Genomic DNA, 144,179 nt, shown 5'->3' with positions numbered 1-144,179 from the left:
TCAATGCATGAAACTAATTGGGTTTAATAAGAAATTGTTTAATTTACTTACAGCACCCTTTTATTGTGATGTGCCTCCAAATGCCAGATAAATTAAAAAGTTCTGTTCTTGTAGAACAACGTGATATCTTGTATTTTACTGATATCATTTATCTAGCTTCATTTTACTTTGATTCTGATTGAATTACCTCTTCTTCAGAGTACAGGATAGAACAAAGCTAAATTAAGGCGACTAAGTCAATATGCTTTGTACAGTTAGTATATTTCCCACCAGAAACTTCATCACTACTGTAAGATTTAACCCTTGTTTTCCATTAGAGGGCGTTGGTTAATCTAGTATCTTGTCTCTCTAACTTAAATCGTATTAAATCCTTTCAAATTTCAGGTGCCAAACACATACCAAGTGTGTCCAAGTTACACACATACATGATTTATATACAAACATACACAATTTACATACACACGTTATCAGTTTACAGTATAGCCATAAGGTAATTAGCAATTGGTTACGGTTTACTGCTAATGAGGTCAGGGTTACAGATTTAGTGTTCCTCTGAGTCTATTTTTTGGCCTAGTTCCATTGCTACAGATTTCACCCTGACCCCTGGGCTGCTGATTCACAAATGCTGTTTGTCACCGAAGGGGACCATGTTAGAGATGTGAGCCGTTCCCTGCCCACCCTCCACCTCGACTGGTCAAGGCTCTCACCGTTTTCCTGACAAATGGCATGTGGGCGCCAGGCAGTGGGGGAGGGAGGGTGTTGTCTTCCATCTTTGCATTTTCTTTGTGAAACAGAGAGGCATTTCCCTATTCCCTATTTCATTTCCCTATTCCATTCTTTTGACTACCTTTAATCAATCTCTCTTCTGTTGTGACACAGATCAAATGATACTGAAGTGCAATCTAGGGGAAATATATGAACTGAAAGTCTAGAATTCAGGTCTCTCTCTCTCTCTCTACACACACACACACACACACACACACACACGTGTGTGTGTGCAGGCATCATTTATTTTGCATTAATTTTGCGGTCCGAAACATTTTTTTCATTTAAGGAGTTTTGTAAAACATGTGTTTATGTGGTACTTTGGAGATTAAAAATTCATTGCTGCAGAGTTCATTTCTTTTTACCTAAAGATAGGAAAACTTGGTATAGTTAGTACCATGAATGAAATCATGGAAAATAGGTTACTTGGTCCTTGGATTTTTTTGGTTTAATCTTTCATTATGGATTAGGATTATTCTGAAACTAAATCAAATATGAGAGATGGTATAAAAATCTAAAACAGTAACATTTACAACTGATTTTAATTATTTAAGGTAGTCACATTCTATAAAGTTGCCACAAATACTGAGTGAATATGAACCATTGTTCCCAAGGGGAACCACAGGGTTAGGTGTCTTAGAGCTTCTGATTACAAAATCGTCATTAACTAATCAATGCATAACTTTGCTGTATGCATGTTTCTGTTCAAAGACCTTGTAATTGTTCAGTCACTAAATCTTTGTGACCCCATAGCCTGCAGTAGGCTAGGCTCTCCTGTCCTTGACTGTCTCCCGGAGTCTGCTCGGATCCATGTCCATTGAGTTCGTGGTGCTATATGACCATTTCATCCTCCCCCACCCACCCCCATCTCCTTTTGCCCTCAATCTTTCCCAGCATCAGGGTTTTTTCCAATGAGCTGGTCTTCAAATCAGGTGGCCAGAGCTTTGGAGCTTCAGCATCAGTCCTTCCAATGAATATTCAGGTTTGATTTCCTTTAGGATTGACTAGTTTGATCTCCTTGCTCCTTGGATCTCCTGTCAAAGGGACTCTCAGGAGTCTTCTCAAGAACCACATTTCAGAAGCATCAGTTCTTTGGCACTCAGCCTTCTTTATGGTCCAAGGCTCACATTTATACATGACCACTGGAAAAACCATAGCTTTGACTATAAGCAGTTTTGTCAGCAAAGTGATGCTCTGCTTTTTAATATGCTGCGTAGGTTTGTCATAGCTTTCCTTCCAAGGAGCAAGCATTTTTTTAATTTCATGGTTACACTCACTGTCTGCAGTGATTTTGGAGCCCAAGAAAATAAGATCTTTCACTGTTTCCATTGTTTACCCATCTATTTTCCAGTAAGTGATGGGACCGGGTGCCATGATCTTAATTTTCTTGAATGAGTATTTTAAACCAAATTTTTCACTCTCCTCTTTCACCATCATCAAGAAGCTCTATAGTTCCTCTTCACTTTCTGCTTTTAGCGTGGTATCATCTGCATATCTGAGGTTGTTGATATTTCTCCCAGAAATCTTAATTCCAGCTTGCGGTTCATTGAGTTTGGCATTTTGCATGATGTATTCTGCATGTAAATTAAATAAGCAGGGTGACAATATATAGCCTTGATGTACTCCTTTCCCAATTTTGAACCAGTCATTTGTTCAACGTCTGGCTCTAATTGTTGCTTCTTAACTTCTCATACAATTTTCTCAGGAGGCAGGTAAGGTGGTCTGGTATTCGCATCTCTTTAAGAATTTTCCACAGTTTGTTTTGGTCCACATAGTGAAAGACTTTAGCACAGTCAATGAAGCAGTAGTAGATGTTTTTCTGGAATTCCCTTGCTATTTCTTAGAATATACAGTTTATTCATTAACATTGATCTCAGGGTCAACATCACTGTAACTTATTCCTAAATGAAACTTACCTAGTACATCTGCTTTCCCTGCAAAGCTTATCACAGCCTTTTTGAATTTAGGATTGGTAGATGGTACACTTTCAAATACATGCTCAGTCACTTCAGCTATGTCTGAATCTTTGTGATCCTCTGGACTGTAGGCCTCCAGACTCCTCTGTCCCTAGGATTCTCCAGGCAAGGATACTGGAATGGGTTGGCATTTCCTCCACCAGAGGATCTTCTCAACCCAGGGAGTGAACTGGAGTCTCCTATACCACCTGGATTGCAGGTGGATTCGTTACTGACAGTCCACTTGGGAAGTCCCACGCTTTTAAATAGTGAACCATTTTATATAGTGAAAGCATAAAAATGAGGCAGTTCCCTAGTGGTCCAGTGGTTAGGACTCTGCTTTCACTGCTGAAGACATGAGTTCAGTCCTTAGTTGGAAAACTAAGATCCAACAAGCAAGCTGCATGGCACAGCAAAAAAAAAAAAAAAAAAAAGGTATAAAAATAGGAAAAACTAAATAGACTGTGGAAAGGACACTCCAGTATGAAAACTGTGACAAGGCAGAGCAACTCATTCAAGGGCAGCTAGAAACAAGTGTGTCAAGCAACTCGAATCTTTTCATGCTTTGTATATGTTTGTGAATGACTGCAAAAGTACTGTGTTGATTTGAAGGCTGCAGATAAATTTTAGTGAGTATGTTAATTTGCAGATAGAGTCTGCCAATAATGGGGGCCACCTGCATATGCTTGTTAGGTTAGAAAAGGAAAAAATTAGTTCCCTTAGTCATTTAATGAGCCCCTGAAATACTTTGGTTTAGTATTTCCGTCTCTTGGTTCTTTTTTTGCTTAATTGAGTGACAAATTCTAACTCGCCATCCTTGATAAGAGAATTTTGGAAGAAGCCGTGTGTTCATCACTTTTTCCTTCCCAACACATAGCCCTATTTCTGGAGTATGCTGTGCTATGCTTAGTCATTCAGTCATGTCCAACTCTTTGCAACTCCATGGACTGTAGCCCACCAGGCTCCTCTGTCCATGGGGATTCTCCAGGCAAGAATACTAGAGTGGGTTGCCATGCCCTCCTCCAGAGGATCTTCCCAAACCAGGGATCAAACCCAGGTCTCTCGCATAGTAGGCAGATTCTTTACCATCTGAGCCACCAGAGAAGCCCAAGAATACTGGAGTGGGTAGCTATCCCTTCTCCAGAGGGTCTTCCCAACCCAGGAATCGAATCCAGGTCTCCTGAATTAACAGGCGGATTCTTTACCAGCTGAGCTAGCAGGGAAGCCCAAAAGTTGGCTTAAAACTCAACATTCAAAAAACAGAGATTATGATATCTGGTCCCATTAATTCAGGGCAAATAGATGGGGAAACAATGGAAACAGTGACAGACTTTATTTTCTTGGGCTCCGAAATCACTGCAGATGGTGACTGCAACCATGAAATTAAAAGAGGCTTGCTCCTTGAAAGAAAAGCCATGACCAACATAGACAGCTTATTAAAAAGCAAAGACATAACTTTGCTGACAGAGGTCCATATAGTCAAAGCAGTGGTTTTTCCAGTAGTCATTTATGGATGCAAGAGTTGGACCATAAAGAAGGCTGAGCGATAAAGAATTGATGTTTTCAAACTGTGGTGTTGGAGAAGACTCTTGAGTCCTTTGGACTGCAAGGAGATCAAACCAGTCCATCCTAAAGGAAATCAACCGTGAATATTCACTGGAAGGACTGATGCTGAAACTCCAGAACTTTGGCGACCTGATGCGAAGAGCTGACTCATTGGAAAGGACCCTGATGCTGGGAAAGATTGAAGGCAGGAGGAGAAGGGGACGACAGAGGATGAAATGGTTGGATGGCATCACCGGCTCAATGGACATGAGTTTGAGCAAGCTCTGGGAGACGGTGAAGGAAGGACAGGGATGCCTGGCATGCTGCAGTCCATGGGGTCACAAAGAGTCAGACATGACTGAGCGACTGAACAACAGCAAATCCCCTGAAAATGTAAATGTAAACTTATAATGGTGTCATACACGTCAGCCTAATTCTGTTTCTCTGGTTTTTTAAAATATATTCTGCCTGCATCTCTTTATTTTTGAGTTCCTTACAAATTGAACAAATAAGCTGTGTTATTTTCTTCATGCTGAATTTGGTTTCATTTTTTTATTTTCTTCATCAGAGGAAATTAAATATTCTTGCATTGGAAAGAGGGCCCTATCACTCTGGCCGTCCACTTGGCTTTCTTTTTTTTTTTTTTCCCATATGCTCCCCTTTTGACTTGGCTTTCTTACAACTGTATTTAAGGCCACTGATACAAACTTATGGAATATGTAATTGGTTTACTTATGCTGTCAAGTAAGACATTTTTTGAATATTGATATTTTCAATTAGTCATTCTTCTGCAAATTGGAGATTTTTAAAGGACACCTCTTGTTTATTTTTTGAAATGATGACTGCTTTGTATTTGCATTGGCTGCCTCAGAAGGGTTTGACCAATGCTTTTTCAAAATGATTGTTAACCAATGTAATGAGCCTTGGACCAGTTACCAATCCAGTAGCTTTGGTTAACACATGTCTGCAGAAGGATTCCTACCATCCTGCTGACTGTGCTGGTCCTGTTGAGTGTCACAGCAGGAAAATTGTCTCTTGCACCTGGGCTTATGAAGCCTTTGCATGTTTGGAAATAGTCCTTCTGAGGCAGGACTTGTATACTTAGCTTTGAATAAAAGTTGTTATGTTAATATCAGTTGTTAAACACAGGAGAAAGGCTCATGATGATTCATCTTGCATTTTTCATAAATGTTAAACCTGCTATTTGTATGTAACTCTTTATTGCATTTTTAGCTGTGTACAAGCTCTGGAAATGAGAAAGGTGTTTCTTACAAATTCAAAATCCCTAAATACTGACTCTATGTTAAGTCTCATAAACCTATCAATGCCACAGACATACCATTTTCATTAAAGGTGCTTTTAAGTCAGGACTGTAAAATCTTGTATTGTTTCTGCAGACAGGGAAAATGTTGCTTGAATGGGTGCTAATAATTTTAGGTGCTAAGGAGTGGTGATATGTGTACTTATTTAATTACAAAGTTTAGCTTGCCTCTACTGTATACTTGGAGAAGGAAGTGGCAACCCACTCTAGTACTCTTGCCTGGAGAGTCCCATGGACGGAGGAGCCTGGTAGGCTACAGTCCACAGGGTCGCAAAGAGTCAGACACGACTGAGCGACTTCACTTCACTTCACTGTATACTTGGGTTCTCTGGTGGCTCAGTCCATGAAGAATCCACTTGCAATGCAGGAGAGCCAGGTTCAATCACTGGCTCGGGAATATTCCCTGGAGAAGGAAATGGCAACCGACTCCAGTGTTTGTGCCTGGAAAATCCCATGGACAGAAGAGCCTGGTGGCCTGTAGTGTGTGGGGTCACGAAAAATTAGACACAACTTAGCCACTAAACCGTCACCATAATGTACTTATGTATTGCTATTTTGCTTACAGAAATAGTCGTCCTTTTAAGTTATTAATTCAGTACATCCTTTTAAAATAATTTTTTCTAAATATGAAAGTTTTATATTAGAAACATTGCCTACAGTACTGTAGTAGAAATTAATGCAGTGAACATAATTAGTAAGTTTGATTCACTATGCCCCAGGAGATAAATCTTCTTAGGGGAAAAAAATTGATATTTTGGTATGAAATACCAGTGCTTTTTAATGATTTGTATCAGCCTGACTTATGGGTGTATGATAAAACTTGATAAATATTTATTGGTTGTTTGGATATAAAAATATAGGTACAGCATAGTGCTATAGGTTGGTTTATAAAACAAATATTGCCTTTAAATAATGAACTATTGATTATTAAAATTTAGAAATGCTGAGATAGAAACTTGGAAACATTTTAGCTGGAAGAGAAATGGATATATAACTGGCTGGCTCATCCCCCTGTTTTTCTGAAGAAAGAAAAAGTAACAAATGTAAAATATAAGTCAGTAAATACTGGATGTTTATGTAGAAATCAAAGGTCAAGCAAGATATGTTCTCGTGTGTGAGATACTGGCCAGTCCTCTTCATCTTTCTCCTATGCACTCCTGTCAAAGATTCCAAATGATGATTCTGGCTTGAAGATATCATTGAATATATCATTCATGTGTGTGTTACATTGTGCATTCTAATGTTGTTAGGGGAAAGGCTATACACGATTTTTAACAATAAGCATAGAATCCAGGAAGTCATTTTTGAATCTGCTGACTTCAATTAGAAAAAGAAATGTATCGGAATTCACCTTACTCATGTAATATTGCATAACTCCATATACTTAGAAAAGCAAACTCAGATTATATTTTTTGACTGATACTCTAAAAACAGTGACCGAAACCAACTGAAATCAAGATTCTTCCTGATAGATTTGGCATCTAAGAGAACCTCTTCTGTTTTCTTTTGTTTTTTTCTCTTTCATGTTCACTATTGTTACTGTGTGTTTAAAATAAAAAATTTAAATAATAATATTTTAAAAAAATCAATGTATTGAAACTTAACCCCCCAAAAAAAAACAGTTTACCAATTTCCCCATATTCTCCATATCTATGAGCATGTTATTTTTAAGATTCCACCCATGAGACACCACACAATATTTGTCTTTTCCTATCTGAGTTATTTCATTTAGCATTATTCTCTTGAGGTCTATCTATGTTGTCACAAAAAACAGCATTTCATTTCTTTGTGGGCTGAATAATACTGCATTGTGTGTGTATATATGTGTGTGTGTGTGTATGTGTATAGATAGATACACACACACGCAAATTTTATCCATTCATCCTTTGATGAACCTTTAGGTAGTTTCCATATCATGCTTACTGTAAGTAATACTACAGTGAACCCGGGGATGTGAATACTCTTTCTTTCTAAATAAGGGTTTAATATATTAATAATAGTACACAAAATAGAAACTAAAGGCAGAATAGATAATAAGTTCAATTCACCACGTTCCAGGATGGAACACATCTTGACTTTTAGAAGTGAAGTTGACCAGAATTCAGCTTGCACACTACTCATGGTGGAAATGCATGACCGTATATGTCTAAATGGGAGGGAGTCGATGCCGTAGATGTATTCTTTTTTGTTGATTTCATAGATATTTATGGGATGCTTACTGTGTGCCAGACTGTGGTGCTGTTCTATGATATTTTAGGCTACTTATTGTAATTCTGCTTACTAAAATGATACTATAAAGATAGATGAAACTTTGACTTTTTTTCCTTCCTTCCTTTTTAACTTGAAAATTCAACTGAGTAAATTTTAAAGATCTATTTGGCTTTATTGAATGATTCAGGAATCAGGCAGTATCCCGTGTATCTATAGAGAAGAGCTACATACTACAGAAAGGAAACTGTTTTAAAGGCAAGACAAAGACTACATGAGCAAAAAGATTCAGGCTTTGGTAGCCTACCTATGGGCTTCCCAGGTGGTGCAGTTGGTAAAGAACCTCCGGTCAATGCAACCGACGCAGGTTCGATCCCTGGGTTGGGGAGATTCCCTGGAGGAGGAAATGGCAACCCACTCCAGTGTTTTTGTCTGGAGAATCCCATGGACTGAGGAGCCAGGCGGGCTACAGTCCATGGGGTTGTAAAGTTGGACACAACTGAGCACCTGTGTACACATATTTCCTGTTTATTTGGCAGATGCCCAGGAAAACTGAATAACTCTCCAAAGTGGCCCAAGTGATCATCTGAAAAACATTATTCATCAAAGACAAAAGAAAGATATTTGGTGGCAGGAGGGGAGGCCAATTAAGGAAGTTTATCAAGAAAAATCATAGTAAACAAGGGTAAGGTTATCATGTCTATTTAAATCATTGCCTTCTCGATGAATAACAGTTTCTAGAGATTTACAGTCATCTTTCTCTTCCTGGTATGGAGAGGGAGACACCCTTAGAAATGGAGATTTGCCTCATAAGTGTAAACAGTATAAACATCTCTCACAGATGAGTAACTTCTCAGTTTTCAGAACTTTTCCTGTATCTGCTAGTTCTTAAAAATAATCATCCTAAAATAATCCTTATTCCAGAGAGCCATATTTGGGGCTGGCAAATTCTCTCCTTCAAAAGGAAGTTTTTTTGTTTTTTTTCTTTTGTTCTGAATCATCCATCTCTACCAGAGTTCCTGAATAAAAAATAAATGTGAAGGTGTTAGCTCTATTCTAAGACAATGGAAAAAAAAATTAGTTTTGTGCTTCTGGATATCCAGTATTCTTGCCGGGAAAATTCCAGGGACAGAGTAGCCTGGTGGGCTACACTCCATGGGGTTTTGCAAAGAGTCAGCCGTGACTGAGCACATAAAGTCAGTTAAAAGTAGATAAGAACATGAAAAAGGCCCGTAAAGCAAAGCAGTGATGGTGGCCTTTCTTCTGTATTTACTGTGTGTATGTGTTCATTCGTGGAAAGTTGTGTATTTACTAGCAAGTGTTTGCTGTTGGAGGTGGCACTAGCGGTAGAGAATCTGCCTGCCAATACGAGAGACACATTGGTGTGCTACAGTTCATGGGGCCACAGAGAGCTGGACACGCTCGAGTGTGTGCGCGTGCGTGCTCACACACACACACACACACACACACACACACACACTTGCTGTTTGTCAAATGGCAGACTGCTTATCTAGTGAAGAGGTATGCTCTGTTCTTCTGATTGAGGCTTAGGTTTTAAATGGTGGCTGGAAGTCTATTTGCACAGTCACCTGCCAACTCTAATTCCTCCTCATCCGGTTTGAGTTTAGAAGATGGAGCCATAGCATGTTTCCCACCTGGGGGAGAATGGAAATGAAAGTCACTGCCCAAGTCGTTCCAGAGAAATAATTTCTAATTTCCATCAAGCTCTCCATCTTTGTCTTTGATGTCACGAGGAGGTTAGGCCCCTTCTTAGTGAATGCTATGCTTTATCATATTCTTTGGAATATATTTCTAGAGTCTCTTGGCAACTGGAATTTCTATTTTAGCAACTCTTTATGCACTTACTTATTACTTGGTGAATACTTGCTTAGTTTTTCTCCAAACTGGAAATTACACGTGTCCTATCACTGCATTCAGATCTATTCTCCAATATATAGATTTACATATTTTTACAGATAAACTGCAAGTGGCAAAAACTGAGCTAACATTGTTCTTGTTTAGTTGCTGAGTCATGTCTGACTCTTTGTGACCCCATGGACTGTAGCCCATCAGCCCCTCTGTCCATGGGATTTTCCAGAATACAGGAGTAAGTTACCATTTTCTTCTCCACGGGATCTTTCCAACCCAGTGATCAAAGCCGTGTTTCCTGCATTGACAGGTGGATTCTTTACCACGGAGCCACCAGGAAAGCCCAAACTCATATTACTTAATATAAGAAATTTATTATTTTCTATGTGAAAACTATGAGAAAACATGGAGGATCTGGCCTCACAGATACTGGTACAAAGACTCGAATGCTCTCATGTCTCTTATTTCTGTCTATATTTCTCTTTGTGTTTATGTTTCATTTTTTTTCTTTAAATTACTTTCCCCATGAATTTGTTACCATGACCACTGTTTTTGACCCATGCTTTAATAAATTCATAACCACAGAGGAGGAAGAGAGGCTTTGGACATTCTCAGGCTATTGTTTTCATTACCTACTTGGGTCACACATTCACGTATCACAATGATCTGGAGAGGTTAGATGTTGGGGATGCCCCACCTTAGACCGTGAGCCCATACTTGGAGACAAAATGGGTGGGAAGTAATTTAAAAAAAAAAAGAAAGGTGGGATGCAGACACATGGTAGCTATTTATCATATCATGAACAAAAAAAACCATATAAGAGGGGCTTGTAGACTTTAGAGCAGAATAATTAAGCTAACGTATGTAACATTTTTTAGGTTGAAATATACATGCATAATGACATCACTAAAGTGCATGGTGAAGTCAAGGGGGAAGGGTGAATGATAGGAAGTGTGGGGAGGAGAAAATGTGCTTTGGGGAAGAACAGAAAGAGGTGGGGGGAGTCCTGAAGTTAGTAAGTTAGTAAATATAAGGGAGAAACACAAAGATAATGAGAGAAAAGGACTAAAGGTTGACATAGGGGAAGAGAGAAGAGGTCCTAAGAGCATAATTTGTGGTTAAGAAAATTAGTGACGTCATCTTTGTATTTGCTCTTTTTTGCTGAGTAGAACATTTCAGCATTATTAGGTATATTAGGGAACTGTGGGTAACATTGATTTCATACTTGTAAAATGCCTTTCAGTATGATGTGAACCAATGTAATGACAATTCTCAAATAGTGGTACTTTTAATCAATGGGAAATAGAACACTATATTTTAAAATTGTACAGTACTTCAGAAACTGAAGAGAGAACAAAACTGTTCCCAGTCATGCATGAATGGTGTATATTATAGCAATCCTCATTCTGACAGAACATTTCAAATACCATTTGGCTGTTATTTCTCCCTGGGTTTGCTTTGTATCCCGTGGAGATGATCTGACCTTAAGCATTTGTTAGCTTCAAAGAGAGCTTAGTTCTTGCCTCATCTCTGCAGGGCTGAAGAAACAGACTCTTGGTTAACAACAGGAAACCACATTGATTTTAATATTGTGAATTCTTTACTCTGATGCAGGAAATGTTTCTGGACCATCACAGTGGGCTAGTGGTTATGGAGCTGAAAGAGACTGAATTTCAGATTAGAGCTGAGTTTCAAATATAAACCAACTCTGTAGGTCTTGCATAGTTGTAAGGTGCAGAGGTAGTGTATTAGCTGGCTCACTTGAAAATCATCTGTGATTATGTTAATGGGCTCCTGAGTGGATTTATTTCCATCTAAGTGTATAAAACCAAACTTATTGACTGTTTTCTGTGCTTATAACTCCCCAGAATGAAACAATATGTCAGCCTATGTGTGTTGGTTGGATAAATTCAGTAAGACCTCTCTCAGAATTTCAGTCCCATTATGCTCAATAGACATAAAAATATGTTCTTTTAGGAGATAAACCTATTGGATGTTGAGATAATATAGAGGGACAAACAGATAATCACAGATCTGATCCAATATAGCTTGAATAATAATTTTTTTAAACATTTTTATATATTTGTTATTAGAAGGAAAAAAACAGCTTTCTGGAGATCTAATTCACATATCACACACTCTATTCTTTGAAGTGTGCAATTTAATGGTTTTTAATATATTCAGAGTTGTGCAGTGATCAGGAATCAGCTCTAATTCCAGAACATTTTCATCTCCACGAAAAGAAACTTTGTAGTTGTTAATAGTCACTCCCCATTCCTCTCTTACCTGGCCCCTGGCAATCTGGAATCTACTTTCTGTCTTTGAATTTAAATATTTTGGACATATCATGTGAGTGGGATTATACAATAACCATGCAATATATGGTTTTTGTATTTGACTGTTTTCACTTAGCATGAAATTTTCAAGACTTATCCACATTGTGTTATGTTTCAGGACTTCTTGTGACTAATAATTTTAAGGGTACAGATAGTCCTAGGGCACAGGTGAAACCTTTTGTAAAACTGGACCCCATGATTGCTCTGAGGCAGCAAGAAAGGACTTGGCAACGTCACTGGAGGTCAAGGACTTCTTCCTGCACCTCCGTCATTTCCTGAGGGAGACGTACTTGACCCCTGAAGTTCTGAAGTCCTTTCATGCTGCTTTGGAGCATGCATGGGGCCCAGTTTCATGTAGAGGGTCTCTAAGTGATGTGTGCTATTTTCATTACTTCTGCAAAGCAATATTTAGATAATAAAAATCTGCATTTTATGTTCATATAATATAGCTTTTTTCAATTGACTATGTCCCACTAATGTTAGATTCTGGGTTGTTTTACCATGAAGTGAAGTGAAGTTACTCGGTCGTGTCTGACTGTTTGTGACCCCATGGACTGTAGCCTACTGAGCTCCTCCATCCTTGGGATTTTCCAGGCTAGAGTACTGGAGTGGGTTGCCATTTCCTTCTTCAGGGGATCTTCCCAACCCAGGGATCAAACCCAGGTCTCCAGCATTGCAGGCAGACGCTTTGCTGCCTGAGCCACCAGGGAAGTTTTACCACAGGCAGTGCTAAAGACAGTCACTTCATAGACGAGGGCTCTTGCTAGTCAATGCTATTAACTTACTTGCCACGAAGTCTGTCACTACATGTTTAACCAGAGATTTGACTGGATCACTGTTTTTATTTCTGAGGGGTGGCCTCTTGGTGAAGGGAAAGAATTTGAATGGCAGATCTGCTGTTTAAGCATGTTGTTGTTCAGTTGCCCAGTCGTGTCTGACTCTGCGACCCCATGGACTGCCTCATGCCAGGCCTCCCTGAACCTCACCATCTCCTGAAGTTTGCCCAAGTTCATGTCAATTGCATCGGTGATGCCACCCAGTCATCTCATCCTCTGATACCCTCTTCTCCTTCCGCCCTCACCGTTTGCCAGCGTCAGGGACTTTTCCAATGAATCAGCTGTTTACAAAATGACCAAAATACTGAAGCTTCAGCTTCAGCATCACTCCTTCCAACGAGTATTTAGAGTTGATTTTCCTTAAGATTCACTGATTGGATCTCTTTGCTGTCTAGAGCACTTTTAGGAGTCTTCTGCCACACCACAGTTTGAAGGCATCACTTCTTGGTGTTCTGCCTTCTTTATGATTCAGGTCTCACAGTCCTACTTGACCACTGGGAAGACCATAGCCTTGACTGTTCGAATCTTTGTTGGCAGAGTAATGTCTCTGATTTTCAACACACTGTGTAGGTTTGTCATAGCTTCCCTCCCAAGAAGCAATTGTCTTCTGATTTCTTGGCTGCAGTCACCATCTGCAGTGATTTTAGAGCCCAAGAAGAGGAAATCTGTCACTACTTCCACATTTTCTCCCTTTGTTTGCTATGAATTAATGGGGCCGAATGCCATGATCTTAGTTTTTTTTAATAATATTTAGTCTTAAGCTGGCTGTTTCACTCTCCTCCTTCAACTTTATCAAGAGGCTCTTTAGTTCCTCTTTGCTTTCTGCCATTAGAGTGGTGTCATCTGCATATCTGAGGTGGTTGATATTTCTCCTGCCTGTCTTGATTCTAGCTTGTAACTCATCCAGCCCATTATTTTTCATGATGTGGTCAGCATATAGGTTAGACAAACAGGGTGACCCCAGACAGCCCTGCCATATTCCATTCTCATTCTTGAACCAATCCGTTGCTCTGTACAGGGTTCTATGTTTTGCTTCTTGACCTGCATATAGGTTTCTCAGGAGACAGGTAAGATGGTCTGGTGTCCCAATCTCTTTAAGTACTTTCCACAGTTTGCTATATTGCACACAGTCAAAGGCTTTAGCATAGTCGATGAAACAGAGGTAGATATTTTTCTGGAATTCCCTTGCTTTCTCTGTGATCCAGCAAATGTTGGTAACTTGATCTCTGGTTCCTCAGCCTTTTTCTAAACCCAGCTTGGGTATCTGGCAGTTCTTGGTTCACATAATACTGAAGCCTAGCATGCAAGGTTTTAAGATGACCTTACTAGCATGGGGCTTCCCTGGTGGTTCAGAGGCTAAGCGTCTGCCTGCAATGCGGGAGACCTGGGTTCGATCGCTGGGTCGGGAAGATCCCCTGGAGAAGGAAATGGCAACCCACTCCAGTATTCTTGCCTGGAGAATCCCATGGACAGAGGAGCCTGGTGGGCTACAGTCCACAGGGTCGCAAAGAGTCAGACACGACTGAGTGACTTCACTTCACTTCACTTACTAGCATGAGAGATGAGTCCAATTGTCCCATGGCTAGCACATTCTTTAGTAATACCGTTTTTGGGAATTGGGAGGAGGATTGACCTTTGCCAGTCCTGTGGCCACTGTTGGGTCTTCCAGATTTGCCGACATACTGAATGCAACACCTTGATGACATCATCCTTTAGGGTTGTGAATAGCTCTACTGGAATTCCATCGCATCAACTAGCTTTACTAGTGCTTCCTAAGGCTCATTTGACTTCACACTCCAGAATGTCTGGCTCTAGGTGGCTGACCACACCATCATAGTAATCTGGTTCATTAAGATCTTTTTTTGTACAGTTCTCTCACATATCCTTTTCATCTCTTCTTGATCTCTTAAGCATTACTAGGTCTCTACTATTTATTGTGCCCATCTTTGGGTGAAATACTTAAGTATTTATTCTTCCTAATTTTTTCCCTCAGTGATGTGAATATAGAGATTAGTGAAACAGCCCCTGATCTTAAATATTTTAACAATCTAATGAGAGGAATTGGAGAAGGAAATGGCAACCCACTCCAGTATTGATGCCTGGAGAATCCCATGGACAAAGGAGCCTGGCAGACTGCAGTCCATGGGGTCGCAAAGAGTCAGACACGACTGAAGTGACTTAGCGCAATGAGAGGAATACAAGACTAACATCACAGATAATGAATCTAAAACCCTAAATGTGGCACGTGGCATTGAGTAAAGTCTCTCTATAGATGGCAGAATTTTAAAATTATAGATAGTATGAACAGTGCAATGACGAAGTGCTACAACATAGCTGAAAACTATGAGAAGGCTAAGGTTTTAGTGGATAATGCATTTGGTACATGTTTCAGGTTTACTCATTCTGCTGACATTTAATGAGTAATTTCCTATGTGCCAGACACTATAGGAGGGTAAATGAGACAGAATTCCTGGTTCCTGTGAGCTTTCAGTTTTGGAGGGAATATAGCATGGTAAGTAAATAATATGTTGTGGCATTACATGAAATAAGACAAAGGCAAACGCTATTCTTACTTAAATGTGTATTTTCTCACTTATCTGTGGAACCTAAAAAAACTGAACTCACAAAAATGAAGAGTAGAAGAGGGGCTGAGGTGTGGGTGCAAGGGGGGATGCTGGTCAAAGGGTAGAAACTTCCAGTGAAAGGTGAGTAAGCTCTGGGGATTTCATGTAAAGCATGGTGATTATAGTTACCAATACTGTATAATAAACTTGCAAGTTAAGAGATTAGATGTTAAATGTTAACACTCCACAAAAATTTGGTAATTATTTGAGGTGTTGGGGGTGTTAAAAAAAAAAATACACATACATTATGATATGTGTACTTTAGCTTTCAGGAAAGTAACAAAGTCTGTAGAAATGTAAAATCAATGTATAAGTTAAAATCTTGAGACATGAGTAAACCATTACTGGCTAAAGTAGGAAGATAAAGCTTTTCAGAGAGAGAGAGTTAGATGGACAAAGTGTAAGGAAAACAGTGGGCCAAGGAGTTGTAAATACCACTGGTTCCTTTTTGGGTGATGAGGGGAGAAAATAGTGGGTAGGATAGTGGTAAATTACACCAAAAATAAACCCACACCATTGCTACGAATTTTTAAGAGCTTGTGATGTTCTAGGTACAATATTAGGTAGAAATGTTGCATCACTGAATTCTCATACCATATTTGGAGGATGTAATATCTTGATTTTATAAGTATCAACCTAGTTATTTATAAAATATATAGAACTGTCATATGAAAACCCATTCTCCTTACATGAGTTTGCACAAGAAGAAAAGATGGGTTTGTATATTATGTTCCCATAGGCTTGAAGATTTGTACCTTATACTAACCTGATGGGGAAGCAATGAAACCACACCAGCACTTATGGGTGGCTTCAGGACAATTAGCCCCCATCTATAGTTTGTATCTGTGTGTGTCTACAAACAGGGTAACACAGATACCTGTGAATAGTGAGTTTGCTTGGAAATACCATAAACACTCCACTTCTATCCAGGTTGCAGCTCCTGGCCCCACTTTAACACAAAGTATTTAACCACTTCTATATGATTTCAGTATGGGAAGGACAAGATCATTACTGGCTTTCAGAAAGATAAACTGGTCAAGAATTTGAAGAAACAAATGAAAGCTTAGAGAACATATGGTTAGAGAAAATTTTTGGAAGCCCGCCATAATATGACAGCAAGTGAAATAATGAATCTAGAGAGGCAATCATAGATTGAAAGACAGCAACAAAAATGAATAAGATGTGCTGAGGACGCTGAGGGGACTCAAGATTTTAGCTCTGATCATGGTGGGTTGTGATGCGGGGATGGTGGTGCTGAGATGGAAATTGCCATATGAGGAAAATGAATGCACCTGTGGACTTGCTGTTTAAGGAGTCTAAATGTTGAGGTTTGAGTCTTTCTGATACAGATAGTTTATAGGTAGGCAGGAATATGACCTGAAGCAGAGTCACCAGGGGTTTCCCTGGTAGCTCAGCTGGTAAAGAATCATCCTGCAATGCAGGAGACCCTGATCGATTCCTGAGTCAGGAAGATCCCCTGGAGAAGGGATAGACTACTCACTCCAGTGTTCATGGGCTTCCCTGGTGGGTCAGATGGTAAAGCATCTGCCTACAATGTGGGAGACCCGGGTTCATTCCCTGGGTCGGGAAGATCTCCTGGAGAAGGAAATGGTGACCCACTCTGATATTCTTGCCCGGAAAATCCCATGGACAGAGGAGCCTGGTAGGCTACAGTCCATGGGATCACTAAGAGTCGGACACGACTGAACGACTTCACTTTCACTTTTCACTTCCCTGCATTGGAGAAGGAAATGGCAACCCACTTCTGCCATTTCCTGGCAAAAGTATTCTTTTTTTTCTTGCCTGGAGAATCCCAGAGATGGCGGAGCCTGGTGGGCTGCCGTTTATGGGGTCGCACAGAGTTGGACACGACTGAAGTGACTTAGCAGCAGCAGCAGCAGTAGCAGCAGCAATTGTTGATTGAGAAAAAGTGTACAATGTAAGGACTAAGTTTTATTTGGAGCAAAATGAGGACAACGGCCTGGGAGGCAAGATGTTAGTTCTGAGAAATTACTCTGAAGAGTTCAAGGGGAAGTTCAGTATATGCATGTGCTTTTGGTGAAAATGGTACATGCAATCAAGTCCACATTTTTGCAGAAGGTTATTGCTAGTCGTGAGAAGCAGATGTCACCATTTATCATTTTAGTGCTTTCTTAGATATGAAAGGATACAAAAACTGGGCTCATAAAACCTCCTGAAAGTGTCTAACTACCTGAAGCCCTATTCTGTCAGTTTTCCCCAGAGCACAGAGTGCCCCATTTCTGATCCCTATGATGAGGTGGCAATCAGGGTGTGTTGGAGGTCAGTGGTCACAGCAGCTTGTGATTTAATCCTTGTAAAGGCAGAAGGCAAGTACCAATTTTAAGTTGGTACAATGCATATAGTATTATCTTTGGAGTCTCAAAATAATATAAAAGAAAATTTCTATAGTAGAGAGAATCTTCTTTGTACTTGGAAATATCCAACAAATGAACTAAAGTTGGGAATGTTGATGAACTTAAAAACGTTCATAAAACTGGCAGCGACACAGGTCCTAAGTATAATTTTTAGCCAGAGAAGATTAAAATCTTTCAGTTTTTCTTTCAATCATTTTTTCCTTAACAGAAAGGAGCAGAAATGGCTTGCCCAGGAAAAGCCTCATGGTCTTTAGTTGATAGTTCTATAAATAGGACTTTATAATTTTGTTGCCTTAAAGACACACAAGATAAGACTCTTGGATTTAAGTTTTATTCAGCGACCTTACTGAGGACTATAGCCATTAAGCAGCCACTCACTTAGCTATGAGAAAACTCTGAAGAGGTAGAGAAGAAGCAAATCTCTCTCTCTCTCGCTCCCTCTCTCTCTCTCTGTAGATATATATAGATATATCTACATATATCTATCTATATATATCGTGTGCATGCGATTTCAGTTGTGTCTGACTCTTTGCAACCACATGGACTGTAGCCCACCAGGCTCCCCTGCCCAGCAGATTTCTCAGGCAAGAATACTGGGATGGGTTACCATTTCCCTTCTTCAGGGCATCTTCTTGACCCAGGGATTGAAGCTGCATCTCCTGTGTCTCCTGTACTGGCAGGCGGATTCTTTCCCACTGTGCCCCTTGGGGAGCCCATGCATCTAACTGTCTAAGGGCCAGCGTACCCCAAACACAGGGTGCCTTCTCCTCCTGTTCATCCTGAATTCGTTTTGGTTGCACAGCAGGTGGGCAAAGGCAGTGGGATATGACTTAACCCTTTGGAACTGGTTGGTAAACCCACGTTCTTTGGTTCTTCTTTGTTCACAACTTGCCTTTTTACTTAACAGAAGGTCAGATACATGATAGCATTTGTGTAAAAATAGATAAATTATATATTATTATGTAATACGTGTTTCCATAGAAAAATGTCTGGAAGTGGTCATACCTTAAGTGTTGGCTGGGGTGAGGAAGAAGAGACATGTGTAATCTTTTCATCTAATTATTATAATTGCATATTAATCTAATTGTCATTTTAATATGTATCATATTTAATCATTTTCTATAAGAATTTCATAAGGGTATATTTTTGTTATAAAAAAGGCAAAAAACAAAAACTTTAAAATGGTATATGATACCCACTGAATACAATTTAAAAAGTATTAATATTAGAATCAAACAGCGAAAGATTATTTCACATTGTTAATGTATGTGTTACGGAAACTATATAACTCTACCACAGAAAGTTGTATCTAACTAGTTACAGTACAGATAAACAAGGTAATCAGTTCTGAATGATGTGTAAGGTGATGATGTTTTCTTGTTCTTATTTCTTGTTCATGGAAAGCAAGTACAAAATAAAAAGGGGTTAGAGATTTAGGTCATCAGCCCAGGATGCTGCATTAATTCTTCTCATAGGAGTACAAAGGATTATCAGTCAACTTTGCCAGCTCTAATGCCATCCAATGCTTACAGTGCCATCATAAGAGTAGTTGATGAACCAGAGGAAATGTAAGCTTTTTATAAATTTCTCTTCAGTACCTCAGAATCATACTTTGAATTTTATAACTTGAAGAATAGGATTGCTTTTTAGGACTTGTTTAGTGACCAGCTTTAAATTTCTAACATAACTAGTCATTTGTACATCTATTAGACTATTTTTAAAAATACTTACACCGTTTTATAAACTTGAATAAAGAAATCCCACATTGGCAACCCCTAGACTGTGACAAGGCATAAATATTATTTCCTTACTGTGTCCCAGAACTCACTGATCATAGTTGATTTGCTTCATTATATTGCACCTGAAAGTTTTGAATAGACAAGAATACTTCATGAACTATAATTTTAAAGAGAAAATAAGTTGAAAGTGATAGTATTACTATATGATCTTTAGCATTTTTAACCAATAATTTGCCTTGGATGCTTTTGCCTCAGAAAATGGAAAAAGAAATGTGGGAGCAAAACAGAAAAGATGCAAACAATTAACAAGCACTTGTGAGATGGTTGGATGGCATCACCAACTCAGTGGACTTGAGTTTGAGTCAGCTTCAGGAGTTGGTGATGGACAGGGAAGCCTGGCATACTGCAGTCCATGGGGTCACAAAGAGTTGGACATGGCTGAGCGGCTGAATTGAGCTGAACTGAACTGTGAAATAATATAGAAAGAAAATCAGAAGCAAGATACCCCAAATCGTGGTCTAGTCGTCATCATCCAGTCTGTCCTCCCTGAATGACTTAGTAATGACTGGTTCATGCACTTGATAGTCATTATCAATTGTTAACAGCGATGACCCTCCCAGTCAGTATAAGAACCTTAAGTGCTTTTTGAATATTAAAGAAAAATAAGACCATACCGAAGTGCCAGTGGTTGGAATGTATTCTTTATACCTTTGAAAGAAGCCAAGGTTAAGGTTAATGATACCATAGCTTCTTCAGATTTATGAGTATCTTTGTTGAAAGTGCCTCCATATAGGAAGTTCATATCACATAATGATTTCTTGATGCTTGCATCTTGACCCAATCCATTTTTTTCATCATTTTTTGTAGATACTGATAGTTTCCAGGACTTAAAAGAAGATGAGGGTTTTCACTCTCCTCTCTCACAACATGGTTATCAGGTGCTTTGGGACATGGGCAATCTTAAGGGGAAGTTTCCCAGGAAAATAAATATTTATTAACCATCAAATGTACACATGTGCTCATATATATGTACATCCTCTGCTGTCAGCTTAGTGGAGTCCTGGGCACTAAACCTTCAAGGCATTGTGATAGAATTCTGCAGGAAGGGTCCATAGAGGTGCTGAGCTGCTGTTCTAGTCACTATATTCAGCTAGTCTTCACATTGGAAAGAGGAAAACACTGTCAATGCAGGAATGAGTAGGATTCTTAGCCAAGAGTACAGTGGAATTGTAGGCTGTAGGGATTGCTTGATTTTTATATCCTATTTATGTAGGGGTACTTGTTTCTGGACAGATATTTCTTTTTTTTTTTTCTATACATTAAAATACTATTTTATTTGCCTAACAATATTTTCCAAATAGTTTGTTAGTAAATGTTATTTTCCTCTCTACTCTTTATAAGCATCTTTTAAAAAAAATTTTTTTTATTAGTTGGAGGCTAATTACTTCACAACATTTCAGTGGGTTTTGTCATACATTGACATGAATCAGCCATAGAGTTACACGTATTCCCCATCCCGATCCCCCCTCCCACCTCCCTCTCCACCCGATTCCTCTGGGTCCTCCCAGTGCACCAGGCCCGAGCACTTGACTCATGCATCCCACCTGGGCTGGTGATCTGTTTCACCCTAGATAATATACATGCTGTTCTTTCGAAACATCCCACCCTCACCTTCTCCCACAGAGTTCAAAAGTCTGTTCTGTACTTCTGTGTCTCTTTTTCTGTTTTGCATATAGGGTTATCATTACCATCTTTCTAAATTCCATATATATGTGTTAGTATGCTATAATGATCTTTATCTTTCTGGCTTACTTCACTCTGTATAATGGGCTCCAGTTTCATCCATCTCATTAGAACTGATTCAAATGAATTCTTTTTAACGGCTGAGTAATATTCCATGGTGTATATGTACCACAGCTTCCTTATCCATTCATCTGCTGATGGGCATCTAGGTTGCTTCCATGTCCTGGCTATTATAAACAGTGCTGCGATGAACATTGGGATGCACGTGTCTCTTTCAGATCTGGTTTCCTCGGTGTGTATGCCCAGGAGTAGGATTGCTGGGTCATATAGTAGTTCTATTTCCAGTTTTTTAAGGAATCTCCACACTGTTTTCCATAGTGACTGTACTAGTTTGCATTCCCACCAACAGTGTAAGAGGGTTCCCTTTTCTCCACACCCTCTCCAGCATTTATTGCTTGTAGGCTTTTGGATAGCAGCCATCCTGACTGGCATGTAATGGTACCTCATTGTGGTTTTGATTTGCATTTCTCTGATAATGAGTGATGTGGAGCATCTTTTCATGTGTTTGTTAGCCATCTGTATGTCTTCTTTGGAGAAATGTCTGTTTAGTTCTTTGGCCCCAACTACACCGGAAGGGGCCTGTAGATATCGAGAAGTGTAAGATGGACAGATATTTCAAGCGAGTCCTTCTGTATCTTGAACACTATTTGTTTTACCATGGAACATTCTCGTAACATTTTTCCTGGTGATGAGCAAGCCATCTGATACTTAAAAAAATAAAGATAGCTGGAGCACTTGTAATAGCCAATTCTACATTTGATTAGAAATTGAGAAGAGTTTTGATTAAAACGTTTCAAATATTACCTGAACTATGCATGCATGCGTGCTTAGTCGGTTAGTTGTGTCCGACTCTTTGTGACTCCTAGCCCGCCAGGCTCCTCTGTCCATGAAATTTGCCAGGCAAGAATATTGGAGTGGGTTGCCATTTCCTTCTCCAGGGGATCTTCCTGGCCTAGGGATTGAACCTGCATCTCCTGCATTGTACAGATTCTTTATCACTGAGCCATCTGGGAAGATTATGGGTCAGAGGTGGCACTATGGTAAAGACTCCATCCGCCAGTGCAGGAGTCAGGAGAGACTCCAGTTCAGTCCCTGGGTCGGGAAGATCCCTTGGAAGGAGGGCATGACAACCCACTCAAGTCTTGCCTGGAGCATCCCATGGACAGAGGAACCTGGCAGGCTACAGCTTATGGGATTGCAAAGAGTCGGATACAACTGAAGCAACTTAGCACACACACACACATATCATATCTAAGCAACTCTAGCATAGTTTATGTTGAAGTATTCTAAAGTAAATTTTAGAAAATGCATTACTTCACTTCTGTTGGCAATTGTCAGAACCACTAAAAGCTATGCAAATAGTTGGCTTCAAATAAACCCTGATAAAAATTAATCATATTCATTGAAAGTTGTACTTCTATTAGCAGTTGTTATTAAAACAAGCCTAGCAATGTTTACATCAATATTTTACATATAAAAATCCTTGCTTACGTTAATGACTAATTAGGAAAATTTAATTTCTGAGTTGTCTTTGGACAAACAACAAAAAAGTTGTATTTAGAGTTTTATCAACACTGTACATTTGTGCAGAATATATTCTTTTGTGAATGAGTGTATGAAATTCATTCATTCATTTATTTATTAAGGTTTATTGAGTGTCTCCTATGGTTTTGACATGCAGCATAAGGATGGATAGGATCTGGCATGTGCCCTGAGGAGTATAAAATATCTTACAAATATGTGCATGAAGCAAGTTCAAAAAATAACTTGAGAACCCTTATTTTAGTTTTATAAGCAGAGCATGCACATGAGAAACATTTGACTAATATAGGAAAGTAAAAAAAGCATATTAAAAGCATCTAAAGCCTATGTATGTTTTTAATAAATTTTCTTTTTAAAAAATGTAATAATTATTATAATAAATATTGTATATAATTTATTCTTTAAAAAATTACAATTATACATGCCCCCCACCCCATGTAACCCAGATGTCTCCCTCATTTGGATGCAGTAGGCTAGAGGAACACAAACTGGTTTGCTCTCTTGTGAACTGTCATCTGGAGTCCCTCTCGGAAGGAAGCTAATGTAATGCTTTTTGTCACTAGAACTCCTTAAATGGTTTGAAAAGTGGTGACACAAATTTGTACACATGCAAAAATTCACTGAGCTGTACACCTAAGTTTTGTGTACTTTAGAACATCTGTATTATTCCTCAATTTTTAAAAAGTTCACTAGTTGATTATCACTGTGTACGAGTTTTGTGAGAAATGACTCAGTGCATGACTTACATATGGGGTGTAAGACACATCATTTTCTCCATCGCTGCAGTCAAGTGACCTTGAGATCTGGTTCTTTTCTTTTTCTCCATTTTGAAAAGATTTGAATTAGATATTGTCTCAGAATACTGCTTGGTAAGAATTTGGAATCTGTAGGTAAATAAAGGGAAAACAGACAGACAAAAAAATGTTAGATTCAGTTCTATTCCTATCAGTGTTCAAGCACAGTATTTTGCTATTTAATTAAACAAATGGTATTATATTAATGATATTAGTTTATTCAACTAATTATTAATTAATTGTTTATCCAACATAATTATTAATTAATTAATGGTGACATTTTCCTGATAAAATCAACTTGCTCATAGTAAAAATACACATTTCTTTCATCTCCTGCAGGGAGGGTGAATTATAACTCCAAACAATTCTTTTGTCTTGTCACTTCAGTGACATGAAACAGTTTGAATGGATTTAGCTGTAATGTACAATATTTCCTTTGTTTTCAGAGCAAAAAGCCCATTAACAGTTATTTCAGGATTACCGTGTTTATGACACTTGTAAATTGATTTATGGTATTAGCCAAGCATGTGAGTGAACAAAAGCCTTTTCATTTTCTTTGTGTTTATCCTTTCCCAATTTCAAGGTGTTGAGTGATTCAGATCACACTTTAGGCTTATGGAAATATGCTGGACTTCCTCCCTATAAGATCTAATTTTGGAATGAAGGGACTCATTTAGCTTGATAAGCACATAAAATGGTGTTGCGTAAAGGGGCACTTGAGGTCCCGGGGAAGTGAAGGTGACATCCACCCCATCCTGACAATGTCAGATGGCTTTATATAAAACACTTTGTGTTAAAAAGTGTCACTAATTTTCAAGCCCTTATTTTTGAAAAGAAAATGCGATTTACATAATTCTATGATATGACACCAACCCAGACTGTTACACAAATCCATTGAGTTATTTTTAAAGCTGCAATTTGGATACCAATGTCATAATATATCTCTTCCTGCTGATTATAATAAAAGTTGCTGATCTATTTCAAGCTTCTTAGTTGAAAAATGTTATTTAATGATTTAGCATGCATGAAATTAATTCCAACCCCTAGAAATCATGGTGGCAGCAGCAATTTCATGCTGTTTCCCAGGAAAGAGGAATGTCAACACAGCACTTTTGGGGGCTGATTACCTTCTATGCCTTCTTTAGAAATGGCAGATGGACAGCCGCTGACATGGCTGCCTTGTGTAGCTGCTGCAGTAGAAATAAGGCTTTTAGAAACAGTGATCACGAGAGGTTTTTTTTTTTTTCTTTTGAAACTGATTTATTATATTTTCTCTTTAGAAATCTGACCCGAGCATGTTTGTGAAAAATTATTAACAGAAAATAGCAAGAATGTGAAAAATACCACCAAAATAAATTTTAGTATCTCGAACTAGCTGCCTTCTAAGCTGTTTTTGATCCATGACCTCACTGGTCAGATTCTGGTTCATTTTAAAAGGAAGTAGGAATGTCTTTTATTTTGAGATTAAATTATATGAATTTGTTTTACATTATTTCCTTCAAGGAAGAAAGTGTTTATAATTCAATAGGACCTTTGGGGAACAATAGTGTCAGAGGTTTTTGAGTAAACATGACACCGTTACTGTTAAGTGTAAAAAACAAATGGCTGTTAGGAATGATGATTATTCAGAATATATTAACAAAAGCAACAAGACATTTAATTTTAAAATACTTGTGTTTCCCTTCAATGTAGAAAGGTAGCATATAATAGTTCAGTGTGACAATGTAATCTTGATTTATTCCATTCCTTTTTGCCTTTCTTCTACTTCCTTAGTGGAATTTAAAGCAGACTCCAATAGAAACAATGAAAAATCAGTGAGTTAAGACTCAAAGTGTGAAAGAAATACCAAAAGGCATCAAGTATTCTACTAACAGCTACCCAGATTAAAATAATTACTATATTTTGGGTTTATATATTCTTTAGTTGGACCATGACATTACAAACTCATAAAGCAATAAGAAACAAGCATTGTGTTATATAATGGTTGTTCAGAATGTGTGGAACAGAGATACACTCATGCTCAAAGGGACTCGAAATTTTATGAATCTAGTTCGAACAGAAGCGGTCTGGATAGCATGGTAGCCATAAAGGAATCTTCCTATTGTTCTTTGTTCTACAAGTAAGCTAGTGGACGTTCTCAAGACTTTGTTTTGCCTTAAGGAATCTACTTACTGCTATTGGAATACTTCAGGGTAATCTCTGATTTTTCATTGATTGAATAAACATTAAAAATGTCTTTATTACGGAAATATTAAAATATACCTCAAAATAAATAATTTCCATATATAGCTATTGCATAGCTTCAGCATTTATCAATACTGTATTGATTCTTTTATTCTTTCTGCACTATATCAGTTAGCCCTTTCTGCATTGCAGCCATGCTAAAAGAGATTGAATTCATACAAGAAACATTTTTTATTGTTGCTTAGTCTACCCTTGTTTTTCGGTATATAGAGGATGAAATATAAATATATATTTTTTCCTTCTACTCTTCTACTCCTCTTGAGTGGTTCTCTGAAACAAAAGACGTATTAAATAAACGTGCATGTTTCTGCTAATCTAAGTTTTATGTGATATGGGAGCCCTCATAAGGGAATAAAGGCCTGAACAAGTGGTTATACCTGAGTGTTTTTCATGCTACATTTGAGAAAGAGCAGAAAGTTGTAGAAATGTGGTAGAAGGAAAGGCATCTGAGCTAAGTGTAGTGTTTATGACACTTGTAAATTGATTTATGGTATTAGCCAAGCATGTGAGTGAACAAAAGCCTTTTCATTTTCTTTGTGTTTATCCTTTCCCAATTTCAAGGTGTTGAGTGATTCAGATCACACTTTAGGCTTATGGAAATATGCTGGACTTCCTCCCTATAAGATCTAATTTTGGAATGAAGGGACTCATTTAGCTTGATAAGCACATAAAATGGTGTTGCGTAAAGGGGCACTTGAGGTCCCGGGGAAGTGAAGGTGACATCCACCCCATCCTGACAATGTCAGGATGCCTGGAAACTGGCAGGGTCTGTTTATTTAGATTCTTGGCAGCATCCCTCCATCTTCAGAGATAAGGATGTTCCTTTTCCTCTTGGTAGAGGGAGGGCAGCTCTTACATGAAGGTGTTATGAGTTTGCTTCAGGGGAAGGTCAAGGAGTCCTTCAGGCCTTCCCATTCCTAAAACTCCTTCAGCTTAAAATACTCAGTCCGTCAAAGTGCATGTTTGGGGGTAGTGTGTCCTGAACCCCAGGCTGGACACAGGCAGTTCTGCTGATCTTACCCAGTCTCGGGTGGATACTGACCAGGCTGGCTCTTACATGTGTGTCCAACTGGCAGGTCATCTGGGGCTGGCTCATGTAGGTGGCTAACTCCCACACTGGTGACTGAATGGCTGTTGGCCAGGATCCTAGAGGGTGATGCGGAGATGTCACTCATCTCCTGATAGGCAAGTGCAGTCTATACTGAGCAGAATTCCAAGGGAGAGAATATAACATGCATGAGTTCTTGAAGCCTCAACTCAGAGTTCACACTGTTGATCAAAAGCCGACCAGATTGAAGAAGTGAGGAAATACATGTAAAGTCATCTGCCAAAGCATGTGGATGCATGAGAATGGAAGACTTTTTGTTAGCAATCTACCATGGTCCACCCACACCAAAAAAAAAAAAAAAAAAACAAAAACACAACAAAAAAACAAAAAACCCTCTCCTATTTAGTAGAATGTTTAAAATCTATTAATATCATTTCACCAGTAAATACAGTCAGCAAAAACAAGACCGGGAGCTGACTGTGGCTCAGATCATGAACTCCTTGTTGCAAAATTCAGATTTAAATTGAACAAAGTAGGGAAAACCACTAGATCATTCAGTTCAGTTCACTTCACTCAGTTGTGTCAAACTCTTTGCGACCCCATGAATCATAGCACGTGAGGCCTCCCTGTCCATCACCAACTCCCAGAGTTTACCCAATCTTATGTCCATCGAGTCAGTGATGCCATCCAACCATCTCATCCTCTGTCGTCCCCTTCTCCTCCTGCCCCCAATCCCTCCCAGCATCAGGGTCCTCTATAATGAGTCAACTCTTCACATGAGGTGGCCAAGTATTGAAGTTTCAGCTTTAGCATCAGTCCTTCCAATGAACACCCAGGACTGATCTCCTTTAGGATGGACTGGTTGGATCTCCTTGCAGTCCAAGGGACTCTCAAGAGTCTTCTCCAACACCACAGTTCAAAAGCATCAATTTTTTGGCACTCAGCTTTCTTCACAGTCCAACTCTCACATCCATACATGACTACTGGAAAAAGCATAGCCTTGACTAGACGGACCTTTGTTGGCAAAGTGATGTCTCTGCTTTTAAATATGCTGTCGAGGTTGGTCATAACTTTCCTTCCAAGGAGTAAGCATCTTTTAATGTCATGGCTACAATCACCATCTGTAGTGATCTTGGAGCCCCAAAAAACAAAGTCAGCCACTGTTTCCACTGTTTCCCCATCTATTTCCCATGATGTGATTGGACCAGATGCCATGATCTTAGTTTTCTGAATGTTGAGCCTTAAGCCAACTTTTTCACTCTCCTCTTTCACTTTCATCAAGAGGCTTTTTAGTTCCTCTTCACTTTCTGCCATAAGGGTGGTGTCATCTGCATATCTGAGGTTATTGATATTTCTCCTGGCAATCTTGATTCCAGCTTGTGCTTCTTCCAGCCCAGTGTTTCTCATGATGCACTCTGCGTTCAGGAATGACCTAAATCAAATGCCTTACAATTATACAGTAGAAGTGACAAATAGATTCAATGGATTTGATATGATAGGCAGAGGGCCTGAAGAACTGTGGACAGAGATTTGTGACATTGTACAGGAGGCAGTGATCAAGACCATCACCAAGAAAAAGAAATGCAAACAGGCAAAATGGTTGTCAGAGGAGGCCTTACAGATAGCAGAGAGAAGAGAAGAGAAAGGCAAAGGAGAAAAGGAAAGATATACCCATGTGAATGCAGGGTTCCAAAGAATAGCAAGGAGAGATAAGAAAGCCTTCCTCCATTATCAGTGCAAAGAAAAGGAGGAAAACAATAGAATGGGAAAGATTAGAGATCTTTTCAAGAAAATTAGAGATACCAAGGGAACACTTCATGCAAAGATAGGCACAGTAAAGGACAGAATTGGTATGGACCTAACAGAAGCAGAAGATATTAAGAGGAGGTGGCAAAAATACACAGAAGAACTATGCAATAAAGATCTTCATGACCCAGATAATCATGATGGTGTGATCACTCACCTAGAGCCAGATATCCTAGAATGTGAAGTCAAGTGGGTCTTAGGAAGCATCACTAGGAACAAAGCAAGTGTGATGAAATTCCAGTTGAGCTGTTTCAAATCCTAAAAGATGATGCTGTGAAAGTGCTGCACTCAATATGCCAGCAAATGTAGAACACTCAGCAGTGGCCACAGGACTGGAAAAGGTCACTTTTCATTCCAATCCCCAAGAAAGACAATGTCAAAGAATGCTCAAACTACCACACAATTGCACTCATCTCACATGATAGCAAAGTAATGCTCAAAATTCTATAAGCCTGGCTTCAACAGTATGTGAACCCTGAACTTCCAGATGTTTGAGCTGGATTTAGAAAAGTCAGAGAAACCAGAGATCAAGTTGTCAACATCTGGTGGATCACTGAAAAAACAAGAGAGTTCCAGAAAAACATCTATTTCTGCTTTACTGACTATGTCAAAGCCTTTGACTGTGTGGTTCACAGCAAACTGTGGAAAGTTCTTAAAGAGATGGGAATACCAGACCACCTGACCTGCCTCCTGAGAAATCTGTATGCAGGTCAAGAAGCAACAGTTAGAACTGGACATGGAACTACAGATTGGTTCCAAATTAGGAAAGGAGTATGTCTAGGCTGTGCATTGTCACCCTTCTTATTTAACCTCTATGCAGGGTACATCATGCGAAATGCCATGCTGGATGAAGCCCAAGCTGGGATCAAGATTGCCAGGAGATGTATCAATAACCTCAGATATGCAGATGGTACCACTCTTATGGCACAAAATGAAGAAGAACTGAAGAGCTTCTTGATGAAATTGAAAGGGAAAATTAAAATTTGGCTTAAAACTCAGCATTCAGAAAACTAAGATCATGGCATCTTGTCCCATCACTTCATGGCAAATGGATGGGGAAACAATGGAAACAGTGAGAGACTATTTTTTTGGGCTCCCAAATCACTGCAGTTGGTGATGACAGCCATGAAATTAAAAGACGCTTGCTCCTTGGTGGAAAGCCATGATCAGCATACTAAAAAGCAGAGACATTACTTTGCCTACAAATGTTGGTCTAATCAAAGCTTTGGTTTTTCCAGTAGTCATGTATGGATGTGAGAGTTGGACTATAAAGAAAGCTGAGCACCAAAGAATTGATGCTGTTGAACTGTGGTGTTGGAAAAGACTCTTAGAGTCCCTTGGACTGCAAGGAGATCCAACCAGTCCATCCTAAAGGAGATCAGTCCTGAGTATTCATTGGAAGGACTGATGTTGAAGCTGAAACTCCAATACTTTGGCCACCTGATGCAAAGAACAGACTGATCTGAAAAGACCCTGATGCTGGGAAAGATTGAAGGTGGGAGGAGAAGGGAATGACAGAGGATGAGATTGTTGGATGACATCACTGACTCAATGACAAGAGTTTGAGTAAGCCCTGGGAGTTGGTGATGGACAAGGGAATCATGGGGTGCTGCAGACCATGAGGTCACTCAGAGTCAGACATGACTGAGTGACTGAACTGAACTGAACTAGATAGTTGAGTGAAAAGTGTTCTAAGTCAACATGATTTTATTACTCTAATAAAAGCCCTACAGGTTATCTCAACTCTTTGAATCAAAATATTATTACCAGAGGCTATATCCTAATTACCACTAACAACAAAGTTACTGTCAGGGTCACTAGTAGTAAATTGCATTTATTATGTGTCATGTGTGCTAGGGCTTCCCTCATAGCTCATTTGGTAAAGAATCCGCCTACAGTGCAGGAGACCCTGGTTCGATTCCTAGATCCGCTGGAGAAAGGGATAGGCTACCCACTGCAGTGTTCTTGGGCGTCAGTTGTGGCTCAGCTGGTAAAGACTCCGCCGCAATGCAGCAGACCTGGGTTCGATCCCTGGGTTGTGAAGATCCCCTGGAGAAGGGAAAGGCTACCCACTCCAGTATTCCAGCCTGGAGAATTCCATGTACTGTATAGTCCATGGGGTCGAAAAGAGTCGGACACGGCTGAGCAACTTTCACTCACTCACTCACTCACTCACTCGTGTATGCTAAATATATATTACCTCACTTAACACTCACTAAGGATGCTTACAAGGTGTTAACTCATATTCGTTTATAGAGGTGAATGGTAAAGGTTAAGTGAAGTGCCCACAGCTACATAGTTAGTGAGTGATTGCTTTCAAGTCATTATAAACTGACTCCATTCTCCATATTCTTATTTACTACATATTATTGTCTTTTGTGGCTGGTCAGTAGGCCGCAGTATCTTGACATTTACTTAATGGAGGCCAGGTGGAATGAGAAGGCTAAGCCACCTCTCCTCCAGTTCTCAGAGCAGAAAGTGAATTTAAGGTAAGGGAGTACGTTGTTCACAGATTTACCACAGTGAAGCTGTGTTAAGAACATGAGACAGATCTACGGGTTCACTTTCTAACGTTGTTGATGTGTGTATGTTAGAGGCTGCTGTTTTGGAGAAACAAAGACCTTCATTTTCTTCTTGCTGTATTAGAAGTGTCTCATGTGGTATGCATGCCTGTCCATGTTTCTGTTGAAACCAGTGTGTTCCTAGTTGTTGTCACGCTAGTCATTCTGGAAAAGTTAAGGAAGTCAGGAAGGGTCAATTTAATAACACTGAGACATCCATTTCCTTTTGAGTGAGATGTCATGAATATTTTGTTTCTTTCTGAGCAGGAAAGAAACATGATCTAGCATGGCAGGAAGATATAGCCTAGTTGGTCCAGATTCATGAAAATGCGTTGGTACTTTTTTGGATCTGAGTTAATGTCATTTAATCAGCTTTATGTAACTAGGCCTCAAAAATAGTTTAGTAGTATATTTTTTTATTGTCTTAGTGTCAGCACCATCCTGAGTTCCAATAATGACTTTTATTTTGAATTCTGATGTGAGGCGTTAAATTCATATTCCTAAAAAATTTTTTTTTCAATTGATGGCTGTGCTGGGTCTTTGTTGCCGCATAGGCATTTCTCTAGATGCAGACAGCCAGGGCCGCTCTCTAGTTGCAGGGTGCAGGCTTCCCATCGCAGGGGCACGCGGGCTTCAGTAGCTGCCGCCGGTGGCTCAGTAGTTGCGGCTCCCAGGCTCCAGAGCACAGACGCAGCAGCTGTGGCTTAGCTGCTCTGGGCCGTGTGGGATCTTCCCGGATCACAGATCAGACCTGTGTCTTCTTCACTGACAGGCGGATTCTTTACTGTTGAGCCATCAGTGATTCTCTCAATTTGTATTCTTTGGATAAAGATAAATGAGAATGTGTTTTTATTGTTATTGTACTGTTGTAAAACCTAGTTACTAAATAGTATGCCCTTTTATGTCTTCTGACTGTGAGATTATGACTGACTTTCCCTTTCCAGTATGAAAGCTGTGTGGGGCTGTCATCATCATCACCTAATGGCGTGTTCCTTGCAGGGGGTCATATTTTAACTTCCAGTGACTTTTATGTAAGCCTCTTAACATATAAGTCTCAGGTAAATTGAAGCTAATCCCTGCAGGTGATAAGGTCAGATATAAAACTAACCATTACCCCTATTCTGGAAACTAAGGATGTTATCATTGTTTGTTATGGGGCTGAATTTATATGCTTATTTTAAGCCAGGGCTTCGATGTGGCATGCTTTTATGAGAGAATTTCTTGGATCAAGACCATGTGGTTAAAATTGTTAAAATTCCAAAGGTCATACTGTCACTGTAGAACAATTCATATCCATGAGATACTTTACTAAGGCAATTAGAGACAGTTGAGCTCACTAACCTAAATTAGTAATTAATTGAAATTAAGCCTGTTCTCACTTATTTGACTGTCTAGTATTTTTATTCTCTATTTCAGGGTAGGATGATACATTAGTCTGGAAATTTGGTCTCTTGATATCATTTGAAAGCCTTACTCCCTACAGATAGAGGACTGCTCAAATAAATAAATCAGCATTGACTATTAAATCAATATTGACTATTAATGGAACAGAATATTAAATAATAAATTGCAGGTAAATATTTATATGTAACTATAAACACTGAATTTAGATTACCATTATCACAGTGTTTTGAGAGAAGGAAAAGGAAAATTCAAAGGTCTAGGAATTAACATTTTCATCTTACTTTTTTACCTTAGAAATAGCTAAATGATTTATTCTCTCTCTACAAATAATGTAGAACTGAGTTTTTGTCCTCAGGCAATGTTCTGCTTTTTATAATGAAATCAATTTTTTTCCACATTTTATTTTGTTGACTGGGGTAATTCATTTCACCAAGAAAATGGTGTCATTTAACATAATAACCTATTTGAAAATACTTTTAATTACCAACGAAAGTTATTTTTAATTTTAGGAAATATTCTGAACCACACAAGGCTAGTTTTCTTGTTTTTCCATTTTACAAATGGGTTCAATGAGATAAGACAAAGTAAAATTGGCATTACTCTAAGAACAAAGATTCACGACATTTTGTAGGGAGGTTGGGAGTATTTTCCTTCATGATAAGTATAAATTTAGTCAAAATATAGATGGGTTGTTGTCTTTTTAGACTTTCTATTTTATAATAGTAACACAGTAGTATTAGTTACTACTTTGGATTTTACCTACTTGCATAAATGTATGAAAAGCTCTAGTACATAATATCTTGAGGTACAACTTGACAGGAAATTTTAAAAAGTCAAGATATTGGGGTTAAATATAAATTAAATTGCTTTCCTGACTCTACTTACATTTATTTTTCTACTAGTTGTAATGAATAAATAAGTAAATTATTTTTACAGAAAAAAATAAAGTACCTGGAAAAAATAATTATCACATTTTAAAGCAAATTCATATTTAGGGATACATTATGGCATTTCCAAGTTTCCTCTCCCATTTAATAGACTGCCTTTTCATTGTGTCAGTGGTTTCCTTTGCTGTGTAAAAGCTTTTAAATTTAATTAGGCCCCATTTGTTTAATTTTGCTTTTGTTTCCTTTGTTTTAAGAGACAGATCCAAAAAATTATTTTAACAATTTATGTCAGAGAATGTTCTGCTGATGTTTCCCTTTAGAAATTGCATAGTGTCTGGTCTTACATGTAAGTATTTAATCCATTTTGAGTTTATTTTTATATATGAAAAATATAAGTTCATTGTTTTACACATAGCTGTCCAGTTTTCCCAGGACCACTTATTGAGTATTCTTGCCTGCTTATCATGTCTTTTTGCCTTCTTGGTTGTAGATTAATTGACCTTAAGTGTGAAGGCTTATTCTGGGCTTTCTATCCTGTTTCAGTGACCAGTGTTTTGATTTTGTTTCAGTCCCATACTGCTTTGATTACTGTAGCTTTGTAGTATACTCTGAAGTCAGGGAGTGAGAGTCCGCCAGCTCTATTCTTTTCCCTCAAGATTGCTTTGGCTATTTGGGGTGTTTGCGTTTCCATACAAATTTTAAAATTATTCATTCTAGTTCCACAAAAAAAAAAAAATACACTTGGTATTTTGATAGAGATTGTATATTGCCTTGGGTACTATGGTCATTTTAACAATATTAATTCTCCTGATTTAAGAACACAATGTAATTTTCCATTTGTTTGTTTCATCTTTAATTTCTTTCATCAGTGTCTTAGTTTTCCAAGTAAGGTCTTTTACCTCCTGTTGGTGTTCAGCCTCTCGGTCATGTCCAGCTCTTTGCTTCCCCATGGACTGTAGCCTGCCAGGCTCCTGTGTCCATGGAATTGTCCAGGCAAGAATACTGGAGTGGGTAGTCATCCCTTCCCCAGGTGATCTTCCCAACCTAGGTATTGAACCAGGATCTCCTGCATTGCAGGCAGATTCTTTACCATCTGGGCCACCAGGGAAGACCATGAGATGGTCATATACATATGACCTTTATTATGTCAGAACGTCTATCACCAAAAAAGAACACAAATAACATATATTGACGAAGATGTGGGAAAAGGGGAACCCTCATATACTGTTGGTAGGAATATAAATTGGTGCAACCACTGTGGAAAACAGTATGAAGATTTCTCAAAAAGATAAAAATAGAACTAGCATATGACTCAGCTTTCCGCTCCTGGGTATGTATCTTTGAAAACCACCAAAGACTAATTTGAAAAGACACATGCACTCCAAACTTTCATTGCAGCATTGTTTACAGTTGCCAGGGTATGGAAGCAACCTAAGTATCCACCAACAAATGAATGGTTAAAGATGTGGTGCACACACACATACATACAAACATACATACACACAACGGACTACTCAGTTCAGTTTAGTCGCTTGGTCATGTTCGACTCTTTGCAACCCCATGAATCGCAGCACGCCAGGCCTCCCTGTCCATTACCAACGCCTGGAGTTTACTCAAACTCATGTCCATTGAGTCGGTGATGCCATCCAGCCATCTCATCCTCTGTCATCCCCTTCTCCTCCTGTCCCTGATCCCTCCCAGCATCAGGGTCTTTTCCAATGAGTCAACTCTTCATGAGAAGTGGCCAAAGTATGGAGTTTCAGCTTCAGCATCAGTCCTTCCAATGAACACCCAGTACTGATCTCCCCTGGGATGGACTGGTTGGATCTGCTTGCAGTCCAAGGGACTCTCAAGGGTCTTCCCCAACACCACAGTTCAAAAGCATCAATTTTTCAGTTGCTTAGCTTTCTTCACAGTCCAACTCTCACATCCATACATGACCACTGGGAAAACCATAGCCTCGACTAGACAGACCTTTGTAGGCAAAGTAATGTCTCTGCTTTTTAATATGCTGTCTAGGTTGGTCATAACTTTCCTTCCAAGGAGTAAGTGTCTTTTAATTTCATGGCTGCAATCACCATCTGCAGTGATTTTGGAGCCCCCAAAATTAAAAGTCTGACACTATTTCCACTGTTTCCCCATCTGTTTCCTATGAAATGATAGGACCAGATGCCATGATCTTAGTTTTCTGAATGTTGAGCTTAAAGCCAATTTTTTCAGTCTCCTCTTTCACTTTTATCAAGAGGTTTTTTTAGTTCCTCTTCACTTTCTGTCATAAGGGTGGTGTCATCTGCATGTCTGAGGTTATTGATATTTCTTCTTGCAATCTTGATTCCAGCTTGGGCTTCATCCAGCACGGCATTTCACATGATATACTCTGCATATAAGTTAAATAAACAAGGTGACAATATACAACCTTGATGTACTCCTTTCTGAATTTGAAACCAGTCCATTGTTCCATGTCTGATTCTGGCTGTTGCTTCTTGACCTGCATACAGATTTCTCAGGAGGCAGGTCAGGTGGTCTGGTATTCCCATCTCTTTAAGAATTTTCCACAGGTTGTTGTGATCCACACAGTCAAAGGTTTTGGTGTAATCAGTAAAGCAGAAGTAGATGTTTTTCTGGCTCTCTTGCTTTTTCAGTGATCCATCAGATGTTGACAACTTGATTTCTGGTTTCTCTGACTTTTCTAAATCCAGCTCAAACATCTGGAAGTTTAGGGTTCATGTACTGTTGAAGCCAAGCTTGTAGGTTTTGAGATTTATTTTGCTAACATGTGAGATGAGTGCAATCGTGCGGTAGTTTGAGCATTCTTTGGCATTGCCTTTCTTTGGGATTGGAATGAAAAGTGACCTTTTCCAGTCCTGTGGCCACTGCAGAGTTTTCCACATTTGCTGGCATATTGAGTGCAGCACTTTCACAGCATCATCTTTTAGGATTTGAAATAGCTCAACTGGAATTCCATCACCTCCACTAGCTTTGTTTGTAGTGATGCTTCCTAAGACCCACTTGTCTTTACATTCTAGGATGTCTGGCTCTAGGTGAGTGATCGCACCATCATGGTTATCTGGGTCATGAAGATCTTTTTTTTTACAGTTCTGTGTATTCTTGCCACTTTTTTCTCCTGATCTTTTCTTAATATCTTCTGCTTCTGTTAGGTTCATACAGTTTCTGTCCTTTATTGTGCCTATTTTCACATGAAATGTTCCCTTCATCTCTCTAGTTTTCTTGAAGAGATCTCTAGTCTTTCCCATTCTATTGTTTTCCTCTATTTGTTTGCACTGATCCCTGAGGAAGTCTTTCTTATTTCTCCTTGCTTTTCTTTGGAACTCTGCATTCAGATGGGTGTATCTTTCCTTTTCTCCTTTGCCTTTCGCTTCTCTTCTTTTCTCAGCTCTTTGTAAGGCCTCCTCTGACAACCATTTGCATTGCAACCAAGCCTTTTTGCATTTCTCTTTTTTGGGGATGGTTTTGTCACTGCCTCCTGTACAATGTCATGAACCTCCGTCTATAGTTCTTCAGGCACTCTGTCTACCAGATCCATCCCTTGAATCTATTTCTCACTTCCACTATATAATCATAAGGGATTTGATTTAGGTCATCCCTGAATGGTCTAATGGTATAATATAACAGTACATTATTATCAACTATTAAATAATATATAATATATTATGAATATTATATAATAAAATATGTTATAAAACAGTAAAGTATAATAAAACTACATGATAAATAATGTTTAAATATCTATTATCATGTGTCAGAATAAAAACAAAATCACAAAAGTAAGGAGAAATTTATATTTTAACCCTTAGTATATTTCTGTCAACATGATATGAATAAACTTTCTGCTGAAGTGAAAATTAACTGATGCTCTTATGTTTTTCTTGAGGCAAGTCTGGATTCATGAATTTTAGTTGTAGTGGCTGGTCCTTATCCATTCATTCTTCCTTATTCCCTTCCCTGTATCCTGCTATTCACTTTCTATTAGTGTGATAATTTTGAATATGAAAAGTTCCTTTGCTAGGGAAATAAAATATTAATTTTTTGACAGCATCTCAAATGAGGTTATATGCTTAAAATAAAGATTGAAAAGCAGTCACCTTTTGAATGAAATTACCTAACTGAAGTTACTCTCAAAGCCACTGACATTCATTAGAGTGTACTAGAGTACATTCCAAGTAAAAATTCCTCTTATTAAAAAAAAAATCATGAGAGTAGTTTATGGTTTACCATATCAACTGTCCTTTATTTTAAATACAAAGAGGAAAAACTTACATTTGTGTGCAGTTATTTGAGAACAGTTCCATAAAGAGGAAATTATTGCTAACAGAAACGTATATTCAACTGCTGTTACGTTGACCATTTACAGTACATGAGCTTAGAGTATGTGTTAGTCTTTTTGTTTGTTTCTTTGTTTCCAGGTTTGTTTGTTTGTAGCCAGCTTCCCATCAAAAGTAAGAGAAGACGCTACGATTTTCATTCTTTCTGGGCTGCTTCCTTCCTGAAGAGCAATGGAGGTGTTGTTAGGTGGAAGAGGATTAATCACATCTCTGATTTTCTTCCTGTTAAAATTCTCAACAGCTGTTGATATACCACTTTCAGGTAAAGTGACAACATTCAATACCTACTTTGAAAGCCCATATTTGCATTTTGATTTTCAAGGTGAATAATTATATATTGAACATGTGGTTTTTCTGCCATATTTCTACCAGTCTTACAGCAATCTACATGGAATTCATGTTCTCCTTTTAAATTTTTCAGAAGGCTTATACTTGACTGCTTGCTATAATTAATTAATTTTGCAGCTCAGGCTTTTATACTCTTAGGCAAACTTGGCACATAACAAGAAATATAACCTATAGATCAGGTGGTATTTTACCATGTAAGGTAATCTGCAATGTTAGCAACACTTGTTTCTTTTATGTATTTGATCAGTTTATTTTAGAGAGAGTTGTGACTCAGAAGTTAATGGCATTCAACCAGTCAGGACAAAAGAGGAGCTGAATGAACTTTGTATTGTTTTTCACAATAATTATCTATTTAAGAATGAAAATAATTAGAAAAATATTGAAAATGCATTTTCATAGTACACAATTAAAAGTGTAATATGATAACACCTCTGCAAATTTAAAGTATTCTATGGGGTGAATGCATATCAAAATGTTAGTCATTTAGGGGGCATATGTATCTTGGCATATATTGGTATCAATAAAAATGGATGTAAATCTTTAACCATTATAAATAGTAACTAGAAGTTGAAAAATAGTATACCTGGAAACACAATTTATGTAATAATGTATCAAGTATTTAAAGTACAATTTAGGAGAATTTCTCTTGTTTATAAGCACTTGGGATTATTTTCATATTTTTATCCATACAGTTCAAGTATTGATCCCTACTGTCTCTTTTATACCTAATTTGGAGAGTCGTAATATAAGATATATTGATCATTATGGTCTTAGCATTGGAAATACTCTTTGCAGATCATCTAAACATCAAAGGATTAGTCTTGACCTCAGACCTATTGTACAGATGTATAAATTTAAAGTTCTGTTTTATTCAAAGTGGAAATCTGTTAGCCTACACATTGTAAATATTGGCCTATATACAAACACTGGTTGAAAACCTGAAATGACACATTTTTAGTTGATTCTTTCGGTTTGAATATGCAGTGCCAAATTAAGAGCAAGGTTCTTAGCGATCCTTATGGAAAAGAGGTTAATAATTTTACATTTTCTTCCCAGTAGTGTCAAAGATATACTGGGATTCCTGATTCAGATTTTTGAGCAGAGACTATACATTTTCCTTCCATCGTTTTCATTCAGTTCATCAGTGGTGATAGGAAATTTTTTTATTAGTACATAGACACATTTTTTTAAAAATTTCTGGTTGTCTCAGTTACTTATGCATTTTCATGGTGTAATGTCCTTAGACAACAGTTTGTTATAAAATATTAATGACATGTTTTCAGAACATCTGAAAATTACCCATTTATTTCAGTACTCTAGAGCTCTCACTGGCAAATGAAGTAAGGCAGGTATTCAGTTTGAATGTCAACGAGTTTGGTGTCTCTGTAATTGGCCTAATTATGGAGGAAAAGATTTATAATGTAGAATATATATTCTTATAAACACCCAAAGGTTATTAGCTTCATTCCCTGAATAATTAGTTATGGTTGAGACTTTACAACCTTAGCAAATTTAACAAAGAATAATATTCTAATAAACAAGTTGTTCACAAGTTACTAGGTGATATCTTAGGGACCATTGCTATTGTGCATCACCCCTCATCATTTATAACTGTAACAACATTTAAATAATATGAATTTGCCATATACTGATGACCTGCTCTACACAGAAAGAGGTGGTAGTCAGAAACAAGGTAAATGTCAATGAAGTGATGAATGTTTTCCGCATGTTATTAAAGTGTTTATAAATATCCAGTGGATAAAGCCTGAACTTGGGCTATTGCCACTAAACTGGTAAAATTCAGTTATCGGATTCATTAGGCAAAAGTAAAGAAAATTGAATTTTAGAATTGGAAATGGCTGAGTTGTTATACTAGGCTGGCCATTGGTGTTCAAAATGTGATTCATGGACCACTTAGGGTCACAGACATTTGTTCAGGCAGTCCATTTGATCAAATGTTTCATAATAATACCAAGATGTCACTTTTTACTTTTCCACCACGTTGATATTCCACTCTGCACTGATGTTCCAAAAGCAATGGTGCTAGAAAGGCACTTGCCCAGCACAGATCAAGGCATTGGCACCAAACTTATGGGATTCCCCAGGACTGTATACTTACATTAAAATAGCAACAACAACAATTCTAAAAAGAAAACAAAAAGTAAAGTTTTGCTTAAGACTGTCCTTGTTGATGCTTTTGAACTGTGGTGTTGGAAAAGACTCTTGAGAGTCCCTTGGACTGCAAGGAGAGCCAACCAGACCATCCTAAAGGAAATCAGTCCTGGGTGTTCATTGGAAGGACTGATGCTGAAGCTGAAACTCCAATACTTTGGCCACCTCATGCAAAGGGTTGACTCATTGGAAAAGACCCTGATGCTGGGAGGGATTAGGGGCAGGAGGAGAAGGGGACGACAGAGGATGAGATGGCTGGATGGCATCACCGACTCGATGTGCATGAGTTTGAGTAAACTCCGGGAGTTGGTGATGGACAGGGAGCCCTGGCGTGCTGTGATTCATGGGGTCACAAAGAGTTGGACACGACTGAACGACTGAACTGAACTGTCCTTGTTGAAGCAGTTAAGCGTTATTGATTTTATTAAATCTTCATCCTTGAGTACGTTCTTCTTAATATTCTGTAGGATGAATTTGGAAATAAATATAAAATAATTCTGCTATATAACAAAGTACTATGACAGTCTGCCTTCCTTGATTGTTTCATTATGTGAGTGCCAAGCCAGATATCATTTTTACTGATAGGCAAAATTGCATTACTTTGATGGATATTTTCCCCAAAATGAACCATGGGAGCCTGTCACTTCAACAGAAATAACTGATAATATGTATTGTCAGTGATAAAATATGAGTGTTTAGGCACATATTAGAATTGTGGAAAGCTTGTATCCTCTACTGTGAGACTGACAGCATCTCCACAGTAAGGCATTTCTACGATCAATGATATTAACAAATGTGAAATTTTAATATTGTGTAATGACATGTGTCAGTATTTGGAAGATTTACATAACTCAGTTAACTGATAGTTTTTCCAGATGAATATTACATGTCACAAAATCATGCATGATTTAAAAAGCACCCGTGGATAAAACATTTTAATATGACAGAATATGAAAATAAATCCATAGGGTTTCAGATTTTATATTGCAAGAAACCTTTAAGAAACTATACTTAGTGAGTTTTGGGGTACTATCCAAAAACAGTTCTCACAAAAATCAGAAAGTGAAAGTGAAAGTCGCTCAGTCATGTTGACTCTTTGAGGTCCCATGGAATATAGTCTGTGGAATTCTCCAGGCCAGAATACAGGAGTGGGTAACCTTTCCTTTCTCCATGGGATCTTCCCAACTCAGGGATCGAAGCCTGGTCTCCTGCATTGCAGGGAGATTCTTTACCAGCCGAGCCACAAGGGAAGCCCACAAAAATCAGAAAGAACTATAAAATATTTCAGCCTTTTTTTAGGTACACATCTATGTAAGGCTGACTGTTCTTCATTTATTGCAACAAAACAACTTACTGTAACATGTGGAATACAGAGGTAGATACGAGAATCCAGCCGTTGTCCATTAAGATTAGAGATTTGTAATAATGTAAAACAATGCCACTTTTCTCACTACATTCAGTATTTTTGATGAAATGTTATTTACTTTAACACATAATAGGATTGTTTTAAGTGAATATTTAGAAGATTTTTCACTTTTAATTCTAATATGGTAAATATTGTTAAATACAACCTACCTTTACAAAACCACTTGAAGATATAATATTTAAGAATGCAAAGGGATCCAATGACCAAAAAGTCTATTTACTTGGCTTGAGTCTCTAATTTTACAAATGAGAAAAGTAGAGTGTGGCTCTGAGCCTGACTTAGGGTCACAGGGTTTGGGACCTGTTTGTAATTCCACTGTGGAATACCACCTGTCTGTATCACACTCAGAAAATGCTTTCTCAGAGCCTATTTGCCAAAGTCAGGTTTCAGCTACTGAACCATTTATGCTTTCTTATGAATTCAATCCTGTTTTCTTACAGAGCTTGTTACAGATGTACTAAAATTGTAGTGTCTTCCTTTGAAAGCTATTGAATGCTCCATGACAGATTTTTAACGTATATCATGATTGGTGTCCTGTTTTAAAACTTAATCCAAGTTTGAATCTTCAGCATTAGGACGTTTATTTTATGGTCATAATTCTCAGAAATGCCATCCCTCTGCTTGAATTGGTGAGCTACAAAGCTCTCCTCTACTTCTTATATTTGTCTGGAAGGTATTTAACATGTCAAAATGAAAAAAAAAAATATCACAAGATGAAGGAGTATCTGAATTTGTGGAATCGTCTTCAAAGAAACTGTTATATATTAGCTATTATTTTTAGCCTAACGATCATTAGTGTTAAATTCTATAAGGAGGAGAATACCCTCAAGCTCCCAAGGTGGAAAAATATATTAAAAAATTTATACATTGGAAGTGAACAAATGAAAAACAAGCTCAGGGGAAATACAACAAAATCAATAAATGGAAATAAAAATAAAGAGGAGAGGGTTATTTTTTGGTAATAATTAGCAAAATATTTAATCATTTAAATATGCTGTTATTCATTCATGGCATGACTGTGGGAAACTGCTATGCTCATAGGTTGTTTGTGGTAAATATCCTCTTTGACATGTTTACATTTATCCAGGGTCATTACCATTTGTATCCATGCCTATAAATTTATCATAGGTAACTAATTCAATAAAGGAAAAATCTATATACTTGAGGAATGAAAAAATAGTCAATTTCCAAAAATAAAATTATTAGGTAAGTTATTAAATAATGGTCAGTGACCAAACATTGTCAATTGCCAATGACCAAACCAAGTAAAAATGCATAAACACATCAACATAGGTGAAATGCCAATATAAACTTGGATGTTTTAAAATTACATTGTTACATTATTCTGGGTTTATAAAAATATATGACAACCTAAATGGATGCAGTGAAGTATATTCCCTACAGCTAACTACATTTTGCAAAGAGGAGGTCAGAGTTGTTCTCTAATTGTACTTACTAATATAGAAAGAGTGTTTAAATTATTTTTGTTGTAGCTAAACTGACTTCAACCAGTTTTTGGAGAGCACATTATTTAAGTACATATTTTAATATTTAGTTCAACAGGTTCCAACAATCGTGAAGCAGTCAACAGTGCAAGTTGCCTTTCCTTTTGATGAATATTTTCAAATTGAATGTGTAGCTAAAGGAAATCCAGAACCAAAGTGAGTATTTTTTTTTCAAACTAAGTAGTTGTTTAAAAGTATACAATCCTTTATACTAAATTTTACTCTAATCTTTATAAGCTTGTTGGACTATAAATCTACACATTATTGAAAGTAAAAATTTCCAAGTGAATGATAGCTGTTTCTATAAAAACAAAGCTTGGTTATTTTACGCATCTTCTTTTGCCAGTTAAAATTATTTTTATCATAAATCATGTTATGTTAAATATTTAGCATACGCTTTGGTACTGTGGAAACATAACACCAGTTATTTATGGGTGAACAAGCTAGATAGAAAACAGAAAATACTTTATTCTACTTATTGAAAGGTTGCATTTATTAAACCAAAGTTAATATATTTATAAATGTTATTCTATACATATTTATTATTGCATGTCTTAAATGTGACACATATGTTCAGTGAATAGTTTACTTGATATTTTAAAATTTGTTATAGAGATGTTAACTCAGATGGCAAAATACAAATGACATGGTATATTTTATCTAGTATTTTATTACTAATGAAAAAATTGTTACTATAGGTAATTATAATCCTTGAAAGTTTTTTCTAAGTACCTACTAGTTTGGAGAGAAAAAACTGTGTGAGTACTGAAATTAATGAGGAAAAAGATATGAAGAGAATTCAAGATTTTTAAGGTTCTAAATGATTCTAGAATGAGAAGCAAACCTACAGACTTTTATTGATTTACCTGATCATTTTACATTCATCAAGGATGAAAGAATGGAAATTATTTTAAATTGTGTTGTGAATAACATTTTTATTGCCTGATAATTTGACATTTTAAAAATTATTAGTGAATCATTAGCTTTCTTAATTGTCATTTTTCTGTCTTTTACCAACTATAATATATTTCATATATGTGAATATGGGTAAATTATAATGGAATGAAGGAGAATGTATTAATCACTGCAAATATGGATCAATCAATATTATTATATATAAACATTGGTTAGCTTGATTATATCAAGAGATAAGACCATACAGTCATGGGAGATTGTTAATGATGAGCTATATTTATCATGTTAATATCCAGTATCAAGTTTAATTATGAATAGTTCAAAATCATGAATAAAGTATCTGCTATTAGCACTATTTATTCTTCTCAAGTCATATCTAATATAGTTATGTAAGAATTTTTTAATGACTATAGATAGTGAAAGAATATTTAATACTACATTATAATTATCTTCATTAGATAATTGATATTCTATCTGAAAACTCAATAAAATTCAATGGACAAAAAGAAAGTTTTATACATATGAAATAAGTGGTCACTTTTTCTTTTTTTAAAGGTGTAAATAAATGCCTTATTATGTAAAACAGAAAATAATTAGAAAACAAGAAAGAAAAAAAATCCCATCATAATAGTAAAAGGAACAAATCCAGAAATTCCATTTGTTAGTAACAGCAATATCACCAAAAGTGATAGCAAAAACTATGTAACATAGTTATGTAGCATGTATACTAGGTAGTAGGATTAAAGAAAACTTGAATGAATGAAAAGATATAACATGGCACAAATTGGAAATGTTTAATTTTGAATATACAGAGTTATCCTAGTCAAGGTATTAGAATTTTAAAGAAATGATTCTATATGTTATTTGTACCTAAAACTAAAAAATTATAAAATATGCAGAGAGAAAAGAAGTAAGAGAAGTTGTCAGGAGACGGGCATGCTCCTAAGAAAATTGTGTCTCCAGAAGTACAGAACAGACTTTTGAACTCTGGGGGAGAACGTGAGGGTGGGATGTTTTGAAAGAACAGCATGTATACTATCTATGGTGAAACGGACCACCAGCCCAGGTGGGATGCATGAGACAAGTGCTCGGGCCTGGTGCACTGGGAGGACCCTGAGGAGTCGGGTGGGGAGGGAGGTGGGAGGGGGGATCGGGATGGGGAATACGTGTAACTATATGGCTGATTCATGTCAATGTATGACAAAACCCACTGAAATGTTGTAAAGTGATTGGCCTCCAACTAATAAAATAATATTAAAAAAAAAAAAAAAAGAAAATTGTGTCTCATAAGATTTTGTTATTCTTTTTGAATAAGCGTCAGATTATATAAGAGTATGTCATCCTGGAGCGTACTCAAATTGGTATGCATTATTAGTATATAGAATAAAATCTAATTGGGAAGTCACTATATATCTATTCGATTTTTAAAGATTAAAAACAAAAAAAAACTTTATAACCATGTCCATTGAACTGACACTGTTACATATGGGAGTGGTAATTAAATTGTGTATGTTTTTTCTGAAATATAATTCTTCAGTGCTTATTAAAAGTGATGAAATATTTCCTATGTTATTGGTTTATCAATCTCACTTTTAAGGAATTAGCCTAATAAAATATTTGGAAAAGTACCACCCAAAATAAATATGTAGAGTTTTTGTAACAATATTGTTCATAAAAGAGAAAAAGTGAAAATGGTTAGGTAAATTAATTAGTAACCATAAGAAGATAATATAGTCACAAAATCTATCTTTAGGGCATTGTAATAATTGGAAAAACTCAAATGGAAAAATTATACATTCATTGTGGTCTCAATTATGTTACAAATATGTCTAAAAATATTGATAGACTATATAACCCAATTTGATAATAATTGCTTATGTGTTTTTGAATTTTGAGTGAGCTCTTCTCAAATACACACACACACACACACACACACACACACACACACACACACGGACATATTGTATACTTATAATTTTTAGTCTCCAAACACTGTAATATCTCAAATATCAGTAAAGATCCTACATTATCTTTTCAATTAGATAAGTTTTAAATTATATCTTTAATTTACAAACAGAATGAAACCTATCCTTTTTTCCCCTTCCAATTGTCACAACTTTTTCATGGCTTGTGTCTCAATCAGTTCTGGCTGCTACAATAAAAATATCATAGGCTGAATGGCTTAAACAACAGACACATATTTCTCACAGCTCTGGTGGTGAGAAGATCAAGACCAAGTCACTGACAGATTTAGTGTCACCGGCAGCTTTGGTGTCTGGTGATGACCTGCTTGCTGTTCACAGCCAGTCATCTTCTTGGAACCTCACGTGGCAGAGGGAGCAAGAATGGGATCTCTTTAATAAGGACACCAATCCCATTTGTGAGGACCTCACCCTCATGACATAACCACCTCTCCAAGGCCCTACTCTCAAATACTATTACAATACATTGGGAAATAGACTTCAACATATGAATTTTTGGGAGACATAAACATTAAATCTACAGCAGTTTATAAGATTTCTCAGATTATTTTAGATACCTTTTTGTATTGTTATATTCAGTTAAATAGATGTGTATATATACTTTTTTATTTTCAAATGTCTAGGTTTTCTTACTTCTATATATTTGTTTGAAAATAAGTTATGATTTTTTTCAGAGTTGCTAACTTTAGTTTTATCTTACAGATTCTTGTGGAATAAGGATGACAAGCCTTTTAATCTCTCTGACCCTCGGATAGTTGTATCTAACAATGGAGGGACTTTCAGGATACCAAATGACGGGCACATATCTCACTTTCAAGGAAAATACCGCTGCTTTGCTTCTAATAAGCTGGGGATTGCTATGTCAGAAGAAATCGAGTTTATAGTTCCCAGTAAGTATTTCGGTGCTTCCCAGGAGGCAGAGTGGTAAAGAAGCCACTTGCCAATGCAGCAGACGTGGGCTCAGTCCCTGGTTGGGGAAGATCCCTTAGAAAAGGAAATGGCAACCCACTCCAGTCTTCTTGCCTGGAGAATTCCATGGAGAGAGGAACCTGGCTGGGCTACAGTCCGTGGGGTTGCAAAAGAGTCATACACAACTTAACAACTTAATAGGCAGCAACAGTAAGTATTACAGAGATTTCATTTAATATTTTAGTGACGTTTAGTAGGAGTTATACTAGGCTGCAATGAAATAAGATTATTAATTTAATCAGCTTATAATTGTCTTATATTTTATTTATAAGGGAAAAATTATCTTCCAGGTCTTGATATTTAGAATTTGATGACCTTGAAAGTGACATTCTTTCGCTGCGTTTCACTAATAATACATGTAACCTGGGGAAAATTTGTTTTGCTTCATCAAATGAAGTTAAATATATTAGTTAGATTTGGCTAGGTTATGCTTCAGTCACAAGTAATCCCCAAGCCCTTGTGTTAATATAGGGTTGTTCCTTGATGAGGCAGTTTGCTGTAGGTCGGCAGCTCTTCAGAGCAACTGTTCTCCATGTAGCTTATCAGAGATCCTAACTGATGGGTATACCATCATCCTGTCTCTGCACCATGTGAAGCTTGTACCATTTGGGTCAGAGAGTGGGGGTATAGAACACTGCTTCCCACAAGAAGTTACACAGGCAGCTTCTACTCACCTTGTTAGGTGGAGCAGAACAAATGGCTTAGCCCCACCTAACCTCAGTATGATTGCCCAGTGATATTAGTATATGTTAGTAATATCTTCCATACATCATAACCATGGAAAATTACAAGCTCCCTTAGCATTAAAGCTGTTATTTATCAATAATTATCCCCAGGAGTAAGCAACTTCTTTATTCAGTTCAGTTCAGTCACTCAGTCGTGTCCGACTCTTTGTGACCCCATGAACCGCAGCATGCCAGGCCTCCCTGTCCATCACCAACTGCCGGAGTTTACCCAAACCGACTGAGTCGGTGATGCCATCCAAACATCTCATCCTCTGTCGTCACCTTCTCCCCCTGCCCTCAATCTTTCCCAGCATCAAGGTGTTTTCCAATGAGTAGGCTCTTCGCATCAGGTGGTCAACGTATTGGAGTTTCAGCTTCAACATCAGTCCTTCCAGTGAACACCCGGGACTGATCTCCTTTAGGATGGACTGGCTGGATCTCCTTGCAGTCCAAGGGACTCTCAAGAGTCTTCTCCAACACCACAGTTCAAAAGCATCAATTCTTCTGCGCTCAGCTTTCTTTATAGTCCAACTCTCACATCCATACATGACTACTGGAAAAACCATAGCCTTGACTAGATGGACCTTTGTGGACAAAGTAATGTCTCTGCTTTTTAATGTGCTATCTAGGTTGGTCATAATTTTCCTTCCAAGGATTAAGCGTCTTTTAATTTCATGGCTGCAGTCACCATCTTCTGTGATTTTGAAGCCCCCCAAAATAAAGTCAGCCACTGTTTCCACTGTTTCCCCATCTGTCTGCCATGAAGTGATGGGACTGGATGCCATGATCTTAGTTTTCTGAGTGTTGAGCTTTAAGCCAACTTTTTCAGTCTCCTCTTTGACTTTCATCAAGAGGCTCTTTAGTTCTTCAGTTTCTGACATAAGGGTGCGGTCATCTGCATATCTGAGGTTATTGATATTTCTCCCAGCAATCTTGATTCCAGCTTGTGCTTCCTCCAGCCCAGCATTTCCCATGATGTACTCTGCATATAAGTGAAATAAGCAGGGTGACAACATACAGCCTTGACATAGTCCTTTTCCTGTTTGGAACCAGTCTGTTGTTCCATGTCCAGATCTAACTGTTCCTTCCTGACCTGCATACAGATTTCTTAACAGGCAGATCAGGTGGTCTGGTATTCCCATCTCCTTCAGAATTTTCAACAATTTATTGTGATCCACATGCTCCTGTGCCATCGCAGGCGCCAATATGCTACTGGAGTTAATGGAGAAATAATTCCAGAAAGGATGAAGGGATGGAGCCAAAACAAAAACAACACCCAGTTGTGGATAGGACTGGTGTTAGAAGCAAGGTCTGGTGCTGAAAAGAGCAATACTTCATAGGAACCTGGAATATCCATGAATCAAGGCAGATTGGAAGTGGTCAAACAGGAGATGGCAAGAGTGAACATCAACATTCTAGGAATCAGCGAACTAAGATGAACTGGAATGGGTGAATTTAACTCACATGACCATTATATCTACTACTGTGGGCAGGAATCCTTTAGAAGAAATGGAGTAGCCATCATAGTCAACAAAAGAGTCTGAAATGTAGTACTTGGATGCAATCTCAAAAACAACAGAATGATCTCTGTTCGTTTCCAAGGTAAACCATTCAGTATCACAGTAATCCAAGTCTATGCCCTGACCAGTAATGCTGAAGAAGCTGAAATTGAACGGTTCTATGAAGACCTACAAGACCTTCTAGAACTAACACTCAAAAAAGATGTCCTTTTCACTATAGGGGACTGGAACGCAAAAGTAGGAAGTCAAGAAACACCTGGAGTAACAGGCAAATTTGGCCTTGGAGTACAGAATGAAGCAGGGCAAAGGCTAATAGAGTTCTGCCAAGAAAATGTACTGGTCATAGCAAACACCCTCTTCCAACAACACAAGAGAAGACTGTACACATGGACATCACCAGATGGTCAATACTGAAATCAGATCGATTATGTTCTTTTCAGCCAAAGATGGAGAAGCTGTATACAGTCAGCAAAAACAAGATCGGGAGCTGACTGTGGCTCAGATCGTGAACTCCTTATTGCCAAATTCAGACTTAATTGAAGAGAGTGGGGAAAACCACTAGACCATCCAGGTATGACCTAAATCGAATCCCTTATGACTATACAGTGGAAGTAAGAAATAGGTTAAGGGACTAGATCTGATAGACAGAGTGCCTGATGAACTATGGATGGAGGTTCATGATATTGTATAGGATACAGGAGTCAAGAGCATCCCCAAGAAAAAGAAATGCAAAAAAGCAAAATGGCTGTCTGAGGAGGCCTTACAAATAGCTATGAAAAGAAGAGAAGTGAAAAGCAAAAGAGAAAAGGAAAGATATACCCATTTGAATACTTATTTTTTACCAGATCTGATCTCTGTAGCATGGGATCTCTGAAAACTGACTTTCACATTTGGTCATTTATTTTCCTGAATTTTAAGGTATCCAGTACTACTTGATTCTAACCAAAGGCTTTGAAGAAAAAACTGTTAGATGCAAAACAGAAACTCTTGACAGTTTTATAATTTCTTCTTGCAGAGTTCTAGACCTTTCAGGATATGGACACCTTATTTTGGGGGAATAGAATGTACACAAACCTGGGGAGAACAAATAATGAAAAATGTGTGTGTGTTATCCTTAAAGTTGGAACAAGAAACTGGGTTTAAATTTTTTAAGTTTTCTGTATTGTTCTAGAGGAGAGACTACAACTCAAATTCAAAATCTTAACAAGTATGTGTCTTAAAATGTATAGAATAGTTACACTATACATATAGAACAAAATGTGAGTGATTATCAAGCTCTGCTATCAAGAAGAAAAAGAAAAAGGCAAGAAAAGAGAGAAAAAGAACTATAGAAATAAATTTAAACATGTCATTAATTAAAGATGAAAGTAAATAGACTAAATGCTCCAAAATTTAAAAAGTTATAAGCTATTTACCACATTACACATCTAAATCATGAGAAAATAAGATTGTTGAAACTAAAAGGGGGAAAAGATGTTTCATCTTTTTAATAGATAGATAGATATATTGAATAAATACTGTTCAAAAGAAAAGTACATATAGCTCTATTGATATCAATCAAAATAGACTTTATTTTATAAAGGCTCCCTAGAGATTAATGTACCAGGCATACATAATATGAAAGTGTATGGTGCAGAAATGGAAGCACAAAGAGAAATAGACAAATCTACCATAGTGATGAAAGATGTAACATGTGTTTCATTATTTGGGAGCTCAAGCAGAGGCAACATTAGAAAAGCACATGGAGGATTATAAGAACCCAATCCCAAGCTCTAGCTAATCAGAATGTATGGAACATTATACCTGAAACTTCAGATTGTTTTTCAGTATTTGATGATACATTAGCTATGAAGCAAATATGACCAAAATACAATTCAGAAATGGGTATTTTAAAAATCCAGAAAAAACATTGCAAGTGAATATACTGAAGATAATATTAATGTATTTATAAATAATTTTACAGATCTCTAAGTTGGAGAAGGAAATGGCAACCCAGTCCAGTATTCTTGCCTAGAGAATCCCATGGACAGAGAAGCCTGGCAGGCTATTGTCCATGGGGTCACAAAGAATCAGATACAACTTAGCGACTAAACCACCACCACCAAGAAAAAAGCAAAAAAGAAAGTGGCAAAAGATATAAACTTGTACCTCAGACTGAAATACTCAATACAAATATAAAAATGTGCTTAATATAATTAGTAATCAGAAATAGAGCTATTGTAACCCAAATAGTAAAAGTATTTGATTCCTACAAAATTGGGAAATACAGCAGAATCTGAAAGGAGCAGTTTTAGGTGGTACTTTGTGGGCAGGAGGAGAAGCGGATGACAGAGGATGAGATGGCTGGATGGCATCACTGACTTGATGGGCATGAGTCTGAGTAATCTCTGGGAGTTGGTGATGGACAGGGAGGCCTGGTGTGCTGCGATTCATGGCGTCGCAAAGGGTTGGACAGACTGAGCGACTGAACTTAACTGTGGGTGGCATAACACATATCCATCATGGAGAGTACAGTTTACTGCTTGGACTGTGGAGCATATTGGTCGCTGCCTGCTTAGTTAAAGATACTCTCACCAATGCCCCGAAATTCCTCCTCTTTGCTCATGTGCATGGGCCCCTTACCCATGTGCGCCAGGAATAGCTGTGGCAGCATTGTTTGTGTTTTAGAAATATACTGAACAAAAACACAAGTTCCTTTGTGACATAAAGAAATAATTATGGCATATTCATACAAAAATTACTCAGCAGTGAAGACTGATGAACCTTAGAGATGTGCTGAACAATGAAAACGAATCTCTAAAAAAACACAAAATGTGATTTCATTTATATAAGATCAGTATATGTAAAAATTAATAGAAGATTGTTTAGGATTATCATTTCATGTGGTAAAATCATAATGCATAACAAGAGAATGATGAAAACAAAATTTAGGATGGTAGTTACCTCTAACGGGATGTGGAACAGGTAGGATTATTACTATAAGAATCTATCTACACCAGATGGAAAGGTAACGGTGCTTTTATGTTTCTCTTAAGATGGGTGGTGGGTAAAGAGTGTTGCATGTCTTTCTTTTTATTCTTTACATTTATTTTATGTGGTCTTTATATATACAAAATTAATTAGTATGTAGCATACTGATTTGTCTTAGATATACTGAATTATTAAGTGTGATGTTAGGGCATAGTAGTGGGCAGAGTAGTGACATACAGACTTGAAAACTGGCCTCTGGAGTTTGGGTTTGAAATGACAGTAGGGAATGTTCATGAATTCTGGGTCAGAAAACTGTGATTGAGAATCATAAAGTCACATAGCTATAACAATACAGCCATAGTTATAGTTCTATATTATAGACTATATTGCATCATTTATATTATTATAAACTATAATATAGTGTATAATATAGATTGATAAGTATATAAGATAATTAACTGAAGTAAGATGAGAAAATAGGAGACCGAGGGAGAGGAAAGAAAGATATAAAAAAAAAAAAATCTGTTGTACAAGACAAGGCATTAGGCTGATCCCTAACCTGAATTCTAGTGGTTGCTATGGAGACACAAAAGAACAGGCAGTTGCTAGACCTATAGCAGAGAAATGGTACATTTTAGTATAAGGTTGTGCAATTAAAGGATTTTGAAAAGAAAATGTTTTCTGTCATTATCAAAGCAGACCAAGTGAAGGCATGAACAATGTAAGGGTAATTCTGGCCAGAATTGGCTAGTATTGTAATTAAGAGATGAGAGTTGAATCTGAGCTATGTAGTGGATAATTGCACCATTTTTTCTGGTGCTATAGGAAAGAGGAAAGTAAATTAGGTTTCTCATGCATCATTTCCAGCTCCTCCTAAAATTACTTCATCATCTAACACCTTTCTGTAATTATTTATATGTTGAATAGGACCATCAGCCCAGTTCTTAGGAGTTTATAAATCAGAGACCATTTAAGGCTTCCTACAAGTTTTATCAATTGATTCTTCTCTTAAGGTGTAGAGAATTGATTCTTCATTTATATTACACTCTGTGATATGAGTTTTAAAGTTTGTAAAACTTTAAAGTTTTAACTCTCATTTCTTTTGTTTGTTTGTTTTTTCTTTTTTTTCCATTTATTTTTATTAGTTGGAGGCTAATTACTTTACACTATTGTAGTGGTTTTTGCCATACATTGACATGAATCAGCCATGGATTTACACGTATTCCCCATCCCGATCCCCCCTCCCACCTCCCTCCCCATCCCATCCCTCTGGGTCTTCCCAGTGCACCAGCCCTGAGCACTTGTCTCATGCATCCAACCGGGGCTGGTGATCTGTTTCACCCTTGATAGTATACTTGTTTCAATGCTATTCTCTCCGAACATCCCACCCTCGCCTTCTCCCACAGAGTCTAAAAGTCTGTTCTATACATGTGTGTCTCTTTTTCTGTTAACTCTCATTTCTTAAACTTTTCTTTAGAACAAAGTTAAAGGCTCGATTCTAAGTTTGAACGTAGGTACAGTAGCTGAAAATCTGGTCATTACCCCCTACAGACAGAAAACTTTATACACTGTAGTTTAGTTATCTACTTTTAACAAAATTGCAGTTGACTTTGCCAGGAAAAGAAAGAGTAAACTAAAAAATAAAACAACCAAACACAATGTACTGTTTTCAAATATGGAGAAAATCATTCAACTGAATGGAGTTTCTAAGATATGGCATGCTAAGTTAGGCCGTGAATTATTCAACAGATCTTCATTAAACTCCCTTCATGTGTCAGACACTTTTCTAGTAATTTGAGATACAGCAGTGAACAAAAGAAAGACTGTACCCAAGAAACCTAAATCCTGTGGGTGTGGTCAGTGAGTCTGGAGAGAAGGTAAGCTATTTTCTTGCTTTCATTATGACAGGTATCAGTGAAGTTAGAATGATGATGTAAATAATTCCATTTTGGCTGTTCAGTTTTACTCATCCTTGAGGGCACAGATCAGCCTTCTCCACTTAACGTTCTTAGTCTATCTTAGCCTATACTAATTTTTCTTATAGATTCTGTGTATTACTTACACATCATAAATTTTCCCAGCTTATGTACACAGGTTCCTTTTATCATAAAAAATTTCAGGTCAGCTATCATTAGAAGCCAGTATTAGAGCATTTCCCTCATCCCTGAAAGATTAGGCACTCTCTCTCCCCACGCCCAGGCACTTGCCAGTCTGACGCTTGCCTCTAGAAATGTTTTTTTCTGAATATTTCATGTAAATGAAATCATACAATATGTGATCTTTACCATCTAGCTTCTTTCCACTTAGCCTGATTTTTGTGATTCATTCATGTTCTAGGATAAATCAGTAGTTTGTTCATTTTTATTGCTGAGTAATGATACACATATACCACATTTTGTTTATCCATTAACCAGTTGATGTCCATTTGGATTGTTTCTAACTTTTGACTATTGTAAAGAAAAATTAGTAATAATCAGTAATGTTAGGAATATCCATGTGTAAATTCTGTGGAATTTTAGAAGCATTTTTTGTTGTTTGGAAGAGACTTTGACTGTCCAATATATTAATCAGGGTATTAAAGGTGAGAATGATATTATCCTGTCCTATTCTTCCTTCTCTATATTGTCTTATAAATGCTGCGTGAATTCACATTATCAGTGATTGATTTACTGGCTAAAGATTAAAAGAATGAATAAAGGTAAAAATGCAGTATGCATTACTCATAAAGTAATGCAAAATATAGCAGGTTTAGCAGTGAAATCATCTGTATATTGTTTTAATAGAAACTACCTAGAATTTCTAGTGTGCTGGGTTTCTACATTTGTATGAACTCCTCAAGTCATTTTCCTTAAGACATATCTTGGCTATTTACTGCTTTCATTTGGGAAGGGTAGAATAGCAAAAGTAGGGGTCCAGTGGAATACACTAATTTCTTCTTCTAATATATGCAGACTAACCTTAGGAGGATTAATTTGTTCAGTAGAGAGTACAACTTAGAGTTTTAAAGGTTTGGTTAAGACCGAGGATTTTGCACTCATGCGTCCCAGTATGTGAATGACTAGAATGAAATGGACTGCATTGGGCTGTCCTTCCTTAGTGTGAATTCATTACCAGTTCATAGACTGAAAGGCAGTGCTATTTCTCTGTACTTCTAAGTGGGTTAATAGGGTACTCTACAGGAAATGGGAATCAATTAAATCTCTTTGCAGACAGAAACTGGAGTTCAGGGTGATGCAGCGTGTGAGCGCAGTGGCTTGCATTCACGATAATGATGCCAGACTGTCAGCAATTTGCTGAGCACATTCAAGGGAAATGGAAGGCACTCAAAAGCTCCCCAGGCCGGTCCTGTAAACAAAGTGAGAAGTCAAAATAGATAAAAACTCTTTGGCATAGGAACGGGGACAGAATAATTCATTGAACAACCCATAGATTCTCTATGAAATACAGTCTTTCATCCCTCAGGTGCCCTCCCTACTTTCTTCGATAAAGTTAATTCCAAATAGTTGTATAAAATGTGGAAGTTGTTACTGTATAGGCTACATGAAAGATCAAAAACAAGAGCAAAGGAAAGCTCTTTGTCTCTTTGCCCATCTCTATATAATGTGGCTGGGTTTACCATGTAAAGTGAAAATATTTGAAGAAGAGCCAACATATTGAGTGATTTTTAAGTGCCTGACACTATGTTAATTGATTTATATGAAAGAGTTTATTTAAACTTTGCCACAAATCAATGAATTCGGTGTCATGTCGAATTCCATTTTAAGAATGAAGAAACTGAAACACATTAAGTAATGGGTTCAGGTCACATAGTAAGGGATGAAGCCAGGATTCAGCCCTAAGCAGCTGGCCCCAGAGCACGTGTGTATAATCCAATGCTACACATTGTTGCATATGCTTTCATCATTCTGTTAACACATCCTCTGGATGAGCTAAAAAGCATTTATCCTTCTTTGTTGAAAATAACCTTGGCAATAGGTTATCAGACTCAGAGAGAGAGAGAATATAGGGAGATTTGATTTTCTTCTTTGGGTATCAGAGAAAGATAACCTGTAGGTAACATAAAGATAATATGTAGGTAGTGTAACTTGGTAATAGTTAAGTCACCAGTACGTTTTCATTGACATGGTTAGTCAGAATTACTTGTATTTCATTAAATATCTCTGATGACATTTCATTACCAGTTCTTTACGGTTAAATTGGTTGCCATGTGGGACTGTGCAACTTGTCCTTAAGAAAAGCCTCTGAGGGAGGCTTTTGAGGAGCTCAAAGAGATGACTTGAAAGGATTCTAAGATACCAGAGAAAAGTAAAAAGGGGGCACAGAAAGTAAGGATAGTGGTCTGAAGCAAAACAGCCAGTTAGTTTTAGTGTCTAGGCCAGAGCCGTTTATAGGCTAGTCTGTAGATAAAAATTTGTTTTTCACAAGTCTGCTATATTTCAAGTACAAAGATGTTATTTTTTTAGTATATCATTTGAAAAAGTTAAGATGATGAGTTCCAAAACTAATTGTCAGTACCTCAAGTATAGAGCCCCTAGAGATTTTGTATTTGCAGGTTTTCTGTGTGCTGATAGCCTCAATAAGAATACTTGCATGTAGCTAATTTGCCTCTCAGAAAGGCTTTTCATGTTAAGTGGGTTTTTAGGGAATTGCGCCCTTGGAGTTATTACTAGGAGTTTGTCTGCTATACTGAATAATGAATGCGGAAGCCTGTTGAAAAATAGTAAAGGATGGGTGTTATGCTTTGCTTGATTTTCTTATGAGGTAGACTGATAGGGACTAAATATTTATGGATCTATCTAGACTTGATTATGACGGGATTTCCAAACATTCTTCAAATCCTGCTTATGTGGATGCTAATGTAGAAGTGGACGCTGATCCCTTTGCAAAGACACCATTCCATGGTCAAGTCCAGTCACAATTAAGTGATACGCAATTAAGTGATTTTGTTTTTGGTGTTAATAGAGCACTTATTTGACATGTGTTGGTGAGTTCCAGCAGTGTAGTTGCCTCACACAAAAGAAAAATAACTGTTTACAATTCATGTTTTTAAAATATTGCATCTGTCCTAACTAAACAATGCTAATGTTTATCACCAGAGAAATATAATCAGCAAAAGTCATTGGTTGGAGTTATTTTTAAATAGTCATTTTTTAAATTGAATTGAGGTAGACATTATGCTTGCAGTTGTTATAATAATTAAATTTCACATTTATCTGTGAATGTTAAAATAGTCACTTTTTTGCTTTGCATCAAATTTGCAATATAGTTTGAAAGTTGAAGAGTAAGATCTAAAAAAACCTGACAAATTTATATCCTTTACAGTGTTTATTCTTGGGCCTTAAATTATTAAATATATAAATATTCTTCCCGGTTTCCAGGTATTAATTTCACCTTTGGTTAAAGCTGTTCCAGATTTATGGTATGTGATAAAGGCTTTGGTAGACTTCTAAATCTTATTTTTATCTTTTTTATTATGAATGCCTTGGAAGCCAGTTGAGTAACAGAGTTACACTTTTGTAATTAGAATTTTACAATCTAGATTTAATTAATGCAAGGATGATAGTGATTCACTGGTGATACTATCTGTTTGAATTATTAAATTTTTTCTAAAGAGACAGCTCTCCAATTAGGACTTTATACAACTTAATTAGCGACTTTACAATAGATACCACCCAGGGAACTGTGCGTTCATATTTGGCACTGTAAAGTTTGCTAGTTGCAAAACAGGATTACATGCGTCTTTCATTTCCTAATCTGTTTCCCTTCCTCTTTTGCTTCTATGATCTGCGTATAAACAGATAAATAGATTCAAAAACTACCAAACAACATTGCTAACTTCATTAAGAATAAATACTGAGCTTTAGTTAGAGCGAGTTTCATTAAACAAGTGATTTGAATTTGGAGCTTAGGGTACATACTAGTTCTGTAAGTTACTGCACTTTATTTGGTATATTTCTGCAAAATGACTTGTATAACATTTGCTGTCAGTCAAAGCTAAGGCTTTACCAAATAGGTGGTACTGATAGTTTATCAACAAGGTACATGTAGAGGATACACTCAGATGTTCTTCTGTCTCTTGTTGGAAGTTTCATTCTACCTAGAGCAAAAGCATGATTCCAAGATGGTTCAGTTCAGCTCAGTCACTCAGTCGTGTCCGGCTCTTTGTGACCCCATGGACTGCAGCACGCCAGGCTTCCCTGTCCATCACCAATTCCCGGAGCTTGCTCAAACTCATATCTGTCAAGCCTTAGCTTTGACTGACAGCAAATGTTATACAAGTCATTTTGCAGAATATATACCAAATTCGTGTCCAAGATGGTTCCCATCTCAAATTTTATTTCCAGACTTGCCAAGAGAAATCTTAGAATGAGTAGACCACGAGGGAATCCACTGAGAGCTGTCACGTGCCAACGCCTGTCTTTTGAACTGGCAGAGGCAGTGTAATAATGGTACTGCCCCCTGTGACGTTAAGCCGTGAAAGGTTGAATTTAGACAAAAAGCAATTCACTGTAGCTAGTGCATCGATAAGAAATGTCAGCAAATTCCCTCAATCACTAAGGAGTTAGAGTAGGGGATGGGGGTGAGGAGCAAAGGAACAGCACAAAGCTTCTCAAGAGGAAAATTGACAGTAAATGAATATATCTTTAGACTCTCAAGAATAATAATAATCTTTTGTGAGCCATATTTTAAGAATGAAATATAGAGATGGAAAACTGCTAATAAATTCCATCAGATCAGGAAGGCTATAAATACCTCATATAAGACTTTTCTCATCTATCAAACCCCAAGTAATTCTACAGTGCAGATTCCCCTACCAAAGTTGAAAGGTACAAATAATGTTGAGGAGGAATATATTTTGAATATTCTTAAAACTATTTTATAAATAACTTCATAAAATATCAAACTTCAGTGTTGTATTTCAAATTCTGCACTGTTGTGACTTACATTCTCAGTAATTGCATTGACCTTTTTAAGGAAATTGATTCCAGCAAGGGAGAGAAACAATATGTTGAAATACTGCAGTCTCCTGTCCTACATCCACTTCATTTCACTTAAAATTTTATTTACTGGGAGTGATTCCAGTGTGGATGGCTCTCTTTGCAACTTCTAGTGGTCATGTTTGGCTTTTCATTGTATTCATACCATTTTTTCCCATGTGGGCTTTGTATTGTGTATTTCGTTTGATTATGATCTGAATGGAATATTTGCCAGTCACATTCAAGGGCTTCAAAATAAAGCAAAAGATAGAAAATAAGTATCTGCCTAAAAATAAATCACAACGTTTGGAGAAAAATGATTCCAAATCTATGAAAACTTAAAATGAGCAACTCCTATGACTCAGAACTTATACCTCTTCACTGAGAAATATGCACAAGCATATTGTTGCCTTATTGATGTCAAAGCAAAAATATTTGTTATCTACAGTTACAGAATGCAGAAATATTTTTAAGGTTGTATAATGATGCAGCACAGATTGTTAACAGTATTTTCCTCTGCAGGACATAGACAAGAAGATTTAGGGTGTTGAATTTACTAAAAATGTTCCAATTTCTAAAAGAAGAATGCGTTAAGATAATACTTGTAACATTAAGCATTACTTGTAAGGTTAAAAATTTAAGATGGTGTCTTTAAATGATTTTTTATATCAGATGCTCCAAAATTCCCCAAAGAAAAAATCGATCCTCTTGAAGTGGAGGAAGGTGATCCAATTGTCCTTCCATGCAACCCTCCCAAAGGTCTGCCACCTTTGCACATTTATTGGATGAATATTGGTAAGTAATATTCTGTTCTATCAATAAGGGGACATTTTAAATTCATGCATTGTTTCAAATGACATACTGAAATGAAGGATACAAAATTAATATGAACTTATGAATGTGAAATCAAGTATAGTTTAAAACTTTCCATCTATAGTCTGCTGTAAGTTCTGAATATACATGAAAGCACTAGAAAACCACTAAATATGTCTTGATTTTGTCATATCTGGAAAGAGTAGAGTCTGTTAACAAGATACAATATGTCTATGAAGGAAATACTTATTTTCCATATGTCTTACTTACCTTGGCACTATTATCCACGTCAAAGTTGAGAATGGCTTGTATCTGTGTTGCTAGCTTTATATTTCTCTTTTAATATGTTGCACCTACTTAATACAGTGATGCACAAAGAAATGAGTATTAACTTCTGTGTTTAATTTTCCAAAAGCTATCATCAGCTCTTGCGTTGGGATTCCAGCTTCTTGTAAACCCTACTTCTGGCATGTGTCTTAGCAGGTCTATCTAAATCTTTTCTCATTGTGACTCCCAGAGTAAAGTAATAATTGTACAGTATTTGGAAGAAAGCAAAAGAAGCTACTCTTGATTGTAGCCAGAGTTCCAGATTCCATCCATCATAGAACTTAACTAGGCTGCATCATGGAAGAGGGATTAATATCTCAGACACAATTTTGTGAAAATCTGTTTCTAACAAATATGATCCTAATATAATAAGAGTAATAATTAGGTCATTATCCATTTGGATTAGTTTTCAAATAAGTCAAAGCAGACCCATAGAGCAGAAGTAGAATCCTAAATGGTCAGGAGAGGTCGAATGCCCAGACTAGTTGTCCATCAGTGACTTCAGTTAATGGTGATAAGCACTCTGTCAATGATTTTCTTGTTTTTTGTGTGTGTTTTATTTCTTACTCACTAATTGCTTCTATAGTAAGACCAGATTTGGGAGGAATAGGAAGAGCCTACATGAAAAATAAAATAATATGAAAGGAAGGATACGGAAAAAGAGGCAACAAGGCATAATAAAGGACAGTTGCCCTTTTAATGACAAGATATTTCTCTTCCAGAATTAGAACACATTGAGCAAGATGAGAGAGTATACATGAGCCAAAAGGGAGATCTGTACTTCGCAAATGTGGAGGAAAAGGACAGTCGGAATGATTACTGCTGCTTTGCTGCGTTCCCGAGATTGAGGACTATTGTGCAGAAAATGCCAATGAAACTAACAGTTAACAGTTGTAAGTTGAAATAATTTTATTGTGCCAGCATGAATGTGGGAGACAAATGTGTCTGTAATTTTATTCTGGTTGAAGCCAGTTAAAGCTGGGTTGATATTTTCCAGCATTGTTTAGTTTAACTCTGGAGACTTCCTTCCCAATGAAAGAGACATCTGCAGCTGCACATTGACAGTAGCTCTGACTCCTGCAGCCAGAAAATCAAATCTCAATTCACAGGACAAGTGTATTTCACTTGATGACTAGAGAGTCGAGTCATTTTCCTTGTGTGAAATACAGAACAAAATTCCAGGGTTTTCTCAGCAAGTCTCAGGCTCAGAATCTCTGTGATTTCGGATAAACTGGCAAGGCTGAAAATCTGGGAGAAAAGAACGGAGTCAAAAATAACAAGAAGTAATATCATTTTTATCACATCAAACTTTTTTTGTGTTTCCCAAATTGGCAAAGTTATTTGAATTGCTTCTCTTTCCTACTTGATTCTGCAGATGGCACTCTGGGTTCTTAAATTTGAAAACTGTCATTATTAGTGCAAGAAATAACCAAGATTCAAAGGGCAGAGATAATCTCCAGAAATTCATTGACTGAATAACTGACTCTGGTAGAGTCAAAAGTTGGCATGACCATTCCATTGTCTAATGTGGTTCATAATTTTTTCATAATTTGGTTCATCAATTTGTTGTGTGTTGATTCTCTATGCCAGGGCTTCACTATAGTATCCTTCAGCAACCTCAGTTCTCTTTAATGGAGCTCTAATTTGTGTCCTTTCCACCCAGATTTCATCTATGGTAGCTCAAGATTAAGCTCTTTATAAATATTTTTCAACTATGTTCCCAAAGACGCTGTTCTAGTGAAGCATGCTTATACCTCATTTTGTAATTTTTGTAGGGGAAAACTATGGCTTTTCATTGTTTTGATGTCAGCATCTACCATTATGTTTGTGAGTTTTTTCTTCCATTTTTTTATTTCAGTAAAGCATGTTAATGACTCGAGTTCATCCACAGAAATTATTTCCAAGGGTAAGTTGATGACATGTAGAATGTTGACATTTATTTTCACCTGTGGTCACTCATTGTCATCTCAGAATTTGAACTTTAATACCTTCTGAGTTTATTAATATACTGATACTATTAGTAAGGAGAGGGTTAATATAGAGGGTTAACAAGACCCTTAACACAGAGGGTTCTATTTTCTCCCATCCCCGTTAAATGTATGTAATAGGGGGTAATATTTACAAATGCATAACTATATAATTACACCTATATACTTATTGATAGTATAATTACCATAAGTAAATACATATACATATATGATTATGTTTTTCATGGAGTAATTATTATGAATCTCCCAAAATGCCTGCAGTTTGGCAGAGAGCTGTTACATGAAGAAAGGAAAAAGCAATGGTTTTTGTAACAGGGTGTAACAGAAGTAGAGAAAGCGTTGAGTGTAAGAAAGTCAAATGGTTATTTTCTTTCCTAGATCTCTTGAAATACTTATGACACAACTGTCCATTGTGATTCAGTGAGAAGGAATATAAGTTGCAGCATTTTCCAAGCTCACTTGTCTATGAAATGGTTTTTATTATTTAAAATTTTTTTCCCATAGAATATTTAACCAAATTATATAGTAGGTAGTTTTTCTACAGAGAAAAGAATCATTTGTCTGAATGCAATAAATATTTCTTTTATAACTGGCACCAGCAATGAACCCTCCATGATAACTTTGGTAATCTAATATACTGATAACATCACCAGGGCTGGATGAGGGTTCCCCTTGGTGTATCTTCAGTTTGAAAATGGACTGATTAGGTATATACAGGCAACATCATTTCCTTGGAGGTCAATAACACAAACATATAGTGTTATATCTTTTCAGCACTCAATAAAATCATTACACATGGATGGGAGGGGAGTTTGGGGGAGAATGGATATAATAGGCTGTACTCCAATATAAAAATGTAAAAAAAAAATCACACCATATAATACATGTTCAAAAATTATTTTTCAAAAAACAATTAAATGCTTGTAAGGAAGTGGTGGCAAGGTACATACTGCTGTCAGTACCTTTCATCCTCCACTCTGATAGCAGCCCTCACCTTGACACTTAGCATATCACATCAAATCACATTGACATTGGATGTGAAACATAATTTGTGTGAACACTTGGAACAGAAACCAGAATTTGTGTTGAACATGGAAGCTTCCTCATTTTCCATTGTATTTGAAAAGTTTCTTAGGAAAATGGGGCTTCTCTGGTGGCTCAGACAGTAAAGAATCTGCCTGCAATGTGGGAGACCTGGGTTCGTTCCCTGGGTTTGGAAGATCCCCTGGAGAAGGGAAAGGCTACCCACGCCAGTATTCTGGCCTGGAGAATTCCATGGAAAGGGGAGCCTGGCGGGCTGCAGTCCCTGGGGTCGCAAAGAGTCAGACCGGACTGAGTGACTTCCACTTTAGGAAAATAAGAAATGGACTATTTCGTCCCCAGTTACTGAGATGGCTTGTGAATCTTTTTGTGCAACAGTGTTTGTCTTTGAGGATATAAGACTGAAAGTAGAGTCACCTAATTGATAAATTCATAGATGCCTGGTTGTGCACCACAGGCTTCTTGAATCAGAGTTTCTGAGTGTAGGGACCAGGAAACTGTATTATAAGAGGAATCCTGTCAGATACTTGGGCACATTCAATTAAAGAAAAAACACACACGGCCATCAAACATGACCAAGTATGATTAAAATGTGGAATATAAAACTATTGACTGCCAATGAGCTCAAGGCTTTATCAAGAAACTAATTATCTTGAACACTGTTTGAACTTCTGAATTTGAAGATGTGGTTTGAATCATAATCTTTATAAAACTTAATGCAGCACTTAGTTAATGTATCTGAAGGGCGACCCATGCTTCCTGGTAAAAGTGGAATCTATTTAAGTAGGAATATATTAAAATGTGTGAAATATATGTGAAATAAATGTGTGAAAATAAATTAAAATGTGTGTGTAAATATGCATACACACACACAGGTCCATATGGTTAAATATGTTTTAGGAAGGATCGAGTGCCAAAGGAGTTTCTTAGTTTGAACAAAATCTGACTCTGTTCTGTTCTGTTCTGTAGCAAATTCGATCAAGCAGAGAAAACCCAGACTATTGTTGCCTCCTCCTGAAAGTGGCAGTGAGTCTTCTGTTACCATCCTCAAAGGGGAGACCCTGCTGCTCGAGTGTTTTGCTGAAGGCCTGTGAGTAACTTGACCCTGTTCATGACTTTTTCCATTCTGTCCTGTAAAGAATGAGATAGCAGTGAAGACTGTGCCTGCATGCATCTTTAAAAAATGATTTCTTTTAGAAGAGAGAATCCTGTTACTACATTTCTGGGGAAAGTAATTTGCACTTCTCTCTGCAGATTTCAGGCTGTGACCGAGATTGATTTAGAATTAGATAGCTCTGTCAGTTGGTGAAAGTGTGAACGGGGGTGCCAGTGACTGTGTTCTCCTGACCTCAGTCAACACGGGGATGCATCGTCAGGGCATGAGGTTGTGAAGAGTCAGCGGGTCACTGTTGGTGCCAGGGTTATGTCTTTCTGCTGTTGTTATTTGTCCTGCTTCTGCTTGTTACATTTCCCCAGGTTCGATGGATCTCTATTTATTATTTTACCCACCTGTCCTTTGCACACAAGCAGATCTAGATCACGCAAGTTAAATTAAAAAAAAATTTTTTTTGTCTGCACTGGATCTTTGTTGTTGTGCATAAGCTTTCTCTAGTTACCGCGTGCAGGTTTCTCATTGCAGGGGCTTCTCCTGCGGCAGCGCATGGGCTCTGGGCATGCAGGCTTCAGTAGTGATGCCGTGTGAGCTCAGCAGTTGTGGCTCCCGGGCACTCGAGCACACGCTCAATAGTTGGGACACATGAGCGTAATTGTCCTGTGGCGTTGTGAAATCTTTCTGGACCAGGGATCAAACCCATGTCTCCTGCATTGGCAGGCAGGTTCTCAACCACTGGATCACCAGAGAAGTCCCAGATCATTGCAATTTAAGAGTTTTACATCAGAACCAATGAATCAAACTTTTTTTCACACCTAAAGTCAGTTGAGCAAGTCCTCCAAGAAAAGACTTCACTTGGTCACCTCTTGAAATTGTGATCCTTGTTGAGTAGCTATCATAAGTCTATGTAAATAAGGATCATCTTATTTAATACCTGATCATACAAGATTGTCTCTTCGCAATCATCACCCTTCTTTACCACCACGTTGCCATCCCTGCCACTGGGAATCCCGTGGGAAATTACATCCCACCTTCCTAGCACCTGAGTTTACTTACTCAGTTTGTAAACTCAGGGCTTTTTATAGCTGGCCATCTGGTTCATGGACTAGAATTTGAAATTCATACTCATTCATTGTTCACTGTATATTCTGAATGAGTGGTTTTAAATTGGTCTGTGAACAAAAGGAGATTTTAATGGTTTTATAACCCCTACGCTTTGTAAATTTCTCTTTCCATCCTGCAAAATATTCAGGTTGCTTATCTGTATTAAACTGCCCAAGTATATCGCCATAAAGTAATTAGATGTGCAGTGACATGGCCTCTGTTCAGGAATTTTGTGTCTGTATTATATGAGGAGATGAAAGCGTCAGGTTCGTTTGGATCATGTTGGTAACTGCCTGCACTTTGCTCTTATTTATATGTGTTTATAGTGGTAGAAATTACATTCTTCCATGGCTCATCACTATTCTTGGTTGACTCTTTGGGCAGGGAAAACATGTCAGTAACTCATTTCTCCTGTTTCCCACAAATGCCATAACTTACCTCTTGAGTGGGCTGCCAACTGCATGGATGGTCTTCAATATAATAGACTCTGTGGGCTTTTCAGAAAATGCAGTGTCATGAGCCAGTAGAGAAAGAGTGAGCACTGACATGTGTTGTCTTTGGGACTTGAGGATTCCTAAGGCCTTGTCAGAGAAGTTCATCTGAAGGGTTTTCATAGGTTTAGGCTAAGAATCCTATCTAGACTAGTTCTCTTCGAAGTGAATGTGATACACTGTAAAATTTTTAGAGTACTTGAAAAAAAAATGTATTCTAAGAAGTTTTATTTTAAAATGTAATTTATTTAATTATTTACTTTTGACAGCGCTGGGTCTTCATTGCTACATGGACTTCTCTAGCTGTGGTGTGCAGGCCTCTCATTGCAGTGAATTCTCTTGCTGTGGATCTCAGGCTTCAGTAGTTGTACTTCCTGGGCCCTAGAACACCGGGTCAATAGTTGTGGTGCTCGGACTTAGTTGCTCTATGGTATGTGGGATCTTCCCAGACCAGGGATTGAACCCATGTCTTCTGCATTGGCAGGCAAATTCTTTAGCACTGAATTACCAGGGAGGCCCTCTAAGAAGTTTTAAACCACGAACTTCCTACTGTAATAGATTAATGAAGATATTGTCCTCTGTATTATGTGTCAGGCACTGTGTCTTGCAGTTTACATACATTAGCTCATTTTATGCTCGCCACACGCATCTCATGACTCATTCCTATTGTAGGTTAGGCAAGGGCAGGCCAGAGAGTTGACTTCACCTCTCTACACTTAGTATGCAGTGGAGGCTGGGATTTCATCCTGTCTGTCTCCAGAACCCTTAAACTACCTCTAAATTGAACTTCTTCAGCATATTTCAACCAAATGAACTGATGTGTTCAGTTAAAGGTAGGGTAGGTAGAGGATGGCACTGTGCCTGAGTCTAAAAGAGTGGGATATAGTAGATGTTTTAGAAAACAGCTAGTACTAATGAAAATGTGGATATCATTAAGTAAAATGGGAAAGCTTTCAGAGGGAAAGGTTGAGGGGTTCAGATTCTGTAAGGTGAAAACTAAGAATAGCTAAAAACAACATTGTGAATTTGATTCAGAAGAGATAAGTGTTCACTCCCCAAAAGGAGTGCAGACGGTGAGCCCCTTGGTGGAAAGAGCACATTCATGGACCAGTTCACACTCACTCACATCCTGTGAAAGCTTCGTTAGGCTTAAAGGCAAATTCCCTCTGCTGACTGTTGGGCTCAAATTTTCTTTGTCTTTTCTCTGTTTTCTGAATTCATGGGTTGAAGCTAGATACAATTCTCTTGCAAACAAAGGAAGTTTAAGAATTAAAGTTGACCGGGCAAGGACCTAAAGAAACCTTTGAGATGATGGTATGGTGTGGATTTATGTCTAAAAATGGATTAAGCAATATATTTTCCTTCAAAAATTTATTGTTCAAGTGCTGTTAGTAAATGTTTACGAAATTTTTGAAAAAAGAAAGAAAAATATTAGCAAGACAATAGCTGAATGTTCTTGCAGTGGTACAGATGTGTCCCCAGATAAATTTGTCTCATAGTCATATGATACTTATTAGATAATCTTTTTATCCTGTTCTTTGAAAGAATAGGTATTAGAAGATTAGGCTGGTTTCCAAGGACTGGCAAAAAGAAAAAATAAAAAAAAGATTTTACAGCAGGTGAGATGCTTGTACCATTAAGGTATGGGCTTACAAAAATCCCCTGATTTGGAAGAACTAAGGTCCAGAGCAGCGGCACTTTGGCAAATTGCCGTTTTGACAGATGGAGTGCAAAGCAAGCAGTCAGGAGGGATGGGTTATGCATTCTGTTGGGTGGTGTGCTCAGGAAGCCAGCAGCTAATACACTGTCACAGCCACCTATCTGAGCACCCTTACTATTTCCTACAGAAGTCAGTAGTATATCCTGTCTTTTAAGCCCGGTGAAATGAACGGTAGTGGTGGTTCCAGACAAGTACGTGTGCGGTGAGGGAAGAGACTAGATGTGTGTAAAAATCATCATTTTTACCTCTGTTTTTTTGCATAATAACTGAATTATTTTAACCATTGCCAAACAATACAGTTTAAGAAAATTGATGCAAACAGTATGAATTGTTCACTTATTAACTAGTAACTAATTAATTTGCCTATAAGCATATATTCTCAGAATTCATGGTTAGGAAGGGGAAAAAAAAATGGGAAAAGCACAAATAAAATGGAAGACACTGGTCAAAAGAACAAGTTTAGTCAGACAGTTTCAAGTTCTAATGTGTCATTTATTACCCCAGTGACTTTAAGCAAATTAACTTCTTGAACTTTAGAATCCTCACTGGTAAAATGATGATAATGATGCTCCCATTTAGAACATACTCAATAACTTTCAGGTATTAATGATAAAAAGAAATGTAGTGAGAAGAAAATAGTCATCAGTAAAAACAGCAGAAATACTTCTTCCACTCAGTCATACAGCTCAAGTGAAGAGGAGGAAAAAAAAATCATCCGTCAGTTAAAATCAGGCATCACTGTTCTTCACATCATTTTTAAATCACAAAAGTCATAGAGCATCCCACTTCTCCACTTGTCTGGTTTGCATTCAAAAATTTTCATTTCAAAAATCCCAGCAGATGGAATTTTTCTGTTTTAAACCTAGCTGGCTTGATTCCTCATTCTTGTTTTCCACCCAGATAAGGTGGAAAATGTCATTGTGTTGGTGTATGACAAGTTATCAATTTGGGATTTGTTTTGTTCTTGCTTTTCTCATTTGTTGTTTATATTGGGTGATCTCATTTTTCTAAGCAAGAGAGATTTGGTTCATTCCTTGAATCCTGTATTCCTACTAGGGTGACAGTCTGCCTGGATGACCCAGTCTATGCTTCAGAGCCCACGTTGGCCTAAAATGAGCTATTCCCAGGTCCAGCCAGTGCACTGGGCACCACATTTGAGTCTTATTCTCCAATAGCAGCCTCTTAAGGATTAAGAGGGGTGTCACGGCTACCCTCTGCTGAGTGTTGGGTCTTACTTTATGGTGTTTTTCAAAATCATATGGGGGAGAGGGCTGTTATTTCTGGCCCCTTAAAAACCACCCATAAGGAGATAGCATACTTGGAAAAAAAATCTTGTACATTTCTATGAGTCCAGTCATCCATCCTTCATCTAACCATCCATATTCAGCATGTCCATGGTGCTAGCCCTCTTAATAGAGGAAACAGAAGATTTCTGAAGTGGTAGCCTATTAAAGGAGCTTGCAATGAAGGAGACATCATCCAACCCTGATCTTCACCACGGATGGTGGATGTTGGTGTGCAGGTCTGTGCATTGGGAAGGCTGATGTTTAGCAGTGGGACTCTCGAGTGTAGACCTAAAAGCAGCACAGTGGGAAGTACCCTGTGGATTTCTTTATATTTTATTTTTCACTTTAAAAAATGTTTACCATTTATGTATTGTTTTACAGGCCAACTCCACAAGTTGATTGGAACAAAATGGGAGGTGATTTACCAAAGGGAAGAGAAACAAAAGAAAATTATGGCAAAACTTTGAAGATAGAGAATGTCTCCTATCGGGACAAAGGAAACTATCGCTGCACAGCCAACAATTTCTTGGGATCAGCCACTCATGATTTTCACGTTATAGTAGAAGGTACATTTCCCATGTTGATTTATTTTTCTATTATTTAAAAAAGAAAAGATGAATTCATATGTATAGTCAACCTCAAATGCATATATATTAAAATGAATAATCTGCTTCAGCATTTAATTGTAGAGTGATCAGTGGAATATATTAGACTTCAGTTAATCAGGTTTGTCATTTATTCCACAAAACCACACAGAAGGGACAAATGACAAGAAAAGATCCCTGGTTAGGGATTGAACACAGATGACATTGACTGTTTGGTCACTAGACCTAATCTCTTATATCATCTTATTATGAGAAAACATTTACTGTAATATGTGTATAACACTGCATAATATGAAATCTTAAAAGAAGGAAGCATTACCATCATAAAAAGTATTATAATAGGTCTGAGAGAAGCTTGGAGTTTCCCAGTCCTGACATTAACTTCCCGGGTCCTTGACCAATTTACTTCAGCTTTCTGTATTTTCATTTCTTACCAATGAAATGAGGGAGTCAGACAGATTACGATCTTAACTGTTTCCTATTTGGGGGAGATCCATCTCTTGGGTTCAGATGACATTTAGTCTGTTGCTGATGGGGAAAGAAAAATAGTATGATGTAAGTGTTATTTCTCTGCCAAAAGGCGCAAACAAACCCATTATATTCATATCCTCTTTCTGTAAACTCAAGCTTTTTGATCAATAGAGCCTAGTATATTGTTTGTTGTATTCACAGAAATAAGTAGGCAGTGATGTCACCACTGAAAACGGTGAGGCACAGTATTAGTTATCAGGGCTCTCGCTGCTGGGCAAATGTAAAGGTTACCTAGCCATCCTGTGAATTTGATTGATGCAGACCTATTTCTGTGGTCCTGATAACACTGCAGTTTTTATGTATGATTTGGTTGACTGTATTGATCAAACTAATGGGATGATTACTGCATTTGTGCTTTTTTAGTTCTGTGCAGGCTTAACTATTGAAAGAAATGATCTCTTTCAGCTTTCTATTCAGCGAACTGGTGCTCTAAGGCTTTCATTTATATTCCAATGAAGTTCACCTTTTAAAGCTTCATTCTGCACAAGGAATACCTAAGTAAAGGCCCACTGTTTTAAGTAATGGAAAAAAGAAAGTCTCAGATGCAAGTTATATTAACAAGTAAATGTTAAGATAACTTTTAATCATGTTGCTCTTTGGAATAGCGGCGTATTTCCAAAACCCGTCTCTCAGTGTGGGTTTCCCAAGTGGCATTAGTGGTAAAAAATTCGCCTGCCAATGCAGGAGATGCAAGAGACACTGGTTCAATCCCTGGGTTGGGAAGATCCCCTGGCGAGGAAAATGGCAACCTACTGCAGTATTCTTGCCTGGAGAATCACATGGACAGAGGAGCCTGGCAGGCTACAGTCCACAGGGTCGCAAAGAGTTGGGCAGGACTGAAGCGACTTGGCACATCTCACAGTGTGTGTGATTAGTTAAGTTAGGAAGAAAGGAAAACCAAAGATGAGAGGATCATTCCCCTTAGTTCAACAAAAGCAAAACCTGTTATAAAAGAAAGCGTGTTGTTATGCGTAAATATCAACAGTTGCCAATAGTGACATATTCCTCTGACATTATTCACCAAGAAATGCAGAGAGGAAGAGTTTGAGAGATTTTTTTCTGTAATTTTAGTCAGTGTTTGATGCCTCTGCATAATACAGCTATACCATACAACAAGGATGTTTTTCTGTAACCCTTTGCCCGCCCTGCCCCCTCCAATCCCAGCACCAACACAGACCCACGAACCAGACAGGTCTAATTGTTAGCTGCTCTTACTCCAAGTTGCTGACTATTAGAAATCCTTCCAGATGGCTGGAACATCGCTACGGTAGCTGAATATTTTAACAATCTGGCCATGGATTTCTTGACTGTAAGACTGAAGCTTTCAGAAGAACTGCAAAGGTTGCAAAAAGAAAAAATAAATCAAGGATGTAAAATTAATTACGCAGTTTAAAATGTTGACTATAGGGCTCCAAAGGAATATAGGTTTCTTGAACAAATTGTCCTCGCTATTCATAAAACAGCTATTAGCAGTATTGAGATGTAAATAATGTTTTTATGAGGGACATTTAATCCTTTATCCTTAATGAGAAACTACTAAATGTGCCCTCAGCTGTATGTTTTAGGAGTTTCTCTTCACACATGCAAGTGAAAAGCAAGCCCAGCTGACGAAGTCTTTCTTTTAAGTGTGAAGGCAGTGAATACATCCTTCATTAATCATATGGATGGATAAGTTCACTTTCACTCAATTTTATTCCGCCTTCCTGCACCTTCTTCTTTCCCTTACTTTTGTCTCTTGCTTGGAAACCAATTAAATAACAGGATTAGTCATATGAGAAAAGAGCAGTGTTACTGTAAACTTTGACAGTGTAACCCATTCTGAAAGCATCCAATGTGCTTAAGCAAAAGCACATTGTATTTTACTGTATTCTCTATATCTGTGATATTTATTCTTTATTAATGTAATAAACACAAGCAAAATCTGTCATCACTAGTTGGGGAACTAAACTCTCACAAGCCCGCCACGCTGCTCTGTCCATGGAATTTTCCAGGCAGGAAGACTGGAGTGGGTCCCAGTGGGTCACTGACCCAGGAGTCCAACTGGCATCTCTTTCCTCTCCTGCATTGGCAGGCAGATTCTTTACTGCGCCACCTAGGAAACCAAAATGGCATCTAAAATTTTCTAAATACAAAAATCAAAGTATGATCACAGATGTGCTTCAACTGCGTCCAGCTAACAGTGTTTGTGTTGTAAACTTTTGCATCATGTAGGGCTTTTGAAATTTAGTAAGTGTAATAGGCAAGTATTTATACATAGTTATATAACCATAATTGTGCTGCATTTTAAAAAGATGTCATGAATTTAAACACAATTCAGTAATCGACCTATTTGAGAAAGTCTCATTTTCAAGTAACAAATATACTTTTAAAAAGTTGCAGTGAAATCCAAGTTTGCTGGACCTAATAATTTTTGATTTGTAGGAATATAGATATTGAATAGAAATCTGTTACTAAGAAAATTACCTCTGTGTTGTATATTTCATAGGTACCAGTTTTCTGTTTTGTTTTCCTTCTAGTGGTAAACATCTCTAATTAGCTTGCTTATTACATTGTAAACATTCAGACATTTGCATCTCAGTTTTGAGCATCGTGAGAGAAATTTATCATCTTATTTTTTTTGTTTACAGTTATGATTAAATGAGTAAAATTTCAACATAAGTCATTTTCATCAGTTACCAGAGATTTATGGATAATAGATGAAAGACTGGGATTCAGTGATGATGCTTTCTCTCAGGAATTTCCATTTTAATTATTCTTTCTTCTCTCTTAAGCCTTTTCCCCCCTATCCTTTCAAATTGGTCTTACCTGTCAGGAATACAGTTGCATGTTCCAACCTTTGAAAAAAATCTGTCCTGGTGTTCCTGCTTGCCCATAGCCTCCTTGCACCTCCAGACATTTCCCGGCCCCTCATCACTGTCCTCAGGCTCACTCTGGTAGTAACCCATATCCGTGGGAGAAGCCAGGAGAACTGAGTAACTCACAAAAAGGGCCAGAGCTTAAACCACTTCTTCAGCTAAACACTAAAGAGGATGTTTGGGGCTTCAGAGGAGAGGACAGCATCTCCAAGAAAGACTGGAGACAGAAGAGCCAGCATTTGATTTGTCTGTGTTTGCAGGGCCGGGCAGACGGGGGGGGGCACAGAGTGGACTGTAATGTCTAGGCTCTGCAGTTTCCTCCAAACCTAGCCCATGGGAGTCTCCAGGCAAGAATACTGGAGACAGCTGCCATTCCCTTCAATAGGGGATCGTCCCGACCCAGGGATCGAACTTGGGTCTCCCGCATTGCAGGCAGATTCTTTACCATCTGAGCCACATGCTAGCCGTTCTTGGCACGTATTTCTGCAATAGCTCTATTCCAGAAACAGGCCTTCTAACTAAACTATTTTATGCAGTTAGTGGCGAGATCAGAGTTTCTTCCTGAATCTTTTGGGCCTTGATTATTTTCAGCTCAAAATAATCTGCATGCCAAAGAGATGTTTTGTGGTGGCAACTTTTTGCTCCCCCATACTAAGCAGAGGAGATATCAGAAAGAGAGCAATTCCGCCCTGGCTTTTCATAGATCACTAACCTAAGTGATATAGTCTAGGTGCTGTCACTGCAGATGCCAGTTGTGAAAATCTCAGCCTGGGCAGGTATTGAGAGCAGTGACACAACAGACCCAGGAAGAATATGCTTCTAAGAACAGGCCTGAAGTCCCTTTCAAATTGCATGACCAAATGTACCTTTGCTCAGGACTAGCTTACTTCTCCAGGAGAAACAGGGATGAGAAGCACAAAAACAAATGTCTAAGCATTTATAAAGAAAGCTTATCCGAAAGAGTTCAGGTGAAGTTTAGTGGGGGCTTCCCAAGTAGCTCAGCCATAAGGAATCTGCCTGCCTATGCAGGAGATGTAGGTTCGATCCTTGAGCTGGGAAATTTCCTGGAGAAGGAAAATGGCCACTGACTCCAGTATTCTTGCCTGGAGAATTCCATGGACAGAAAAGTCTGGTGGGCTACAGTCCATGGGGTCGCAAGAGTCAGACACAATTGAGCACTTAACAAGAACAAAGTTGATTGATGATTTCTAGTGAATGTGCACAGATGACAAATGTTGGAGAGCTTGGATCTGGAAGTACAAAATGAAAGTTGGTACAACTGTTTGGCCTTTGTTCCTGTGATCCAAATGAATAAAGTAGTAATGAGTTAGAAATAACACCACATTTACTTGGGAATCTCAGTGCTTGTCACTCAGCAGGTCTGCTGGTCCATGGAATGGCAAGAACAGAAAGCGAGGCTTCTGTTACTGGTGACCCTGGGCAAGCTGAATGACTTCTCCAAAGCTCAATTCTCCATCTGTAAGGTTGAAGGGTTGATTAAGATGGTCATTGAAGTACCTTTTAGCTAAGATGTGACAGTGTGTGCATGCTCAGTCACTGGGTACTGCCTGACTCTTGCGACCCCATAAACTATAGCCCGCCAGGCTCTTCTGTCCATGGAATTTCCCAGGCAAGAATACTGGAGTGGGTTGCCATTTCCTTCTGCAGGGGATCTCCAGGGGATGCAGATGAACCTACATCTCCTGCATTGGCAGGCGGTTTCTTTACCACCACGTCAGCTGGGAAGCAATATCTAACAGTAGTATATCTTAATGCTGGTACCAAAGGATTAGTGAAATATGTAGGATGAGAATAGAAATCTTGATTTTATTACTCAGAAAGATTTAGAGAAGGGTCATCATTGCATGATATCCTTTATTATTTTTATTGAGATATAATTGACATATTACATCATTAGTTTTAGTCATCCAGTGTAATGATTCGATATTGGTATGTATTGTAAAGCAATCACCACAAGTAGTGGAGTTTATATCCATCAGTACATAGTTAGAATTTTTTTCTGATCAGAACTTTTCAGATATATTCTTAGCAACTTTCAAATAGGTAATACAGTATTATTCATAAATTATAGCCATCATGTTGTATATTGCATTGCCATGATTTCTTTGATTTTTGCATGTTCTAAAAGCAGTAGTCTTAGTTTTCTACTGTAAATAAGAAATCTTTCATGGTTTTTCTGTAACTCAAGTGTTTTATTTTACAGTGGCTATATGAAAAGATCAGAAGAAAGTAACAATGATGTAAAAATGTACAGAAGTACACAGTACAGACATACACACAGAAGTAAAACTCTTCACCTTAAAAGCTCATATGCAGTTTATAATTTGGACTGCTGCATTTTAAACTATATGAATAAATTTTTACATAATGTAGATTATGAACACACATATTTAACTTGGAATTTAACAAGTCTGTATCCTGTCGAATAATTACAAAGGCATGTCTCTTGCTCAGACTTGAACTTGCCAGAGATATTTGTATTTCTTTGTTTTTCCTGGTGAGTTTATGGACATTTTTCCCCACATAACCCCCCTTTCCCTCTTTTGTTTTGTAACAAATTCTTCAAATGATACTTTTGTTTTACACATATATGTATCTTAAAGACTTTCCTTTTTGACTAAAAATGTAAATCCAAAACTGTCTTGGGGGAAATAACCAAGCAACACTTGATGGGAATTATTACCTGCAGGTGTTGTGCAGTTTTCTCTGAAATCAAATTATCCAAACCATCCATACTTTAATATGAATCTTTTATTCGCTCCTGACATAGTAATATACTTAGGGTGACAAAACATGACAGTGATGTTTGCACTTAGAGAAAAATACTGAAATACCACTCAACATTATAATATTGGTGTATTAGGACACGGAAAGATGCAAGTAATTTGAGTATATCTTTTCCTCCATTGTTTCGAGGGCAGAATGGTAAATGTTGCTTTTAGGATTCCTTCTCCTACCCCCTTGCAAAAAAAGAATTTATCTAGGAAATAATGTTTTCCAAATTCCTAAGATGGACTTTTGGATATGGACATATAAAATGCTATAAAGTCATTAATTAAGAAATATTTAAAATAAGGGCTGAATGTTTTAATTTCATTAAAAAATTTTCAAAATATGTTACTTGAAAATCAGCCATTTTGGATGCCTTGCTTCAGCCTGAAATAAGCTGTGGTCAGCACTCTAAACTTCACCCTCCCTTCATTTTTCTATAATGAGATAGATACTGGTGTAGCTAGGTAAAGATGAATGTAGATAACTGTTTTTAGTGTGTTGATTTTGCTATACATGCTAAGATTCCGAATTACAACTCACACACTCATAAAAACGCATACCCACACACAAACCCCATCCCAGGCAAAAACAATGCCTATCTTACCTTAGAGAAGACTTAATGTGAAACACCTTGTTGAGTCTGCCATCTGCTGGTGCATAATGGAAAAGCAACCCTTAACGTTTTAGGACCTGTAACAGATAAAACACTGATGAGCTCTTCACTTTATTTCCAGAGCCCCCTCGCTGGACCAAGAAACCTCAGAGTGGTGTATACAGCACTGGTAGCAGTGGTATCCTGTTGTGTGAGGCTGAAGGAGAGCCTGAACCCACGATCAAGTGGAGAGTCAATGGCTTACCAATTGAGAGTAAGTAAAAACCCCAATCATGGGGCAATGCTGAAGGCAGTGTTTGGCTGGGACACGTAATGGTTAGACACCCTTGTTATGGCTAAAGTGGAGTTGGTAAGTGGTCCTTACTGTCAGACAGATCTGACCAGAAAATCCAGAATTGCATCTTTCAAAGAAATTCTGTTTATGCTTACATTTATGGAAAAGCCATGGATACATTTGTTTGGCCGTTGTATTAGTTATAAATAAGACAATTGAATGACATAGAGAATGCATCCAAGGAAGAAGGTTTCTCTGCCTGAGAAGGAACAGGTACAGGGACCCAGTGGTTGAGCGTGCAGCTGAAATTCAGGACTTGCCTTGGATCCAGGCGACAGTAACTCCTCACTGGGTTCTGCTCTTTACAAGGACCCGTTCTGGCATACCTCTCTCCATAATCTGAGAAATCCACAGGGCCAAAGAGACATGCAAAGCCAGAACCTGGCTCACTGCATGTTCTCAACCAAGCCTGAGTCCCCAAGGCCAAAAGAATCCGCTGTGCAGTCAATCAGCTCTGAGCCCTTCCCAGATGGACTTGGCATGGAAAAGCAGAGATGGGCCTAATCTCCCCACTCCAGCAAGTTCTAGACTAGGGCTCCAAGAAGCCGCAAATCCTCAATTTGAACCTAGAGCTCTGGTCATCTTGAATGTCTTTGTAAAGTTTGGATAATAGAACGTCTTGTTAGTCAATTGATTAGCTTAATTTAGAGCATTTACAATATTGAGACGTATGTGTGATGCTTTTGTTAGTTCCTTTTGCCTTGGACCCACTCATATCAGGGTGGGCATCCTAGTGACATGTGGATCTGGGGTCCCAACCAGGCTGTGTACTCAAGCTTGGGGAGATTGATCAGGCAACTCCAATACAGCTGGGAATCTCCTGAAACTTAAGTTTTAAATTACAAAATGGTGCTAATGGTAGTTGATTGTAATTGAATGAGATCAACATAGTCTACCACCTAGGATAAATACTTATCTGTAGAATATTGTGACAGTTTATAAACTGTGGATCCAGAGGGTCTATGTTGCATTCAGGCTCTAGCATTTACTGTCTGTGTGATTTGGTATATTATGGTGCTCCATGGCCGCTTCCCGCCAGCTGTCTGTTTTACACGTGGTAGTGTGTATGTCAGTGCTACTCTCTCAATTCATCCCACTATTACTGACCCTCTTTCAACTTGTTTCATCGTCCGTAAAAAGAAGATGAAAATAGCACTGACCACTGGGATTGTTGTACAGATTAAAGGAGGCACACACAGAGAACGCTTATCACAGGGGCTACCACACAAAGAATACTCCCAAAATACTGTTTGGTATTGTTTTCACAAGGCAAATACTCAGGAAACTTTAGTGCCTATTACTATTATTTTTGAGAAACACATCTGTTTTTATTTTCCTTTGTATGATCATAAGTACAGTGTCAATGACAAGCAGATAAACTGACTGAACACATTTGATGCTGAGATTGAAAATTAAAATAATTATTTAAAACTACCTATTACATAGGCTTGACTATTAATCTAGAATTGCTCAAATAACAGTATGGCCATATCTACTCTTTGAGAAAGTAACTAAACAAAATTGCTTTCAATTTTGAAATTGTTATAGCTTTCAATGTGCCTGCTTATTTAAAATACAAATTCTTTGGCAAAACATTGAATGGTTCTGAAAGTTATTTTTCTTTTCTTTTTATATTGAGGTGTGCTTTTTATTAAATTGAGGTGTACAGCATCATAGTTTGATATTTATATACATTGTACAATGATCACCACAATAAGTCTACTTAACATCTGTTACCTTACAGAGTTTTTCTTACAGAATTTTTCTTCTTGTGATGAGAACTGTCAAGATCTACTCCCTTAGCATGTGTTTTTGTTTTTTTTTTTTTGGCCGTGCTATGTGGCTTGTGAGATTTAATTCCCCAACTGGGGATTGAACCTGGGCCCTTGGTAGTGAGAGATTGGAGTTGTAACCACCAGACTTCCAGGAAGTTCCCTCTTAGCAACTATCTACTGAACTGCTAGGAAATTTCACCTTCAGTTCAGTTCAGTTCCTCAGTCGTGTTAGACTCTTTGTGACTCTGTGGACTTCAGCATATCAGGCCTCCCTGTCCATCACCAACTCTCAGAGTTTACGCAAACTCATGTCCATTGAGTCAGTGTTGCCATCCAACCATCTCATCCTCTGTCTCCCCTTCTTCTCCTACCTTCAATCTTTACAGGATCAGGGTTTTTTCCAATGAGTTGGTTCTTTGCATCAGATGGCCAAAGATTTGGAGTTTCAGCTTCAGCATCAGTCCTTCCAATGAACACCCAGGACTGATCTTCTTTAGGATGGACTAGTTGGATCTCTTTGCAGTCCAAGGGACTCTCAAGAGTCTTCTCCAACATCACAGTTCAAAAGCATCAATTCTTTGGCAGTCTGCTATCATTATAGTCCAACTCTCACATCCATACATGACTACTAGAAAAACCATAGCTTTGACTAGATGGACCACTGTTGGCAAAGTAATGTCTCTGCTTTTTAATACACTATCTAGACTGGTCATAACTTTTACTCCAAGGAGGAAGCATCTTTTAATTTCATGGCTGCAGTCACCATCTGCAGTGATTTTGGAGCTCAAAAAATAAAATCTGTCACAGTTTCCATTGTTTCCCCATCTATTTGCTGTGAAGTGATGGGATGCCATCATCTTAGTTTTCTGATGTTGAGTTTTAAGCCAACTTTTCCACTCTTCTCTTTCACTTTCATCAAGAGGCTCTTTAGTTCTTCACTTTCTGCCATAAGGGCAGTGTCATCTGCATATCTGAGGTTATTGATATTTTTCCCGGAAATCTTGATTCCAGATTGGGCTTCACCAGTCCAGTATTTCACATGATGTACTCTGCATATAAGTGAAATAAGCAGGGTGACAACATACAGCCTTGACATACTCCTTTCCCGAATTGGAACCAGTCTGTTTTTCCATGTCCAGTTCTAACTGCTGCTTCCTGACCTGCATACAGATTTCTCAGGAGGCAGGTCAGGTGGTCTGGTATTCCCATCTCTTGAAGCATTTTCTACAGTTTGTTGTGATTCACACAGTTAAAGGCTTTGGAGTAGTCAATAAAGCAGAAGTAGATGTTTTTTTGGAACTCTGTGGCTTTTTTGATGATCAGCAGATGTTGGCAATTTGATCTCTGGTTCCTCTGCCTTTTCTAAAACCAGCTTGAACATCTGGAAGTTCATGGTTCACACTGTTGAAGACTGGCTTGGAGAATTTCAGGCATTACTTTGCTAGTGTGTGAGATGAGTGCAGTTGCACAGTAGTTTGAGCATTCTTTGGCATTGCCTTTTTTGGGGACTGGAATGAAAACTGACATTTTCCAGTCCTGTGGCCTCTGCTGAGTTTTCCAAATTTACTGGCATGTTGCGTGCAGCACTTTCACAGCATCATCTTTTAGGAATTGAAATAGCTCAACTGGAATTCCATCACCTCCACTAGCTTTGGTCTTAGTGATGCTTCCTAGGGACCACTTGACTTCATATTCCCGGATGTCTGGCTCTAGGTGAGTGATCACACCATCGTGATTATCTGGGTCATGAAGATCTTTTTTCTATAGTTCTGTGTATTCTTGCCACCTCTTCTTAGTATCTTCTGCTTCTGTTAGGTCCATATCATTTCTCTCATTTATTGTGCCCATCTTTGCATGAAATGTTCCCTTGATCTCTCTAGTTTTCTTGACGAGATCTTTAGTATTTTCCATTCTGTTGTTTTCTGCTGTTTCTTTGCATTGATCACTGAGGAAGGCTGTCTTATCTCTTCTTGCTATTCTTTGGAACTCTGCATTCAAATGGGTATATCTTTGCTTTTCTCCTTTGCCTTTAGCTTCTCTTCTTTTCTCAGCTATTTGTATGGGCTCCTCAGACAGCCATTTTGCCTTTTTGCATTTCATTTTCTTGAAGATGGTCTTCATCCCTGCCTCCTGTACAGTGTCATGAAACTCCTTCCATAGTTCTTCAGGCACTCTATCAGATCTAATCACTTGAATCTATTTGTTACTTCCACTGTATAATTGTAAGGAATTTGATTTAAGTCATACCTGAATGGTCTAGTGGTTTTCCCTACTTTATTCAATTTAAATCTGAATTTGGCAATAAGGAGTCCATGATCTGAGCCACAGTCAGCTCCTGGTCTTGTTTTTGCTGACTGTATACAGCTTCTCCATCTTTGGCTGCAAAGAATATAATCAGTCTGATGTCAATATTGACCATCTGGTGATGTCCATGTGTAGAATCTTTTGTACTGTTGGAAGACAGTGTTTGCCATGGCCGGTGTGTTCTCTTGGCAAAACTCTGTTAGCCTTTAACCTTTGTTTTGTACTCCAAGGCCAAGATTGCCTGTTACTCCAGGTATCTCTTGACTTTTGCATTCCAGTCCCCTATAATGAAAAGGACATCTTTTTTGAGTGTTAGTTCTAGAAGGTCTTATTGGTCTTCATAAAACTGTTCAGCTTCTTCAGCATTACTGGTCTGCACATAGACTTGGATTTCTGTGATATTGAATGGTTTGTCTTGGAAATGAACAGAGATCATTCTGTCCTTTTTGAGATTGCATCCAAGTACTGCATTTCAGAATATTTTTGTTTACAATGAGGGCTACTCCATTTCTTTTAAGGGATTCTTGCCCACAGTAGTAGATATATGGTCATCTGGGTTAAATTCACCTATTCCAGTCCATTTTAGTTCAGTGATTCCTAAAATGTCAGTGTTCACTCTGGCCATCTCCGGTTTGACCACTTCCAATTCCCTTGATTCATGGACCTAATATTCCAGGTTCCTATGCAGTATTGCTCTTTACAGCATCAGACTTTACTTCCATCACCAGTCACATCCTCAGCTGCGTGTTGTTTTTGCTTTTGCTCCGTCTCTTCATTCTTTCTGGAGTTAGTTCTCCACTGATCTCCAGTAGCATATTGGACACCTACCGACCTGGGGAGTTTCTCTTTCAGTATCCTATCATTTTGCCTTTTCATACTGTTCATGGGGTTCTCAAGGCAAGAATACTGAAGTGGTTTGACATTGCCAAAATATTTGACCGTGTTTTGTCAAAAATATAATACAGTATTATTAATTATTATTGCTATGCTGTGCATTATATCTTCGTGACTTATTCATTTTATAATTGGAAGTTTATGCCTTTTTTTATCTACCTCGCCCATTTGGCCCATTCCCCTGTCCTCCAGTCTCTGGCAACCATTAACTGTTCTCTTATCTATGATCTTGTTTTGTTTTCTATATTTCACATATAAGTGTGATCCTATAGTATTTGTCTTTTTCTGACTTATGTCACTTAGCATAATGCCCTCAGGGTCCATCCATACTGTCATGAATGACATGATTTTCACTTTTTTATAGCTGAATAATATTCCATGGATGCTTCCCTGATAGCTCAGCTGGTTAAGAATCTGCCTTCAATGCAGGAGATCCAGGTTCGATTCCTGGGTCAGGAAGATCCCCTGAAGAAGGGATAGGCTACCCACTCCAATATTCTGGCCTGGAGAATTCCTTGGACAGAGGAGCCTGGTAGGCTACAGTCCACGGAGTTACAAAGAGTCATACACGACTGAGTGATTTTCACTTTCTAATATTCCATTTTGTAGATAATGGAATGTATGTGTATGCAGATAAAGAAAATGTGATATATATGTGTGTGTATATATCACATTTTCTTATCTATTCATGTGTTGATGACACTTTCTCCCTCATTATTAATATCCTCAATTTGAGACTTTTTCCTCATCTCTTTAGAGAACAGAATAGGAAATGAAAAGTAAGACTTAAGGTATATCTGAGGGAAATTAAAACAGTTTTTGTTTATAAAGAATGTTAAGGACAGTAAAAGAATGCAGAATCTCTGAAACATAAAATCATAAAATTTTATATTTGAATGGCACCTGGCTGTACATGAAAAACATTCACATACTGCTTTGTCCCCAAATGAGCTTTTAAAGGAAGTACAATTATTCATTATTAATAAATCATTTCATTCAATAATATTTATTGAATACCTTCATCTTAAGAGCCAAGTGTTCACCTTGTTGCTTGGGACATAGCAGTGAATAAAATGAACAATTCCTTTTCTCATAAACCAGACATTCTGGTGTGGAGAGACAGGCAGTAGATAATCATACAGATGTGGCAAAGGGAGAACTCGCTGGGGAAGGGGGTGGATGTAAGAGAAGTCCAGAACCTAGAGTTGCTATCAGATTTTAGGATAATACCAATAAGACCTTTGTGGTTATTTACCTTTGAGTGGAGATTTGAAAGAGGTGAGTGATATAGACATGCCAGTACCAGTGAAAGAGCTTCCAGGGTGGAGAAGTCCTTGACTGTAGCGACCCGAGGTGTGTTTGGAGTGTTGCAGGAAAGCAGGGACCACGGTGTGGCTAAGCTGAGTGAGTGGGAGGCCGTGCCGAGAGAGGCTAGTCTGGGGGTGCCGGGGCCATGTCACATAAAGGGGAAGGTCCCAGAGGGACTCGGAATATTGCTGTGAGTCAGATGGGCAGCTCTTGAAGTATTTAGAGCAGAACAGTGACAGGCTCTTAATTTATTAACAAAGATGTTTTCTCAACTCTGAACAGAGGAGCAGTTGTAGCAATTCTGAACGGAGGAGCAGTTGTAGGACTCCAAGTAAGAGCTGCCTTAAAGATACTGGGCCCTTGGGCTAGGTTGGTGGTAGTTAGCTTAGGTTATGGATTTATATCCACAATAAGCTAATAGGTTTGTTGGTGCATGACCACATGATAGCTGAAAATAAACGAACTCGAGAGAGCATTGCTGAGAAATGGCCAGCCCTCGAACCAAAGCCTCATCTGCATCCTTGGAGCCCAGGCTCTATGTTCTTTACACAGTTTTCCTTGTTCCCCTGCCAACAGGTCATAACCATTTATAACTGGGATGTCTGATGACTGGGAGATACTGAAGGGTTTGGAATCTCTGTAAGCAGCTATTTTTAGCAATTAAATATTCTTTATATGTAATATTTTTAAATCAAATCAAAATGATTACTATTATTGATTGCAAGCCTAACCTTCTTCAAATGCTTTGCATCCAATATTTCTGGCCCTGAAAGGGATATGTATTTTTTTATTTTCCAGTTTGTAAATATGTCAAATGAGGCCCAGAGAGATTGCATTACGTACTTGAGGATTCACCCCAAGTGAATTTAGAGCCATAAATGGAACTGAAATGAAAAAGTCCAGAGCTGAAGTTTCTCCCCCTATATTTCATTTTTGCCCTTTGAACTGATCAAAGACAACCTGAGTCAGGAAGAGTGGTTTTTATTTGATTAATAACCTGAGTTTTTAGAATTCTGGAAGCTCCCGGTAGCCTGTTTGCCACAAGGACTCCACAGTTTCCATACCTATCCCAGAAGGCAGCTTTGAGCAGAGTTTGTCACTCAAACATGAGGCCATGGTTCCATTTCTTTTTGGAGTGCAGTGTAGACTCAGAATTTGCCACAGGGCAGATGGTATAAGGAGAACTGAACAGGCCGAAGCTTTTAAAAGTTGATGTAGAGTGTGAGACTGCAGAAAGAGATCAGAGACTTGATTCTGTGTAGCCTTAAAAACTTGGAAGCACTACTCATTCTGATGACTCTTGACAGATACACTGTTCTGCAGGACTCTCTCAATTTCTATTGTTGCTATAACAAATGACCACAAATTTAGTGGCTTAAAATAGTATACTTTTTTAAAAGTTTTGTTTTAATTGGAGGATAATTTATAATGTTGAGATGGCCTCCTCCATATAGCAACATGAGGGGCCACAGGCGTATATGCGTCCCCGCCCTCCTGAACCCTTCTTCCACCTTCCTCCCCACCCATCCTCCAGGTTGTCACAGAGCACTGCATTTGGGTTCCCTGTGTCATATATCAAAAAAAACCAGTATACGTTTATTACTTTACAATCCTGTTTGTTGGAAGTCCAATGCAAGTCTCCCTCGGCTAAAACCAAGGTGTGCTCTGCTGTGGTTCTTTCTGTGGGCAAGGGGAACTCTTTTCTTGTCTTTTCCAGCTCCTGGATGGTACCCACTTTCCTTCAGTCACAGCTCCCTTCCTCCAAACTGCAAATCAGCAATGCTACGTCTCTCTGGCCATTTTTTCATAGTCACATCTCCCTCTGGTTGGTCACAGCTGTGGAAGGTTCTCTGATAAAGAGCCGTGTCATTCCATTGGGCCACCTTGGAGAATCCAGGATAACTGTCCAATCTCGAGTGCTTGACCTTAGTCACATGTGCAAAATTCCTTTTGCCACAAAAAGGAAACTGTTCACAAGTTGTAGAGATGAGTCTGTGGCCGTCTTTCAGGGGCTCATTATTCTGCCTACCCCGGGGACCTTCCAGGGATAAAATGCCACACAACAAAACTGTTTTTCAGTCTTTCCAAAAGATGTTCACTGATCGTCTCCTCCACGATGGCTACTTTTCAGACATAGTGATTGAAACTCTAGGGCACACAAGATCTTGCTGCCACGGAGCTCACAGTCAAGTATAAAAATATATTCCTTTCTCACTCCCAGAGGGACAAATGATGCCTAAGAAAAAAGCTTCTATCTTATTATTCAGTGTTTTCTATAACCCCATACTTAGTATAGTGAGACTATTTTCTATAATGGAGACACCATGAGAGAAAAAAAAAAAAGTACTGGAATATGACTGCTTTACAAAGCTGTGTTGATTTCTGCTGTACAAGGAAGTGAGTCAGCCATATGCATACACATATCCCATCCTTCCTGGACCTCTCCCGCCCATCTCACCCGTCTAGGTCATCACAGAACACTGAGCTGAGCTTCCTCTGCCTTGTGGCAGCTTCCCGCTAGCTATCTATTTTACGCATGGTCGTGTATAAATGTCAGTCCCAATCTACCAATCTGGCCCACCCTCCTCTTCCCTCCCTGTATCCACATATATTACTTATCTACAACTACATCTGTCTTCCCATTTTGGGAATAAGTTCATCTGTACCATTTTTCTAGATTTCACATATATGCATTAGTATATGGTACTAGTTTTAAAAATTAATTAGATATATGACTAACTTTGTAATGTCATTTAAATGAAACATTTTACCACGTGTGCTCCTCATTCAGCATCCCTAGCTAATGTATTTTTTTCCTCCCACTGTTTCTTTCAAGTGTCCGAGTAAGACATGTGATTTGGCACATGGCCAGTTGCTGTGGGATGTGGTATTTTCTGAAAGACCGTCCCCCTGGCCTGCTCAGCAGCTATGCTGGTGCTGATCTAGCAGATTCTGAGCAGAGTTAATGAGATAGCACATGTGGCGTATCCAGCACAGTTCCTTGGCCCTTCATTAAAGTAGCATAAATGTTAGATTTTCTCATTTCCAAAAGATATTTCCAGAATTATACATGGATAACCAATGGGATAGGGATTTATTGCCAAGAAAGGAGAAAAAAGCTGGCCTGTGCTCTCAAGAATTGAGTCTTCCTGGGAAAGTGAAATACACGAGCTATTTATCTGAAGTGGTTAAATAGCAAAGGAAGGCAATCAAAAGGAATGGTGTAGATGGGAAATTGCAGAAGGGCAGGAAAGTGAAACAAAGGAGCAACATGTCAAGGGGAAAACAGCAGCCAGTATTGGTGGACGGGGGATCCAGCTGTGTTGATCATCTGGTTATGCTGGCCAGCAGCCGGACCTCAATTTATAAGAGTAAGTGAGATTCAGTTCCCAGTGGGATTTCAGCGCTAAACAGAAAATCTGGAATATTGTAGGTATGGAGAGACTTTGGGCTATAGATCAACAGATATGTTGGCCATAAAGACTCATCTGGAGGAAGACTGAAACTGCAGAAGGGCTGGAAAGAAAACTCCATGGTTCATGTTAAGAAATTCTAAAGGATTGGCTTTGATGAACTATTATTCACCCTAAACTGGTCTTAAAATATAAATACTGTGTGACACGTTTAATGAATGGCATATAAATATTTCAGGTTCTATTTTTTATCAAGCTGACATTTTTTTTCATCCCTTGTAGGAAATCCATTTTCTGGTGATGTCATCTCTCCCGGGGAAATCAGTTTTACCAACGTACAACCGAATCACACCGCTGTGTACCAGTGTGAAGCTTCAAATGTCCATGGCACTATCCTCGCCAATGCCAATATCGATGTTGTAGGTAAGCATGCGTGCGTGCTCAGTCACTTGGGTCATGTCCTGCTCTTTGCGACCCGATGGACTGTAGGTAAGCGTACACGGGAGCAAGCTGTCTGTCTGCTCTTGACTTCAAGAAAATGTTCAAGTTGGACTCAGCAGCTTCACTGCCATGACCCCCAGTTCAATTCTTAGTCAAGGAACCAAGATCCTACAAACCATGCAACATAGCCAAAAAAAAAGGTGCAGGGGCAGGGGGAGGGCAGAGGGGATCAAAGTACCTTTCGCCTTACATTTGAGTGTTAGACCCCATACCAGACTTCCAGAAAGGTACTGCATTGGGATACTTCCTAATTCAGGAATGTATGCTGTGATTGGAGATGGAAATGGCAACCCACTCCAGTATTCTTGCCTGGAAAATCCCTTAGACAGAGGAGCCTGACGAGCTACAGTCCATGGGGTTGCAAAGAATCAGACACAATAGTGACTAAACAACAATGCTGTGATGCTCAGCTGTTTTCCATTTTTATTAATATGACTAGGATGTTGAAAAAAATGAGCTTTCTTATATTATTTCTTACACAAAAGTTTAAAATTGTATTTATATAATTTTCACATAGATGTTCGTCCACTGATACAAACGGCAGATGAAGAAAACTATGCTACAGTGGTCGGATACAGGGCTTTCTTACACTGTGAGTTCTTTGCTTCACCCGAGGCAATAGTGTCCTGGTAAGCTGTTACCCAGTTTTCTTAAGAGAACATCAGTTGTAGATTTCCCATGTTCCTCCATCCATCATTTGACAGGTTGCATTGTGTCAGTGTTATTACATGTAGCAAGTGCCTCTGAGAAGTAAAGTAGTGAAGTTATTTTCCTACCTCTCCTGGAACAATTGACAAAATCTGGATTCTCCCACATGGGGAAATATGGAGAGCCATTTTTGCTTACAAAGGAAAGCAAAGCATTGAAGCAATGACAAAGACAATTCTACGAGTAGATTTAGGTTTTCATTATGAGTGTATCTAAGTCATGTGTTGTTGTTTTGTTTTGGATATTATCTACATTATTATTAAGCCTGCATTTCATTACAAATGCCTGTGTTTAAACATTTTCAACATGGGAATCCCTGTCTTTGCCTTCCAAGACAGGGGGTATAGATTCCATCTGTGGTTGGGGAAACAAAATCCCACATGCCCTGCTGCCAAAAAACCAAAACATTAAACAGAAGCGATATTGTAACAAATTCAATTAAGACTTTAGTCATGGTCCACATCAAAAACAAAAGGAAAAATACTTTGAAAAAAGTATCTGGATTACTGAGATTTGGGGTGGGGCGGGGGGCAACCCTTAAATTTTGTCTCTTAGGTAAGTGCCTCTCTAGCCTTACCCTAGTCCCAAACCCTGTAGCATCTCGTGTAACCAGCAGCCAGAATTTGTCCTTTGGCTGTTTCCTCTCCTGCAGCCTCTTATTGTGAAATGTAGAAGGTGAATCAAGTTGTGGCAGCAAAATGCTTGGAAAATGGATGAAGGTTGGAGAAAATGACTTTGGGTTGATAAGGGTAAATGTAATCCACGTCCACAGGACAGGGACGACTTCCTGGCCTATAATATTTCTGAATGACCAATGTTCCCTCTGGACAGCTGGAGGTTCAGAAGGTTCATTATCTCTTTCAATTACTAGCTTTCCCATTTAGTACCCCGCAGCGATGATTAACTAAAGAGTTCACCATCAATAAGGCAGAAACAATTTATTAAACTCTGAGGACAGATGCAAGTGGTACTGAGAGCTATTATAAATACAGTAGAGGCACAGAGCTCATACTCAAATTTCCTCCAGTTACAGTCTATTTGGGCAGGTAAGATACGCACCTATCAACTATTAACAAAAAAAATTGTAAGGACTTCCCTGGTGGTCCAGTGGTTGAGATCTGCGCTCCCAAGGCAGGGGTTCAGTGGGTTCAATGCCTGGTCAGGGAACTAGATCCCACATGCCACAACTAAGACCCAGCAACCCAGTACAACCAAATACATACTATTTTACAGAATTGTTAAGTATAATGGAAAATTTCGTAAGGTTTGCTAAGTTTGTGAAGAAGGGATAAGACTGAATGACACCAGTGGCCAGTTTGAAAGAAAAAGATACGATTCAATCATAGCCCGAATTGATTCATGCTTTCTATGTCCATAGGCAGAAAGTGGAAGAAGCAAAACCTCTCGATGGCAGAAGGTATCATGTCCATGAGAATGGCACGTTACAGATCACCGAGACCACAGAAGATGATGCTGGTTCCTACTCTTGTTGGGTAGAAAATGCTAAAGGAAAAACAGCAGTCACAGCCACCCTGGATATCAGAAGTAATTTTATTTTCATTTTACTTTGCATGAACTGTCACACGGCTTCAGTTTTCCCTTTTCCCTAGGTCAGATTTCATCTAAAAGACCATCACAAGAATTAGAGGCTATGTCAGTGATGTGTCCAGAGCTTTTTACATGTAATTATAAGAGAGAGGTAGCTGTTCTTGGTGATGGATGACCAGCAACACTTTCAATCCCCTATTTTGGTATATTTCTGTAACTGTTTTATTTCAATAACCACTCAATGAAATGTCATCAGTATTCAACTCATAGAACTAAACATTTCACAAATAAATTCATCAGGGATCCGTTTTGTAAAGACTAGGCCATGACATAATGGCAAAGGTTTTCGTCCTGTTTTTAAATCTTAAAGAGCTTTGTGTTTTTTCTCTTGCCCAAGCAGCCTATTTTATTTCTAAGTGCTCACAAAAGTTAAGTATGTGCCAAAATATATCAGTGTCCCAAAGAGGAGCATCTCTGCACCTTGACTCAGGCTAATTGGAACCCAGACCCACAGGTATCATCAATATTTTGATTTTAAAATTGCTCAGAGAACCCTTTTCAGAAAAACACAGAGAACGGTGGCTCAATGGTGAAGAATCTGCCTGCCAGTGGAGGAGACACAGGAGATGTGGGTTTGATCCCTGAGTTGGAAAGATCCCCTGGAGGCGGAAATGGCAAACCACTACAGTATTCTTGCCTGGAGAATTCCATGGACAGAGGAACCTGGCGGGCTGCAATCCATGGGGTCGTAAAGTCAGACACGACTGAGCTTGCACATAAGTGTGTATAGTAAATGCAGGGAGGACTTATGTTTCTTGTGGCAGGTCACTGTCGTGACCAGCTACTGCCTGTACTTAGGTGACAGTGCATATTTGTGTAATCATCTGTGTTAAATGTTACCTTAGCATTTCTCTCTCTCTCACACACACACTCCTTTCCTTCTCTTATTCTGTCATTTCTTCTTTGCTGTCTTATATTTTCTTACCTTTTCATTTTGTATTTTGTTTTCTATTTATTATAACTGATTAACAAACAATGTTGTTATAGTTTCAGATGAACTGTGGAGGGAGTAAGCCATCCATATACATGTATCCATTCTCCTCCAAATTCCCTCCCATCCAGACTGCCATATAACATTGAGCAGAGTTCCTTGTGCTATATAGTAGGTCCCTGATGATTACCAGTTTTAAATAGAGCAGTGTGTACATGTCCTCCCTAAACTCCATAGCTATCCCCCCATCCTTCCCGCTGGCAACCACAGACTCATTCTCTAAGACTGTGAGTCTGTTGCTGTTTTGTAAGTAAGTTCATTTGTGTCATTTGTTTTTAGATTCCACATATAAGGGATGTCACATGATACTTCTTCTCTGACTGGTTTCACTTAGTATGACGCTCTCTAGGTCCATCTGTATCTTATATTTTTTATTCTTCCCTTGTATTTTTTTTTTTTTTCTGTACCCAAAGTTACCCAACCTGCCAACCCCAGGGACTATATTTTTAAGGAACTTTAATATTCTGTGATGTCAACTTATATTGGATGTCTCTCTGCCTTTTCAAATGATACATGTAATTTTTAAAATACTCTGATAATGTCAATGAAGGTGATTCTTTTTATACATTATTCGTTGTCGTTGTTTAATCACTGAGTCATGTCCAGCTCTTTTGCAGTCCCACGGACTGTAGCCTGCCCAGGTCCTCTGTCCATGGGATTTCCCAAGCAAGGATACGGGAGTGGGTAACCATTTCCTCCTCCAGGAGATCTTTCCAACTGAGGGATCAAACCTGCATCTCCTGCATTGCAGGCAGATTCTTTACCACTGTGCCACGCCACCTGGTGAGCCCTTTATACATTACAAAACCAACCGGAATCAAAGTTGAGCAACTCTGCCAGGTGAAAGGTAATGAGAGTGAAGTCTGGTATCCAAATAAACCTTCACCTCCCTACTGCCCAACACAGTGCTTGGCCCAAAGTGGACCTCAAAACTGCTAGTGGCCAGAGAGAAGGCCAAGTTCATAAACTTTTGGTCTGCTCTAATGTCCATTGTGTATGTCAAGGGTATACAGGAACCATATCCATGAGAGTTAAGGGCATATATATTTTTTAACCTAACAACAATTTAAAAGCATCATGATCAAGTGGGCTTTATCCCAGGGACACACGATTCTTCAGTATAAGCAAGTCAGTCAGTGTAATACACCACATTAAGAGCGTAATTGTTACAAATGAAAAAATAATGTCAGGAGTGGAGTTGATTAAGAGGCTCTACAGCAGAGTGATTAAGAGCATGAGGTTTTTTTTCCTCTAGTCTCTCAATTCATCCCACCTTCATCTTCTCCCACATAGTCCAAAAGTCTGTTCTTCACATCTGTGTCTCTTTTGATGCCTTGCATATGGGATTGTCGTTACCATCTTTCTAAATTCCATATATATGTGTTAATATACTGTGTACTGTTTCTCTTTCTGACTTACTTCACTCTGTATAATAGGCTCCAGTTTCATCCACCTCAACACCTCAATTGTGTTATATTTTCTAGCTGAGTAAGATTCCACTGTGTATATGTACAGCTTCCTTGAGACTTCCCTGGTGGTTCAGATGGTAAAGCGTCTGCCTACAATGTGGAAGACCTGGGTTCAATCCCTGGGTCGGGAAGATCTTCTGGAGAAGGAAATGGCAACCCACTCCAGTATCCTTGCCTGGAAAATCCCATGGATGGAGGAGCCTGTTAGGCTACAGTCCATGGGGCCGCAAAGAGTCAGACATGACTGAGTGACTTCACAGCTTCCTTATCCATTCGTCTGCCGATGGACATCTAGGTTGCTTCCATGTCCTAGCTATTATAAACAGTGCTGTGATGAACATTGGGGTTCATGTGTCTCTTTCAATTATGGTTTCCTTGTTGTGTGTGCCCAGCAGTGGATTGCTGAGTCCTATGTCAGTTCAATTTCTGTTTTTTATAAGGAATCTCCACACTGTTCATAGCGGCTGTACTAGTTTGCATTCCCACCTATAGTGTAAAAGGGTTCCCTTTTCTCCACACCCTCTGCAGCATTTATGGTTTGTGGACTTCTCGATGGTGGCCATTCTGACTGGCATGAGATGATCCCTCATTGTGATTTTGATTTGCCTTTCTCTAATAATGAATGATGTTGAGCATCTTTTCATGTGTTTATTAGCCATGAAAGTATGAGTTTTGGTCTCTTCCAGTCTTGAGTTCTAATTATAGTTCAGTCCCTTACTAATTAGAAAATATTAGTATCATTACTTAATTTCATTTTAGCCTTTATCTTCCCTGTAAGGCAGAGATATTTTCATAGAATTGTTATAATTATAAAATGTCACAATGAATGTGAACTTCAGAGTCTTGTTAAACAAGTGCTTATCAAACAGTATTGGTTATCATTCAATAGATTTCTGACTTTCAAATTAGGAATAGAATGTTTAGTCATTTACTTGGAATTAATTCAGTTTGACAATTTCTTCAAATTTCATACTTGGGATATCAAATAATTAATTTTACTAACACTTTCACATTTTAATCAGCTTTTTGAGTAACATATAGATAGCAAATACTAGGGATTGATAGTGGAGTTGGAAGTCAGCTTCTGAGAGGCTTAGCAAGTACCACATTCTGGTAAAATCTATCTGCCTTATTATGGTCCTTAAGAGTAAGGATTATACTTTTGAAACACTTATAATAAAACATTTTTCAGTATAGCCCTGGTACCAATGTTTGAGCTTTATAGTGTTGATATTACTAGTTTATTTTCAAAATGTGACTCACTGTAACTCATTCGACAATACATATTGAGTACCTACTGTATACAGGCTCCCTTCTGGGTTCTATGAACACTTGAGTGTAGTAACAAAATAGACACAGCCTCTGCCTTCATGGGGCTTAGGTTCACATTCCACACCTTTATGGAGTTAGTTCATCTGCGCATAGGCTGTGCCATTTAACCTCAGGTTTGAGCTAATAATAAGCATGGTAATAGGAAATTATCTGATTTTCCTCTTTTCTTTATGTTATTTTTATCACATATCCAGAAGCACTAGAAGGAGAATTTATATTATTTTCAACATCTGGATGCATTTCCTTCCTTGCTTTTTTCTTCTTCCCTTTGTCTAGGAAGTAGAAAGGGATAGTGCTGTTAATTAATACTTCCACTCAGGTGCCCTGGCCGGGATTAGTAACAATACGTGATGTTAAGAAATGACAGTGTGAGAACTAGTGCATGAAGATTTGACAATAACTGTTGACCATTTTGGTTGATTAAATGACAGGCACTTGACAATAATCACACCGCTGCCAACTTCCTGATAAGTCTTTCCCTGAGAGCTCAGTTGGTAAAGAATCCACCTGCAATACAGGAGACCCTGGTTCAGTTCCTGGGTCGGGAAGATCTGCTGGAGAAGGGATAGGCTACCCACTCCAGTTTTCTTGGGCTTCCCTTGTGGCTCAGTTGGTAAAGAGTCTGCCTACAATGTGGGAGACCTGGGTTCGATCCCTGAGTTGGGAAGATCCCCTGGAGAAGGGAAAGGCTACACACTCCAGTATTTCTGGCCCGGAGAATTCCATAGTCCATGGGGTCCCAAAGAGTTGGACGCAACTGAGTGACTTTCACTTTCACTTTGACAATAAAGTAAGCTGCTCTGTACTTCTGACTGGTATCTTTGTTTTATAAAAACAGATGCTACAAACCTTAGAGTTTCTCCTAAGAATCCTCGGGTCCCCAGATCACATACACTGGAGTTACACTGTGAGAGCAAATGTGACTCACATCTGAAAAACAGCTTGAAGTTGTCCTGGAGTAAAGATGGAGAAGCCTTCGAAATGAACGGCACCGAGGATGGCAGGTAGGTAAACCATTACCGTATCTCATGATATTGGCTTGGGATTAAACCTTGCGTTTGAAAGAACAATAGTGGTAAAAGTATTTACATTGCATTAAGATATAAAAACTGATTATTACATTTCAGTCTTTAAGGCAATATTTAAAAGGTCATATCATGTACTTCTTTCGCTTTGCCCTCAAACATCGGTCTTTTCATTTTTGCTAGCTGTTTTTCATATAATGTGTACCATCCTGTAAGTGCAGGAAACACGTATTCCTGTTATTTGAGGAATGCTTGTGCACGGGCTTGGGTGCTCGCCAAGCCATGGCAAGACTGGAGGAGTTAGGCCCAAGGGCGCTGCTTCCTAAGCTCTGGGGCTCTCAGGGGTGTGGGACTGCGGCTGCAGTTCACGCGGCCGATGTCGCTGCTGCCGTCACTGCCCCCGCAGCCCGTTGGTCTCCTGCTGAATCCAGCGCTGACAGTCCTGACACGTGCCAGAGTCGCTGCTCCCAGGGCCCTGGTGGCTCAGACAGCGAGGAATCTGCCTGCGATGCAGGAGACCTGGGTTCCATCCCTGGGTCAGGAAGATTCCCCTGGAGAGGGGAATGGCAGCCCACTGCAGCATTCTTGCCTGGAGAATCCCATGGACAGAGGAGCCTGGTGGGCCACAGCCCATGGGGTCGCGAAGAGCAGGACACGGCTCGGTGGCTCACACAGCCCCGGAGGAGGAGGCGGTGTCCTTTGCCTTCTCCGGCCCAGTCTCACAGGAGTCTCTCTCATGGGCAGAACCTAAATCACACCGTGAACCCTTCCCATTAGTTAGATATGAACAAGTTCATTTTTGAGCCTTCCACTTTCTTTGTAGAGAATATATAAAAATAGAGAAGAGAATATAGAATAATGTATGAATAGATGTTGACTAGTTCTAAACATTGTTAAGTACATCAAAGAAAATATTATTTACTGAATACATATGCTTTTGAAAGCAGAGAACAATTCTTTCTTTGGCGTTGTTGCTGAGTGAGGTATTAAACATTGACCATGTTTGATCCAAGTCTCACCTGCAGGCTTATTTTGTTGTCCATCATTCTGAATGTCTAAATCTGAAGATCCGTAGGCAGGACTTGCTTTTCTACACGAGGTGGTGGCAATGTCATTATTAAGAGCATGGGCTCTGGAGCCCAGAGGCCTGGGTTGGAATCCCAGCTTTATCACTGACTGGGTTTGTGACCTTAGACAAGGTCCCTAACTTTTTCTGTATTTTAAAAATTTTTATTGAAGTAAAACTTTTACAGTGTTGTGTTATTTTCTGCTCTACAGCAAAGTGAATGAGCCAGCCATATACATATATCCTGGTTTTTGTGTTTTTTTTGGATTTCCTTCCCATGAGGTCACCACAGGGCATTGAGTAGAGTCCCCTGTGCTCTATAGTAGGTCATCATTAGTTATTTTTACATTATTTTTATATTTACATTATTTTTTATATTTACATTGTTAGTTGTTCTACACATAATACTGTGTACACAGCAGCCCCAGTTTCCCAGTTCATCCCACCACCACCCCACCTTTGTATCCATACATTTGTTCTCGACATAATCTGTCTCTTTCTGTTTTGCAAATAGGTTCATCTGTACCAACTTTTCCTATATTCCACATATCTGTGTTAGTATTTCTGACTTACTTTACTCTGTATGAGAGTCTCTGAGTCCATCCACATCTCTGCAAATGGCACAGTTTCATTACTGTTCATGGCTGAGTAATATTCCATTGTGAGTATTTGGCACATCTGCATCCATGCCTCTGTCGGTGAGCAGTAAGCTTGCTTCCATATCCTAGCTATGGTAGATAGCGCTGCAGTGAACATTGGGGTTCATGGAATATCTTTTGAAATTATGCTTTTCTCCGGGTTGCCTAACTTTTCTATGCCTTAGTTTTATATTCTGTAACATAGTTTAGTTCAAAAAGGTTTTTCAGGGTAAGGTCATCATAGGATTATCGTGCATTAACACCAAGGACTTAGAATATACTCACTACTCAGTCCCATTTAGCTGTGACGATTCATTCTACTCATTTCTCCAGTCTTGTCTCCTTTCTGTTACCTGGCTGGTCACTTTGGGTATTTGTGGGTCTGCGTGCCACCTCTCTCTAAAGGTATTGATTGGTCTCAGCCTAGGTACTTAGTTTATTCCATCGCATCTCTCCTATGTATGTAATGTTTGTGAAAAGACAGCATACCTACTGCAGCCAGTTGCCAGGGACACAGAAGGAGAATAACGCTGATACCTAATAGGCCACACATTGCAGCAGAGATCTTTAACCTTTGGTTAGGTGTCCATTGATTTGTCAGCTGCTCAGAGATCCCCAAATTCTCCCTCTTTTTTCACTACTGTCTAATTATCTGGGATCTTCCATATAATCTCTGGGTTATAGCTGAAGAGGAAATTAGACTCACGGCTTGTTGGTGATGTTACCTGCATATTTAGGCCCTGACTCCAGACATTTGAAACAGCCTCTTTCTGTGACTCAGTTTTATAGCTTCTGCAGGATGTTGGCTTTGGCTGTCTGGTCACCGAAGTCATGCAGATATTCTGATTTTCTTTAAATACTGGGTAGGGGGAAGGACAGTAACCTTAACATAGAAGGGATATCTGGGGTGGGAAGCGCTGGGAGTGACTGTTGCTGGCTAGTCTTGACTGAGGCCAGAAGCAGGAGTGAAATTTTAGCAGGAAGTTGAGGTCACAGGTGTCTGCTAAATTTCTGTAGAACCATTAGTAGGCTCCTCTCTCTCGCCTTCTGCTGGGGTGCCTTTTCATCATTAGGCTGGGAGCCAGAGCTTTTTACCTCGAAAGTGGTTAAATTTCTAATCCAAAGGCACATAGAGGGGGAAAAAAGAAGTGAAAATACCTGCTTCTCTTCCTTTCTGTCTCCTGTCGTGTACAGGGGTGTGATGAGTGTTGAAAACTGCCACCCTGGGCTTTTATACCTGCTCGATGCCTCATGTTATTTTAGTGCCTCTCATCCATGCTTTCTCTTGATTATCCTCACAGCAAACCTGTTAGGAAGGCTGGAGTGGTCTCAAGGGAGTTCTGTGGATTTCTATCCTGCAGGTGGCTCTAGACAACACAATGTTGTTAACATCGAAAAATGAAATGGAAAATGGATGTGACATCAAACCATTTGTAAAATTTAGAATGTGCTTAACAAATGTAATGCGGACTATCATGATGACAGAGTGAAGGACTGTCCTGCAGGGGAGGTTGCAGTGGGGTTTGGGATGTGTCTATGTCTGTGAACAGGAGGATGAGAGGGAAGAGGTGTCAGAAGCACAAGTGGGAAGGCTTTATCTTGGCATCATGGAAGGGGTACTTTTTCCCCTCGGAAATTGCAGCAAATGAATGGGGTAGAGCTTAGGGGTGGAAGATAAGGATTCAGAGCTATAAGGCATTAGATTAGGCAGAGATTATAAGGATAGAAGGGTCCCTTCCTAAGAAATGAAGAGCTAAGGTAGTTTGTTCAGGCAGAAAGGCAGAAGGAGTGGGAGTTGGGGACATTGAGAAATGTGATGAGTTATGAGCCAACAATGAATTGAATCAACTCGATTAGTATTATTAGTAACACTCTCTGAGCACGTACTAAGCCAGGCTCTGTCCACCAGGCATTTTGTGTGTTTTCCCTCATTTACTTCTCCTGAAGAGAAAGAAAATATTGCTATACTCATTTCTTAGATAACATGAATTAGGCTCCAGGTTTTGTTCAAGATTACACAGTCATAGTTGGAGCCTCAAACATAGGTCTCCAAAGAGAGAAGCATGCTTTCATGTTGCCTGGAGTGGAGTTGGCTGTTACACAGACAGAATGGAGCGAGAAAACAATAGAGGTTAACATGGGTTGGGGACTAGCAAGCTAGATGTTTCAGATGAGGGAGGTGAGACACTGCAGGTGATGGCAGGGTTGTCAAGGAAGATAATTAAACAGGTAAAAACAGGGGCAAAGACTAGGAGGGACAGAGATGAAGCCAGAGAGCAGGTGCTATAGGTAGAGTAGAATCCGTTTTTAAAATGTATAATATGCTTACCAAATGTAATGAAAGGACTTCTTCAAGTAGAATACAGTTGACCTCTGATGGAAACACAAGAGAGACCTAAAGGGTTGTGTTCTTAAGCACTGAGAAATAGGAGCTATTTCTTATTTCTGCATAGGAGACTGCATCCTTGCTAACACAAATAGTCAAATTTTGATGTGAGCGAGAAGTCCCTAGGTATCTTGTTCAAATGCAGAGGCCCTTACCCTGTTCCCAGAAGTTCTGATTCAGAACCCGGACTGAGGCCAATGCATGGAATTTTAACAGCTTCCCTTGGTACATCATAGCTACCAGATTTCAAGAACCGGTGGGTCATCCTACCTTGATTAAAAAGAGGCACATTTCTGAGTTCTTAAAACACAGAGCATTACAGAAAAGCTGCCGTTTGTTTCTGGCCTGAAGCAACCGCGCACCAGGGGATAAATCTCGGCAAGAAGATTGTAGACTAGATTCCTGCTCCTCTGGGCCCTTGTGGATGTGCAGGGCTCAAACAGCCCTTCTGAAGAGGTTATTAAATCATATTTCTTCATCCAAGCAGGTAAACTCTGCAAGGTTGTAAATGTATTTAATATTCGGATATTTGTACCGAATGGACACATAGCTAACATGAACTGAGAAACTGATTTATGTCAAAGCTTCTTCCTTAGAATTACAGTGAGTTTCTTGACTAGCAATACCAGGTAGTATCATCTGACAGATTGCTCAGTTATTGGCATAAAGCTAAGGGGCTGACTTTGTCTATAATCAAAGGGCAGAACCATATTTCACTTTACTATGGTTTTAAGTGGTTTCTTTTAACTCAGAATTTTCAACAGTTTATATGAGTTTTATATGAAAAAAACTATGTAAGATTTTCTCTCCTTCTCCACAAGGAAGACATTATTTATTTCAACCAAATAACAAACTGCTGTGAACATATCTCAGATTTAATGGAACTTTATTTTTTAAAAAATCACTTGAATAATTAGGCTAATAATTCACAGGTATAGAATAAAAGGTATAATTTATTTAAAAAACCATGTAAGCTCAATTAAAAATTGGCAAATAATAAAAAAAAGCATCAAATAATTTCCAAAAAGAAGTCCTACTCTGCCATCTAGTGTTCAAATAAGTCAGTTTAATTTGTATCAGATCTTAATGTGCATTCTGTGTGGGAGGTGTAAGGATGGAGAAAAGAGAAAGTTGTCAGAGACAGATTACCACACTTCATCAGAGATGTCCTGGCTCTGTAGAACTGAGGTGTCATTCAGGAATCCATCTTTGTAAGAAGCATCCTGGTCAATCCTATGTAGGTGGTTTCCCAAACATGCATTAAGAATTATTCAAATTCTTAATTATTGTATACATTATTATTGTACAGTCTTCAGACATACCAGGCAAGACAGTTTCATCACTGACCCATGAATCACAGATGGTTGGATTTCATAAATTAAAAACAAACAAACCTGATCCCTTTCATGACTTGTTGGCATTTTTGTGTGCTTGAATAATGTTTTATCCCCAGTTTTCAACTATTGAATTCTCCAATAAAATGCATTACGTGACAGACTTTAAAAAAAAATCCTTCCTTGAAATATTTTCCATGGGGAATATTTCATTCATGGGAATGAAAGGATTACTTTTCTTTTCTTTCTATTATTTTCATCCTCATCACAGACTCACTTTTTTCCTGGTAGGATAACTATTGATGGAGCTAACCTGACGATATCTAATGTCACCATGGAAGATGAAGGTATATACTCTTGCTCCGCTCACACTGCTCTGGACAGCGTCGCTGATATGACACAAGTAACTGTCCTTGGTAAGTGCACTGATAGAGAAATCTTTGTTCTTTTTGTTTCCATTACTGATTAAATTCCACTGTTCTTGGCAATTAAGCCAATGATTATTTAAGCCTGTGCATGTTTGTTAGTTTGAGTTTTTCAATTAGTTACCCTACTTTCAAATGCTTTTACCTCTTCTTATTCTAAAGAAGTTAATTAATGCTTAATTTTTTTTTCTGCTTGGGCAATGTTGCCAGAAGCAATGGGAGGTAGGTGATGCTATCAGCAGAAAGAAAACTGAAATACTTGAGTTCCCAGGACCCTTGAGCCGTACACAGACAAATGTGGCTGAGGGATAGAGGTGGGCTAGTGTGCAGAGGTCAGGGTGGGGTCCAGTGGCGATTAAACAGTGGTCCTGATCTAAACCAGAGGCCGGACCGAGCTCAATTCCCAGGGCCCCATTCAGAAGGAGAGGGAGGGACTTGAAGGGTTCTTATGCAGAAAAAGTCTTCTGATTTTTTTTTTTTTTTAAATATTATTTTATTAGTTGGAGGCCAATCACTTCACAACATTTCAGTGGGTTTTGTCATACATTGACATGAATCAGCCATATAGTTACACGTATTCCCCATCCCGATCCCCCCTCCCACCTCCCTCTCCACCCGACTCCTCAGGGTGATTTTTTTTTTAATAATAATGCTAATTAGAAAGCGATGTGCATGCCCCGTTGGTATAATCAGTGCGATTATGCTTGTAGTCATCCATGTTTGCAGCTCATAGACTGGCAGATAGCTCTCCTAGTTTCCCTTCTGAATTCAATCTCACCTGCTCTCTGAATCCGGAACGCGGTAGACATCGATATAAACCGCTTACCCTCAGCTTTCGTTTGCTTCAGCCAGCGGGGAGCCCTGGCCGAAGACGTGGTGGGTGGCGGGTGTGTTCCCGGATACTCCCTCCCTGCCGGCTGGCTGTGTCCCCTGCCATAGTCATCTATGCTCCCAGGGAGGCTCTGTCCACACGGCTCTCCATGATGGAATTCTAGTAACTGCCCACTCCCCACCCCCCACCCTTCACCCTGGATATTCTGCTCATATCTTTTGAGTCTTTGATTACAAACTCATTGAATTACCTTAAGTTGTGTGAACTGTTTACTTTCTGCTGGGAGCCTGACAAAGACATTTTTAGTTTTCTCTTATTACTGTATTTCAGTGGGTACCACTTACTTTTCCTTTAGCTTGCTGATAGCCCTTAAAGTGGTTTAGTGAGAGAAGGAGAGAAAGTGTTCATCACTCAGTCTCATCCAACTCTTTGTGACCCCATAGACTGTAGCCTGCCAGGATGCTCTGTCCATGGAATTCTCCAGGCAAGAATACTGGAGTGGGTTGCCATTCCCTTCTCCAGGGGATCTTCGCAACCCAGGGATTGAACCCATGTCTCCTGCATTGCAGGCAGGTTCTTTAGTGTCTCAAGCCACCAGGGAAGTATCTTAAATGCCTTGACCATGTGTCTAGATGAATCCTGACTAGTAACAGGCATTTGTATCCTTAGCACTCTGGTCACTGGGATTCACAGGGAGGTTGCCTCCCATGGGTACAGAACGAGAGGAAAGTATTCAGTACCTTTTGAGGTAGGCTGGTGGAAAATGAGTAAAGAGGATGGATCTTTACGAGTGAAGCCAATGACCCCTTTATTTCAAGTGAGATAAATGACCACCATGTTTCAAGTGGAGCAAATGACCACCTAAAAATCCCCCCAAATGTTAGGTTTTTACCTGTCAGATGGTAGGTGGTATGGACTTGGTTCAAAAGAAACCTTTTTAGGAGATGTATTTCAGCTACTTCAGGCAACTAAAAGCAGAAAGGTTCAGTCCTTAGTAATCATTCCAGTAAGTGATTCACCAGATAAAATGGTTAAAATTCAGGTAAACTGGAGTTTGTCCCAAGTACAATTTTAAATGTCAATGTCAGGATCCATGGGCTTTGCCCTCAAGTATTTTGAGCAATGGCAAGGAGATTGGCATCCCTACCACCTGATGCATGCCATCTAAATTTTCTTGTGAAATTTGATATGCCAGTCTTGTAATTAGGCTGCCATCTTCTAGAACTGTTAAAGTTTGATAATTTTAAATAGTGGCTATATGTACTATTTATTGATGAAACAATTGCCAAATGCTTTTGAAGTGAAAATAAAATAATAAATATTTAATGAGATAGGGGGCATCCTCTTACCACTTCTTGGCGTTTATACCCTCATTTTTCAGGTCAGTCTCTGATTTTAAGAAGCATATCCCCATAACTGACAGTAACAAATGTCAAATCCATGTATAGTTTCTAAAAGACTCTTTTTCCTGGAAAATAGTATTTTAAAGCATATGGTCGACCCTTTTCAATCAGAAGTTACTTTCAAAAGCCTTGCCAGAAGCATCCTTTAAGAGAAACATTCTTTTAGGTCTCAATTGCAGTCCATCTATCGTAGTTCCATCTGATTCTCAGAAAGAGCAGATTTTAATGTCAGACAAAACAGGTTGCACTGGTTGTTTCAAGAAACTTGAGAAATAGTAGACTTAGTACATGCTGAAGAGAAGCTTAAGTTCTCTGAGTTCAGATATCCTCAAGCCTGTGGAGGAAATAAATTCTTATTTAGGGCTCTACAGTAAATTATCATTTAGGATTCTACAGGGGGAACGTAGTCACTGACCACATTTTAAAAAGAAACATGCTGTCTTCTGAAGTGAAAACAATGTCAGTATAAATTCCCAATAGTTGTTAAATACAGGGATAATGCATGTTTTTTCCCACTTGGAGAAGAAAACTCACCTAAGGTGCCATTAGACATGACTTTGATTGTCTCCTCTGAAAAAATGTGTCCTTGAATTCACGAGAGAAGTGAAATCAAATTTTAGAAGTCAGGATCATTAGTGATACAAAATTTTTTTTTTCTTTTCCTGTTCCTTTTAAGTTTAAAGTACCAGAAATTTCCATGTACTTTAACACGCTTAAAATTTGTCATTGCCTACTCAGGTTTCTAGTCTCTATCACAACATTTATGAGCTCAGTATCTTCTTCCAATATAAATCCCTTTCCTACTCTTCTTTAGAACTCCAGGTATAATATACTGATAATTCACTGTTATAAATGAAAAATCCAAAGCCTACTGTAGAAAAGAAAGCCTAAATTCATGTTCTTATTTTCCTGTACTTATAGGACCTAAGTTTATCATTCTAATATGATAATTACATGCATGATTTAAGTGATAATACATTGTTTACTTAGTCCCAAAACATTTATCTGCAAGGCACTGAGGATGTAAAAGATGAATAAAGTATGGTCACTACTCTGGAAGATCTGTTTAGTCCCATACAAGAGATGAAGCAAGCATATAAATAAGTGTATGAGCTGTATTAGTCACAGTAAAGGGAGGTAATACAGTTGGGAACAGATGTGGATGGACCTGCATTTGAAATAGAACCAGAAGGTCAGGTGAGATTTGGCAGGTCAGAGAGGAGGCAGGGGCATGGAGGGGAAGCAGGGGATTGCAGCGTGCCTGAGTGAGGAAGTGGGATTGACAAGGCAACGATCTGCCTGCTCCTTACCTTTATTTTTCATTACTAATCAGATGTTCCGGATCCACCAGAAAACCTTCACTTGTCGGAGAGACAGAACAGAAGTGTTCGACTGACGTGGGAGGCTGGAGATGACCACAATAGCAATATCAGCGGTAGGGAAGACGGGGTAGCTGTGCCCTCCAGAGTTAAAATTAATATTAAAGCCACTGGGGCATGAGTGGATTATCCATAAAACATCCTTTGAAACATTTAATATTACATGTAAACCTCAGCAGAACTTAAACATTCTCAGTCATTTCTGATGTGTGTTTCTGTGTTCCCACTGCCAGAGTATATTGTAGAATTTGAAGGAAACAAAGAGGAGCCTGGAAGGTGGGAAGAACTGACTCGAGTCCAAGGGAAGGAGACAACAGTCATGCTGTCTTTGGCTCCATATGTGAGATACCAGTTCAGGGTCATAGCCATGAATGAAGTTGGGAGAAGCCAGCCTAGCCACCCATCAGGCCATCATGAAACACCCCCAGCAGGTATGGACGCGCACACCTCAAGTTTCTAACAAAATATCTTAGTTTGCGGCATCCTTGAGGATCTTTAAAAAAAAAGGATTGATGACATGGTGTAGGATTTTAGATTTCCTCCAGCAGAGAACTAACAACATGGAAAATAGTCAAAGGACATCTGTCTTGTAAGTTGTATATGAATATTTGAGGTACATGAACAAGCATTATTCTGAGCAATTTCTGATAGCTAAGTATTAAAATCAGATACCATAAATAAGTTGTAAACTAAAGTTCAATATAAAAGTCAACTTTCTCTTTATTTTTCTCCTCATTTCAACTTTCTGAAGTAAAACTCTTGACATGTTATAGATAGTGCATTCAATTTTTATTGCATGTAATGCCATTTTATGCATTTAGTGTAATTTTTATATCTCAATAGCTAAATAGATATCTACCTAAAATCTCAAGATGCTTTAAAAAAATTTCTCAAGAACCAACATGCTGTAGTATATACAGAATTCAAAATACAATGTTGTAAACATAAGCCTTATATAATGTTATAAACCAATAAAGCAAAATATTGATAGTGCTGTAATAATTTGTATTGCTGAATTGGAAATGATTAACAATGTGGTAATAGCACGGTGTTTTTTCCCTCTCTGTCTGAAATAAATATGCTAGGATATAATTCCCTTTGGGGATTGAGAAAATATAAGCAAAGATAATAACTTAATCAGGTACTTGTATGATTTTAATATAAGTTCATCTTGGCACTAAACTCCATACTTAACCCTTCTTATAAAATAGATTCATCCGAATATATTTCATGGGGACATTACCTGCTGTTTCCTATTTGATGCCCCTAAAACTTATCTTTTGATATTAATATATGACCTTTAATTTTATTCACTTAGAGACAAACATTCACATTTCTAATAATAATTCTAAAAAAGTAAAGCAGATTTAAAACTAAAATGTATATTTAAATAGTGTGTTTAGAATTTTAAGAGCAGGTTTAAAATGAAGACAGGTAAACTTTCTATTCTCCAATGAATAATAATTATATCATTCCATGAACATGATTTTACTCCATTTATATATATATATGTGTGTGTGTGTGTGTGTGTATATATATAAACACTGCTTTATGTGAGGTGAGATGTGCTAACTATTGTGATCATTTCATAATATATATGTATAAATATTATATGTGAAATATATACATTCTAAAATCATTATATAAAAGTGCTGTGAATCTTTTTACAAACTGGGCCAGATATAAACAAATATAATCAAAGTTATGTAAAAATCTGTTTTTTTATGGGCAGAGGGATGATTTATCTATAGATCATACAATAGGGAAAAGTAATTTTCATATTTATACTTTTTCAGCTCCAGACAAGAATCCACAAAACATAAGAGTTCAAGCTTCTCAACCCAAGGAAATGATTATCAAATGGGAGGTAAGGCTTCTTCGTGTGTTATTTATTACCTTTGTGTTCTTTTTACTTTTTTTAGGTCCACATGCTAAGTATAATTATAGAACAATATCTTTTATTAATATGTTAATAGGTTGTAAAATAGAGTTTAACTATTGTAGATAATTTAAGAAAGTTTTTATAGGCTGATTTCATTACAATCCATCCCCCAAAGTTTATGATTCCTAATATTTTTATTACCAATATTCTTAATCCTCTCCCATTCAAAAAAAAAATACTGATAATCTTTCACTGTCTTTTGGTACATGGCCAAGAAAGATTAAGCATATCAAAAGTATGACCCCTGAGGAACAGTCACCACTTACTAAGCACTATTAAGCATTCTGTGAACTCATATCAAATTCTGAGACCAGTGTTGTCAAGAGAGCATCATTAATACTGTGTCCTAGATACAGAAACGGGTCCATGGATAGACTGGCCCATTACCATACAATTAGAAATCAACAAAACTAGGATTTCCACATGAATATCTTTGAACTTCAAGCTCTACTATATATATATATAATTTGTTAAGAGTTACTAAAATAGATTTTCCTCTTTGAATTTTGCACAAAAGTTTGTATCTGCTCAGATGACACTAATTTTTTTTAATGCCATTTCTAAATTTCTTCTGTAACAGTAGAAAACTTTTCCTCTCCTCTGTTTTGATGTTTCATGAACAAGTATTTTAACTTACTTGAAAGTAGGTTACCATTTAGCAATTCTGAGTAATAACAGATTTCTGATATTGAAGTCACTGAATTTTACAAGCATTTTTTAATGTATGCTGGAATATATTAATTTATTTCCACAACTCATTCCAGATGTGATTTTTGGAAGAATTTTAGAATGTACAAAGTTTTGATTTCCTTTTTTCTTCATCATTGATTGATCTTATATGATAACATTGCCCATACCTACAAAATATGTAGTCAAAATTTTTATGTAAAACTTACCCTCTATTCCCATTTCAGTGAGAGTAAGCTTTGCAAACTTAAAATTTGAAAAATAATTGGCAATATACAGAAGTTAAATATAGTCAAGAATAGTATTATTTTCTTAAATATATGGCCACAAATAGCTACTACCACATTTAAAATTATGTTAGCATCTTATCCTTTTAGAGTATCTATTGTCTTTTAAGTTCCATAGAAATTTCTATTAGGTAGATGATATAACTGGATTAGATGACAATAATAGTGTATAATTATCAGGTCACTTCCTCAGAGAAGTGCACCATTTTCCACTCACATTAGTTCATTAATTGTCACGACTCCTCTGGGAGGGCTGTAGTAGCTCCATGCTGTCAGCATTACGTTCAGTAAAGAGAAGCTGGGGCTACAGTTTTGTGATCTTACCCAGATGCATGCCCTGAGTCAGTGATGAAAACAGGGCTGGGATCTGCAGTCCTTCCTACTGATCATTCTACTCATAAGTCACTCTGTCCCCACCCCCAGAGGTACACAAGACTAGTTACTAGTGCTCTCTTCTTGGAAGAATGGGATTAAACTATGAAAGTGTTTACAGTTTGTCTTTGAAAAGTAAATGACATGTAATTTAGCAATTAACTGACCAGAGGAAGGAAATAGAGATTTGAAACTAAGCTGACAATTACCTTCATAATATATTCCATTGTGTTTCATGTCATTTTGAAATGTCAGAGGCCTAATAACTATAAACATAACCAGTGAAGTTTAAGAGCATTTACTCACCAGTTATTCTTTTTCATGAATTATCTTGTAAGCTGGAGTTAAATGCCAGCTATTTCCCCAAATTGACAAACACACAGAATAATTTGATTACCAGATCCCCTCCAAAGATTGACTTACAAAATAATTCCTATCTATAAGATAATGATCAGAGAGGAGCAATTTGTCTTAAAAAAAAAAAAAAAAAAAAGGAAGGAAACGTTGATCTTTCACAAAAGGATTAAATAGGAACAGACTGATTGTCCCTAATTCTCTTTTGGTTTATGTTTTCTTTTTAGCATTAACTATGAATAAAAGGATTATCAGGTCCTTGGTTTACATATGGCAGTCAAAAATAGTCTTTGTTTTCCTGAATGTATAATCTAGTGGGAAGGACAGACAACAGGCAAGTACAGGAGAAATAAAATAATATCATTTTGAAACATTCAATGGAGAAAAATAATATACCAACCTTTATTTGTAACTTATTAGTGAATGTGCATTTATTCATTGATAGGTGAACCTTATTTTACATCAAAATGGATGTCAGTTATCTTATTTAACTCATGTTCTATTGTATTTAGATTATGTTTATAAATTTGGCACATTAAATATTAAGGACTCACTTTTTAAAAAAGTGACGTTAAATTTTAACTTAATGATGGAACTACTCTTTTTAGTTAACATTATTTTCTAAGATAATGATGAGTTTATACTTTATTCTTAAGTATAAATGTATTTATGTTACATTTGGACTTCAATAAAATAGCAAATATCTAATCTCACAGATTCCAGAAAATGATCAAAACAAACAAAACCCCATTTCATTAATGTTTGGGAAATAGAAACTTCTCAATTACTTGGTTATATGATCATAGCCAAGTGGTTTAAGCCCTCTAAAGGATGTAGGACTTATTATTTCTACTACAATTGTAATCAGAAAACCACCAGCTTTAAAATGAATTTAGGCAGTACAAAAAAATCTGTCCAATTTCTAGATCAGTCCTTATAACCTTTCTTTGTTCATAGATCTCTTTGAAAATACAATAGAAGTACAGTTTTGTTCTAAGAAATTATACATAGAAAGTTTTACTAGCAGTTCCATGGGTTTTCAGATCCTTTGAAGGGCATCCACGGACCCCATCTAGAGATGCCTAGACACCAAATTAAGAACCTCTTTTACAGATGTGCCTTTCTTATGAGCAGCTGCATGAGGGGAAGGAATGCTGCTGATCTTCCCCCACTCCCCACCCCACATCCCTGGCTACTGTGGTTTGTTATCTTTGTTTGGGATCTATTTGTGAATTTGTTGAGGTTTTGTTGTCCACTGTCTGAAAGCCAAATACGAGGTATTCCTGCAGTTTCTTTGGGAGTCTAGGCACCAAGGAGGCTGGCGATTTAGGTAAGACTTTTTCTTAACAGTGTTACCTAGGGTGGCACAGTTTGTTTTAAAATTTTTCAGAGAGCTTTATCAAATGCAACGATTTTTCTCGAAGCAAAACATGCGTAAACTGAATAACAGTATTTGTACATACTTATTGTCAGTTGGGACTGAAGGTAATTGTAATTCCAGATTGTAGAATGGAACTAAAAGCTCGTGACCTGACTTATCTGGTGAATGTGACAGCCTCTGGTAAATTTATCTATATGAGAGTAGGAAATAGCTTGGGGCAAAAGTTTGAAAGCAAAATATAAACAATGACTGTGAAAATCTCAGAAAGCTTTTGATTTCATATTTTTTCCTCTTACAGAACTTAACTATTAACCCTAGAATAAGCACCAGACTTGAAATTATTTTGCTGATATACTATTCTTCTTTCAATTTTATTCCACCCAATTCCTCTGTTAAGTACTGATAAATTAATCTGAGTCAAGAAGTATTGCAAATTCTATAAAAACATTACATATGGTTATTGAACCACTTGCATATACAGGCAGAATTATTAGTTATACAAGTGACCCTTATAAATCTATGGCTAAAATCAAATTTTTATGTATTGTATATAATTCATTTAAATGCATATTCCCATTTTTGTGATATTATGTAGATGGTTTAAATCACATTGTTTTTTAATTAAAGTATTTAATTAAAAGCTAGAGTGGAAATAACCAATCTCTTATTTGAGAAATTCCTCCAGTAAATATTTCTATACAGCAGAATAAACTGGAGGATGGGGGCACTTTCTGGTAAAATAGAAAGAAACAGAATGGGCAAGAGCTGGGAACTATTGTATCGTAAAGAGGAGCTGTATCTTCTGGGTACTAGTGCATGCTAATACATATTATCCAAAAATATTTACTTGCTCTGTCTTCTCTTGGAAGGAAGATGGGGGATAATGGATGGAGTCAGATGGAAAGAGTTTTGACTGAAAAGCCATGAAAAAAATCCCATTTATATTTAGGGATCCTGGAGTAGGAAATGGCAACCCACTCTGGTATTGTTGCCTGGAGAACTCCATGGACAGAGGAGCCTGGCGGGCTACAGTCCCTGGGTTGCAAAGAGCGGCTAACACTATGCTTAGGGAACTCATAGCCATGTCCTTTTCATTTCTGCCAGTTCTTTAGGAATGAAAAAAATAGAATATGGAAGAAAGTGTCAAGAAAAGCTAAAACCCTCTATGAAATTTCTTAGTAGGTTCTTTCATATATGAACAGTTAGAATTAACCACAAGGGCATACTCGACATCTAAATTGTGGGATTCTTTCTACTTGGGGAGGGGAGGGAGAAACTCTAAAGCTTAAATGAACAGAATGACAAAACTTTTCACAAGCATTTCCAAACCAAAGAGGGGGATTAAAGATCTCCCCCAAAATGATCCCTTTATTGCCACATTTCTTGTGCCACTTAGGGTGGCTTCTCTGCCCCCTGACTCAGCATATCTGTGATCGCGCCGACCTTCTGTTTTAGCCTTTGAAAGCCATGGAGCAGAATGGACCCGGACTGGAGTACAGGGTGACCTGGAAGCCGCAGGGAGCCCCGGTGGAGTGGGAGGAAGAGACAGTCACCAACCACACGCTGCGGGTGATGACACCTGCTGTCTACGCGCCATACGATGTCCAGGTCCAAGCCATCAATCGCCTGGGCTCTGGCCCCGAGCCACAGTCAGTGATTCTCTATTCTGGAGAAGACTGTGAGTGACGCACCCGACACCCCACCACTTCTGGAATAGCTTCTCTCAAGTAGATTGCACCCCTGTCGAGGAGCATTTTTGAGCAAGTTCTGCATGCAAAGAGGTTGTACTTACAGTGGGAGATAAAAAGAAATTGGACACATGGGTTCTACTTTAGAGCTGACTGCAGGAGAGTTGTCAGGATGGTGGTGAGGAAGAACATTGAAAGGTTTAATTTTATTCAGTTTCCCCCAAAAATGCTACTTCCATAATGAACATCAAAGACCTGGAACTGTCAGTGCACGCAGGTGTCCGATCAGACGTGCCCTTACTTGTCAAGGCCCTCCTGCCAGCTGCCTGCTGCCGCACCCTGGCCTCAAGGCTGGAGCCTTCCTAAGGAAGCTGAGGTGCAGGCCCAGATTTCACACAGAATCACTCACACGCAGAATTTCGAGGTACTAATAACATGATTTTATTATTAGAGATTTATACCATAAGAACTGCTGCAAATAAATTTCTGGAAAAAGGAAAGACTCTGCATTGCAAATAACTAGTAGGCATTATCCTCATTGTTCTTACAGTATCCAAAGTAACATTTTGATCCAAGAAGAGAAGAGGGGCAGGAATGTGAAACAACTAGCTCCTTATTTACCTGCCACCTGTGTTCTTACTACTCAGGTCTCCTCACTGGGAACTGATACATTAGTCTTGACTGCAGTGGGTTTGGTTTACTTCTCTGTAGTTAGCTCCCCTGAAGGATGGGGATGATGCTAATACCATTTTATGGGACTGTTGTAAGGATTGTGTGAGCCAATCCAGGACAGGTTTTCAGAACAGTGTCTGACACATAGAATATGCTCAATTAATGTTGAACATTAATATGCTCAATGTTATTCGTGTTCATCAAACTCCCAAGTCATTTGAGTTATAATATTAGTCTAGTTAACATGTTTCCAAGGCAAGGTGCCCATGGAGGACTTCATTGTCCACTGTTTTCAGTTACATTGCTCACACCATACCCATCTGGACAGGGGCTTTTCTGTGTGGTACAGGCTCTCCTCTTCTCTAGAAACCTATTAATATTGGGGCCCTGAAACTCTTCTGTAATGAGAAACTCTCTTCATTCCTTTTGAAATTGATTTGAGAAAAGTGCTTTCCTTAGATTGAAAAAAAAAAAAAATGATCACCTTTAGAAAAGGATCCTAATAATCGTGTTTGGATGATTTGAAAGCTAATCCTTCTTATGTGCCCAACAGATCCTGATACAGCTCCAGTGATCCAAGGGGTGGATGTTATAAACAGCACATTAGTTAAAGTTACCTGGTCAACAGTTCCAAAGGAAAGAGTACACGGACACCTGAAAGGATATCAGGTTTTTATCATAGCTTTTCTGCTTCTCATTGTTAAAATAATATATTTCCTGCAAACAAGAACTGATTTCAGAAGCTGAAAGAGAAATCTGCTACCACTGGTGATACGCTGTGGTTCAGTCCCTAAGTCGTGTCCAGCTCTTCGCTATCCCATGGACTACAGCACGCCAGGCTTCTCTGTCCTTCACATTCGTGTCCGTTGAGTCGGTGATCTGTTAAAGGGTTCCTATTCTCATTGCAGGTAAACTGGTGGAAGACAAAAAGCCTGTTGGATGGAAGGGCGCATCCCAAAGAAGTAAACATTCTGAGATTTTCAGGACAAAGAAACTATGGAATGGTTCCTTCTCTGGATGCCTTTAGCGAATTTCACTTAACAGTCTTAGCCTATAATTCCAAAGGAGCTGGTCCAGAGAGTGAGCCTTTTATATTTCAAACACCAGAAGGAGGTGAGACAGTTTAGGATTAATATCTAGTTTATAAACAACAATTTAAAATAACAAATATCCCAATGGTCAAAACATTTCCTCTCTTATTAGTAGTTAAGTTGTACAGATGTCATGAGTTAGCTCTTCAATTTAATAAAAAGAAAAAAAACTATAATTTTTTAAAGAAATTGACTGATTGGAGTGTCTATTGTTGGTTTCGTGTTTTTCAGTACCTGAACAACCAACTTTTCTCAAAGTCATCAAAGTTGATAAAGACACTGCCACTTTGTCCTGGGGGCTACCCAAGAAATTGAATGGAAATTTAACTGGATATCTATTGCAGTACCAGATAAGTGAGTACATATTTGAATTAGATTCACCTATTAATGTTTCTTTCTTTTTTTTTTTTTTTTGGTTGAGTATTTGGTTTCCTATGCTGAGAATCTAATTCATGGTTTGTAGGCTGGCATACTTACTTATAGCACAGGGGTTTGTAAACTGGCTTGCAGATCAAATCAAGCCTGCTCCCTGTTCTTACAAGTTTTATTGCAACATGGCCATGCCCACTAACTTATATTTGTCTATAGCTGCAGTGGCAGAGCTGAGTAGTTGCAAAAGAGATCACATAGCCCATGAAGGCTAACATATTTACAATCTAGTCCTTAACAGAAAGGTTTGCCAATTCTTGTTTTGAGGGGAAAAAAGCAGTAAGTTAATAGACACCAGAAAATATGCATTTTAACATGTGTATAGGTATTCCCAGGTGACTCAGTGATAATGCAGGAGACGTAGGAGACACAAGTTTGATCCCTGGGTTGGGTAGATCCCCTGGAGAAGGAAATGGCAACCCACTCTAGTATTATTGCCTGGAGAATCCTATGGACAGAGGAGCATGGCAGGCTTTAGTCCATAGGATCACAAAGTGTCAGAAACGATTGAGCACGCACACACTCATCTATATAAGATACCTTGAGAATTAGGAAATATGCAAAGAAAAAAAAGTTAGTAAATGATGTAGTGGATAGAGAATGGATTGGTGGTGGTGGTGGGTGGCCCCAGACTTGGAAGTTGGGTAGGGGTAGGAGAAATGGGTGAATAGTTTGTTTCTATTTTTAGTTTAAGTAAATTAAATGTAAAAATTGTAAACGGAAAAAAAAATGATGTAGTGGAGATTCAGAGCACACTAACTTCTACCCTACCCTGCCTCTTCTGTCTCTGAGGCATGTTTCCGCTCTCAACTGTGCATGTAGTTGTGTTTGTGGAATCCTCCTCCTGTAGCCCACTGCTACAGTCACGTCACATTCGGACCACCACAGAGGCTCTCCCCATATGCTGCTGTGCCATGAAGTTAAAAACAACATGTTTAGATGAAAGCAGATTATTTCAATCATAGCACCTCCCACCTGTTACAGTCTTTAAATCTAAGTATCAGCTCAACATGGAGATTAGGGGACTGAGCTCATAGGAAAATGTTAAACTTAGAAGGCATGAATTCCTAAACAGCAGAAACATCAGGTCTATGGAAGCCCCGTCTACACTGCTTGCATAGGTCAACTGGATCATAACCCTGAACTGCCATCAATCCCTTCAAGGCTTGCAGCAGTTCGGGTCAGGTTTCAGCTTGAGCTTCTGTTCTGCTTTGAGTACCTACGATTAAACAGGCACAGGCATAACCCTAATAGAGGCAGCGGTTTGCATTTTTGAGTATTGGCTAGTTAGCAGGACCAGTAAAAATTAAGTACTCTCCCTTCATTTTTCATGAAAACAGGAAGTTTATGAGGTATGTACCATCACTAATTTATGGATGAGAAGTATACAGGATTCACTTACAAAGAGCCATGCAGTAAAACAAGTGTTACGAAAAGATTGAAACCCAGCTCAGCCATTCCAGATGCTGAGCTCTTGAAAGTGAAAGTTGCTCAGTCATGTTGTCTTATTCTTTGCAACCCCATGGAATAGTCCATGGAATTCTCCAGGTCAGAATAAGGAGTAGCTATTTCCTTCACCATGGGATCTCCCCAACCCAGGGACCGAACACTGGTCTACCATATTGCAGGCAGATTCTTTACCAGCTGAGCTGCCAGGGAAGACTTTAAGTCTCTTAATTCCATCAACTGGATTCCAAACATGCAGGAAGCACTGAAGAAACACTTGAGAACTTTTCAATGTCAACTTTATTTGGTAAAGATAGATCTTATCTTTATTCTAATAATAGAAAACCTCAATATTAAATCCTTACCTTCATGTTGAACTGTATATAATATCTAAACTTATTTTAAAAACAAGTGCTTAGAATATATAGAGAAAAAGCTGAAATATTAACAATAGCTGTGGTTACTGTACTACTTGATATGGGGACTTTTAATAAAATAACGACTTTATACTTACTTCAGTTCAGTTGCATCCAACTCTTTGCAACCTGATGTACTGCGGCACGCCAGACCTCCCTGTCCATCACCAACTCCCGGAGTTTACTCAAACTCATGTCCATTGAGTTGGTGATGCCATCCAGCCATCTCATCCTCTGTCGTCCCCTTTTCCTCCCACCTTCAATATTTCCCAGCATCAGGGTCTTTTCCAATGAGTCAGTTCTTTGCATCAGGTGGCCAAAGTACTGGAGTTTCAGCTTTAGCATCAGTCCTTCCAATGACACCCAGGACTGATGCCCTTTAGGATGGACTGCTTGGATCTCCTTGCAGTCCAAGGGACTCTCAAGAGTCTTCTCCAACACCACAGTTCAAAAGCATCAATTCTTTGGTGCTCAGCTTTCTTTACAGTCCTACTCTCACACCCATACAGGACTACTGGAAAAACCATAGCCTTGACTAGATGGACCTCTGTTGACAAAGTAATGTCTCTGCTTTTTAATATGTTGTCTAGGTTGGTCATAGCTTTTTTTCCAGGGAGCAGGCGTCTTTTAATTTCATGACTTCAGTCACCATCTGCAGTGATTTTGGAGCCAAAAAAATAAAGTCTGTCACTGTTTTCACTGTTTCCCCATCTATTTGCCATGAAGTGATGGGACCAGATGCCATGATCTTAGTTTTCTGAATGTTGAGCTTTAAGCCAACATTTCCCTCAACTGTCTCATTTTCATTGAGGCTCTTTAGTTCCTCTTCACTCTCTGCCATAAGGGTGGTGTCATCTGCATATCTGAGGTTATTGATATTACTCCCGGCAGTTGATTCCAGTTTGTGCTTCATCCAGCCCAGCATTTCTCATTATGTACTCTGAAAATAAGTTAAATAAGCAGGGTAACAATTTACAGCCTTGACGTACTCCTTTCCTGATTTGGAACCAGTCTGTTGTTCCATGTCCAGTTCTAACTGTTGCTTTCTGAGCTGCATACAGATTCCTCAAGGGGCAGGTCAGGTGGTCTGGTATTCCCATCTCTTTCAGAATTTTCCACAATGTGTTGTGGTCCATAGAGTCAAAGGCTTTGGCATAGTCAATAAAGGAGAAGTAGATATTTTTCTGGAACTCTCTTGCTTTTTCGATGATCCAGCGGATGTTGGCAATTTGATCTCTGGTTCCTCTGCCTTTTCTAAACCCAGCTTGAACTTCTGGAAGTTCACAGTTCACATACTGTTGAAGTCTGGCTTGGAGAATTTTAAGTATGATGTAACTAGCATGTGAGATGAGTGCAATTGTGTGGTAGTTTGAGCATTCTTTGGTAGTCTTTGGACTGGAATGAAAACTGACCTTTTCCAGTCCTGGGCCCACTACTAAATTTTCCAAACTTGCTGGCATATTGAGTGCAGCACTTTCACACTGTCATCTTTTAGGATTTGAAATAGCTCAACAGGAATTCCATCACCTCCACTAGCTTTGTTCATAGTGATGCTTCCCTAAGGCCCACTTGACTTCGCATTCCAGGATGTCTGGCTCTAGGTGAGTGAGCACACCATTGTGATTATCTGGATCATGAAGATCTTTTTTGTATAGCTCTTCTGTGTATTCTTGCCACCTCTTCTTAATATCTTCGGCTTCTGTTAGGTCCATACCATTTCTGTCCTTTATAAAGCCCATCTTTGCATGAAATGTTCCCTTGGTATCTCTAATTTTCTTGAAGAGATCTCTAGACTTATATCTATACTTATTTAGCTATTTATTAAGTGATTGAAATATTCTTAGATGGCTTATCTATTTTTGTGGCTATATGTTCTAAATAGTTGTTAAGTGTGTATCTGAGAGCTCTCTATCTACTTTGCTGAATTCTTACATTGATTGTGGTAGTTTTTCAATTGACTTGGTGGTATTTACAGGAGTGCTCTCAAGTAGTCTACCAAGAGTGATTATTTTACTTCTTTCCTTATGTTTGGATTTGTAATTTTTCATTTCCATTTATCTGATTGCATTGTATCTACAATGAAGGCATTTTTAAGTTAAAGAGTACCTATATTTTTATGGTCTCTTGGACCAAGTTTGAAGAGTGTTTATTCTAGCCCTTTTCTTACCACTAATGGTTGCACAATCTGGAACATACCATTTCATCTCGGATTATTCGGTTGGTAGTCTTATAGCACTTTGTGCTCTTGCTTAAATATCAAGATCTTGCTTGTGCTGCAGGTTCTTTGAAAGGCACTATCTAAATCTTATTTTTCCATACAGCACCTTACATAGTGCTAAGTATAGAGTAGACATTTAAAAATACATTAATATATCAGTTTCTTGAGTCTTTATATCTGAGTACTTGTTCAGTGCTGCATATTAAATCAGAAACTATAGAAGACTCCAGTAAATCACTGTTCAAATTTTTACAATAAAACTTTAAAAAGTACTTAGCTCAGATGGTAGAGAATCTGCCTGCAATGTAGGAGATCTGGGTTCGATCCCTGAGTCGGGAAGATCCTCTGAAGAAGGAAGTGGCAGCAACCCACTCCAGTATCCTTGCCTGGGACATCTGATGGGCAGAGGAGTCTGGTGGGCTAAACTCCACAAACAGTCACACACACATCAAAGATACAATGAAAATAAATCAGTGGGGGGAAGCTCATCATTGTTAATAGGTATGGTAAAGCTGGAGTGGTTGTCCGGTGTAGCATAGTGATTAAGAGCATGGGCTTTGGAGTTAAAAGGCTGTGGTTTAGATTCAAATCCTCATTTGGCAGTTAGTGGCTCTAGATCTAGGCAGTGTGTTTATTCTTGCCAGATCTTAAATTACCCATGGATAATATGCCATAATAATTGTATCTACCTCATAGAATTGAGTTGATAACTATGAATAATTAAGATGGCAGCCCACAAGCGTAAATGGAAGCAGAAATAGGCATAACATAACTTGAATTGTCAAGACTACAAAATCTGAGGTGTTGATATGCATGTTTCTTTCTTCAGTCAATGACACTGATGAAATTGGAGAGCTAAATGATATCAACATTACAACGCCATCAAAGCCCAGCTGGCGTCTCTTGAACCTCAATGCAACCACCAAGTACAAATTCTACCTGAGGGCTTGCACGTCAAAGGGCTGTGGGAAGCCAGTCACTGAGGAGACTGCTACATTAGGAGAAGCCAGTAAGTACAGGAGGTTTATACATGCTGGGTTTTAAACTGCTCTGAAAGGAAGGTGCCATGGTAGTCACTATAAATCAGAAATGATTGTGCTCTCAATCTCTCTGACCTCCTGTTTTCCACTGATGTACAGAATTTATTTCTCTTGTTTCTAAAGTTCACATTGACTCAATTTATAGATTTCTGCACAATAGTAATCAAACTATAGCTTCAATGTATACAAGGTCAGGAACTATAATTTTAATTAAAATAGGGGATTATAAGGTCACAAAGTAAATCATAAGGTTAGTAGAGCAGGTATTTTTCTTTTGGAAATGTTTCCACCCAGAAAAATGTTTGCCTCTTGCACTGGTAGACATTTTGCAACACTGATCTAACACATTTCACCTCCATGTCATGACTCATCTATACAATGATTCATATATCAATTTTATTTTACTGTCTACTGGATGATGCCAAGTAATTAGCTTCAAAATGGCTCATAACTTTATGGTTTCATTTGTATAGTTTGCCTAATTCAATTTCACTTTTCTACTTTTTTTTCCCCAACTCAGGCCATTTCCCTTCCAAAATTATATCTCTAATTATGATTTTAGAAGTATTTTTACTAAGCTTTCTATGTTATCAACGGGGCATTAGGAGAGAAAATAAGAAGGTAAAACACAAGAAAGGAAAGTGGATTGGGGGAAAGGATATACACACTTTTAAGCTTAAAAAAAGAGGAACTTGCATAGAATTCAAGTTGATGAGACCTAGAGGGGTATTGGAGATAGGCCAAAGGAAATGGGAGAGAGCAGGAAGGGAATTATAAACAAGTCATTTATGTATCATGTACTATGCATCCACTGTTCTGGATGCTTTCCCAAATTTTAGATTAAATGAAAGGTAGAGTCCATGGGAAAAAAGCAAAAATAGTAATGAAGAAACTTGAACTATCATTTATATAGGACATATATTGCAGTGTACTTAAGTTTATGAATCACTGTGAAATGAATGTATTTGTGTAATTGGTTACGTTGTGACCTTTGCCAGTTTGTTTCTTCCTCTCATTTTGTTACTACTCAATGTAAATACTGAAGAGCTTATGTTTTCCTCAGAGTTCCTATATAGTCAAAACTTTCTTTTATGGGGAAATGTGTATATGTACATATGTATACACACACATATACATACCCAAAATAGTTTCTCTCAAAACTTCAAATTGTTCCCAAGGATGAATTGGACACCAAGTGAATTGAAGAACTTATTTACCTACCTTTAAGTGGTAGGCTTAAAGATGGTGGTTGAAAACACTCTAGTAACTAAAAGGTTCTTATTCATCAAGAGTTCAAATGGTTAATTAGTGTCTGACACCAAGAAAATAAGGCAGAATATGGTAACCTAAATATGCAACTGTAGTATTTTCTAAAACAGAATTTAAGGCCTGGGGAGGGTTACTTTTATTTAAGGACCAAGACTATAATATATATATCAGAAATGCTAGTCCCATTTCTAGCGATTAGCAGCATGTAAGAAAAAAAAACCACAAAATTACCTTAATAGTCATGCATTCTCATATATATGGAGAGATTGGCAAATTTGGGCTGGTTGCATTGACAAGTTGTTTCCAGAGGGTGGAAAATGCTGTTTATGTGGCTATTTTAAATGATGCTGCTCTCTTCTGCAAATTCAAAATATAACTAATGTGCTTGAGCGTCTGACAGCATATTTCTTCATTCTCATGTCATGATTTGAAAGTGTTTCTTACTAGTATGTTTGTGCTCTTTTTCAGGATTCTGAAGTGTCAGCTACTGTCCCCTTCCCCTGTTGACACTGAATTCTCTTCTATAGGCCTATATTGCCATATTTATAGAAAAGACTGTCTTTTCCACTTGATTTCAGCATGATCTTTGAAAAAGAAAAAAAAATGTATATTTCTATTGAGAATATCCATTTTGCTATCCCTAAATACTCTAAAAATGTTAACTTTTGTGCAAATTGGAATCTATTTCTGTGTATCTTTTCTTTGCTCTGTCTGGATGGCACATTTTAAGGTCATCTGGCATTAAATCAGAGAAATAGGATTTGATACACAAGCATTTTTTCCCCATAATTTTCTGGTTGTCACTCTGATTTTCAGGTGGCTTGCATTGCATAATCTAAAAGGGGGAAAAAATCGAGTTAATCAGAAATATTCTTTTTTGTGTCTTTACTGGTTGGATTAAAATACTTGCTTTGCTCTATTTTTCAAAAGCTTGTGCTACTTAACAGAACACTAAATTTCTGTTTTTCAAAGGCAAAATTAATTGTGTTTTGTTTCAATAGTGTTCAGTCTGGAAGGTTTTCTTCAACTAATATAAGTGGTCTTATTTTTCTCACGGTGCCATTTTTAATGTCTTCATGTTATCAGTAACTATATAATCAATTTTTACTCTGTGGTGAAAAGTTATACCTAAATTTTAACATGTGACACATTCTCACTTAAAGCCTTTAAACATTAAAGTTAATTAAAGTTAATTCTTAGCAACATTATGGATCAACAGCAAAATTATTGTAGATATTTTGTTATAATGTCAGAAATTAAATGTATATTTTAATTATACTTGCCATATTTTTATCTGCTACAATATTCTACAGTTAATACATTGATGTACATTTATTTTGAAGTGTAAAGTTCTCAAACACTTCAAGAATTTCAATACATTTCATTTAAAAGAACCTATAAACCTGTACTTTGATGTAGCTTAAGTTTGTACAAATTTCAAACGTTTAGTATATGAGCATATTATGCTATTCTATCAATACTTATGAAAATTACCAAGGCAAAGGAAGTAATGTAGATTAAAGATTTAAATGCCATATGCTTTCATCTATAAGCCAAAATCTCCAAATCTGGTTCCTACTAGGTTTGTCAAAGTCCAAATTGCACAAAATGACGTTGTATCATTTTTTGAAGTCTGTGTTTGGTTTTAAACCATTCATATGACCACGCAAATTTATAGCATCACTTCATCAACAAGTGTATCATTTTTAAAGGACATGAATTAAGTTCATTTACTCCATTTCAGCATATTAAAAAAGAAAATCTTGAAATGTTCATTTTCTTCATCTTCTGATAATTCAGAACTGAAAAAAAAAATGCTACAAATGGCTCTCTTATTCATCTCAAATAACAGTACTTTTCATGTCCTACTTTTCAGCGATTACAATTTATATGAATTAACTGTGTACATTTCTTAGGTAAAGGTGTCGGGAAGATATCAGAAGGAATAAATCTTACTCAAAAGATTCACCCAGTAGAGGCATTTGAGCCGGGAGCTGAACACGTAGTCCGCCTTTTGACTAAGAGTTGGGTTGCTAACAATAGCATTTTTGAAGATGTCATTGAGACGAGAGGGACAGGTGAGAAATAGATCCTGTTCGGAGCCAGTTAGACACCTCACTGATGCTCTGCAGATGGTGTACTTTTACATACTCCTGTGCTGAAAATACGAAGTACATTAGCTGTGAAAACCATATTTCAATTTGTTTTGGCACAGTGTTTTAAAATTATCGAAAGGAAAAATGTCTCACCAACATCCAGACTTACCTCTTTTTTTACCAGAGTAGTTGCCTAAAAATGTCTGCAGCTAATTAACATGTATTAATAACAAAAACCAAAAGCAAAGCCCCGAGTCTCCTTGGCGATCTGCACGTAACCAAGGCTGCTTGTGCTTTTGCTTGCTTGTTGCTGCTACTCTGCTTATCTTGATCTGTCTCTACTGTTTCTCTTTGGTTTTCATCCTCAGAATCAAATGCAATGAATTAACAAATTATCAGGATTCTCCTGATGAACTGTACTTCAAATCACATACCCTCTAGGGCCACTCCAAGGACAAAAGGGATGCTATTTTGTATGTTTAAAAATGATGTTTAATGTTCCCAAAAGGGGCTTGATTTCAAAGACTGTTTCCAGTACTCAGCGTGCCTTCTCTTTGTGCAACAGAATATGCTGGTCTGTACGAGGACATCTCCACTCAAGGCTGGTTTATTGGACTGATGTGTGCAGTTGCTCTGCTCACACTAATATTGTTAACTGTTTGCTTCGTGAAGAGGAACAGAGGTGGGAAGTACTCAGGTAAAGCTGTTTCTTACTGTGACTTTAAATTCTACTAAGTAAATTCTACTTACCTGCTTAGGACATCCCAGGTAGCTTAGACGGTAAAGAATCTGCCTGGAATGCAGGAGACCTGGGTTTATTTCCAGGGTTGGGAAGACCCCCCTGGAGAAGGAAATGGCAACCCACTCCAGTATTCTTGCCTGGGGAATCCCATGGACAGAGGAGCCTGGCGGGCCATGGGGTCGCAAAGACTCAGACACAACTGAGCAATTAACACTTTCACACTTCACATTTAATTTCTAGACCTTCGTAAGAGACATCTTCAATTGTTTTAATTACACATTAAAGTCTATTTCTATTAGTGCATTAGTTATACTATATATATAATGATAGTATAATGATATACTATAGTATATATACTATATAATATACTATATAATGATATATATATACTATAGGTATATACTATATAGTATAATGATAGTATAATCTATATATACTATATATACATTAGTTATATAGTGTACTGAAAGGAAAAGAAATTTTTTCTATTAACTAACCAAAGGGTGTATGTATGGTCAAGAAAATTATTTCTAGGTAGTTACTTGTTTTATGAATGAAAGTATTTCATCTTTTTTAAAATGAAGTATGTTTCTAGTATATAAAATAAGCTTTAGTGAGGCATATAATACTTCTATGCTTCTATTTTCTATCTGTAAAATATCACAGATGTTAGGGAGACTTGTTACTAAATCACACACATATATTTTAATAGTATGCCTCTCTACAAATTCATGACCCAGAGATATTTTGCACTAGTACATTCTAATAGTAGTGGCTTCACTAGTCAACTGTGTTAACTTAATTTCTGGGAATTTATCCCTTATTCCTCTGATATGTATCAGGTATAATACCTCTTGAATTAATGGTACATAAAATATAAATAAAAATCATCCTAGTAACAGCTGCCTTTAGCTTCACTCAATTTTCAAATGTATTTTATCTTTTTAGATATATACATATTTTGTTGTTACTATTATTTTTTGAGTATTCATGATGCTTTTATAGAGGGGGAAAGATTTACATCCCAGTGCTATCTGTTTGTTGTTGATCAGATCAGTATGAAATTCTTTACTGGCTTCTGATTCATCAAGTATATGTTTTGGGGAGCCCATTAGGTATATTGAACAATCAAACCAGAGAATAATTACTAAATTGTTGTAACATTACATAGAATGCTTATGCAATTATACCTCTTTTCTTTGAAGACTGAATTCTTATGAATTAGTTTCAATGACTAATGGATATTCTAGGTACTGAAAACTGTAAAGAGACGTAGCATTTCCCTTTGAATATATGCAACAAACTGTCCTTTGTGAAGTGTTACCTTATCCAGATTCTGAAGGAGTTTCTTCAAATTGTGCTCTTAAACACAAGTCAGCATTTCACACTGTAGGAAAACCAAGAGAAATTCTCATCTCTCTGCAAGTTAGTAATAAAAGGTGCCATGACAGGGGATTTTAGTTGGAGTTGTCTGAGCACAGTGAGGCAACAATCTTTGTGTTCTATCTCCCAGTTTAGAATAAATCTAATTTAACCTATGGCATTATAGACTTGAATAGATTATTGAGGCGGTTTGGAGTAAGAAGAGAACAATCAAATGATCGACTTTTTAGTTCTTTAGTTTAACAACATAGATCTGATACCAGCCAATGGCATTTTCAAAAAGTTTAGCATAGTAAAAGGTACATACAGTAATTTGGTCTTCATTAAGAGACTGTAACTAGGTTTGACTCTTTCATTGAGACACGTTGCCCACATAATACTAAATTCATGTGTAACTGCACCAGGCTGTAACTCTGATAACAAAGAGGTAGAACATGAGTGAACAGGTACAAACACAAAACACTTGACTTATTAACAGTGCTTTGAAGATCTATGTCTTTAAAAATGACTCGTATTACTCCTCCACCTGTTTTGTTTTTTTTTTTAGTGAAAGAAAAGGAGGATCTTCATCCAGACCCTGAAGTTCAGTCAGCGAAAGATGAAACTTTTGGAGAATACAGGTAAACATTATATTCCATTTAAAAATGTATCAAAGCATATCAGGTTAAATAAACTTGCTTTTTTTATATTTTCATTTCTCCTTAAAGCTTACAGGACTACATTTTAACACCCCTATAAAGAATAGTGATACAAGTGATTGATAGCAGTTACACCTCACACCTCCTCACACAGACATTTGGTTGCTATCTAGGTAGACTCTGTGTTAGGACACTTTCCTTGAAAGGTGTTATGCAAATGACAACATTGTTATTTAGAGATTATCTATATAAAACAGGTAAAATATCTCATAGTCACTCCTCACCGTAGCCATGGTAAACTCGGGTTGTATTCAGTGTATACCCATAAACATGTATTTTGTGTACCTACAAAGGTGATTAAGTCACAAACCATGTCCTCAAGATGAACCTAGTCTGTGTGTGCGGGGCAATTATCTATGCAAATGATAAGAGAATAGGAGCAAAAAAGGGAGCAATTATTCCTAAGATGAGCTCTGCTAAGAGTTCATCTGAAGAAGGTTAAGACAGCCTTTAAAGGATGAAAAAGATTGTGTCACTCTTAACCCCTGGACCAAACTTATACAAGTGTGCCAAAATGGGAGAAACTGAAGAAATCTGGTAGGAGCTAAGTGCCTCTGGGGGGGTGTTACACTTACTCTCTCGCTGTCGCTGCGCATCTCCACCTTTCCATCACCCTCTTCTTTATGTACCTGTTCTTGTTGAGGACATGGCTGTTTTCAGTCAGGGGCTCTGGCAGCTTCCAAGCATATATGACCATTAGCACAGAAGAACAGGATCCATATTACAGAGCAGACTCAGTTGGCTCTGACGGCCCCTGCCCTGGATCCATCATTATAAACAAAGATATGGAATATTCTCATTAGCTATCCTGCATTAACTTATGTGGGCTTCCCAGCTTGCTCAGATGGTAAAGAATCTGCCTGCCAATGCAGGAGATGTGGGTTCAGTCCCTGGGTTGGGAGGATCCCCTGGAGAAGGAAATGACAACCCATTCCAGTATTCTCGCCTGGAAAATTCCATGGACAGAGCAGCCTGGCGAGCTACAGTCCATGGGTGTTGCAAAAGAATCAGACACGATTCAGAGGCTAAGCACGCACATGTGCGCGCGCACACACTCACACACATTAACTGATGTACCTCTGAACCTCATGGTAAGCTCTCCTCGGCTCTATACTTATTTTTCTTCCCTCCATTTAGTAAATACTCTTTATACTTTGATATTTCTTGGTAAATGACTTCAGATACTTTCTAGGAAAAGGAGCATTAAAGGGTGAAAGGAGGGAGAAAGAAAACTTTAAATTTTACAAACTAGAAAACTGTGCCTCAAGTCCCACAAGGCAAGGGTCCTTGAGGATCTATGGCAATGGTTTAAAATGCTTTTGAAAGACATATTACTTGTTCAATTTTATAAGGAAAAACACTGAAGACATGCCTTATTCAAAACTCATTCCCTCATGTTTTGCGACTGCTCTAAAAAGACAGGTAACACCACCCCCTGCACTATTTCACCTGGCATCTTGTTTAGAGTAGTTAATAGTTTTCATCACCTTTCCTCAAAACTACGTGTTTATCAGGAAGATTATCCCAGGGGACAGTAACATACGTGAATTCTCATCTTTCCAGCTTCTGGTAATAGTGTCTTCGCTATCCCGTTGCCTGGTCTGTAAGGTAATGCCACATTTGGTCTTTTAGTTTTCTTCTTCTTTGTTTTTGTAACTGGAGCATCCTGGGTCGGGAAACACTTTATTGGAAGTGTCAGGGCAATCTGAGTTAGGCTGCTAGTGAAAACAACTCCAGGTATTTTTCTTTCTCAAGCTGCGTGTCCCCATGCCTGTGTGCACCAGAGATGGCTCTGGCCACCTCGGTCAGTGAGGAGCACCGGCTGGTAGGTGGGGATGCAGGGTCAGCAGAGCAGTGGAACTGGAGTGTGGCGCGTGGAGCACCAGCTCTAAAGGGACGTCACCCCTGCTGACTTCTGTGGCCGAAGCAGCTCATACGGCACCGCCTAACAGAGGGCAGTGAAGTACCATCCTGCCCTGCTTCTAGAAGAACTGAGATAATGGAACGATTTGATGGACACCACCAGCTACTACCCCATTCTATAAAGTATTCGTCATGTTCTAATCACATTTTCCCCCAATTTTTCCTTCTTAGAATTTTATAAAATCTTCTAATTTGGTACACAGCTTTATTATGTGATCGAAGTTAGTATTTAAAAAAAAAATCCTCAGCTAGAAATTAAGAAAACTATCATTTGAAAGACCTTTTACTAACTTAGAGTTGGATTTGTTAAAGAATAAAACTCAGAGCATAAATGCAGGATAGTTGTAGCATTCCTGTTCTAAAAATGCCAGCTATTCTTTTTCTAATTTAACAACCCTGAATTTATAAAGTGTATTGAAGTTCTTTGGTTACAAGAAACAGAATTTGATTGATTAACCTGGATGAGAGAGATCTCATCTGGAAGGATCTGGAAAAATATAGAAGATCAAAGGTAGAGGGCAGAGATCAAGCTTTGATGACCAGAAATTCTAAAAGTTCCTGAGTTCCTGAAAGTGAAGGAAATAACTTTTGTTCTCTATGTATGTAAGCAGATTGAATATCTGCATGTCTCAATTTTAAAGGGAAGCAGGAGTGTTGTGAATAACAGAAAACTTTCTGTAATTCAGCATAACACAAATTGGTAATGACTTCCTAAACATTTCTTTATGAAAGGGTCATTTAGGATCTGTCTTCAGTGCTAACATGACTGTCTGGAACATTTCAAAACCTATTAGCATTTTAGCATGAGTCTTGAATTCCATGAATATCTCAGATTTTGTCAAACTATTCTTTTTGATTTTCTAGTGACAGTGACGAAAAACCTCTCAAAGGCAGCCTTCGGTCGCTTACCAGGGACATGCCGGCCACAGAGAGCGCCGACAGCTTAGTGGAGTACGGAGAAGGCGACCACGGTCTCTTCAACGAGGATGGCTCTTTTATTGGTGCCTATGCTGGGTCTAAGGAGAAAGGGTCTGTGGAAAGCAACGGGAGTTCCACCGCAACGTTTCCCCTCCGGGCATAAACACAGCGCGTGGCAACAGACCAGTGGTTCACACCAACCTTCCAGATTTAACTGTTCAAGGGAACAACAACTTCCTTATAGAATAGAAGCATTCTGGCAGAAGCTTTCACCCAGAATTCAAACATCCTGCAACTCTGTTAAGAAAAAGAGCACTGCCTTGAAAAACTGAAAATACCTAGCACTATAGGCCTGTAGTAGTTGTTTTTTTTTTTAGGTGCTCAAAATGCAAACCACGAAAACAAATCCTGTATTTAGGTTCACCTCAACTGAATCCAAAGTCTCCATCCGGTGAAATGCGTACCTGCCTGGTTCCACTCTTCTCTGTGTTTGCATAGATGTTGCTGCCTTCTGGGTTTTCTGCATATGCACACTCAGTCTCGGAGAACTGTCCGGGCCTTCACTTCATGACAGGTTAAAAGATGGTAAGCCACCTGGTTATTTAAGCTGTAAAGAGGAATATGAATGTCTTATTAAATAACACTTCACTGAATATATATAGTCTAAATTTATTATTTAAAACGTTACTAGCAGAAGTCTTAGGTGAACAATCAACTAGTATTTATTGAGCTCCTAACTCTTTGCCCAGAGATATTGTCTTGCTTAAACAGAATTCTTTCAGTTTAGTTTCTGTCGGTTATGACACCTAAAAACATCTTTGTTTTTTATGGTTTTTTTGGACTCAATTCAGCTACAAAAGAAGCAGTGGTCAGAAGGTTATCTTAGGAAAGAACAGGCAAGAGAGGTGTCTGTGATGCTGGGGTCTGATAACTGTATCTGATATCTCCATTCCTAAATTGACTGCTTTTACCTTTTTTCTATGTTTGTATAATGGTATGTTCCATATATTTCGTGAATGCATTGTACATATTATGTTAATATTTACACAGTTTAAAATAGAGATTGTTTTATTTTAAAGTGAGAAAAAGAACATTAACAGGCATGTCTGTACAGCTAGAGTATATAGTAATATACCATTTTTCATCAGTCCACAGCTATGACCAATAACATGAGATTCCCAAACTGAAGACTTTGTACAAAGCGTTTGGATTTTGTTCTTATATGCTTTTCCAACAATCTCAAAATAAAATATCATATAAATATTGAGGGGAATGTTTTCATATTTTTTAAAGTAAATTTTTGTTGTTGAGTGTACTCCTACCCCAGCCTGCCAAAAAGAAAATCCGTTTATAGCGAAAATTCCTATACATATGTTTGCCTATATCACATTTTAAGAATCTTTAGGGTGGGATATTTTTCTGTGTTCCCCTTCTGTCAAAGCTAGTACAAATTCAGAGAATTTATTTCCTGGCATGTGAGCTACTTGTCCTTCTAAAATTGTACATGAGAGCGGCTTAGAAATACTACGAAGGGCTGTGCATGTGTGTCAGTAAAATTCAGTGCTGAGCTTCTCATTTTATGGAAATATTTCTTAACCTTACCATTAAATCCTTAAGTATATTTCTGAATTATGTTTACGTGAAACCAGCTCATAGGTTTTACTTTCATTTTTGAACTCTACCCATTGGTAGATATTGTTCAAGCCTCGATTTCTATTCCTGTAGCCCATTCTCCTTCTTGTGGACCAAAATGAGGGATTGTGTATAATAGTCAAGCAGTAATCCACGCTGAATATCTAATTATCATTTTAAACCTTGTGTGTCCTCCCAAATGGATAGGCAGCAAAAAAGAATGTCTTACTTACAACAATACTTGGTGGGCTCAGGACTTGACCACACTTCTGATGTAAGGATTTCCAAAGTGGGAAGGCTCTGTGGTCCTCAAACTGGGTATGAGGAGCCACATACCTATCCAGCACCTTGAGCTTGATCCCCATCTAATTTTTAAGGCAGAGTTTTTCTCAAGGAAGAGGCATCATGTTCTGACTTACCTGGGGGGAATTTCTGGTACTCAGCTATCAGTGAGGCCAAGGTTAGGACTTCTCCCTGAGCTTAGTTCTTCTAGTGTCCCGGTTCCTCATCTTTGTCATCAGCTGAAAAGGTTTCTGCAGGGTGGACATAGCCTCAAAAATGCATTAGGATTAATATAAATTTAATCACCTTTCAATTAGAAATGAACACAAATGATGTTTTATTTTCCTGGATCATAGAGTTCTTTAACTTGTGAGCAATAAGCATGTTCCTGCTCATATTTTCTGAATGTCCCAAACATATGGATTTGAAAAACGAGATTGCTTTAAGATTGCCTTTAGCTATGACTCTTCATTACCCTGTTTCAATAGCATTTGGTTTCTGCTGGGAATCTACACAGAAGGAATAGGTCTATGACTAACTTTCTCTAGCCTACAGCCAATATTATTTCAATGTAATAGATTGTATATAATCTCCAGGATTGATGGTGGGGTCAGTTCCTAGGGAGCTGTTCAAGGGTTAGGAAAACGCAAGTTCTCTTCCTGGTTCCAGCACTGATGTTGTATGTAAACCTTAGGCAAGTTGCTTGACCCCTTTGCTTCAAACTGTCTCAACTTTAAAGTGCTAACGATTATCTCACTTACCTTATCTCTGTCACAGGGTGTTCTTTTGTATGAAGAAAAATTTGAAAATGATAAAAGCTAAGATGCCTTCTAACTTCATAAACAAATCTATAATCTAATGATACGTCAAAAAGTCACTCCACACATACCAACTTTTTTCCTGTGAACACATAAATATATTTTTATAGAAAAATCTACAGGAAATAAATCTACTGTTCAATGAGCAGTATGGTTTGCACATGCCATCCAAAATTATTAATCAGAAGGAAATTAAGCAGGGTCTTTGCTATACAAAAGTGTTTTTCACTAATTTTGCATGTGTTTATAAGAAAATGTGAATTTGGTGGATTTATTCTGTTGGTAAAAAGGCATCTGATATTTTAGATGTATCCATATTTATAAAAGTGTAAAGCACAATGGAATTATGCTGGAAGTCTCAAATAATATTTTTCCTACTTTATATTCATGGAAGAGATGAGCTAAAGAGAGAACAATAATGAGAAATGGTGGTGTGTTTTTCTAAGCATTTAAGACATACTTGCCAATTGAAACCCTAAAAATGTTTACATGTCATTAAGGTTTGATTCTTGTAATAATTTTAAATTGATTATGAATGGATTGGGTCTGTAATCTGTGGTAGTATGTATCCTAGTTCCCATAGTGAAATAAGTAGGGTTGTGCCAAAGCTTACTTTGTTTATATCTTAAATTGTTGGATTACATCATCAAAGCAGATAAAAGATATGCAGAACTGGTTTACCTGATTTTCTTCTGGCTAGAATTAATATTCATAGTAGAACCTTATTAAAATGTGTTTGTATTGTAGGTGATGTTTGTATTATGCTTATGAATATGTATGGTTTAAAAATATTTTCAGTATACAAGAAATTCAACTTTCCCAATAAACGTTCAACTTCACGTACTCTAAAAATGTTTGCTTTTTTCCTATCCACATAAGGAGAGTCAGAATTTACGTATCAACCTTACCTTCAGTTGCCTCTGATCCTGGGATATCTGTAAATGAAGTATAAATTAGTAGAGCATAAAGGTATAAGTAAGGTATTTTGATCTGAATGATAATTTTTACAAATAGACCATTTAATATCATCCATATCTACAAACTATAATATGCCAATAAACTCTATAGTTATAATAAATGTAACATTAAAATGAACATATATTCATCTGATTGGTTTTAGGACAATGTGGAAGTGTTCCTTTGCAAGAAAACATCCAACAGGCTGTACTTTCCACCAAGGCTAGTGGGTAATTGGAATACCTGATCTGGCTCAGCAGAAAATCTACTGAAAATTGTGATTGCTAAAAAGCATTTTCTATGTACTAAGCAGTTTATATGTAAATACTATATGTATTTATATATATATATATACACACTATATGTATACATATACTATATGTAAATACATATAATATATACTTTTTTATTCCCTCAGTCCTCTTAGAAATGCTTTAGAAAGGTGGGTTTGAGTTTAAAGCGACTTAATCATGTTTAGAAACTTCTTGGTTTTCATATAGTATGGTCAGAATGTATACTAAGGGAAAACAGGCAAAACTGTGTCTTTTTATAAAACAGTTCAATGTATACAACCTAAAAAGCAGTCATTGAAAAGTTGGTAAATCTACTACAATGCGATTCTCCAGGAAGAAAATATGGTATCCAAGCTTACTGGATCCTGAAGTTCCTGGCAGACTCAAATCACTCTATCGTCTCCCTAAAGTATCTCGTACCTCCAAGACTTTGATTGTCACATGCGGACTGACACCTTTGAAGTATTTTGTGTTCCAAAATTCTTACATCTGAAGTTTTTTCATAGATGACTCCTTACTTGATGTCTGCCCTCTGATGACAGGAGGAAAAATGTCTCTAAAGGGGATGCATAATTTTCCCCTGCTAAAGCTGTTCAGCTCCCACCCCCTACCACACTGGACAGCTCAGTGATTTTAAGCAACAGTAAGTACTCAAGCCACAGACCGTGATCCTTCATACTCAGTCTCCTGTTCCCCACGCTCAACCTGCCACTATATTCTGTTGATGTTATTGCTTGTGAATGTCCTGGATTTGCCCAGGAGCACTTCAGCTAAACCAACTTCATCCCTACTCTGCTCCCCCCACATGACTTTCCATTGTTAAGAGAGAGCAAAAAGTCTTTAATGGCGCCTCATTACCCAGCACGGTCGGATTCCTCCTCAGGCCCTGAGTCCCATCCTTTACCTCCTCCCCTTCCTTCCTGTTACAGTGATTATCAAATGCTTCTCAAGCCCTGCTTCGGATTCCTGAGGTGCCCTCAGGCTTGGACCAGCCGCAGTTGGAGTGAGTGGCTCTCCATGAATGACAGACTAAATCCAGGTGGAAATGAAGGGGAGTGCTCATGATGGAACTCTTCCAGAAAGTTCTTCCCTTGCCACTATGGCATGAGATGCCAGGGAACCCTGCCTGGTCCCTATTCCTGCTCCTGGAGGAATTAAGACCCCTGGAGGAATTAAGGGTTTTACAGTGATACAGGGAAACTGGTAGGTAAATTCCAACCTGCTCTCTTGGCCCTTCCCACATCCCTTATACAGGATCGTCCCATGGATTAGATCAATCATTTGCATTCAACAGGGGCCAATTGAATAGAATCTATTAATTGTTTTGTTTTGTTTTTTTCCCCCGCCTCATTCTCCCTTTCCCTTGTGCCTAATACTAGTTTACGGGGACTGCCCTCCCTAGTAAATTAGTGGTCCGTATACTGACTGCTGCAGGCTCTTTTAAGGAATTCAGACTAAGACTCAACTTTTATCAGCTCCAAGTATTTGGTCAGTTTCTTCCTGTCATGAGCCTTTTAAACTTACTTCTTTACAAAATCACTGATCTGTTTCAAAGTTTAATGTCATTTCTTTAGAGAAACCTCCCCAAACTTTCTTTTTTTTTTTTTTTTTTTTAAATATTATTTTATTAGTTGGAGGCCAATCACTTTACAACATTTCAGTGGGTTTTGTCATACATTGACACGAATCAGCCATATAGTTACACGTATTCCCCATCCCGATCCCCCCTCCCACCTCCCTCTCCACCCGACTCCTCAGGGTCCTCCCAGTGCACCAGGCCCGAGCACTTGACTCATGTATCCCACCTGGGCTGGTGGTCCGTTTCACCATAAATAATATACATGCTGTTCTTTCAAAACATCCCACCCTCACGTTCTCCCCCAGAGTTCAAAAGTCTGTTCTGTACTTCTGTGTCACTTTTTCTGTTTTGCATATAGGGTTATCGCCACCATCTATCTAAATTCCGTATATATGTGTTAGTATACTGTAATGTTCTTTATCTTTCTGGCTTACTTCACTCTGTATAATGGGCTCCAGTTTCATCCATCTCATTAGAACTGATTCAAATGAATTCTTTTTAACGGCTGAGTAATATTCCATGGTGTATATGTACCACAGCTTCCTTATCCATTCATCTGCTGATGGGCATCTGGGTTGCTTCCATGTCCTGGCTATTATAAACAGTGCTGCGATGAACATTGGGGTGCACGTGTCTCTTTCAGATCTGGATTCCTCAGTGTGTATGCCTAGAAGTGGTATTGCTGGGTCATATGGCAGTTCTATTTCCAGTTTTTTAAGAAATCTCTATGGCTTCACAGCTGAATTCTACCAAAAATTTAGAGAAGAGCTAACACCTATCTTACTCAAACTCTTCCAGAAAATTGCAGAAGAAGGTAAACTTCCAAACTCATTCTATGAGGCCACCATCACCCTAATTCCAAAACCAAACTTTCATAACTCGGTCAAATCACACTTTTTTAGTGTATCAGATTATTACTTACCTCAATATTTGCACAAGTCACTGTTGCAGTTTTATAGTAATTACCTTGTCTATTACTCTGATTAGTCCAGAAATTCTATAAGGGCATCTTCTTTTTTATGAAGCGTCAACTGTCTAGCATAATCTCTGGCATCTGAGGGACATTTTTAAAGTATTTGTTAAATAGTCACAGGAGATATTCCAAATAATGAATGTATTTGAGAAAATGCTAGTCCAGATACATGAAACAGACTCCATTAGCACCTCTAAACTGTTCTTTCTCTGGGTTCTCTATCTTAATAAATGACCCTGTTATCCACTATGTCACTCAAACCAAAAGCCTGAAAGGCACTCCTGGGCCCACTGTTTCTCAAGGTTTCACATCATCTCCTATCAACTGTAACTCCAAAACACTTTATAACTCATAGTTCACCACTATTGCTACCACTCTAAACCAAGACCTCTATTTCCTACGGCTGGTCTTCTTGCTTCATTTTTGTGGTCCTCTGAAATCTGTTAAACAATCCCAGGAAGCCTTACAAAGTATAAATCAGATTATATTAACGGTTTCTCAGTGAATTCAGCCAAGATTCCAAACTCCGAACCACATGACCATCTGTGAGATACTTTACCAGCCTGCCTACTGTTTTTCTGTCTGAAATGTTCCCCCAAATCTTCTATAAACTGGCTTATAGTCTATTTAAAGATCACTTGTTTGGAGATGTTTCTGATTACTAACTCTGAAGTAGTCAGGGGCTGTTACATTACTCCTTATTTCTTCAAAGCAGTCATTCCTAATTGATATCCTTATATAATTTTTGTCTTCTCTGCACCTATGACAATGTGAATTCCATGAGAAAAGCAACTTTGCCTATCTTGTTCCCTGCTCTGACCCCCAGAATTGACCCCAGCATGAAACAGTTCTCAAAAAATAGTGGTTGAGTAACTGAATGAGCTTAAGCGCCACATGGGAAACGACAAATAAAAGCAAGCAAAAAAACCAGATTACTCTGCTTATTAAAACTTACTGATCTGGGAGAGATTGGACAAGACGGAGGAGTAGAAAGACCCTGGGCTCACCTTCTCACAAGGTCACAGCAAAATCACAAACATTTGCAGAATTGCCAATGATGAAAGACTGGAACCTACAAGAAAAAAAAAAAAAAAACAAACTACAACTGAAGACAAACTATACACCTCAAGGAGACAGGTAGGAAGGGTGGACTGGTGATATAGTCAAGTCCCATATTCCTGAGTGGGTGACCCACAGATTAGACTAATTACATTCCAAACAAACAAACAAACCACACTTTTTTTTTTTGGCCATTTGCAGCAACATGGATGGACTTGGAGGGCATTGTGCTGAGTGAACTAAGTCAGAGAAAGGCAAACAATGTATGGGATCACTTACATGTAGCATCTACGGAAAAAATTAGTAAATATACCAGAAAGGAAACAAAAATTCACATATTAAAAAATGTACTAGTGGTTACCTTGGGGAGAAGCAACCTAGGAATAGGATATTCAGAGTTACAAACTATCATGCACAAAATAAAGAAGCTTTGAGGATATGTACAATACAGGGAAGGTGGCCATTATTTTATAATAGCTATAGATGGCATTTACCATTTAAAAATTGTGGATGTCAATGTTGTATACCTGTAACTTACCTAGCATTATACGTCAGTTCAGTTCAGTTGCTCAGTCGTGTCTGACTCGTTGCGACCCCATGGATTGCAGCATGCCAGGCCTCCCTGTCCATCACCAACTCCCAGAGTTTACCCAAACCCATGTCCATTGAGTCGGTGATGCCATCCATCCATCTCATCCTCTGTCGTCCCCTTCTCCTCCTGCCTCCAGTCCCTCCTAGCATCAGGTTTTTTCCAAATGAGTGAACTCTTCTCAAGAAGTGGCCAAAGTATTGGAGTTTCAGCTTCAGCATCAGTCCTTCCAATGAACACCCAGGACTGTTCTCCTTTAGGATGGACTGGTTGGATCTCCTTGCAGTCCAAGTGACTCTCAAGAGTCTTCTCCAACACCACAGTTCAAAAGCATCAATTCTTCAGCGCTCAGCTTTCTTCACCATCCAACTCTGACATCCGTACATGACCTCTGGAAAAACCATAGCCTTGACGAGACGAACCTTTGTTGGCAAAGTAATGTCTCTGCTTTTTAATATGCTATGTAGGTTGGTCATAACTTTCCTTCCAAGGAGTAAGCGTCTTTTAATTTCATGGCTGCAATCACCATCTGCAGTGATTTTGGAGCCCCCCAAAATAAAGTCTGACACTGTTTCCACTGTTTCCCCATCTATTTCCCATGAAGTGATAGGACCAGATGCCATGATCTTAGTTTCCTGATGTTAAGCTTTAAGCCAACTCTTTCACTCTCCTCCTTCACTTTCATCAAGAGGCTTTTTAGTTCCTCTTCACTTTCTGCCATAAGGGTGGTGTCATCTGCATATCTGAGGTGATTGATATTTCTCCCGGCAATCTTGATTCCAGCCTGTGCTTCATCCAGCCCAGCGTTTCTCATGATGTACTCTGCATAAAAGTTAAATAAGCAGGGTGACAATATGCAGACTTGATGTACTCCTTTTCCTATTTGGAACCAGTCTGTTGGTCCATGTCCCATTCTAACTGTTGCTTCTTGACCTGCATACAGGTTTCTCAAGAGGCAGGTCAGGTGGTCTGGTATGCCGATCTCTTTCAGAATGTTCCACAGTTTATTGTGATCCACACAGTCAAAGGCTTTGGCATAGTCAATAAAGGAGAAATAGATGTTTTTTCTGGAACTCTCTTGCTTTTTCGATGATCCAGCGGATGTTGGCAATTTGATCTTTGATTCCTCTGCCTTTTCTAAAACCAGCTTGAACATCTGGAAGTTCACGGTTCACGTATTACTGAAGCCTGGCTTGGAGAATTTTGAGCATTGCTTTACTAGCGTGTGAGGTGAGTGCAATTTTGCAGTAGTTTGAGCATTCTTTGGCATTGCCTTTCTTTGGGATTAGAATGAAGACTGACCTTTTCCAGTCCTGTGGCCACTGCTGAGTTTTCCAAATTTGCTGGCATATTGAGTGCAGCACTTTCACAGCATCATCTTTCAGGATTTGAAATAGCTCAGCTGGAATTCCATCACCTCCACTAGCTTTGTTTGTAGTGATGCTTTCTAAGGCCCACTTGACTTCCCATTCCAGGATGTCTGGCTCTAGGTGAGTGATCACACCATCGTGATCATCTGGGTCGTGAAGATCTTTTTTGTACAGTGCTTCTGTGTATTCTTGCCACCTCTTCTTAATATCTTCTGCTTCTGTTAGGTCCATACCATTTCTGTCCTTTATTAAGCCCATCTTTGCATGAAATGTTCCCTTGGTATCTCTAATTTTCTTGAAGAGATCTCTAGTCTTTCCCATTCTATTGTTTTCCTCTATTTCTTTGCATTGATCACTGAGGAAGGCTTTCTTATCTCTCCTTGCTATTCTTTGGAGCTCTGCATTCAGATGGGAATATCTTTCCTTTTCTCCTTTGCTTTTTGCTTCTCTTCTTTTCACAGCTATTTGTAAGGCCTCCTCAGACAACCATTTTGCTTTTTCTTCAAAAGCATTATAAGTCAACTATACTTAAAAGAAAACCTGTTTACATTTTGTAAACATGCATACATTTAGAATATGTTCAGCTTATTTTGGTGAAAATTTCAATATACATATAAAGCTAAGTCATATTTTGTATATGAAAATAATGTCATGTCAGTTATATCTCAATTTAAAGAAATAATATACAGGTATCTCAATAAAAATACAGAATTGCACACAGCAGGCCTGATTATGGAAAAAAAAATCTTTTTCAAAGCTGATACCAGGTCCTCCTCCCTTCTGCTTTCAGGAAAAGAAGTTGTTTTGTATGTAGCTAAGTAATCATTAACTCAGTAATTCCAGTTATAAGAGACAATGCAAATTTGGGGGGAGGGAAGGTAAATTTCAGCAAGTTACATACAAAGAAGTTAACTGCACTACCATCTGTATTAGAATGACTTTCATGGTGAAGATATTTATTTTATAATTTCATGCAGCAAATATTTATAAGATAATACATTTCAATATAAAATGTAAAAAATAACTTCGAATTAATTTGTAAAATACCAACACATACTTCTTCGATGTTAAACAGTGGAAGCATCTTATAATTGTGCTATTTTAATAAACGATGTAATTAAAAGAGTCAACCACTAGATGGGAGTGTTTACAAGGATATAAACTGTGTGTACAAAGCCCATGCTCTATATACTCAGGGTATCTTTTTTCCTTGAAGGCACTTTTCAAGATTGAAACATGTTTTGAGATTGAAACATGTATTGTATATGTATTACTTAGATTTTACTCTTTCACTTATTTTATTTCTTTACTCTTTCACTTCTAAATCATAGTCATTACTGAACTTCATTAATTCAAGCTTTGTCAATTACATAGGTCTTTTCTAAGGGATTGGTATTTTTCAAATCTTAATTTATGATAAAATTACAATAAATACTTAGGACATGGGAAAAAAATAGCTTATTTTCATTTTTTCCTTTTTGGTAGAAAGAGAAGTGACTTCTGAATTGCTTGTATTATCAATTTCTATACAAATTGATTTTTTTTTTTGATGGGCTTCCCTGTGGCTCAGTTGGTGAAGAATCTGCCTGCAATACAGAAGACTGGGGTTCTGTCTCTGGGTATGGAAGATCCCCCGGAGAAAGAAATGACAGCCTACTCCAGTATTCTTGCCTGGGAAATCCCAAGGACAGAGGAGCCTGGCAGGCTGCAGTCCATGGGGTCACAAGAGTCGGATACAACTTAGCAACTAAACCACCACCAAACAGATTGATATTTCTTCCTTTTTTCTGTAATTAGAAATACCCCCAGTATAAGGATAAAATATTTTCTAGTGAACATCTGCATAGCTAAATTAATAATACCTCTATCATCAGTTTCTGTTGTGAAGATAAAAATGACTTTAAGTGTGTAAATAGCCAATATGCAAAGTACAAACCACACTATAACATTATTAAACACTTTTAAAAAAGTATTAACTGAAAAGATGTACTTATGATCATGTTGGTAATTCTGCAGTAAAAGGGAAGGTGTCATTTGAAACAAATGATTTTGTTAATAAAGATGACAAGGTGAAACCTGAGTTGACATCTAATACACATAAAACAATTTCAAACTCAGGTTAAACTTTACCTTCAGTACACAACAGTTAAATGCCTTAATGGAATTTGCCACCTCTCATATTATTAGTGTCAACCTGTGGCACTCCAGAAGGGCTTTGTCAGCGCATGAGTCCTGGACTCCATCGCTGGAGTTTTGTGTTCTGCAGATCTGGGGCTGGACCTAAGAATTTGTATTTTTAAAAGCTCCCAGATGCTGCTGCTTCACCTGCTAGTCAGGTGATGCCACCTGAAGAATAACTGACCTACAACAATGACGAAATTTGAATACAACCTATTAAAATTGAGAAAAAATCAGAAATAATAAAATCATGTCAGTCATTTCTCTGAATATGCTTTTCATAGTACCAAATTGACTTTCACAATGATAAGAATAGCATACCCCCTTGATGATTTATGGTCTCAAATCCACAACACAGTAATATAGAATTTCAATGTTTTATAATATCTGACAGTTGTTTTTTTTTTTTTTTTTACACCAAGAAATGCCGATCTAGGAAAAATTGCTCTACTTTCTATTTTATATATATATATATATATATATATTTTTTTTTTTTTTTTAATTAGGCAAATGAAGCAGCTAATCTTGATGGCCTCTAAGAAGTTCTAAAATGGTTGGAAAATTGCTTCAGCATCCATTCTGGTTCTGTGGCAGAGCAATCTCACAGTTCTTTGCTCTCTCCAAGTCTAAACAGAAAGTCTCTATGCACTGGAATAAGTAACACGAGACTTTCGTAAATCCTTCAAAATCCTTAATTCATTTCTAACCCAAGCTATATGCCATTTCTTTATCTTCCCAGCAACCACAGAAGAGTATATGTACAGCTGATTACTATGGATCATTGCTAAATTCTCCTACTTCTCAGGATCCTCCAAGCTTCTTGTTTCACAGATCTTTAGGAAGATTTTTAGTTAATGGGGACATCTAGTGTACATGCAGATTGTACCAACATAGAACTTTGTTAGAGCTACACAAGAGAGAGTTACTTCCAGAGAGAAAGCATCTACATTCCTACTTTTTCCTGAAACTGTAACTTTTCAGAGGGATAATATTCTTCATTCTCAGCTTTTGCCATGATGTTAGAAATATTTACAACTGAGGTTGTAGCTTTGGTAAATTCAAATCTTTGACAGGTGAACAGTGTGCAATAATAGTAAAGTTAAAATGCAGTGAAAGTGCAATTAATCTCCATAGAATTGGTAAAGATGAATGATCATCATATTTAGAATTGGCAAGGGGGATGGTCAACTGTTTATAACTCTTGCTAACACTAACTGGTAAAACATTTTAAAAGCAATTTGGCAGTATGTGTCAAATGTATAAAAGGTCCCAAAATATACTCTACAAGTATTAAGAATACTGTATTTCCTACAGTTTATATTAAACTATAAAGGAAAAAGTAGCAGTATAACTGTAATTTTAAAAATGATCATTTTCAAATAAACCCATTTTGAAGATAGCACTTTATAGTGATAGAATGTCAAACCTTTGGAGTTTGTATTCCAGAAGTTAAGATTCTGACCTATATAAAAGCCTAGCATCTGTTTGCATAGGTTTATTTTTGGGAAAAATCTGCAATAGCTTTAATCAAATTCTCAAAGTGGCTCATATACACAACTTTGCATTTAAACAGGCGTTTGGAGAATTTGCTGAAACCCAGTTTATCCACCAATCTTAGGAACTTCTGATCTAGTCACCTCACATTTAATTCAAGAAGAAACTGAAATCTAAGAAAAGAAGTTCCACAAGTCACCATGCTAGTTACAGCATCAGGTTAAAGTACATAGATACAGCATAGTTTCCTGTCTATACTTAATCCATATATCTGTACACATATGTATTTAACGTGTATGTATGCAACTATGGATAGAATGTGTGTGTGTTATCTCTTTAATGTGGTTTGTTTGTGCCCTTACATTTGTCACTGTTCACGATTAGAATTCTTTGGTTAAAAAAAAATTTTTTTCCAGTTTAAAAATCATGATTTTATATAATGGATTCAGAGAAAGGTACTTGCCCAAGATCACATCGCTTACCTGCAGTGGTGAAGGCAACAGGCAGCCTTCAATACTGTAGACAGGTAGGCATCTGGTCTTTCAGATTTCAAAACCTGGCTCTCCTACTTTCCAAGTGTATGATCGAATGAGTCCCTTGAAGTTCAGTTTTCTCATCTGGAATGATATCTAACTTTCAGGTTTGTGGGAAGGAATGAATACAAAAATTTAAACTAAAATAATAAGGAACAAAATAGATTCTTGACAAATGGTTGCCGGATATGTAAAACCAAATGTAAGTATCTATAAGATACAGTGATCATCATGTGTGAAAGCAAGTAAGATAGTGGCTAGGACTGTCAGCATAGAAATAACTATAATTGCTTACAATAAACAAGAATCCTTTATGACTGACGTTGGTGGCTGTGCAACGCTGGAGCGGTGATGGACAGGAAGGCCTGGTGTGCTGCAGTCCATGGGGTCACACAGAGTCGGACACGACTGAGTGACTAATCTGAACTGATGATTTATGTTATGGATATTTATAAAATATCTCAAGGTCTTAACTACTATCTGTACCACGAGTTAAAGGAAAACAGCTTCTGAGTGGAACTATTGAGCTTTTCATCTCACCAGAGGTCTCACATCTTTCTCGCCTGCCAGACACAAAGCTTCCCTAATGGCCATCGCGACCTCCTCCATCCTCCCGCTGAAGTCATCACGTCAAAAATCATAATTGGGTGCAGTCTTTCTCACAAAAACGACTGGGACTCATTATAAGTGAAGCAAGTGGTGGAGAATTCTGCACACTCACTTCTAATTGCAGTCCACTGCTGGGCTTCACTTGAGTGGATAGTGCTCCACCTTTTATAATTTAAGGATTTTGAGGAAACTAATGAAACACAGAAGACCTGAACCTCCTTTTAAAGATGTCAGGACACTTACACTTTCTTTGGGTCTATGAGCAAATGACCACAGCATTCACGACCCCACCCAAGAGGAGTACACATCTGTGTTTATCTTTTTCCCTCACAAAGTTCTTCCTTTCTCTGCCAGTCTTGGTGAAATCAAAGGACAAAGAGACAGCAATTAATTGCTTGCCCAACTCCCAACTGTACAGTTAAGTTCACTGTAACACACATTATCCTGGAACCCTGCAGATGGTTGGACACATGGCATCTAAGGTGCTGTTTATACTTTGGAACTGGTGACAATGAGTCACTTGCCCAAATAATTAAAAATGCGTATTCCACACTAAACAGATTCTGTGATCATCACTGGGGCAATATGCACTGCAGTCCAAATTAACAATCCTTCACTTCTTTTCTGACCTGTTACCAACTAAAATACATATATAGACATCCTGATGTGATATTAATAGTGACACGGTAATAATAATTAATGATGAAATGCATTAGCTATTTTTTCTCCTCAAAGTGTATCTCAGTGGTTTAGAGTATGAATTTTGAGGTCAGTATAGTTGATGGGAGAATGGCACTCACACTGCACACCAACTCCAATTATACACTGATGGCTGTGTCGGAAAGGTAAGATCAAGGAGGTAGTCCAGAAAAAAGGACCAGAACAGACTAACAACACCTGCCATGGATGCAGGAATAGGGACTGGCAGCCTGGATGCAGGGTATTTGTCTTTCCTGGGTTTGCGGTTATGAACTCTAGGCTTTAAGAGTCAGTGAGATTAACCTTTGTCTCTTGCTTCATTTGCTATTATTTTCTCCCAATCTGAGTGCTGTCTTTTCACCTTGCATATAGTTTCCTTTGTTGTGCAAAGGCTTTTAAGTTTCATTAGGTCCCATTTGTTTATTTTTGCTTTTATTTCCAATATTCTGGGAGGTGGGTCATAGAGGATCCTGCTGTGATTCATGTCGGAGAGTGTTTTGCCAATAACCCTATATGCAAAACAGAAAAAGAGACACAGATGTACAGAACAGACTTTTGGACTCTGTGGGAGAAGGTGAGAGTGGGATGTTTCGAGAGAACAGCATCAAAACATGTATATTATTTATAGTGAAACAGATCACCAGCCCAGGTGGGATGCATGAGTCAAGTGCTCGGGCCTGGTGCACTGGAAGACCCAGAGGTATCGGGTGGAGAGGGAGGTGGGAGGGGGGATCGGGATGGGGAATACATGTAACTCTGTGGCTGATTCATGTCAATGTATGATAAAACCCACTACAATACTGTAAAGTAATTAGCCTCTAACTAATAAAAATAAATTAAAAATAAATAAATAAAAATAAATAAAATGCTTGTATTTTTTCAGATTAAAAAAAAGAGTCAGTAAGAAAAAAAAAAGAGTCAGTGAGAACAAATTCTTAGATTTTGTTGCTGGCATCACCACTCACCAGTTAAGTAACTAAATGGCCTTACGGGAGTTGTTTAATCTCTCAGAGTCTGTATCAGTTTAATCAACTGTAATTGAGGAAACTAACATTTTCTCCTTCTCTCCCTCCCCACCTCACTCTCTGCCTTGATGGTTAAGATTTTTAAATGCATGCAAGGTGGCACCAGGCATATGGTCATATATTCCATAAAACTAGGTAGTACTATCACTGCTTTTACTAATAATATTTTAAAGAAAGAATATTTTCACAGGTTCATCACACACTGAAGAAGTAACCAGACCACAAACATACTAAGAATTCACAGGAATCCCTTGTCTGTCCTCCTATTTTTCCAAAGTCCTGCCTTTAAGCAGTAACGAAACTAAATGCCTGGAAGCATAAACTTTGCAATAGACGCCGTGCACCATGGAGGGTGAGCTGACTTTTGAAACATCATGGCTTCAAGGGGGACCCAGGCTCTGCCATTTTTGCCAGTGCTTTAGGGCCAATCACATGGCTAGGCTTCAAATACTCACCCCACCTTCCTCACCAGCTTCTCCTAAGATTTAGCTGTGAGACTGCAAGCAAAGGCAATTGCTAAATTTAAAAATACTATACCTATGTAAAATAATGGACTTTCAATGTCATTTAAAATTCAGAGAAAAACAAGGAATAGTATGCCACCCATTTACCCAATATCTGAGATTATCAATGTTAACATCACTTACTTGAGACTATATTGTTACTTATTTAAACAGAACTACTTAACTCCTTTGGTTGGAATCTCTCAGATTCAGAGCTGAAGCACTGATGCTCAGAAGAAATCCCAGGAACTACTTCCACATAGAATTAACAAGAGCTTTGAGAGCTAATGATTTCAGGGTTTGCTCAAACAGTAGGGTTATCTAAGAAGATGGGGGATGGCCCAGTGAGTTCAGAGGTAGCTTTTAAGGGTCACAGCAAAAGGTTGTTCACTCTGAGCTATCAGCGTGAATCCAAGACATGACAATTTTGTTGAGCTCAGCCACGTGAAAAGAGGGTCTAGGAATAAAGGCTTGGATCCCAGTAAAGTCAGTTTCTGCGGAAGACCTTCATTACACTGTTCACCAAAGCAGCATGAAGAACTGCCTTCTACCAGAAGCTTACTCCTTATCCTCTAATGCAAAATGAGATTAGTATC

The 144,179-nt window shown here is 38.1% G+C and overlaps 1 protein-coding gene across 3 annotated transcripts; it reads left to right on the top strand.

Moving 5' to 3' along the window:
* Positions 1-38,197: 38,197 nt before the first annotated feature.
* CHL1 (cell adhesion molecule L1 like) lies at positions 38,198-127,842 on the top strand. Of its 3 annotated transcripts, XM_065935283.1 has the most exons (26): positions 38,198-38,288; positions 43,528-43,633; positions 47,077-47,264; positions 60,208-60,330; positions 61,398-61,568; positions 62,534-62,581; positions 64,674-64,794; positions 69,798-69,982; positions 76,935-77,066; positions 87,124-87,264; positions 87,860-87,971; positions 89,429-89,595; positions 94,289-94,454; positions 100,191-100,315; positions 103,893-103,994; positions 104,172-104,369; positions 105,735-105,805; positions 110,417-110,639; positions 111,875-111,990; positions 112,230-112,434; positions 112,644-112,766; positions 117,751-117,930; positions 121,147-121,308; positions 121,892-122,023; positions 123,999-124,071; positions 126,937-127,842. In XM_065935283.1, exons 1-26 carry the CDS (start codon positions 38,198-38,200, stop codon positions 127,151-127,153), a joined length of 3,678 nt encoding a protein of 1,225 aa, XP_065791355.1. In that variant the 3' UTR covers positions 127,154-127,842. The 3 variants fall into 3 exon arrangements, with proteins under 3 accessions (XP_065791355.1, XP_065791356.1, XP_065791357.1); XM_065935284.1 differs by lacking the exon at positions 62,534-62,581; XM_065935285.1 differs by lacking the exon at positions 121,147-121,308.
* Positions 127,843-144,179: the final 16,337 nt, after the last annotated feature.

Source organism: Muntiacus reevesi, chromosome 4 (assembly GCF_963930625.1).
Source record: "Muntiacus reevesi chromosome 4, mMunRee1.1, whole genome shotgun sequence".
In the NCBI taxonomy this organism is placed as follows: domain Eukaryota; kingdom Metazoa; phylum Chordata; class Mammalia; order Artiodactyla; family Cervidae; genus Muntiacus; species Muntiacus reevesi.
Note: the sequence above shows the minus strand (reverse complement) of the source record. Positions and strands in the feature narration are given on the sequence as shown.

Bases quoted from the DNA above. Each gene is read 5' to 3' on its own strand.
- CHL1 (XM_065935283.1), top strand. From the start codon at position 38,198: ATGGAGGTGTTGTTAGGTGGAAGAGGATTAATCACATCTCTGATTTTC. The intron at 87,972-89,428 runs GTAAGCTGTTAC...CTATGTCCATAG, and splicing joins CCCGAGGCAATAGTGTCCTG to GCAGAAAGTGGAAGAAGCAA. The intron at 124,072-126,936 runs GTAAACATTATA...TTGATTTTCTAG, and splicing joins GAAACTTTTGGAGAATACAG to TGACAGTGACGAAAAACCTC.